The 143,118-nt window shown below is 41.3% G+C and overlaps 8 protein-coding genes across 13 annotated transcripts; 6 read left to right on the plus strand and 2 right to left on the minus strand.

Annotated features, from left to right (window-relative positions):
* The first annotated feature begins 7,121 nt into the window (after positions 1–7,121).
* Positions 7,122–37,866, plus strand: b3gat1b (beta-1,3-glucuronyltransferase 1 (glucuronosyltransferase P) b). Of its 4 annotated transcripts, XM_084373316.1 has the most exons (9): positions 7,123–7,596; positions 21,702–21,729; positions 24,641–24,900; positions 30,360–30,476; positions 32,712–32,860; positions 33,088–33,599; positions 34,376–34,672; positions 35,006–35,111; positions 36,260–37,862. In XM_084373316.1, the coding sequence occupies exons 5-8, from the start codon at positions 32,743–32,745 to the stop codon at positions 35,090–35,092; spliced, it is 1,014 nt and encodes a 337-aa protein (XP_084229442.1). In that variant the 5' UTR covers positions 7,123–7,596; positions 21,702–21,729; positions 24,641–24,900; positions 30,360–30,476; positions 32,712–32,742; the 3' UTR covers positions 35,093–35,111; positions 36,260–37,862. The 4 variants fall into 4 exon arrangements, with proteins under 4 accessions (XP_084229444.1, XP_084229442.1, XP_084229441.1 ...); XM_084373318.1 differs by lacking the exon at positions 21,702–21,729 and having other exon boundaries at positions 7,122–7,596; positions 32,712–32,854; positions 36,260–37,866; XM_084373315.1 differs by lacking the exon at positions 21,702–21,729.
* A 54-nt stretch (positions 37,867–37,920) lies between these two features.
* Positions 37,921–46,393, minus strand: LOC311269253 (beta-galactosidase-1-like protein 2). Of its 2 annotated transcripts, XM_084373314.1 has the most exons (19): positions 46,287–46,393; positions 45,378–45,563; positions 45,231–45,299; positions 44,766–44,861; positions 44,357–44,465; positions 44,160–44,252; positions 43,936–44,017; positions 43,742–43,806; positions 43,578–43,662; positions 42,237–42,374; positions 41,965–42,045; positions 41,770–41,879; positions 41,520–41,666; positions 40,167–40,238; positions 39,951–40,029; positions 39,761–39,848; positions 39,562–39,673; positions 39,355–39,471; positions 37,921–38,019 (listed from the first exon to the last, which is right to left on the minus strand). In XM_084373314.1, the coding sequence occupies exons 1-19, from the start codon at positions 46,385–46,387 to the stop codon at positions 37,933–37,935; spliced, it is 1,917 nt and encodes a 638-aa protein (XP_084229440.1). In that variant the 5' UTR covers positions 46,388–46,393; the 3' UTR covers positions 37,921–37,932. The 2 variants fall into 2 exon arrangements, with proteins under 2 accessions (XP_084229440.1, XP_084229439.1); XM_084373313.1 differs by having other exon boundaries at positions 39,761–40,029.
* Positions 46,394–47,008: 615 nt separating this feature from the next.
* Positions 47,009–56,394, plus strand: ei24 (EI24 autophagy associated transmembrane protein). Its single transcript, XM_084373345.1, has 11 exons — positions 47,009–47,120; positions 48,250–48,386; positions 50,093–50,238; positions 50,923–50,983; positions 51,465–51,531; positions 51,624–51,748; positions 52,697–52,816; positions 53,353–53,464; positions 53,555–53,666; positions 54,810–54,884; positions 54,983–56,394. Exons 2-11 carry the CDS (start codon positions 48,345–48,347, stop codon positions 55,143–55,145), a joined length of 1,023 nt encoding a protein of 340 aa, XP_084229471.1. The 5' UTR covers positions 47,009–47,120; positions 48,250–48,344; the 3' UTR covers positions 55,146–56,394.
* An 828-nt stretch (positions 56,395–57,222) lies between these two features.
* stt3a (STT3 oligosaccharyltransferase complex catalytic subunit A) lies at positions 57,223–65,119 on the plus strand. The gene is made up of 18 exons (XM_084374515.1): positions 57,223–57,291; positions 58,064–58,184; positions 58,275–58,335; positions 58,431–58,552; positions 58,732–58,877; positions 60,356–60,446; positions 60,532–60,638; positions 60,722–60,886; positions 61,592–61,772; positions 61,925–62,080; positions 62,220–62,311; positions 62,551–62,706; positions 63,349–63,537; positions 63,667–63,783; positions 63,864–63,966; positions 64,105–64,293; positions 64,403–64,518; positions 64,727–65,119. Exons 2-18 carry the CDS (start codon positions 58,097–58,099, stop codon positions 64,763–64,765), a joined length of 2,118 nt encoding a protein of 705 aa, XP_084230641.1. The 5' UTR covers positions 57,223–57,291; positions 58,064–58,096; the 3' UTR covers positions 64,766–65,119.
* Positions 65,120–65,703: 584 nt separating this feature from the next.
* LOC311269951 (uncharacterized protein) lies at positions 65,704–69,353 on the minus strand. The gene is made up of 7 exons (XM_084374516.1): positions 69,067–69,353; positions 68,700–68,766; positions 67,724–68,574; positions 67,296–67,632; positions 67,145–67,205; positions 66,519–66,804; positions 65,704–66,356 (listed from the first exon to the last, which is right to left on the minus strand). Exons 2-7 carry the CDS (start codon positions 68,733–68,735, stop codon positions 66,092–66,094), a joined length of 1,836 nt encoding a protein of 611 aa, XP_084230642.1. The 5' UTR covers positions 68,736–68,766; positions 69,067–69,353; the 3' UTR covers positions 65,704–66,091.
* A 763-nt stretch (positions 69,354–70,116) lies between these two features.
* On the plus strand, positions 70,117–74,124 carry thap12a (THAP domain containing 12a). 2 transcript variants are annotated; one of them, XM_084374513.1, is made up of 5 exons: positions 70,117–70,308; positions 71,350–71,467; positions 71,717–71,815; positions 71,939–71,975; positions 72,065–74,124. In XM_084374513.1, exons 1-5 carry the CDS (start codon positions 70,223–70,225, stop codon positions 73,879–73,881), a joined length of 2,157 nt encoding a protein of 718 aa, XP_084230639.1. In that variant the 5' UTR covers positions 70,117–70,222; the 3' UTR covers positions 73,882–74,124. The 2 variants fall into 2 exon arrangements, with proteins under 2 accessions (XP_084230639.1, XP_084230640.1); XM_084374514.1 differs by lacking the exons at positions 70,117–70,308; positions 71,350–71,467 and adding an exon at positions 71,544–71,626.
* Positions 74,125–76,384: 2,260 nt separating this feature from the next.
* On the plus strand, positions 76,385–89,213 carry LOC311269948 (uncharacterized protein). The gene is made up of 12 exons (XM_084374512.1): positions 76,385–76,398; positions 76,518–76,730; positions 79,429–79,549; positions 79,963–80,070; positions 80,167–80,203; positions 80,351–82,152; positions 82,253–82,283; positions 82,576–84,341; positions 84,784–84,832; positions 85,022–86,814; positions 86,924–86,960; positions 87,090–89,213. Exons 2-12 carry the CDS (start codon positions 76,636–76,638, stop codon positions 88,586–88,588), a joined length of 7,338 nt encoding a protein of 2,445 aa, XP_084230638.1. The 5' UTR covers positions 76,385–76,398; positions 76,518–76,635; the 3' UTR covers positions 88,589–89,213.
* A 9,738-nt stretch (positions 89,214–98,951) lies between these two features.
* On the plus strand, positions 98,952–110,787 carry wnt11 (wingless-type MMTV integration site family, member 11). Its single transcript, XM_084374006.1, has 6 exons — positions 98,952–99,310; positions 101,257–101,439; positions 103,327–103,571; positions 105,874–106,151; positions 106,282–106,574; positions 109,799–110,787. The coding sequence occupies exons 2-6, from the start codon at positions 101,357–101,359 to the stop codon at positions 109,971–109,973; spliced, it is 1,074 nt and encodes a 357-aa protein (XP_084230132.1). The 5' UTR covers positions 98,952–99,310; positions 101,257–101,356; the 3' UTR covers positions 109,974–110,787.
* Positions 110,788–143,118: the final 32,331 nt, after the last annotated feature.

The raw sequence follows: 143,118 nt of genomic DNA on the forward strand, positions 1-143,118 counted from the left end.
AGACATGAATAGTCATGTGTGCAGAGCGTAAACATGAATGGAGAATATGGACAAGAGAAGGTCTCGAGCAGCCTCCTCTCTACCATGAAGACCTGAGAAGAGAAACAATGCACACAAATGCGGTCAAAATGACTGCAATTCAGATACATACAGTACATACTGAATCCATAACACAGCTCTTCTTCTTGCTGCTCCATTTTACCTGCAGTCTTTCTATCTCTCCTACTTTAAGGATGACCAGAGCTGCATTCATTTCCTTTGCTAAATACAGAAGAGTGAACTTAAAATATCCCCTCATCCATTTGCTATTTAAGGTGCTTAATCTTCTTTTAAAATCTTCTGTGCCTCATTTGATCACTGTAATTCAGTGCAATCTTCTTCTGCACAATTAGCTGTGAAATCCTCGAGCTTAGCCTTAAGTCCTCATTCTGACAGTGTTTGTGATACGTGCCACCATGTATTATGCTAATTGTGCTACCCTTATACTCCTTGTGACAGAGACCAAACTTTGCCTACATACAAATAGAATGTGGTTAATTTTGCACAAATCATCTATTGCGTGTCTGTTTACAGCCGATTATACCATTTGGATGAGCTGAAGAGTTTGATGTGTGTATGATAGTATAACGTAAATAACAACCAACCCAATGCCAGCAAACACTCTTTTCATCTGCAACTGCATGAAAGTATCTGATGTCTTGTACAGCTGGAAATGTAACTGGTTAAGTGATGAACTTGTGTGTAATTGTGGCAAAAGAAACCGTTCTCCTGCTCCTTCCCTGAACCGTGTTTTCTAGATTGAGACGTCATCCACTATAATCCGGCTATGAACACAGCATTAACGAGTTTTGTTTGCTCGGAGGCTTTGTTTGCTCATGTATGAGATTATATTTCCTGAATCCTGCGCCAAACACGAACCATTAACATATGTTTTATTCATGAGTGTCTAAAAGTTAAATCCGCACAAAGTTCCTGTGTCTACAGCAAAAGGAAATTAAAACTTGTGTTTACAGTGGACTTGTATTACACTTCTGGGCACACACTTACTGACAGAAAGTAGTACTAATGTGTGAAAACTGCAGAGTTACGCTTTACCCAAATGAATTATTAAAAAGGTAGCTCCAGCAGCTGCAGTTTGCCGGGTCACCGCTCTTTCAGGACTGTATAATCCGATTTAAAATTGCACTGCAATAACAGTAGCAGCTTTATTAACCAAACATCCATCATCCGTCATCATTTTTTTGGGACAGAACCTGCATTGGTTCTGTTGATTTCACAGCACCTCTGCAGTTTGCTGAAACAGCATTTGATAGAGGAGTGACCAACAACTGGGAGATTAAGAGGAAGAAAGTGAAGCAACAATGAAAGAGCCTGAAAGACATCAAGTATTTATGACCTTCAGTGACAAAACTTCTCTTAAGAATTCTTTATGTTTAAATCCTGTCCACTTTGCATGTATTATTAAAGTTCAAACCATGAAGGGGTAGAACCCAGTTGAGTTTGTTTCAGTTTTTGCCGTGAGCTGGAATGAGATAGAGGTATTAACTTGGCGACATAATGCGAAATGATGACACCAAATTGACCGAATGGTGTAATAATTATGAGAGAAAAAATAAAAGCTGGGCCCGCCTGCCTACACCATAAGTCTGACTTGACATTTGATACACATCTACATGTCAGTTCTTTTCAACATAAAAGTAGATGTGGATTTATTGTCACTCCTGTTTATGAACCTGACTGCAGTAGCGGCCTGCAGAGGTGACCTCCATTGTCGGGCGGTTATGTACTTTAATGATGACTGCTGACTGGCGCAGGAGGGGAGATGTACTTTATTTCATATTGCAAATTGTTACAGAGGGGAGAGGGGAAAAGAGAGAGAACTGGAGTCTCTGAGTGGGTGAGTGCTGAGTTCACTGAGAGTTTAATGAAAATCTATCTGAAGTGACTCTGGTTCAAGTTTACAAATAAGGTAATGTTTTAGTTTTATTCACGTTAAGTTTAGTCTCTTTCGCCGACTTCCCTCCTCAACCTTTAGCGACAGACAACCAAATGAAACACAACTTTACCTTGTGTAAGTAAACTTGTGGATTTCTCTTGGTCTGAACATTGTTGGAAACATTTGGGATAATGTAAATACACAACTCAACAAAATATATAGCAAAGCTCTAGTAGTTTTTAGACATTTTAAAGCAGAAACCTTACATAGTATACCTTTAAGTGTGTCCAACACTTTGGTTCATTACCAAATAGCTACAAAACAAATGACAATCCCATCAGTGTTTAGTGCTAATTAGCTAATACATTGACTCTAGATTGTAAACATGCTAAAAATGATACCTGCTCAAAATCAGTATGTTATTGTCATTGTGAGCATGTTAGCATGCTGACAATAGCATTTTGGGCACAGCCTTACAGAGCCACTGACATGGCTGTAGATACATGTTGGTGTGTGATTTACAAGAAGCCATTAGATAACAAAGTGGACACATTTGTTTTTGTCATATACAAGAATATGTGATTTTCCAGCTTGTCTTGAAGACTTAATCAATATATAGAGCTGTCCTTTATGAATTATACAGTAGGTTTTCTTTGACTACTAGAGCCTTGACAAATGTTGATAAACTATAATATTTTACTGATTGGCTATTAGATAATCAAAGCAAAAATAACTGGGAGAGGGCAAAGACACCAACCACACAAATTCAAAAATGGACTTTACAGAACAAATGAAATGCACTCATCTTTTGCAATCATTTCTTTTTTTTTTTTTTCCTTTTTCCCAGTTAAATATTCATTGTCCCCAGTGAGGGCTCTTACAGGATTCATACAGGACCCCAAAACCATGACACACGAACATGGACAAGACAGTTGCCTTGCACTGTTTGTTATTGAATAATGAAGCAAGGCCATTTGGTTCATTAATAATTCATCCTATGATATAAAATAACCTTGGGCCAAGCCGGGCTCAAAACATAAAAGTAAAGGAACATCTGAAAGTCAGCTTGATTGTAGTTTAACTGCAGTGAACATAAGAGGAAACTCTAACAGATAATCCCTATTGTTTAAATTGCCCAGTTTCCTTTTCTTTTCTCCCTTTTTACATCTGTCCCTTTTGTACAAAGTGATGAAAACTAGGTTGCCCATCCAATTTAGTTTTCATCACTTTTTCAGAGCTCTTCTTTAAAGTGAAGCATCATTTTCTCTTCAGAGAAGCACTAAGAGTGCCAAGAAATGGCTTTAGACAAAACAACCACTTGACATCCTGTTTGTTTGAACACAGAGACTCTTACAGAGGTGTTATTTCCAACAGTGCTTAACATCTAACTCTAGTGGGGCTCCAGGTGTTTGCAAAATAGATGGTATCATCTGTTTTTTGGAGTATTTTAGTTATCTGTTGTGCATGTAAATGCCGTATCCTGGTTTCAGAAAACCTGGATAGGCTACTTGGAAACCAAGATAGTGTGGCATGGAAACACCTTATCCTGGTGTCGCAACGTTCTTGTAAGTCCAGTAACAGATTGGCTGAGATGGTTCAAAATCAAGACAAACCTGCAGGCAGACGGTCACACAAACCGGATACTGCTATGATCATGTGTACAGCGATGGATGACCAGAATTTCCATGTAAACATCAAACCTGGAATATGATCAACAACTAAATAAAACTAAAAACCTGGATGCTCATGCACACTTGAATGCACTCATTGTTTCTGTATGCACTACTGATCCAATTAATAGCATCTTTGGCCGTTCAAATTCAATTAGCTCAGCCTCATCTGCCCCCACTGAGCTTGCGGGTGCAGCTGTTGAGCAAGCTAAACAAACTAGTAGTCGTTCATGATGGAACTTTGAAATAACTGGTGTAATATGTAAAGGATAAAACACAGTAAGGTGAATAATCGTGGTTTAAGATCAATATTTAATCTAGTTTTAAAACTAGACTGTGGCAGACTTTTGTTTTTTTGCTCACAGCATATTCCTAAATTAAGGTGTATAATCAAGCACACAGTAAACCTGCAGCCATTGTGCTTATGCACAGGGAACCATGCATATACACTGCACAGAAAGTGGTTACCTCGTGTGCACAGTCAACTGAGAGAGACGGGGAAGCTCTCATTTTTCATGTCACGTTACAATCGGCTCATATGGCCAATAAAAATGTGATTCATACATGCTTACTCTTACAAATTGTTACATAGAGCGCCTTTTTTTTTTTTTTTTTGCCAAGTCAAATCAAGTCCTTAGTTAAGGCAAGTCAAGTACAAATTTACCATAAAGGTCAGTTGGGCCACAACAGTTATGGGAGTGTGCTCTGTTGACTGTATTTCTTTATCCATGTTTCATATAATATGTAGGTGAAAACAAAATGTAGTGGGCCAAGAACAAGGAAGGATAAGAGTTCATTAAGAGTTCCAGTCAAAGTCAACTCTGGTAAGTGAGCCACACCTATGACTCGGATCTGTTTGTTATTCCACTGTTCATTTCACAACACAAAAAGTGGAGAATCGGTCTCAGAATACCAATTGAGCGAGGGAAGTGATTTGTTTGCCGGTTTGGGAAAGCCTCGCTTCAAGGCTCTTTGTGAAGGATGAATTAACACACATTGTAGGCTGCCCATTGAGACACCCAGAGACTAAATGCCCTGCCATTCAGCTTGCCTGAGACTTTTTTTTTTTTTTTTGCAACTTCCTATGCCTTGTTCTCCCCCTCTCTGCCCCTTTTTACCACCATTGCTACAGTTTGTGAGAGCTGTTGTCTGGTAACAGCGGCAGTGACAAAGCTAGATATGCTTTCCCATGTGGGACTTGCTTTAGCAATGCAATAACTCTACTGTACTTTAAATAACTTATAAGTCAAACAATGCATATTGAAAGCACATTCATCTCTCAAAAACAGTACCGCAGCTGAGTGCCGGAGTCACAGATACAGATCCATCTGTACATGTATACACGTCCTTCATCAGGCTCCCCTAGCTCTATCACATTAACATACAGCATTTATCTCTCTATTTAATTTTTTTTTCATGTCTCCAATTCTGTGATGCACTAGCTGCAGGAAGGAGATTACTGTGCAGGGCTCTGCCCTAAATATTGCCTTCACCCCTCTGGAGGCCAACTTCCAGGAGATCTGGAAGTCTGTCAGAATGCTTACAGGGTCCCCAGGCGCTTTGACCTACTTGTTCCTCTTGCAAGGCAAACTGTGGAGACATACAGAAACAGAAAATAGTTCACAATTGTAAAGCATCCAATCATCACTGCCAGCACTCACATCAAAAAGAGCGAGTTCACTTAATCAAGTAATGGCATCGTACGCCATATTGGTGTACGACAGGGCTGTAATTTGAATATATATTGAAGAGGGACACGTTTCTCCCTTCCCGAGAAATGTATTTAAAAACATAAAAATAATAACATTGCTACGACAGGCAACTAGGCACTGTTGTCTGAAATAATCATTAGCAAATGTAATTTATAGATCAAAAACACAACTAAACTTAACAAACTGGGATTATTATTACCAGCGGTTCCACAGTGTAATGCAGTTTTGAGTGTGGTTTGTCCACATGATGTTGCTGTACCTCAGCAGTGATTGTACTTCATTACTTTGAATGTATTAAACATGGAAACTAGAGTGTAATATGAGTGTTAGATAGGCATTATTGATGGCGATAGTTTTCGTAAATGTTTTGTAAATGCTGATTCTGTCAACGGTTCATTACTGTGAGAAATGCTGGTTACTTTTAAACTGCAATAGACAACGTTTCTTATTTCTGACATGCAGCAAAATCAACACTCATTAAAAAATTGCTTTAACCATTTTTACTGAGGTGACTTGGGAACATCACTGATACACAGATCATAAATAAATCAATGCTGTTTAGAGTTGGAGACGGGACATGATGCAATCAAGGCACTTTACTGTACAGCTCCATAACGAGGATAAACATAAAGTCTCCACTAAAGTTTGCAACACTTTCAGGAAAATACCCCAGACTGCTCACATCCTGCCTTACTTACAAATCGCTGTGATTGGGGACAACATTTAAAGGTCAAACCTCAAACTTTGAAAGGCCACAGCTGCTGCACCCTTGGGTCTCATTTTGATGAAGCTCGGAGGGATAATACTTGTTACAGACTGAATCGAGGGAGGCCTGCATTATGAGGAAATAACACATGAAAACTCTGCCTACATTAACCGAATGCCAAATGACGGCATGTCATGACATATCAGCCTTTTCATTAGCAATATTGTGTGCTATTATAATGGACACAGTGCTTAAGACAGTCACTTAAGCTCTTAAGGGACTGTTTAAAATACTTGTAACCAGTGGTGTATACATCTTTTATGAAGTGCAGTAGACTAGTGTTGTCAGTACTGGAGCGGAAAGACTTCAGAATTTGATTGATGTCTTCAGGCGGATGGTTTCTCTGCATCTATTCTCAGCTGAGATGCGCATCTCACTTAAAACAACGTTGTTTTCTTCAGCTATCAGTGCAGTACATCATAGAGTCCACTGTGCACACTGCTGTGGCTTCACAACTGTTACAGTAAGGCACTTGGCTTTTAATATTGTTTTCCAATTACAGAGGTGTCACATGATGCATAGCCACAAACCATTATTTAGTAAAGGTTAGGCTCAACTTTGGTGGATTACCCATGGTAGCGTAGCATTTCTTCTAAATGTCACGCCTTTCAAAAAGAGGAAAAGTAGCACTTAATGGTCCCTCAAGGGTGATCTTTCAATGTCAAAAAATATAATTGCGCCCCGCGTTTTGGAGGTGCTTTTTGCACTTGTTTAAATCAGTGGCTATTCACTGTGCGTGCTACATGCAGGCTGTGAGAATTTCAATCTCTTGTCACAATCTGTCCATCTTTCTTAGACTCACACCAACAGCACGCAGCTGATGAAATAACGCTGCCTGTACATATCTTTCCTTCTCATCTTCTTGTACTCGTGCATGCTGTAGATCCCTCACTGGTACATGCCAATAGCTGCTTGTTTCACAGAGGATGGGGGTTGGTCCTGCCCTCAAATCAGAGACTCCCTCAGTCCCATTTAAATACACTCACAGATGTCTTGCTTCAAGCTGCGTCTGCCTCTCTTTCTCTCTCCTTCTCTCACACTCCTGCTGGAATCAGTCAATTACTGGCATTATTACTAAGAGCAAGAAAGATGAGGCTGAGGGTATTCATTTGGTGCAAAAGGGAAAGGGTGGGAGCTAAACAGGGACAGCGAGAAGGTAAAGTGGGATAAGACGAGAGAGGAAGAGCGACGGGAGGAGAGTAGAATAGAGGGAGGGAGGGTTGAGTGCCAAATAAGCTGCCCTCTCTTCTCCCACATCTCAGTCTGTGAGCACTGGAGCACAGCGTGAGCTCCGGAGTGCAGTCCCGACATGTACACCTGTAAGCCCTATTCATTCATTCAGGGATGCAGCATTCATGTATGAATGGCAGTGACACCAGTGGGACGTTAACGGCAGCAAAGAGTGTTTCAAATCTGTCTTGATGAGATCATTTGAGCTCGGAGACAGAGGCAGCGGAGGAGAAGGCGACATGCTGAGAAGTGGATGCTGAGCTGCTCCCGTCTACACTTACGGTCTGAACCTTTTCTCTCCTTTGATCTGTCAGTCTTTTGAAATATGCAGCAGTATGGACGGACTGGACATGCTTTCTGACTGTTTATGGATGTTTTTTTGGGGGGGGGGGGGTCTACTATCACAGTGCATGCTGGATAAGATAAGCTACAGCAGAGATGAGTTTGTCAAACCCTCTGCCATCTGTCAGGCTGAATTACAGAGAACTTTCATGTTGATGAAAGTCATTAACACATTTTCCTTTTCTGTTAAGATTCTTTATTTATTTTTTGGTTCACGGTATAAAATCTTGTCTAACTGGTGAAATGCTCACATTGTAGTAACAACGGATATCTGGTAGAAAAGATCGATACCTTTGCATGATCTGTGTTTTCTGTACTCACTGTCAGCTGTAGTTTACTGAGATGAAGGCTGTCATCCCTGGCTCTGCTCTGTCAATACTAAAATGTGAATCTTTTAAATAGACTCTGGATGATCTTCAAGGTGTCTTTATAGCAACTTGCTGCCAAACTGTCTGAAGTGAACTACAGATTATCTAACACTTCAGCTACCTGCATATTTGCACGACTCTTTGTTTTATATTTTTATATTTTAAATGGTGTGTTGTGCCATGCGTGGTGTATGTACATTTGCTGTACTTTAACACAGATTTCCACTCAGGTGGACTGTAAAAGTCAATCAATCAACAAATGAAATTGTAAATCAGCTGGCACCAGGAATACTACTAAAATACCATCTGTACATCAATATAGCCAGAGTGACATACACACTTTGCATTTTTAGAAATAGACTTATGCATCTTAAAAGTTAATTCGGACCTAACTAAAGCATGAATTTCTGTTCTTCTTTGGTTTGCAAAGTTGAATTGAGTGTAGAGCCTTGTTAGTCTGAATTATCAGCACAAACTAATTCTGTGTTTTAACTCTAACTCTAGATTTTGGATATCGTTATATCGTTATATATAAGATGTAAGTGTTGTCTTTTCCTGGTTTTAAAGGCTGCATTACCAACACCTTACCTTAGCCACTGAACAGGTTGATGACCAGTGACTCCTAGAATGACATAACTCACCAGTCCCAAAGCAACATAACCGTTACAGTTATGTTCCAGTGGCAGGCGAACTGGACCTTCATTGTACGGTTGCAGTTCTGTTAGACAGGCAAGAAAACTACTTTGTCAGGTTTAGAAAAACATGGTGGTTTGGGTTCAAATAACTGTTACGTATGTAACTTCAGTTACGTCGTGTACATGACGTCACAAAACTCATCATTGACTTCTGGTTTTACACTTGACACAAACAGCAGTCTCCTGGATGAAAGTCTTGTGCCTTGTTTAACTAAAATCAACCGTCCTAAACCTCCTTCTTATGCAGACTTTGTTGCTCTTTATACTACTTAACCACTAGAGGTCATCACCTAACAAAGAAAAGATAAATATGGGTTGTAATAAGCTGCTTTCATTGTCAACCTTCACTGCCTGGCCAAAAAAAATGGGAAGGGGGGGGATCAGGCCGCTACGTCTTCTCCAGCACATCCCAAAAAATTCTCAATGGCATTAAGGTATGGACTCTGTGGTGGCCAATCCATGTGTGAAAATGATGTCTTGTGCTCCCTGAACCACTCTTTCACAATTTGAGCCTGATAAATCGTGGCACTGTAGTCCGAATATGCCCGTGCCGTCAGGGAAGAAAAAATCCAGTGATGGAAAAACCTGGTCATTCATTTTTTGGGCACTTAACATTACTGAACCTAGATCTGACCAACTGAATCAACCCCAGATCATAATACTGCCCCCACAGGCTTGTACAGTAGGCACTAGGCATGATGCCTCACTTCATCTGCCTCTCTTCTTACCCTGATGCGCCCATCACTCTGGAACAGGGTAAATCTGGACTCATCAGACCACATGACCTTTTTCCATTGCTCCAGAGTCCAATCTTTATGCTCCCTAGCAAGTATTTTTTTTTCCAATTATCCTCACCAATATGTGATTTTCTCAAGGCTACACAGCTGTTTAGCCCCAATCCCTTGAGTTCTCTCCTCATTGTGTGAGTGGAAATGCTCTTACTTTCACTATTAAACATAGCCGTGAGTTCTACTGTTGTTTTTTGATGCAGGCCAATAATTAGACCCTTCTGAAACAGACTAAAAACTTTGATTTTGTCACTCAGATTCCAAAATACAAAGATTTATGTAGCGTATCAAGATATATCACAAAAACATGGCAATAGCATTTTAAGCCCTAACAGGCACACATGAGTCGATTATGGAGAACGAAAACGCTCAAACTATCCTCTGAATGTGTTCATTGCACATGTGGCATACTGTGCGGATGTTTTCCACACTTAACGAAAACTACAAGCAATTTAGAAAGTGAGAGAATTCCTGAGAGTCTTTTTATGCTGAATGTCAAAGAGAAAACCTGTGCTGCTATCAATGCAGTGTTAGTCAGACATGGACCAGCGGCAGATCATTGCAATAGCATCTCTACAAAGATTTAAAAAGAAGTCTAAAGGATTAACATTCAGGCTTGCCTCTCATTTGCTGTTCATTTACAAATTGCTTACAAATAGTTCTTGTTGAAATAGTTTGATCTAGAATTAAGATCTCCTCAGAATTCATCAGAGGGCTGTTTCCTGGAGCATTTGAAATCCTCCCCAACTATTTTGTTTCTGCATCAGTTCCTGTGTAATCTAAATCGATTGCATCTCAGCAGAATTAAGAGCAGCTCAGAAAAGATATTCATTACGCTTTGAACTAGCTCTGCAGGCTTGCCATTTCTTTTTTTTATCTGCGTACTCCGCTGTGCCCTTGATGTACATTACAAAAAAAGTGCCTCGGAGTCAGATTGTTTGAGGTTGTTTTTGCCCACTTGAAAGCTGGTTCAGATCAGAGGCAAATTCTCACTTCAAGCGGAGGGAATGCTGCATGAGCAGATCAATACACAGAGCAGGTCCTCGCAAAACCAGCACTATCATCCTACGGAGCAGGATGCTGACTCCTGTGAAGTTCCACTGAACTGTAATCTGTCATGCCAGATGTACAATAAGGGATGTGTAGACGATAACAGAAACATTAAGTCTTTAATGATAACTGTGGGAAGATTCTCTTAGTAATAACTAATATTGTATGTTTACTTGAATTATTCAGTCCACAGAAAAGCAAGGATTTTGCTACCAAGTGGTTGTAGAGGCACTGTAATGTTGTGTTGTCAGGCAAACTTCTCCAAATATTACACCAGGAGGAAGCTGTGCTTAAAAGATTCCTGTTAACAGTGAGTTGAAATTTGGGACAGACCTTCACATCTTCCTCATACCTGTCAGGTTCAAACAAAAGAGGACTCAAATCAAAACACTCAAAGTAAGTCCATAAACATGCAACACAAAAACAGGCAGGGGCAAATACACAAAAAAACCAAAGAGAAATACAAACACAAAATAAGGTACAACACTAAAGAAGCACAGGGAACACTGGCAGGAACACGAGGAACACTGGAGACAAGGAACAGACGTGTTGAAGCAAAACAGACGACTGACAGAGAGAGGGAACAACACAGGCTTAAATGCAAACTAAACTAACAAGGGGATGAGGTGCAGGCGGAGAGACACTGGGAATAGGGCAGCACTAACAAGACTGATGTGAGACAGGAGGGAGGGCAACCAAACTGAGGAGGAGCACAGGAACACAGGAGGGGAACAGAACACCGTGAAGTAGAACGTACCGACAAGAGACGTAACACAACACACAGGATTCAACTACAAAATTAAACAGGAAATCATCAACCCACAAAACCCATACCATAACAATACCATCATCGTATTTTAATTTGTCCAGTACTTTGGTTAAGGACCCAATACATGCTCAACTTATGATTTTCTTATCAGCTGTGCTAGGCTAATGCTTGCTAACACAATGAACTAAGATGGTGAACATGGTAAACATAGCCAGCTTAACATCAGCATGTTAGCTCAAAGAGGCAAAGCCCCACCCTTTTCAGTCTGCCCCATGGTACCTACAAAAATTGAACAGTGGTCAATGTGGAGATCATTTTGTAAGTCATGAAAGTCAGAGTTTGTTGTAAAGAGAGTAAAACAGCTTTTAGTTTTGTGTTAAACCGCTTGGTGAACTACATCATCCTGCTTTAAATACATCACCAACACCAGCACCTCGGCACAGAAAAGTATTCGAAAAGTCATCACAATAAATCTGGTCATATTGACATATGTGAGCATGTTAGCATGCAAATGCTAGTATTAACACTCATGGCAGGCGCTCAAATTGAAAACGATCCAATTCAGGGAGTCCAGTTTGAGTAACAGATCCACGAGTCTGAAGGCTTATCAGACAAAGTCAGAAAACAGGCAGGAAACTCCACTTACCATGAGCCATGGCAGCGGTGTGCTGGATAATGTTGCGCTGCAGTCCGGCAAAAGTTAAGCGAGGCTTACCAGACAATCCTGCATGTTTTTGCCAAATGCCTTCTGCATTGGCACCCCGGCTGTGTCACCAGACCAGTCTCATTCAAATGAATGAGAGGGGTGCGTTTTTGGAGCAGGGCTGAAGTCAGTCTGAACACGGTCTCGTGTGTGGTGTCAGGAAAAGCACTTCTGCAGCAGATTAAAAGGCTGTGGATTAAATTAAATTATCTGGTATTTTATATACATTTTATTCATAATATGTGTCACACTATATCACTCACAGAACCATGCAAGCATGACTGATGTGTGCAACATAATATCAGTCTACTGTGTTGATTGTACCTTATGATTATGAGATTTTCATCCATGCCTATTGTTTGCTCTATGATTACTGGTTTCCTGTCCTGTTGAGTGTTAATGATGTCAGAGCAGAAACTTTAAGTATAAGTTGAGCTAAATCTGTACAGTTGTAGCATCAGCAGCAGCCAGAACATTGTGTAAATCAGTGAACATGAATGCACTCATATGTTAGCATATGTCCTATTAATTTCTTTAATATTACTCTCGAATTTGTGCTGCATCATGGAGAATGTGTCCAGCCTAGCTGTGACTCAACCTTAGCAAATATCAAGGAGATAAAGTTTGTCCTACTGCAGATTCTTAATGAGGGTCACACTCTCCGTGAGGTGAGGCTGACTTTGGACCTCTGCCTGAATGTGAGATAATGTTTTGTCTACTGCAGACAAGTTGAGTGAGGAGTAAGTTCTTTAAACACTTTGAGGCCGGAGCAACTTCATTACCCAGAGAGCACACAGCAGGTGCAGACAAAGAACAGGCTCGTATATAAAACTTGAAAGCAGTGACGCCGGGAAGAATCCTGAGAACATTAGCAGACAGGCACTGAGGCTGTGAGATCTCAATGTAACGATACACCCTGTTTTATCAGCCTAATGAGTGGAATGTAATATTTCAGTCTGATTTGTAAAAATGACATTGTAGAGTCTGGTTGTACTTCCCGATTGCCTACAGGGAGTGGTGAATCAGTTGGTGAAGTTCAAGGACGTGCACAAGGCCGGGCTATAGTTGCCCGAGCAACAGCCAGTCTGACCTGTTCGGCTGAGCTGCCCCCCTGGACAAAAATAGGTTTTGTTTTTGCTCTAGCGGCGGTATAAAATAAAACAGCCCATAATTGTAAGAGCTAAATCACATTAATTGTCATATCATCCAAACTTGTATTACTTTATGATTGGCGGTCCAGAGCCATGTGACACTGTAGCATCCAAAGTTGGTATTGTTGCCATTGTGTGAGGGCTCCTGGTGGGTCAATCGGTTTAAGAGGCATGGACAAACACCTGGGGCCTCATGTATCAATGTTGCGTACGCACAAAAAAGTGGCGTACGTCATTTTCCACGCCAACGTTCAGATGTATCAAAAGTGAAATGACCGTGGAAATGTACGGTGCCCCACGCCAGCTTCATGGCTGGCGTACGCACGTTTCTACAGCTATTGTTCCTTTGGCGACACTCTGAGGTGATGCTGGGAAACTGTTAATTATGTGAAAACAATTTGTCCTCAGAGTAATGTGCACATCAGAGACACGGACAATTAACACACACGTGTTTGCAATCATATGGATCATAAATCATAAATCATAAAAACATGCGCAAAGTGATGAAAAAATGCCATTAACAACGGCAGCCTTGGCCTTGTTAGAAGACATCGCAAATGTTAATATCGGACGTGAGAGGGTGTTTAGAGAACGGGAAGATCTGTTGGCAAATGACGACAACTGGCTCATGAGTCGTTTTAGGTAGCCGAGGCCAGTGTTACTGGAGCTGTGCGCAGAGCTGCGGCCGGCCCTAGAACGAAACACAGCCAGGAGCCAGGGGTTGTCCGTGCCCACACAGGTGCTGACCACTCTGGGGTTCCTGGCAACAGGAGCCTTCCAGAGGGAGCTGGCCGACCGGTCAGGAGTGTGCCAGTCCACCCTGAGCCGAGCCATGCCAGCTGTGTGGGACGGGATCATAAGAATGTCATCCTGGTACATCAAAGTCCCACACAATACTGTTGAACAGGCCAACATTGAAGCGCAATTTGCAGCAAGAGCCGGTTTCCCTAATGTAATCGGAGCTATTGACTGCACACATAAAAGCGCCATCACAGGATGAATTTGTTTTCGTCAACAGGAAACATTTTCATTCAATTAATGTTCAAATAATATGTGATGCGCAAATGCAGCTCACCAACATCGTGGCAAGGTGGCCTGGTTCAACGCATGACGCGTTCATTCTTACCAATAGCATGGTTGGTAACAGGCTGGAGGCTGGCACGGTGCGCGATGGGTGGCTTCTCTGAATAATGTATCCGTTTAATTGCGCCCCGAATGTAAACCAGCACAATGCCCATTTGGGCACGTGCATTCAAATATGTGCATTTGTTTTTCCCCGGTGAAAATAGAGCGGTAGAGCTATCTGAGAAGCCCTTTATTGTCTCCTTGTGTTCAGGATTTGTGTCATTGAACGCGTGCGTAAAGTTGGAGATGTCACACTGCAGTAGCCACGGCCACGTCATTAATATAAGTGTGATCCGTCTCGTCAATCCTTGTAATGAAGTTGTTTTGTCCTTCTGTTTGTTTCCCACTAACGTTGGCACTTATATTATAAAATAAATATATAAATATATATTATTCCTTTTGAAAAAAGTAATAGTGATTCAATCAAGTGGTGCATGAACGAAGGAAACCAAATCTATTTCACATGTTATTGGGCAGAAATCCTCCGCTTCACCTCCACGTCGGACCATTTTTTATTTTTAATTTTAGTGAGTGTGCGCTGCTCCGACCCCACAGCGTTCACTGCCTCACACACACGCTCCCACTCAAATCAAATCAAATCAAATCAAATTTTATTTGTATAGCCCAAATTCACAAATCACAGTTTGCCTCAGAGGGCTTTACAATCTGTACAGAGACGACACACACGACTCACATTTCTTTTTTTTTTTTTCTTTTGTTTTGTGTTTGTTCCTGGCGAGAGGCTACCAAATGATACAGATCTTCGTCTCGACTTTATTTAATAGCGTTTCGAGCTCAGACTCGGTGAAGTTGCGCTGATCTGATGGTGCAGAGAGGGGAATCCCCGGTGCAGGCCCTATTTAAATTTATTTGCATATTTAAATGAGGGCGTGGACAGGGAGGAGTTTAGCACTTCTACATGTGTGCTCAATTCCACGTTGATTGGGATGGACAAAGGGAAAGTGCTTGGATCGATGCTTACGCACACTTTGATACATCTGATTTTTTTTGTGCGTACGACAGTTTCTGGATTCTAGCGTACGCCATGTTTCAGTAGGAAATCCACGCAAGTCTTAGTACATGAGGCCCCTGGTGCACTCCCGAGAATTATGTATAGCGTTCCATTACTCAGTCTTGGGCAAAAACAAAAGCTACAGACTAATCAGTGACTTTGACTAAAATAACTCCCTTCCCACCTCCTCATTTAAGCTCTGACTGTGGAGGACAGACAGAGAAAGAGCAGCAGTGTGCGTTTCTTCAACTAAATGAGGCGTCCTGATAATGACTGGACTGCTTAAAACTTAGTGCACTACTTTTAAAGTTTCTCTCCCTCGGGAACTGAGAAACAAGTAAACATGTTAATGTGTGTGTGTTCTGTATGAGAAATCAGGACAGGAGCTGTGCAGTAGAATATGGATGTATATAAAGGGAGCTGCTCTGCCTGTGTGTATGATAATTGAGTCAGTGCCATGCATTCGAATTATTGCTGATTGTGGAAGCTGATTGTATATGTGGCTGTTGCTGTATGAGATATTTTTGAATGTGTATTTACTTGTGTGGGAGTGTACAATACTTCCAATCAGTGAAATGTGACTGAAAATGCATTTATTTAAATATAACAAGGATTTTGTACACTCATGAATATATACATTTCCCATATAGTCTCACTTCAGCAGCTGAATCTATCTCCTATATATGAATACTACCAAGTTTCTTTCAAAAGTAAAAACAAGAATATTCTGATGTCACTTGAAGGCAAAATGAGAAGCTGCTCCAATAACCGTGACACAGAATTGTTGTTTCTCACTTTGATCATGAGAATAATTGGATTACGCTAATTACATGCCCAGCAGAATATTACACTTGTGCACACACTGTGATTTTTGATGCGACTGATTGTCGTTTGCCCCCGGCAGCTGATTTGAATTCTATTACATGAATGCAGCAATTACGACATGGCCCTATAAGTATCTTCACATAATTATTACTTTGATTATGGTCATATTTAGTGAATTGATGGCGAGATAAGACATGAATGTTGATGATTGGTGATTGCCTCAAGTGAAACAAGCACATGATTATTTACTCAATCAACAAATGCAGTATGCAAAATAGCTAGAAAAGGGGAATATTAACTGAGGGAACAGCTTGATTAAATTATTCTCAAACTCAAAGTACATGCAGTAATTAGATTATAGTGTGCACATAACCAGAGCAGGTGATGATAATGTGTGCAGACAGTACTCATGGTGATTTGGTCCACTTTCTGTTTCTGAACAGAAATAAGTGATGTAAGTTTGACATCAGGTTCAAATCTTTTACATTCATTGAGTTAGTCTCCAGTGCAGCAGCGTTAGACAATGTTTGGAGATGTAACTGTTACAGTATGATTCTCACTTTAAAGCACAATATGAAAAATTATGAAACAAACAACAACAAATTGTAAGTTTAACCATAAAAAGGCTTTGACAAAAAATGGCTTTTATTAGTGTAAGATGGGAGTCATGTGCATGAAAAGAATCAGTGCAGCTCAGTGTGACGCATCTTTTTACTCCTCACCTGCTATTATAAAAGTCAATTTGATTTTACTGGCCAGCACAACAAGGCTGTTCAGATTCTGTCTATTGGCTGAGGAGAAATTTAAAAGCCAGACCACAATCTAAATGCACATTTCATCTAAATTACTGTATAAATCACTGGATGATATTATATCTTATTAAGATTGTATTCCACGGATGAGAGAGAAAATATTTTATAAAACTGTTACTGCACACTTCCATCTTCCTACCAATACAGACACGTTCTGTCATGTTCTCTCTCTTCACCTCAAATCTGAGGTGTAACATGAAAAACCTTCCTGTATGTGCTGCAATATGTCCCCACATTACAGGAAAAAAAGTCAATCCTTACCAGATACTTATCTGTCACCACAAGTCACATTTGAATATCTATGTTATTTTGCGACTGGTATTCAATAATATGAATGACAGTAAAAGTAATGCAATGTGGCATTTCCGCATACAAACTTTTAAATAACTGAGCTGACAAACAACCCCGAACACTGATTGTTGAGTTTTTGAAATACTGCTATACGACGTCAGTTGCTTAACATTCTGGGCTCTCTGTTGTTGTATTTTGCACTTCATAACATGTGACACATTTTCAATAGGAGACCGATCTGGACTGCAGGCAGGCCAGTCTAGTACCCGCACTCTCTTACTGTGAATCCATGCTGTTGTAATGTGCATAATGCAGCTTGGCATTGTCCTGCTGGAATAAGCAGGGACATCCCTGAACAAGATGGATGTCTAGATGGCAACATATGATGCTCCAAAACCCGTATGTAACTTTCAGCATTGATGGTGCCTTCGCCAGTGTGTTACTCATGCCATGGGCACTAACAGACCCACCATACCATCAGAGATGCTGGCTTTTAAACTTTCTGCTGGTAACGGTCTGGATGGTTCTTCCAAATTGTCAAAGACAAATGTGGATTCGTCAGACCACAGCAGACTCTCACACTTTCTGTGTGTCCATCTCAGATGAGCTCAGGCCCACAGAAGTCAGCTGTGATTCTGGATGTTGTTGTTATACGGCTTTCACTTTGGTTTGTAGAACCCCAACTCTCATTTGTAGAGGCAGTGACAAACTGTGTTTACTGACAGCTGTTTTACCTCAGTATTCCTGAGTCCATGTAGTAATATCCTTTATACCATGGGTGCCCTAACGTTTTGCTTGGAAGGTGTAAAAACTGAAGGTTGATGGTGAGCAGCAGGCAAAAAAACAAGACCCTATTGTACTGTAGGGATGAAAAATGTAACTAGGATACTAAGTTCTCTTAATTGACTGACTTCCTGCTCCAGGTATATTAACAATTAGTGACCCCACATATTTAGAGTATTTTACCTTGAAAAAAAAGAAAACAGCATGTATATTATTAAATATTATTTCCTTTTTTTCTTTTATTATTGCTGGAATCATCTGCTAGATCACACTGAACCTTATGACCCATGGGCCCCAGTTTGGGAGGCCACAGAAAGAGAAAGAGCAGCAGTGTGTGTTTCTTCATCTAAATGAGACATTCTGATGATGACTGGTCTCCTTCAAAGTTACTGCACTATTTTTAGTGTGTGTGTCTGATTACAGATGCTGATTGTACATGTGGCTGTTGCCGTATAAGATTGTTTTGTTTTTTTCCAATCGCTTTAAAGTCAGAATTTAAATATATCTTTATGTTGATCTCTCCGATGCTAACTAGTATAAAACAAGGCACTTTTGTTGCTTCCAATACTCGCTTTAATTACGAGAATAAAAATATTCCAGAGTTGTTGTTTTTAAAATCGAGCCAATATACACACACGCAGATCCTAATTGCAGATTCAAACTGTGCTGTAAGCAGGAACATTTTCCCTGTCAGAGCTGTGAAACACATTGTTGGCACAGTGCTATCCAGCACTCATTAACACTTTCACTGAAATGTTAGACTTCACACTGTCTGTACTTGTAAACGTCTTCACAGTAGAAAGCAGTAATTGCAAACGCCCACACGTCAAATTCTTTTACTATTTTTTTTTTTAGTTGTTAGTTTTTAATAACTCTTTCTACAGAAGACTTTAAAATCTGCTTCTTAGATATTATCGCAGTTTAACTGTACTGTACCCGCATTTCATACATAAGCAATGATGGTGTGAACTTGGTGACAACCAAACCAAACATCACATCTCCTTATATGAGTTTAGCCTCAGTAATTTTATATTTATATGCCACTGCTGAGTACATAATGACTGCTAATGAATTAAAATAGATTCTAGCATCCTCTTGACAAATGAGGACATGCTGGGAATACAAGTTAATCTGATGCAGCAAGTGTGTGTGTGTGTGTGTGTGTGTGTGTGTGTGTGTGTGTGTGTGAGGGGTAGGCAGAGTAGAGGCGTCTATAACACAAGTCTATAAGGTGCATTCATCGTCCATTCAGACTGAGATCTGCATAATGCTGCAGCACCAGATCAGCTTCAGTTCAGTTAAATATTATGATGTTTGACTTTAATGTCCACCAATACCAATATCATGATACCAGTGTTATATTGGTATCCTTGTTGCCATCAACTCTGTGAGTCGGTCATCTACCCCTCAGTGCTCTGGCTTCTTTGTTGCTTCTCTACATTAATGGAAAAGGGATGGACTGTCAGTACCAGATGTGAGTAGCGTATGCACGAGCACATCCTCTGTCTGAGACAGTTAGGTGCAGCAACTACACTTAGATAAACTACACACAGAACAGCAGTTAAACTGCTGTTCTGTCTGTAGTTTTGTAGTTTATCCCCATTTCAATTAGTTAGTTTACTTAGTTTGTGGTTATTCAATTCAAATGGACATTATTGACATGACTGCATTTCTGCATAGGCCTGGGTGATAAAACATTAACAATATGTATCGGCGAGAGACATGTCGTCAATAGCAATAAGACAATAGTTTGATAAAATGTTCAATAGTTTCACATGTTTACATTGAATGCAAACCAAAGCACAAAGCATATACACCCTGGCTTACAAACAGCCTATCGTGTCCCTTGATAATGAAACGTGCAACAAGTAACACGAGGAAATTAAATAAGAGAGATAAATAAAAAAGAGCAGGTCAGCTCGCCGGTATGACAAAATTTTTATTTATTTGTGTGTTTATTATTGTTGTGTTAACATAATTACAACCTGTGTGCCTTGATAAAAGATGTTAAATTCACAATAAAGAGGTTAAACTCATCCTTTTTTCTCCTGGTCTTTAAAAATGATTAAAAAAAATCTTCATTAAAAAACTATAATTATCGTGACAGACTTTCTAGCCATATCGTCCACGTCAAGTTCTGCATGTGGTTTTCCAAGTGTCACTGCTCACATGTACAGCAGTCTGGTCAGTGGTCCTATACACTTCTAAGTTTGATGCTATAGTTACCCCTCTACTGTCACTTCCTAAAGTGCCCCTCCAATGCAGTCGTATTAAGAGTTAACAGTCCAAGTCAGGAGGTGGTTGTTTGGTTGGATGGGTCATACACTAGACTTGCATCCCAGAGACCGGGGTTTACATCCTGTGTGTGACCAAGAGTCAAGAAGGATTTGTTATTTAGTAATGTTACATAAGTATGGTAATATACATAGTTGGCATTGCTTACGTTATATAAGCAACATACTTATGTCACTTACATTAGGATGTGACGTAAGTTACGTGACTGAATGGACTTATTTTAACCCAAAGTATGATCTTTTCCTAAACCTAAGCGAGTAGTTGTGGTGCCTAAACCTAACCACACCGCGACTGTTTGACAACATTAGTTAGTCATAATATGTTATAGTATGTGAAGAAGGCTTCTGAATATGGATTGCTCCTCCTTTGTGAGCATTTAATGATTGAGAGAGTTATTTCAATAATTATTGAGGACATGCAACATGTCAACACACAGACATTGATGGACCCCAGAGAAGGAAGCCTACTTACTTTGGTGGTCTCCTGACTTTCCCTCTAGCCCCAGCATCAGTTTGATATTTTGTTTTGAGGGAAATTACTTGACAGTTGGCTGGTTTACTATGACAGTTCATACACACAGTCACATCCAATCAGTATGAATCATAATCACTTTGATAATCCTCCGATCCTCCTCAGTAGTGCCACCATCTGGTCGAAATTGTATTTTGTCCATTACTTTGATTTAGGACCAAATTCCTACAAAACTAATGACATTTCACATTTCTATCCACCTTGGAAGTGCTGATCTATCAGCTGATGATGAATAATGTTGAGGCTTCTGAATGTGACCAAGACAGTCAAAACTAATGAAGCTCGTATGATCTGAGTTGTCTTCTTGATGCCCCTCCAACCTCCCGAATAACACTGAGACAAGCTCCAAAAGCAACACGTATTGAACCATGTTGTATCACGTTCTGTGTAAACCAAGATGAGTATCTCCAGAATACAAAGCAAGTGAGAGAAATGACACTTGCAGAGATAGAGCTGCCACAGTGAAAAGCCACTAATTATCACCAGGCTGATTTTCAAAGAAGCGACCGCTCTGGAAAACACAGGAGCTATGCTTCACAGTGTTTTCATCACGAACACATCAATATTGCCACTGCCAGCTGAAGAAAGTATTAATTGAATGCAAATTTTAATGATTTGCATTTTAATAGCACACCTACACTTCCTTCTCTTTGCAACACCTTCGAAACTGCATCATCGTCTCATTAATCACCCATCTGTCAAACACTGAATGGCGTTACTCTGAGCCTCAGCACATAAACAGATGCAGACAGAATATTGATGGAATGATAGAAGTGATACAATAACAGAAAAGTGAGAGCACAAGGAGAGCTGTCACTTGATAACGTTACGTTTTTTTTCTCTGGAGGGTCATGCGAGGACAAGGCAGCATAACGGTAAGTTGTTCAGAAATAAGTCCTGTCAGGTCGGTCGCAGGTGTCGGGTTTCTGCTGGATACAAAGACGGCAGTCGGAGAGGAGGTGTTGAGCTGAGAGCAGTTACTCTTCTACAATGAATCTGTTTACGTGCACACATTATTTCAAACAGCACCGCAGATCATAATGTCGCTAATACTGTTGGCCATAAAAGGCTGTTTATAAGCACTGTCTTATTGTGCTCCCTGAGAACATGTGCATGAATAAACAGCATCTTTCTTGGGGAAAATGAGGCTGACTCAGACGGTGAAAACCCAAACAGGCGATCAGGTGCATCGAAATAGTCTTTTTAAATGTGTAAGAAATAGTGACGATGAGGTTTGAATTTGTTTGATACTGGGATAATGATGGTGCGTGTACGGAATGAAAACAAAAAGGGAAATTGAGGTTTGGGAGGAGGCAGGAACAGAGAAGTTAACAGACGAGGCAGTTTGTGATTTGGCAATTTGAGAAACAAGCTAATTCGACACATTAAGGACCAGAATTTTTAGTTGAAAGCATTCAAAAAATGAACTAACATTATCAACAGAGTGTAGAGAAACAACAGTGTTGACATTATGTCAAAGACGTCCATGTACTGTGTTGCAGAGGTATCAACGGAAGTTAGCATGCTAACCAGTTTTACAAGCTACAAAATGTCAAAAAAGGAAATAGTTTCACATCCTATTTTCCCTTTCCTTACTTTCCTTACAGAAATACACCCGTACACCTACTGAATTCAAGTTTTTCTCTCCAAACTAAGACAAGCTTAATTCCCTTGTTAACTCATCGTAAAACACACTCAATTCAAAACAAAATAACACTCACCTAAACTGCAAATTATTTCTGGTTTGGCTCCTCAACTGATAAGATGGGGAAATAATTCAGCTCCAGATGCTGTTTTCATCCACTGCTGCTGCTTGAATCTCAATACGTCCTCTGTCGCTTCGTGGCTCCATGTTCCCGCCTGCTCTGTCTTCTCGTGCTGCTGTGACTCCCCATGTGATCTGAGGGCTCGGTTCAAGTAGACTCCAGTCAGCTAGTAGGGTCACTAGCCTCACAGCTAATTGAGCTTATTAGCTAACGATAGCTAGCAACAGCCAAGGATAGCGAGCAGAGAGCAGCAGTTGTTGGTTACTCTGGTGCTGCCCCCTATATTCTTGGAGCCCTTCTCTCTCTGTATATTTTACAAATGACACAATTGATATTGTTGATTACTTGAACAATGCAGACATATTGTGGGGCAGACCAGTCGTGGACATTTGTGGTGTGGATATAAACAAAAATCAACACCATCTGTCAAGATTCTATCAAAAGGAAAGCTTCATTTGTAGAGCGAAAATGATTGATGATGATTTGATGCTAACTTGGTGGCAGAAGAGCTCCAAAACATCACACAGGCACACAGCTTTGATCATTTATCACCATACAGAGATTGGCTAACACTAGCATGTTAACATTAGCATACTTTATTCTTCGGCTGTGTTCGAAATCATGCACTACCCACTATATAGTGGACAATACAGTGAGTTTGCCATTTTGAAGTGCTGTCTGCATGTATATGAGATCTATTATACCCTTTATAGTTGACTCAAAGTATCCCACAATGCATCGTGAAAAGTAGTGTACAACAGATGGTCACTAAACAAGCATTATACCATCATGCATTGCGCTGGAGGGGAATAAATGACCCGAACAATGTCCAAAAGTGTTATTTCCTTTCCTCCAGTGAATGAGTGGGAGATTTTGGACACAGTCATTATGTTTCCCGACTAACACATCGCTGAGGAAAATATCAGGGTGACCAACTTTCTTCACCTCTTTACCATTACATACACAGTGAATATGGAGTTGCTTATTAATATTAGGCAGTTTTTTGGTGCTAGTTGTTTTCTGGTGTATCCTGTCTTTGTGCTTAGCTAAGATAACTGACTGCACTGATTTTCCCTTAAATCCCCAATCCAGCCAGTGTTGCATCCTTTTTTAACAGCCAACGTTCTTTCTCAGACAGAGAATGGGGGCGTGGTCAATAGTCAGACGTAATCTGTGACCATCGCCACCAGAGTGCCGTTCTGGCAAGATCAACATCATTAGGGTGGATAGCGATAGCATGGATAGCAACAGGTACATACAAACATACTCTTTGAATATGGTGTGAATGCAGCATTACACGAGATTTTCCTGCAATGATAAGTCATGTCTGATATGGGAAACATCTATTCTGCCCTCACAGCGCCTTCATGCTGGTGAACAAATGAACATTTCTCTGCATGTAATGCAGTAGGTGTGATTTAATCTGACCTAATCCTCCACGAGCTTCAAAGGTCATTGTCACTCACATAAACCACCTGCTATGAGCAGCATCATTTACAGCCACTGTACTTTTGTCACGTGCCAAAATCTAACCATCCTCCTTAATTACTGATATGAGCTGCAGAGCCTTTCACACTGCTGCCTCCTCTCCATCTGTGGAGTTCTTTAGACTAGCGGCATATTTTTACCCTCTCCCATTATTAGACTTTTCAAGCATAGGAGCCTATTCAGAATGTACTCCTTTCATATGCCTGTCAGGAAATGAAAGCAGAAATGAATAGAAATGCTCTTACTGTCTGACTAGTGGACCATATGACTCGTGCTGTTTATGCCTCAGATAAACAACCCCCACGTTATGCATGGCTCTCTCAATTTTTCAAATCCTGCTTCATCCCCAAGTAAGAATTCCATTTGTGGGGCTGTGACATTTTTCATGTGATTTATTCTATTGTCCCGAGTCCTCCGGCCATGGCTGCCCCTCCGCCCCGTCCCCTTGCCATCAGCTTTGACAATCCCAGCCTTTGTTTTTGCCATGAGAAGCAGCATTCTTCCAGAGGGATGACCTCCTCTGTCTCTACAGGGGCTGGCACTGAGGACGCGACCCTACCCGAGGATTGGATAGCACCCGCCGGATGCTGTGAACGAAATCCGCTAGTTGTCACCCCAACTCTGCTGCTCATATGTGCGCCAAACAAACTCTCCTACGCCAGGAAGAGAACTTGATGGATCCCTCTGTTCATCGCAGCTGACACATCAAGGCCCGTTAACAGAGGACCTCCATCATTAACACAGCACAACAGGATTAGACTGTGTGACGAAAGTGGATCATAACTTATTTATGTAAGTAAACATCCCTTACACTGTATTATTTTTATTTTATTATTGAATTAACAGTGCATTGTTCATTCAATTTAGAGTCAGTGCTTAATTACATCACTGCTCAACAATGGTCTACTGAGGAAAAGAAACATTAACTTATAATTTACTCAGCAAAATTCAAAACTTGAGCAGCACCTGAATGAAAGCAGCTGAGACGAAAGGTACTGATGTGAAAAACTATCTCAGAGGCTGATCCCTGAAATCCCACAGCAGCTGAATATTAGAATTCCAAACGAGCCGTACGCCGAGGCACCGCGCTCAACTTTTACACCTCGAACCAGTTGAAAGGGACTGTGCAAACATCAGAGCATCAAACACCAGAAACTGCAGATATATCAGATTACCTGCAGCTGTCTATCCGGTATAGACACATGTACGGGTCACCATTAGGATTGAAGGGATTAATAACAGTTGGCTGCATTCAGATGGCAGTAATGAGGATTTAATGAAATAAACAGACAGTTCCCAAAAGTTCTTGATAATCTCTCTGTGGTGAATTTATTTGCAAACAAAAATGATACTTCCAACACTGACAATGTTATTAAACTCACTGCAAAAGGGGTCATCTTTTATTGCTTGTGACTGTCCACCTGTCCACCTGCCTTGAGGGGGACAGCAGGATGTCCATGAAACTGCGCTGCCATAATGAGCCCTGGATACAGTTTGCAGGGCCAAGGCCAGGGCTAATAGGTTGGAGGTTGAACGCACAGTGTGGTCACTAGTGTTGTGGGTCTGCATCATTGAAGCTATCTATATATAATGTGATATAATATAATATATCATATTATAGGCTTTTGTTTTCCAAGCTTGTTACAATGCTTGTTAATCAAGGACGTGCCTTCAGCTCGTGTCTGCCTCATAGTCCGCAGCAGCCCCTGACATTTGACTGCCATTAGCACAGACAACATTAGTATGGATTTCCCAGCTGAGATAGGATTTAAAAGACACGTCTCTGAGATGTTTGATATCAAGAGAGACCTATTTATAGTTCTCACGAGCCGTGCCATACATATTAAACACACAGTGAGAAGCTTTCGATCTTTTTAAGTGCTGAGTGAGGCTGGCACCATCTTCCACTCGTCCTCCTTCCACTCCTGGCTCTTTGATCCAGTCAAGGTCTGTCATTAGTGAGCGCTGGATTGGAATCATTAGGTTTGTGATGCAGTGCTGAGTCTGTTTGCAGCACTGCAAAGTCACTGAGGGTTCATATTGGTACCTGTGGCAACTGGTTGTTGATGGCTGTTTGGTCATTAAGAAATACCCCTTTGTACTGAAGAGAACAGCTTCAGCAGCAGAAAACAGTCATAGCACTGTACAGATGCAAGTTGAAATTTCAGTCCCAGGTAAATATTTAATGGCAGGTAAATGTGTAGAGGTTTGTGTCATTTAAGGGAATTATTTCTCCTTCTTGGCGTAAAGGTAGGAGGGAAACACTTAAACTGGCTTGATGGTTCGGTGCTCGGACAAAGTAAAATCGCTACGTTAACCGCCAAGTTACCATGGCAGATGAAAACAATGCTTCATAATGTAGGTGCACATCCAAAATGAATTAATTCATGATCAAATATACCATTAATACACATACAATTGTGCAAAACTAATTATTTATTATATCTATATATATTAGATAATTATATCCCATTATCTACCATTCATTTTGCACCAGCCTTACAGGATAAACACCAAGTCGGCATTACATTTGTATGCTGGAGTTCCAGTTTTTGCACGCTGACTCATCTACCCCCCCACAGAGGTCATTAACAAGTGGGAAGGCCCCCTGTGTGCAGCGATGTGCATGGACACAGGCGCTGTTGTTGACTGTGGTTGCTGCGGCTGCTTTGACCTAAAGTACGTTGGTGTTCATTATAATCGATCATTGAAATAATTATAATAATGATTATCACAATAATATCGTACAGTATTCTGTTATAGCTGTTATATGATGTATTTTCTGAGATGTTATTGTACCATGAAAATCATGTTGTTGCAGTCGGCTATTTTTGAAGCAAATATTGATTCGAACAGAGTGCTCTATATTTGTGCTTTCTTGGTTGGGGAACTAGGGCTGCTGAGGGGGCGGCAGCACCCCATAAAACAACGCGTTATAAAAACCATCAATTGATAATGAAGTTGCAGTAGAGAGAGAAAGAGAGAGAGAGTAAGAGGGAGTGTGAGAATGTGGAAAGAAGTGTCCACAGGATATAAAAACTTTCTTTGATCATGAAGCCTAAAGTTTCTCTACAATTTTTTTTTTTCCATCAATCAAGTATATGAACGATACTGCAGACTGGAGTCTCTGTTATCAGTGACTAACAGGCAGATCCGCGTTATATATGTGCTCGTCTCCTCCATGAAACGTCTGCATCCCTGTTTATACCTGGCATTAAGATGGATCTTTGGTGATCCGATCACAAGGTGACTGCTGGAAGTTCATGCCTGGCATCAGGCGTTTTCGACATGCACCTCGTGTTACCACTTGTGATTGCATCTCACTCCTGCTCTATATGCAAATGAACACATATATCACTGGGACAAAGGGACACAATGTTTTTTGCACAAAGAAAGAAAGACCTTTATGTATCACATATGCTGAATTGCCAAGAAGGCCTAAATTATTAAGAATTTTTCATAGACTGTTCCACAAAGCTTAGAAAGTTTCTTCTAGCTCAGCAACTCACAAAATTGAATAATTTTACAAGGGAGTCTGGGGTATTTCTCTCCTTCTTCATCTGGTTGCTTTTGACTTTAGTTGATGTGGCAGCTTTGACCTATAATATATTTGCTGAAATTGTTGTTCGTAAAGATTAAATATATGTTTCCTGGCCATTCAAATTAATACAAAAAACAGGAATGTTGCACACCATTTACAGTGACATCATTACTGTGACTGACTCCTCACGTGTCACTTCCCAGTTGATGGGATTTGATCAGAAAGCTCTTAAAAAAAAAAAAGGTCAGCTCAGGAAACATAACTGGAGCTGCTGTACTTCCATGTTATGTGACGGTGTGACCCCACTTATTTTCTTCTTCACATATTACTGTCATGAGAGTACTGACACTTGAACCATCATCCATACTGTATTTAGCACTGCATCGTTACATTACAGGGGTCTTGTATCGGGTTGATTGTTAGGCTTATAAAACACACGTAGCACTCACTGTATGAACAAAAAACCCAGCTGTTTATACTACAGAGGGAGTCAGCCAGTTCAGTCATAGAATCCAAAATGGGACTGGGCCATAACAATCAGATTCTGAATGTGTTAAGTCTGTGCTGCCTCCTCAGAATATAAAAAACTCAAATTAGCTTGTGTAGCTTTATCTTGGAGCTCATCTGTTTACTGTCATTTTTTTTTACTGTGTAGAAATTCCCTAAATTGTTGGAAGCAGTGGTTCCCGGGACTCCCCCTTATTTATTTTCATTATAACTCCTCCATAAGTAACACTATGACATTGTGTATGAGGATGTTGGTCATGGGTTTCATACACTTTCTGTAACACAACATTCAAAGCAAAATTCTTATCAGATGGAGGTCCATGGTCTAATTTGTGACAGTCTTTGACATGAAAACGTTTGAGAACAACTGGTTTAAAGCAATCATATTCTTCAAATGTTTGAACGTCGACAATAGATGGCTGATGACCAGATGATGAAACACAGATTTGCCAATGGACAGTGTCATTAACAGCATAAACAGGCACCATATTGGTATCTACAATAGTAATCTAAACCACCAGACAGCCTGTTTGCAGTCATTGTATCATTTGCAGTGGCATGTACACAGTTTTGGGACTTTTCACCCAGTTATAAAGTTGTGTCAAGCAAAACAAGTCACTAAGTGAGGTCATGTCATTGACCATATCCAGACAGCTGCTGCTGGTTACAGTGCAGGATGTGTCCCACAGTAAAAAATCTCTAATCCAATCCGCATGCTGACTGAGATCATGCATCTTCAGGACAGGAAGCTCACTGAATTTGATTGACAGGAGTAATTGCTTTTCGGTGCAGAGTATCTGTCAGTAAGATAGCCTAGTTTGTGGTTTTACTCTCATCATTAATTGCCTCCGCTGGAAACAACAAAGTCTTGTTTCCATTCCCTTTTGTCTTTTTGTGTTTGTTAACTAATAGGATAACTCACAAACGCACTCATAACTCCTGAACTGTGGGGTTTAGACACATTTTGCTTTCACTGAATTCCTTGGTCCAACACTATCCATCCATTAAGGCACACATTTGCATTTCTAACAAAATTTGGTTAATATGAATGCAAAAATAGAGGTCCACTGCTCCTATTTTGCTATTTGCCATAAACTGCTATGACTATTGAACAGATTGTGCAAGTGGAGCCAAATGTAGATGGCAGCTGCACATATAAACTCCAGGCAATGCCTCTAAATTTGATGGTATTTTGCCTGTAGCTCCCCTTTTTTACTGTGCATTTACATTCCCAGGATGTAGGTAATCTCAAAAAATCTGCATGATTGTTTATCACTATGTGTATTTTGATGCAGATGCAGAGAAAAGTCTGTACAGTTTTGGCAAAATAGTAAAAATAACACATTCAGCATGTTTCAGTCTGTGTATATGAGAAAGCATGACTATAACTGTTTTCTATAACTTGTTTTTTCGTCTGCCTTCTGATTCTGCTGATTCCTGTCAGTCATGAAACAATTCACCTTAAATGGGGATGCAAAATGGTGAAGAGGTGAAGAGCGGGTCACTGCTTTTCAACATGACATGCATAAATAATAAGCTTGTCTGTGTCAATGACATGCTGTTCAAACATCACCCTATTAAACCTGTCCTCATGTGTTAATTAGCGAGCACAGTGTTTGATCTCAGACTGGGGTTGATCCCTTTTGATCAAGGATTAATTATGTCTAAAGACTAGTGATTAACCAGCAGATGATTTGTCTCCTGAAGAGAACTGAAACAAAAGCACACAGAGTGGTCGAAGCCTGTATTGTTATTGAGATCATTGATATTAGCGGTGTACATCGAAGGCTGCAGGGCTTCTGGACTGCAGGAAATAGATGAACAAAAGGATAATCAGAGAGCTGAGCGTGAACATGAACACAACAGCACACACCTTCATCCTGGCTTAAGCTTGTATGACTCCGACAAATATAAGCCGAACCTGGTGAAACTGCCTGGCTGTAAATTGCCTGAATAACAGATGACCTTTGGAGTAATGAGTCACTCCAAAAGCACACAAACAATGCCGATGAAACACTTGTTTATGCGCACACGCTATGCATACATAAAACATTTCCCCCACGTATTCCTGCATGTCTACAGGGATCCAACCATTGAATCATTAGTGTTCACACTGGAGTTTTCCAAGAAACCTCAATCAAATGTTACATATCTGCACTCCTATCAAACAGATTCTGATCCTATGTATTTTTACTCTCTGCAGGGATAATCAACTGGACTGAACCACTGGTACACACAGCCTCCTTTTCTCCAGGGCTCTTTATACAGATCCTAGAGTATCAGCTATTGAAGCGACCATGAGTGTTGGCTCTAAACATAGGTAAGATATTATGGTTTGCATTTTTCTTATAGTGCTTTTATCCAAAGTGCTTTAAAATTTGCCTCTCATTCATGCAGAAACACACACGTACACACACACTGGGGGCAGTGAGCTAACATGCAAAGTAGTGGCTTTTTAGGTTTGCTGTCCTGCTTAAGAGCACTTGTACATGTGATTAAGAGGAGTCTGGGATGAATGGAGCCAACTCGTAATTAATGGGCCACGCTGTCTACCACCTGAGACGCAGCTGCCTTTGTCATCTCAGATAATGCCTGCGGAAGTGGCCAGCGTGAATGTTAAAGTGACAGTTCACTCAGTGGGCACAATTTTTCTGTTTGAATCTTGTTTATAAAACTCTGTCATTCATATAACTGGTTTCAGTGGTACCGGTAGCTGCGTCTGAACTGCTAGTTGCACTGGCCACGCCGGGTGCTGTAAAGCACAGTGTGTGAGCGTCTCTCAGGCGTTGGCACCGCTCATGTTCATTAGTTGCGAACAGATGCATTCAGTTCCACATTCACCAAAAACATGAACGCAGTTATGTAGCGTTTTATCGTTCATGCACAACACATGTATAATGTACATATCCACAGCACTAATACCATCAGGACAACAGCAGTCATGTTGTACCCACCTCTCTGCTGCTCTCTGTTTTTAATCTAATGTTTTCAGACTTTAATGAAATTCAGCCATTTCATCTGTGTCATACTCCTGATCGATGACAGGCTAACATCATTTGGGGAGACTTGTTTTTCAAGACAACAAGTCAACATGGAGGAGATTTTTAGTTTGCGTTAACTGGAGAACTGGAGGAATTAGAAATAAAGGCCTGGCTATCTCTGCCACTGAGATAAAATTCTGTTTGAGAATGTACAGTTACTATACAGTTTATAACTATGAAGACCTTTCAGACCTTCTAATATGTATCAGGGTTTAACTAAAAAGACTGAATCCATAATGTCTTTATCCGTGTCAACTGTTTACAGGCAGGAAAGGGCTTGACCCTTTCAGCCACACTGTAGCCCTCTTCAATCTTTATCTCTGAAGTTCTCTGTAGTACACCAGAATGCTTTCAAGTGAGACAAAAAGAGAGCTCGGAGCGTTTTTCTGACCCATTTTCTGTTGTGCAGCAGTTCCAGCAGGCTCAGACTGCTTCTTAACACAATGCCTCCTTCCTTGTAGTTTGTGCCTCGCAGCTACAGCATGTTGACGTTCAATAGAGAGCCACCGTCTATGGACTTCCAAATGCAATTCTCATCTCGTGATGGGCCATCAGATTGGGAAACTCAGTCAAGCAGCTCGTCTATTCACGGGCTAAAGACAGCACGCTAAATATAACTCTAAAAGCAGTGGATGTTTCCTTTAGAAACGATGATTCTAAATAGAGTCTGGTGAAAGACATTTACTATTTCTGTCTTTATGACAGCAAAGACAACAGAACAATTGTAAACATAATTATACAGCAGAATCAAAAATACATATTTTTCCTCTTGCCTGTAGTGCTTTTCATCCATCTAGATTGTTTTGGTGTGGGTTGCAAGTTTTGGAGGTCTGCCTTCCCTTGAACATAATGGAACTAGATGGCACTGAGCTTGAGGTGCTCAAAGCTAAAAAAAAAATGTTTTTAAAAATACACCTGAAACTCAACAGTAGTCTCTTTCCAAAAATCAGCTGTGAGCAGTTTCATTTAGGAACTATTTTCCTTATGTATCATCGCTCAGAAGGAAGCATGCATCTACTCATGGTCAAGAGACTACAGTAGCTAACTGAGCTACAGTAGCTAACGTTGCAGCTCAGCTGAGGAGAACACCATCAATATTCACATCCTGCGCTGTCACAAGCATGAGCCTCTTGTCCATGAGTAGATGCACACTTTCCCCTGTGCAGTGATACAGTTGGCGGGTGTAATTCAGTAGAAAAAATAGTCCATTTAACATATAAATAATAAATAAAATGTCTTAGAATTTAATAAATCCAGAAGAAATATGTTTAAATGTTAAAAATCTATGTAAAGAACTGTAACAGAAATTGGAAATGATAGGACTGGTATCAAAATAATTACAAAGATGTAACTGCAACTACATTTAAAACAATATTTCTCAAAGACATTTTCTCTTTCGTTCTCTTCAGTGAGAGCCATCGATGGCCTTGACAAAAGCTGCGACACCTCATTTCACAGCTCTCTGGTCACTGTGATTGTGAACCATCTCATGTCATGTGTTATATGTCGTGCAGGCAGTGACATGACTCAGGTCTGACCCTGGAGATGCCGAAGAGACGAGACATCGTCGCCATTGTGTTGATCGTGTTGCCTTGGACACTGCTCATCACTGTTTGGCACCAGAGCACCATCACTCCTCTGCTCGCTACTCGAAAGGGTACAGGTAAAATTATTCAAGACTCTGCAGTGGTGTTCAGAGATAGTGAACCTTTTGCTTTTTCATGTTCGTCATAGCAGCATATAGCAAAGGTGTTTGTTTTACTTACAGTATGCGTCTGTGTGTTGATGTAATGCACAGAAGATTGTGTCTGTTTACTTATGTAGCACAAGGTCCCATCAATACTTGAGAGCACACAGAGGCTCATTGTAATCATTTTCCCTCCTGACTAGATGACAGACGTGATGGTCGCTCCAACTCCAGGAATACTTTTGCTTTCAAGGAGTCCTGCTCACTTCAGAACCGGGACATCGTGGAGGTGGTGCGCACTGAGTATGTCTACAGCCGCCCTCCGCCCTGGTCTGACATCCTGCCCACCATCCACGTCATCACTCCCACCTACAGCCGGCCGGTGCAGAAGGCAGAGCTGACACGTCTGGCTAACACCTTGCTGCACGTCCCCAACCTGCACTGGATCCTGGTGGAGGACTCCCAGAGGAGGACCACTCTGGTCAGCCGTCTCCTCCAGGAGACTGGACTCAACTACACTCACCTCAACGTGGAGACACCTAGGAACTATAAGGTACGCGGGGACACTAGGGACCCCCGGATACCTCGGGGTACCATACAGAGGAACTTGGCTCTGCGGTGGCTCCGGGAGACCTTCAGCGCCAACAGCAGCCAGGCTGGGGTCGTCTACTTTGCAGATGATGACAACACGTACAGTCTGGAGCTGTTTGAAGAGGTAATTATGCAAAGTAAAATTAAACTAAATATAGCTGAATTATTCTTTAAAGGAACAGTTCAACAAAAACTAATTATTTTAAAAATGTTGTCATTATCTACTTAAGGAAGAAGGAGGATCAGCTGAAGTTTCGTGGTCCATGAATAATTTCTGGAGCTTCACAGCAAAACAGCATTGCAACATTCTCCTAAACAGCTGAAGTAGATGGGGACTGTAATGTAAAAAGACAACTGGAAAAATACATACAATATAGTACAGCTCATACAGCTCATGCAGCATAATCCAAGTCTCTCAAAGCTCACAAATTTATTTGAAAAGATGTTATTTCCACTCTTGACATGTGATCAAGCTCATGTCCCAGCTGGCTAACGCTTTAAGCTTAGCCGCTACAGTGAAGATTTAGGCTTTTAAAGGATGTAAATGTCTTTTCACATTAATTTGGGATCCCATGGCTTCTGGAGCCAATTTTTTTTTTTTCCCGTATTTTTTTATGTTTAAAAACTAGTCCCCATCTACTTAAGTTGTTTAAGAGAACGCTGTTTTCTGTGAAGCTCCAAAAATGTTATGTGGACTAGGAAAACTTCCCACGACTTTCCATTAGCACAGGGCTAGATAATGACTGAATTTTCTTTTTCGGGTGAACTTTTCCTTTAAGGGTGCAACGTCTTTTCGCAGACTTCTTACTTAAGTGTCTTAAGCTAAATCAACATTTTTTATGGAGTTCAAAATGACTCACATGAGTGTCTTGTACCTCTGTCTCTGTTTTCACGTTCCAGATGCGTTCCACCAGGAAGGTGTCAGTGTGGCCCGTGGCCTTTGTGGGCGGCCTACGGTACGAGTCCCCTAAAGTAAACACCTTGGGGAAGGTGTACGGCTGGAAGACTGTATTCGACCCGCACCGCCCCTTTGCCATCGACATGGCTGGGTTTGCAGTAAATCTGCGCCTCATTCTGTTGAAACCTCAGGCTTATTTCAAGTTACGTGGCGTGAAGGGAGGTTATCAGGAGAGCAGCTTATTAAAGGAGCTGGTCACTCTCAGCGACTTGGAGCCTAAAGCTGCTAACTGCACTAAGGTAAGAAGAGGAGGCTCTCTACATGTTTGAAATGTTGTGTAACCTGAATTGGAAATAAACCAAGCTGCTTCTGTAAACGCTGCAAGTGTTACACTTGAGATCCTCGGCTGTCATAACAGTTTGTTCATCAAGTCAGTAAACTGTCAGCTTATAGCCAATTCAATGTGCTTACAGATCATTTAAAATATGCTACATTCTGCCTGTAGACATTGTGTAGCAGGTATGATGCAGTGTACTACTACTGCACAGCACTAAGAGCCAAAATGTCTGTTTGAGTGTTTCATCATATGACTGTATTTCCGCTCATCTCCATCTCTTTCTTCTCACCCGCAGGTATTAGTATGGCACACACGGACAGAGAAGCCTGTGCTGGTGAATGAGGGCAAGAAAGGATTTACAGACTCTAATGTGGAGATATGACATACTTCATCTGACACAGGTAATAGACCAGATTTAGAAATGCAAATTACCATTGCATCTCCACACAGTGATTATTTGGGAGACAGACCAAAGGGGAGCATTTCAGCTGTTATGTGGACCGTGAGATATGGACCTTACTTGAAATAGACTTTTGCATAACATGTTTAAAGGATTGTCTCCTGCAGATTTTGTCACAGTATTATAGTATTTTAGTTTAAAGTATTTTAAGCCACACTAATGGTCAGGCTGGCAATGATAGTCTGTCAGCTGGTCCAGACCGAAATATCTCAACAACTACTTGATGGATTATGATGAACTTTTGAGAAAACATTCATGGTCCCCGGAGGACTTGGTAACCCCCTGACCTTTTATTGAGCACCACCGTGATTTTTCTTTTTACTGAAATATTCTGACAGATATTGGATGGAGTGAAACATTCATCTGTTGTGCCCAGAGGTCTCTTTTACACACTCTTGCACTGTATATAAGGCACGGAGGTGGAATCAAATGCTATATAAGAGGAGCGGAAAATGATTTGTTATCACCACGTTATGCCGATGTTCAGAAACGTATGTTAAACATCACACTAGGCGATGACAATGTTGTGTTATATGTCATGCCTCTCTTCCTTGCCGTAGCCATCATACTATCGATGATCACACACTGGGGCGGCATTATAGACAGTATTAACATGGCATCACACTCAGCGTGGGAAGCTCAAACGCTGGGATAATGGCATGCTGTTTCCATGTTGCAAGACCAACATATTAGATAACCTGTTCCGTGCAGTGTAAAAAGCAGGCGGTCAGAAGAGGGGTCTTCATACGTCCCACTCAGGATGAATTGTTGTGAATTTGGTGATCCTCTTCTCTAGCGCTTCCATCAATGCTTATTAGCGAATACAGCATGTTAATTTATCAATAGTAAACATTATACATGCTTGGCATTAGCATTTTCATTGTTAAAATACTAGCATGCTGACTGGCATTTAGCGTAGGGTAACGACAAAACGGGACGGAACTGAGTGGTTCTATTGGTACATCCTCAACTTAACTCAAATGAACTGGACTGCTTGGTGGAAAAGTGGCTTTAGTCTTGTTGATAAAAGTACTGCTAACAGTACGTCCTTGTGTGTCCTTATTAAGTATGAAATTGTTGTCGTTTCAGGGGAGGCATTTCTCCACGGGATTCTTTCTGGATTCAAAACAACCTCACAGCGCCTTAAAGCAGTAGTCAGGGTCAAAAATACTACCACTGCACAGTAGCTGTACTTCACCACGGCTTAGAAATGGAGGCACACCTGTCCACCCGAGGAGACAGCACAAAGCCATGTGCGTGAAGCGACCACAGAGTATCAAAGCACAACTGCACAAAAACAAGCTGGCCTGTTCTGCTTGGAGCACTGGCTGATGCGAGATGCTGGTAGGAGTTGCCAAAAGGAGCTTGCCCACTGAGGTCTCCTCGGAGAGCTGGGACAAAGGATGTTACGCGATTTAAACTGCAGGAAGAGATGGCACGGCAAGCAATAAAGAGCCCTCTGAGCGCAGACAACAGCAGCCAACCATCCAATTAGCATTAAATTGGACCCTTTTGTTCTGAAGCGAGCTGGCTGTCGGGCACAGGGCTGCACAGAGGAATAAAAGGGGTCCTTGTTCAGAGTGAGTCAGCACTGACTGACAGACTGCATTGAGGGGATCTGAGCCCCCCCCCCCCACACTTGTACTGTACAACAGTGAGCTATTTAGATAGCACCCTGAACCCCAGCACTAATTAGGAGTCCTGTTACTCCTCAACACACATTCACACATGCTCAGCTGTCACGCTGCACATGACGAACACACAGGCACTCATGCACTCAAAAACACGGAGCAATGATTTATTACAGTGTAACAGCAACATCCTCTCTTACAGTCACTCACCACACGCTCCTGATATGCTGTAACTAAACTGAGGCGTACTCATATTTAAGAGAAGATTCAGTATTCCTATAGGCGCCTGACTTTAACAGGCTTCTTCATAAGCTAATTAAGAGTAAACTGAAGGTTTCTCAGCAGAATTATTTATTGTTTCACAGTAACTGGTACCATTCACTTGTTGGTCGGAAGCTGTGCTTGTGAGAGTCAATGGGATACGAGGCCATTACTCTAAAAAGTGGATGTGCATCCTTTTCAAATAGCTGTATTACACAATCTAATTATTCCCACCATGGATGAATGGCTTGCAAGTGATGATTTCATACCCCATCGACTTGCAGTGGCACTGCTTAAAATGCTAATGCTCTCAGACTCAGTGACTGTTAAAAGTTTGGTCAGTTATTAATGTTACAGGCATCTGAGACCTTTAAGAGAAGGGTCTGATGCTGCTACAATGCTGCTTATGTTTCATTTGAATCACTCCTGCCTCAGCTCAGATCGTCTCATAAGCTTGTTTTATTTATTTTGTTGTTTATTTTACAGGCGAAGAAGTGTCCATTTAAAAAAACACATCAAATATAACTGCCACCCCCTGACAGAAATTGTAACTATTTAACTGGAAATCCATGGGTGAGAGGATATACTTGGTATTTCTGCTCGATGTGTAAAGAGTCACTGTAACTAAAGGTACTGTATGTAAATAGCTATAAACTGTTCCCATACAAACACGCCTCTCTCTGCTATTGATATTGGTTTGTGTCTATGTGTATGTAGATTTTAAGGTATTAAATCAGACAATGGTAATGACATGATAATAACAACATTGATATCCCTGAATTTGAAGGTTCAAACTAATGTAACAACCACTTGTAAGACCCTTTTTACAAAAAACAATGCCCATGGTGACAGTGATGACTGGGTGATGAGTCACTGGATGTCCACTGCCATGCCAAGATCAGGTGTATCCTCAAATTGGACCTTGTAGTCACCCTCCTGCTCCTCAAACACAATGACCTTATTCATTTAAAGAGAAAGAAGTGAGGAAAAAAGAAGACAGAGTTAGAGAATCACGACTTTATGTTTAAAACCAGTTTTTTAAGTCCATAATAACACAACATTTTAAAGGAATAGTTTTGGGAAATGCACTTAATTGTTTTCTTACCGAGTGAGTGGAGAAGATCGATACCACTCTCTCATGTCTGTACGCTAAAAGTTAAGCTAAAACCAGCAGCCTGTTAGCTTAGCTTAGCATTAAGAGTGGGTAAAGAGGGGCCCAGCCATATTGGCTCTTTCTAACTGTTAAAAAGTAAGTATTGTAAAAAAAAAAAAATCACCAACCAGCACCTATAACGCACACAAATGAACATGTTGTATCTTTTTTGTTCAATCTGTATAGAAGTCAAAGTGTAACACCAACTAGTATTTTTGCAGGCTAACCTGGGAGTTAGCATCGCCCTGGTTCCCTCAACAAAGAGCCCGGGGCATTTTTCTCTTGGATTTTGATTTAATGCAAAAAATAAGCTCTGTAGTGAGCACAAGTTTATGATACTTACCTGTTTGTTCAGCAAGATAATCTTCACAACTGAGCACAACTGTTATGATTTTTGAAGCCTAAATACAATGGCCAGAAGTAAAAAGCTAATGTTAGGTTACAAACAAACTACATCAGGGTCACATGACTTCAACGTCAACTCTAAGCTTCCTACTACACTTCTACTGTTTGCACTCTACTATAAATAGATGGATCAATCTACAAGTTGTAAAGTTAGATTTAAAGTTAAATCGTTAAACTAAGCGAACTAAACTAAAGTTCGCCTGTAGAAGATGGACTAGTGAGTAGATGAGACGTTTAATGTCCCCGACAACTTCTGTAGTCTCATTTAAACTGCCTTTTATAAGACATGCAATGCTATAAAATTTAAATGTGGGGTATTTACTGAAGTGAAAACAAGTTTGTTTTTAACAGTGATCTTACTTCAGGCATTTAATTGAAAACCCATTCAAAAAACCCATTGACTTTTAGATGAGGGAACCAGAAGTGCAAAAACACTAACTTATTTCTGGGTTGTAGGACTAATTCCTGTCGTATAACTTGGCCAGACACTGTGGATGACATAAACGACATATAGCATGTTAATTAGTGCACTTTAAAGGTGCTGTTAGGCAGGTTTTGTTAGCAGACAGGTTTCCCTGTTTCCAGTCTTTATGCAAGGCTAAGCTGATGTTAGCTTACACACATGAGCGCACTATCAATCTTCTCATCTAACTCTCACCAAGAAAGCAAATAAGTGTGTATCCCAAAATGTCTAACTATCCCTCTAACAGATGCTGGTTTGTGCACAGCAGTACCTGGTTGATTCCACTGTTGAGAAAGGGACCAGGGATGTAGAGATTCTGCTGGGGGCCAATTGACCAGTAGCGGCCCAGATTCAGTCCATTAATAAACACAACACCTTTCTCCCAGCCCTGTGGACCAAAATAAAATGGCTTATTTTCTCAGACAAACACACATGCCAATTTACAAACTGTACATAGCATATGTATCATTTCACTTACTGGCAGCTTCAGAAATGTGTCACTGGGATACCCGTATGCAAACAGCCTCCCCATGAAAAATCCAGGGAAGCTTGGATTTTCGGGGAGAGTTTTCCAAGGTGCCTGATAAAGACTGAAATAAAGCATCCTCTTCAAACACACTTTCCTTTTTCACAGCAAAATGAAAGTGATATGCTTAGATTCAATAAAGCGTACGAACCTATCAATAAAGCTGGGTTTCATATCCAGGCTGTATATTGTAAAATCCCGCAAGGGGATATTGTTTAATAAAACGTCTCCCACTAGGCCTGTGAGAATACAAATGAAAATTGGCTTGTACACTACCCACTGAATGCTTGAGTGATTTAATAGCAGGCACAGCAATGAACTGCATATTGTCTGTCTATCACCTTTATGTTGTTTGTCAAGGTCCCTTCCCTGGTGAACTCGTCCACAGTTTTCCACCAGTAAACTTAAGGTACGCTGTCCCTGCGGGGATTGATCACTTTTATGTCTTTTGCAAGTTATAACTGCCAAAAAGCTCACACTCCAGCATCCATCACATCGGATAACTTTGAATGACGTTTATTGGACATTTGTCTTCATCGTCCAACTTGATCTCATACCTTACCGTCAGGAACCGCCAACTCCTGGTTTTGACGCTTGAAAAGGCCAATGTAGCTCCTGTCTACATACACCTGGGGAGAAAAATATCACTGTCAAATAAATGATAACAGAGTACATGATACATTAACTCTGCTTCATTTGAATGAAATATTCCAAGATAGTTTGCCAACTATCACCTCAGTCACCCTTAACAACTTTCACGTGCTGTATGTCCCGAAATGTGTACTGTGGGCCTACCAACACCATGGGGTGCCCACTCATAGCACTGAATGACTGAATACACTTGTTAGCTAAATTGCTGAGAATTACAAATGTTAATGATACCACTCTCATATCTATCAGTTACATTTAAAGCTAAAGTCAGGAGAAAGTTAGCTTAGCATAAATACTGGAAACAAAAGGAAAAAAATAGCTTGATTCTGTCTGCTAGAAACACGACCGGCCTGCAGCGCCGAGATGTAAAATAATTAGGAAGCTTAATAGGTGCTGACACATTTTTTACTTTTGGACAGAGTTAAGCTAGCTGTTTCCTGCTTCTGGTATCCTAAGCTAAGCTGCTGGCTCTAGCTTCATGTTTTGTGTTTAGTTGTATCTTGTTTTTGATCAACTTGCATAGTATATAAGTATATTTCCCAAATTGCCAAACTATTCCTTTAAAGGTCCAATGTGTGAGATTCAGGGGGATCTATTGAGAGAAAGGGAATTTAAAGGAGACATATTATGCTTTTTGGGTTTTTTTTTCCATATGTTCTTGAGAATGTAAAAGGTGCTGAAAGTTAAAACTCCTCTCTCCCACAAAAAACACTACTTCTGAGGTTCCTGAAACACCTCGTCAGTAGCCCCGCCTTTAATTCTGTGACTTTGTGACATCATCACCATGTCACACATTTGCATAATTTATGCCTAGCGACTAGTTTGACTAATTAATTTAGAGCAGCTGCTCTTGTCAGAGGTGCTGGCTCAGGTGTGCATGTGAACAGACCAACCAGAGCAGACGGGGTATTCATGAGGGGGCCCTTAAAGAGACAGGAGCTAAAACAGAGCGTTTCAGACGGAGGGGGAATACAGTGCTGCAGCAATGAACAGTATAAGAAAACTGATGTTTTTTGAGCTTTAAAGCATGTAAACCTATACAAATAGTTATGTAAAAAAAATCATGCACCTGAAAATGAGCATAATAGGTCTCCTTTAGTATTCATGATTATGTATTTGTTAGTGTATAACCACCTGAAACTAAGGATCATTGTTTTTTGATGGCACTAATATCTACACACTGGACCTTTGAGTTTCTGCAGCTACAAACTTGTTAAAGAGAATGTGAGATCATGCCATCATGTACAGTGAGGACTCACGAGGGCACGGTCTCTGACATTATCTCCAGACTTCAATAATCCCCCACTGGTGATGGTGGTCTCATACAGTGTGTATCCATAGGACTGTCCGTTCCCGTTGTTCACAGGTAGGTTCTCCATGTTTACTGGCGTGGGTGACTTAAATGGCTGCAGGAAATTGAAATAAAGGAAAAGAAAATGTACCTCCTTGTCTGAAAAGCATTTTTTTCATTAAACATAAAAGCAACAAATAATCTTACATAAAACATACTCCCTCAGTGAAGCTCAAAGCATCCCATAAGGACAGGTGCTGGTACATGATCGCTGGTTCATAAGCCTCCCTGTAATGCAGGGTTGGCATGTCGGGGAAACTGTCTTCTCCTGCACAGACAGGTCAAAAACAAGATCAGGCAAAGAGGTCGGTCACAGTATGTATTCATTGTCATTTATTCTGAGTGTAACTTACTGTTGTATCGAGAAAGTAGGTCCCTAAGGAGATGGTACTTTGGCGTGTACTCCCCTGCCTCAGTCAAGGGGGCATCATAATCTAAAAAACATTGTATTGTAACATAGATTAACAATCATGTGCTGCCACCTGCTGGGTGTTATGGCACATGGAACATATTATTCAGCTGTGACATGGCACATGGCCTCATCATTTTGATTTTGTTTTGTAAATTTGCATCAAAGACAGGGCTGGTTTGTTTGGGACTGAACACATGAGACAGAGGAACCAACCATAGCTGGGGACCAACGCTTTGTAGGAGGGATCAACGACTGCTCCGCTCATGAAGCCAAAAGTGGAGCCTCCATGGAACATGTAGAGGTTGACAGACATGCCTCGCCTCAGAATTTCTCTCACGGTGGACACCATATCTGACAAGAAGTTCAACATGTTCAATGTACACAAACAGATTACTTAAAAACACAAAGGTCACTGCAACAAGGAAATCATAGTTTTTATTGGAAACCCTCTGCTGACTTCTTCATCAGGGACTACAGTGCCTCATTGAAAAGAAGGTTGGTCTTGACTTTCATATTTACATTGTTGGCATGTAGCTGACGTCCTTTATGCAAAAATAGCCTTAGGCAAATAAATATAAAAACAAACTGCAGAGTGAGAGAGAAAGAATTTGCTTACAGCAGTTAAAAGAGGTGTGAGACTCAATTTATAACTCAGCTTTACCAACATGTGTTTTTGAAGTCTGATACCAGTGCAGTCATAAATTGCTTTAAACAGTGTCAAAAAGCCATAAAATGCATTTAGACCAAGGCAAAGTTACTCCAGGGAACCCTGTTAATATAAAACTGTTTTTGGTTTAGAATAAATGTGAAATGTGCCTGGCCACCTGTTCAATAGTAAGACAAGTGGGGATACATTACAACCTTTGTGTGAAGAAATTGAAAAGTCATGATGCATCAGCGGTTCTTTCACAGTTCTTTGGGGTGGTTGAGGTGCTATATAGCACCGCTGTCGTACAAAGAACCTCTCAAGCCCCTGTAAACTTCTTTCAAGGTTCTCTACTGGTTCTTCAGCTCAGCTGAGTTAGAAAAAAAAAATTAAATACATTGTATTTTCTGAGGATAACACATTGAAGGTGTGGTTTCTTTTTGTCCCCAAGGAATTATGTCCACAGAAATACTGCAGGGAATGAAAGAAAAGATGCAAAATCAGTAACTTATTGCAGGTTTTTTGAGTAGATTTCAAATGGCTGTGAGCCTATATCACAACTTCTATACATGTAATTTCACATAGAGTTGTAATGTATCCCAATACATATTTCTTTTCTTCTCATTTTCACCTTTATTGGATAGTTGATGGTGAGAGGTCGAGAAATGAAATGAGATAAGAAATGCTTATGTTGCATATTGCGATAAAGACATGTTTTGTCTAATTTGTGTCTAATTTCCTGGCTGACATTGAACACATTGCAGTTATATGGTATGTGCTTTAAGCACTCAGCTACCAGAGTGCACATTTAAACTGATTTCTACCAATTAAGAATAAAAAGTTAAGCACAAATAGAAAGGTGTGTTTTTGTCCATAAAGCCATCAATAGCAAGGAGGACCTTCCTTACCCTCTGGGGGGAGCACATGGTGGAGTTCACCCCACACATCATACCAGCCAGTCCAGTAGTCCATCACCATGGTGGGGCTGTTGGGCTGACAAACAGAACAGAAAAGACCCACTATCACACACACCTTCAGTGACAGACTTATGTTGGAAAGGTGAGATACACACCTGGATAGAGATCAGATCCTGGATGTCTTTCTGATTTAGCTTCTGCAGCTTCAGTGATCTGATGACTACAAGACAGGAGATCACAAGGTAAAGTAAGCTCTCTCTCTGTGTGTGTGTGTGTGTGTGTGTGTGTGTGTGTGTGTGTGTGTGTGTGTGTGTGTGTGTGTGTGTGTGTGTGTAATAATATACTGTACCTCCATCCACACCCCCTGACTTTAATGTGTTGTGGTTGTCTGATGTGAGCAAGAGCTCGCTGATCCCTCTGGACTGTATAGCCTTTCAAAATAAAACAGAATGTCACAACAGAGGACATGAACATCATCAGATTGATTCTGTCATATCAATATCTCTTTTTGCACATGTGTGTTTTGATGTAGGACTAAGGTGGCATTTTAATCAAACAAGCCTGTCATATCACCTCTTTAATGAAAAGCATGTAACTTTCATCTTTCGCAAAGGATCCATACTCGTTTTCCAGCTGCACTGCAATAATAGGACCTCCTTTCTTGAACTAAATAAAACAAAACACAAGCAAACGATTCATTTGAAGGATGACAAGTTAAATACATGTATACTGGAGCTATAAAAAATGTGTTTTCAGTGACGAAGAGCGACCTGCAGTGGAACCACTTTTGGTATAAGTTTGTCAAAAAAAGTATTGACAGCCTGAGTGAAGCCTGGGTAAGTCGTCCTCAGTCTCATGCTGCCGTCGCGGAGGAGCCAGCTGCAAAGAGACAGAAAACAAGATGCTAAGTTATGACTGAAGCCACAGAGCTGCAAGAACAACAGAGGCACAGTCCAGCATAGAGGACAAAGCTTCACACACTGGGGAAGTCTTCTCTTGGAGCATGATGTGACTTTTTCACCCAGGCTGAACTAAATTTATTGATTCATGGATATAAACTAGTCGGAGCCTGTTGAACTTTGGGTTTAAATCTACAACTTCCATTCATACATGCAAAGTGAATGCAATAAATGTACACATTCACCTTAATTAGTCATATGCAAAGAATACTAGCACTACCTTGGTAGTCCTCCTAGGTCCAACTCAGAGGAAATGTACGGCCCTGGACGCAAAATCACCCACAACCCCAACTCAGCAGCAAGATTGATGTAGGCTCTGAAACCCAGATGGAAAAAAGACAACCAATAAGCATTTTCTATCTGCACAAACAGCAAGTTAAGACCCCCAGTGAGACCCCGTGTCTCGTTGTTTGAGGAGTGTGAAATGTGCTTGACAACAACAGCAGCAGGCTGAGGCGTCACATCCCACCTCACTTATCACCGCTGTGTGCTTAATTGCTCGCTAAGTTGCTGTTGTTGGGGAGATGCCGCTGTTGTCAGGTGGGAACTCTCTGTCTCTAAAGCTTCTCCCCTGAGCACTGGGGCTTAGATGATGAGAAGAAGAGGAGAGTATTCCCAACACGCCTTACAGCAGCAAGCGAGGTGGACATTTTAAGTTGCATATTATACGCTTACCACTACTTACTCTAAATCCAGCTGTGTGCGGAAGTTGAACACTCCTCTCTCTGGCTGGTGCAGACTCCACGGCACAGACCTGCGACAATCCAGGAAGTTCTAGTTAACATTCAACCCAGTGTCGAGAAACAAAACACATCCATAGTAGTTTTCCTACGTAGTGAGGGTGTTGATGCCACAGGCCTTCATTTTCAACAGGCGGTCCCTCCAGTAGGCCCTCGGCACACGGAAATAGTGGATGGATCCCCCGAGGATGTGGAAGGGCTGACCCTCCAGCGTGAACTGGGACGAGTTGGCACTCAGGCCCACCTTCCTGCTCAGTCTCCATCCCGTCACCGGCATGCTGGAAGAGGAGTTTGTGTCACACTCACAAAATGTAGCACATAGGCTATTGTGCTTGAATGGAGCACATGACATGCTTGATAGGAATTTGCAGACGTCTTGTTTTGGCAAACACAGCAACAGAGGAGCAGCAGCATATTTGAATGCGGTAAGACTTCATCAGATCTATATTGTCCTTTATATACTGGTATATTTCTATTGCTTTTTGCTGTAGTTAAAGATGCAGTATGTAGTTTTGCCAAAGGAATTTTAATGAGAAGAGAAAGATCTTCATTGACTGATTTTTGATGGGTGAACAAACTAAATAAACAAACTCTCTTTGTTTTTATGACTGTATAAACTGAATAAACAAAATGACCTTAAAGGACAACACAGTTTCATACTGTTTCACTCCTCTGAGAACAGCTTGTTTATTCACTTATGGAAAAAAAAATCTGAGTTTGTATTATTACCTCATTAATGTTGTAAATATTAAAATTCTGAGTTTTGAATAAATAAGTTAATTCTATAGCTACAGTGATACTTTACTGTGAGTAGCTATAGCCTACCTAATATCATGGCATCAGTATTACATTTCTATAGAGATTGACTTCATAGTGTGTCTATGATATGATAGTAGGCTATATATCACACTATGTCATCACTACTATGAGACATTGCTTTGATCATTAACAGTATCTCTAAGTGAAACATATTGAACAATAACACAGAGAACTGAACTTACCGGAGATATCTGTACATAATAAAGCCAAGAATGCACAGACAGATAAGTGCATATTTCCTTTTGTGCGCATTTCTTATCCTCAAGACAACCATCGATAGCATGTGAGATCCCCGTCAGTGACATAGGCAGAAGTGTGGTGAAGTTGACAGCAGCGCAGATGAACTCATGATGCCGGAGTGAGCAACGCACCGCCTCGTGGGAGTGACCCTGTGCAGCAGCAGAGCACAGCCATGGAAATCACCTCATTAACTGGGTGTGTCCGAGGCTTTGCTGAACACCGTATAGGTGAGGATGAAGAAATGACCACATCCAATTTAATGATTTGCTTGATTGTAATATTGATTTGTTAAAACATCTAGTTGATTTTATTTTGAAAAACAATCGTACAGTAATCATATATTTTTATTTTACTAAATCTAAATATAGCCAACAGGTCTAAATTTAGTCTGGATTGTTAAATTGACCCACATGTGACCACAAATATTATGGAAGTGCATAACAAAGTATCACAAATGCCACTGCTGAGGAAATAATACATTCTTAACTGAATTTATATTAAGTAATATAATATAATCACACTCAAATACATTAATGTCCTTAATACGCCATATATATAACAGTTTTGTGGTAGTGTCCCTACATGAGTTTTTACGTTTCCCTTCAGCTCCCAATAAGGCGGACTACACTTCCCATGATGCTTTCGCAGTCGGAGCTTGCGCAATATGTTTTCCACGGCCCTGGCTGCTGGTGCTGTCTGTTTGGTGTTGTTGTCACATTAAAGGGGCAAAAGAAAGAACTGACCAAGTTAATATATCCCTGAGCCTGTCGCATGAGGTAAGGACGACACCTCGGTTAACTGAGTGCTCTGTCTCTGACTTTACACGCTTGTTGAGGTGTTGTCTTGACGGGAAACACAACAGTTAAATTAGTTGTTCAGCGTTAACAGTTCTAGCTAGCTAGCAACACAGAGAAACAAGCTAACAGAGCACTAAAGAAAACAACGAAAGTCAAAGATTCTGAGACCAGGGGCAGCGTGTTGAATTGACAAGCTACATAGTGAGGGGTCTTCAAGTATGAAATTGTTAAGACTTTTCGGCAGGCCAGAGGGAGAGACAGCTAACACTGACTGTACGCTATCACATATTTGAGCTAACACTGAGTCAGCTCGCTAACGTTAACTTACAAAAACAGTATCACCAAAAGACACTGGCGGAATAAATTAAGGTGTCTCTTTCACCTTGTTACAGAAGTTGAATAATTGACAGAGACTCGGTCCGTTTGAGAATAAGACATTTGATGTGTGCAGCTAACGTTACCATGCTGACAAGTTCATGGGTTTAGCTATTGTAAACAAGTCAGACAATAGCAGCATTTATTAAACGAACATTAGCATTAGTTATGTTTTCCTAATTTCAGTTAGGTTAATAGGCTATTGACATCGGATCCTATTGAACCCCCATTTTCTACACTATCAATGAAGTTGGTAACTAGTTTGTGTCCTGTTTTTCTACATGTGATCTATTTTGCATTTTACTTTTCTGAAATGTAATGGGCTGCATCTAGTGTTGAGAGTATCGTGCCCAGGACAAAGGGAAGATTTGTTCAGATCAGAAACATGTTAAAGGAGGACAACACAATTAGCATAACTTTTTTTATGAAGAGGGGTTGATGTGGTAATTCGATTGGGAGTTTTTGAAACAAAATCATATCATATCTGAATCAGCACAAAATGGCTACCTAATATACCCAGTACAGAAAAAGATGTGAAACAGATGTTTGATATTGCTGTCCTAAGGCCAGATGTGTTTTTGTCACACATGTGAAGACTGTCATTGTTCTTTGAAAAAATAAAAGCAATCTAATACTGGTATGATGCTCATTCTGCATTTTATAGGTTATTATACATTTCTGGAAAGAGTTTAACTCTCTGGCTCTTGTCCTGACTTGTTTTGGGTTGTTGCAGGTTACTTGGTGAGCACCTCCCTGCCATGAGAGCTGACCACCAGGTCACCACCCCCCCCTCCTTCTGCAGTTGATGGATCTGCAGCTGGTCCAGAGATGACAGACAGCGTCAGGGCCTTCCTCCGCAATGTTGCGACGGTCAGCACACATACAAACTGTACTCAAACATAAGCTATACCACGAGGCCCAAGGGTGTAGTTCCTTGAGAGTGAAACCGATATCTGCTTTCAAGCTAATGGACCTGTTCACTTTTATTTTGAAACAGCAGGCTCGCTGGCCACTTTTTCAGGTACACCTATTTTATAAGGTGTAATATTGTGTCATGTATGGTGTTATATTTTGCCAACCGCATTTATGTAGATGAGGTGGGCAAAATATAATAAAATAACACCTTTCAATATTAAGCAGTCCAGTACAACACCACCACCCACTATGACCTCAATAATAAAAATAAAGTAGAATTATCAAATTTCTGACATTGTCAACAAAAACTAAAAGTTTACACGCTTTGTTAAGGTTGAACTCAGCAGAGCTGTTGTATTGATTTGGATTACATGAGATTGTACAGGTGTACCTGAAGTAGGCAGCAAGTTTAGTAGGTGTATTTGTTGTTTAGCTAGGCAGCTTAAAGACTGTGATTATGACACAGTGGTATGTATCCTAACAATTCTAAATACAGGGAGATGCTAAAAATTTTTGACACACTTAATTCCCATACAGTCAAGAATACAGGCGGCATATGTTCAGAACTAGCTTAACATATATTTGTGGTGTCATGAAAAATTCTCAACAAAAAATGAACATCACATTCTCAGATAAATGTTTGACGTATGAACGGCAAATGTTAACGGACAGATCCTGTAGATGCACAGGTTTTGTGTACATTTGTTGAGAATGGTTGAACAATTTCTGTTTATTACCTTGAACTTTATCAGCTTGAATGTAGGCTGGCTGTACTCCAAGAGAGTCCAAAGACAATGTTGATCTTTGGAATAATTACAAGTAAATAAAAAGAGATGATAGTTTCTGTGTTTAAGGACAGTGTTTATTTACAGCAGCCTCTAGTTGTTTGATTCAGAATAACTTTCGACGTTGCTTGAGCTAAAATGAGTTAGCTGGCAACATCTGTTAGCAAATGTACATAAATAGAGACATTATTATATAAAAAGTGTCAGGAAATAAAAGTGTAATTGGGAAATGTCATGATAAAATAAAAACACAAATTTCACAGGTGGCTTTTTGAAATAAAAATGTCCGTTTCACAATTTATTGTTTTGTTTATATATTTTACACAATGTGTTCGTATGATTATTTGTTTCATAACTACTTATTTTTTAAAAATATTTATTTTGTATTGAACACATCTGGACTCCACACCATCCATCTTACAGCATACAAGAGCTATTGATCAATATAAGGCCAGTCAGCTTGATTAAAAATTGGATTTCTGCATAATAGCCTGTCATTATCCAGCCTCCATTATCCACCTCTGATATGATGGAGGCTTCTCCCATAAATAATTGATATGGGTGTTTTTAATGTTACATTTCAGAAGGTTGGATGAAGGAAAGACCTTCAGTTAGATGTTATTCTTATCGTGAATATATCACAAAGCCTCTGTGTGGTCTACATGCTGGTTCAGAGGGTATTCCAGTGTGACAAGAAGAAAAAAATTAAACCGAAAAATAAAACACTGACCTGTGGTCATTGGATGGGATCCAGCTTTAAATTTGTGTGTTCAACAAGCACTTATTGAGACATTTCAGAGCTCCATTACAGAGCTCATTTTTACAAGTTTGAAAGAAACACCGTCATTGTATTCTCTCTTGGTCTGTGCTCTCTAGGGGATCAAGGACTCCATATTGGGGATTGGAACAATCTCCAAGCTGGATGCCCGCATCCAGCAGAAAAGGGAAGAGCAGCGGAGGAGAAGGGCCAGTGGGGCCCTGGCACAGAGACGGGCACAGAGTGAGGAGCGCAAACCGGACAAGTAGGCCAGAACTAAAGCTGCATATTTGGGTTGCAATGCTCCTGATTTTCTTCCTTAGCCAGAGTCGCATATGCTCATGGATGATACTTTTATATGCCTGATGTATTAGCAGCTATTCTGAAAAAGCTGGGAATGTAACTCCTCCAGAGACGATCCTCTTTGTAACACTCTTTGTGCATCTCCCATGCTGTGCATTTACAACAAGCTCCACCAAACAAATGGATATATTTACCTTAAGATAAGAAATGGTTAGGGTATTTTTCTGCTAATCCTAGCAAAAGAGCAGGATTATACACAGCTTAAAAGTAATTGCTTGAACTCGGGTCAACAAAATCCCCTGAGCATGCCTTTTGGCTCTTTGCTGAGGTAAACAAGAAGTGGTTAGACACTGTTCTGTATTTTCAGACCACTGTTGATAATGAAAATAACACATTACATAAGTTGTTTATTTGAAGCAGTTCTGGATCTATACAGCTCTAATATCTCCTCATTTAAAGTTACCTGACATATTTGTCTGTTTGTTTGACTAAGATACACTGTTCCAAATTCTTTCGCTCTGCAAAAAGAGACATGCTTAAAGCGTTCCTGCGTTTGACTCTGGTTAAGTAAGAAAAGTAAAATTAAAGTGTAACTGGTCTGCCGTTTTATTACAGTGATGGATGCTGTCATCATTTTCTCTTTCAGTGACCCCAAAGTAGCCAGCAGGATTTTTCAGTGCTGTGCCTGGAATGGAGGAGTGTTCTGGGTAAGATATTTGATTGATACAGTACAGCCTCATCACTTACACATCACTGAAGATTTTACCACTAGAAGTTTGCAGTTTCTATGATAATACTGCGTCTGGATGAGTTTAGCCATGAGTTGTCCCAAACTTCTCTTTTAGCTTCAATACAATTTTAGGAATAACCCCTTCTTGTAGTTGTCAGCTAAAGAAATAATCAACTCTGCTGTTCCCATGTTGTGTGGCCTTAATGACCTCTGTCCTGAATCCTGTGGGAGATTTTTGCAGTTCCCAAAACATCTTGAGATTATATAAATGCAAAGCCACCAGTGGTTTCATAGTTTTTTTATTTAATTTTCATTTCCTTATTTTGTATTTTTAAGGTTGATTTATCCTTTAAATGTCCATAAATCCATCAAAGCCAAATATACATTTTTGAAAACCCTGTTGTGTGTGGAGGCACCAGTTGAAAAGTAACTGTAACATTTAATTTTTCTCTCTCCAGCTCAGTCTGTTTCTCTTCTACCGGGTGTTTATCCCACTGCTGCAGACTCTCACAGCAAAAATCATCGGTATGTATGTCTATGTGACTGTTAGTGAATGCGTGGCAGGTTCTCTGGCTTGTGACAGGGAGCAGTCTCTCAAAGTGCATTTATTGCTGCAGGTGACCCCTCCCTCCATGGCAGTGTGTGGTCCTGGTTGGAGTTCATCCTGACCTCCGTCTTCAGTGCTCTCTGGGTTCTCCCCCTGTTCGTCCTCAGCAAGATAGTCAATGCCATCTGGTTCCAGGTAAGACCCTGCTCTGCTAGGCTGCAATGATGTGATGACAGAACAGGTGGCTGTTTTACAATCTATGCAGTTATCCCATCACACAGTTAGACATCACAATCACAGTTGCAGCCTATTCAGGTTCTTAAATGGCTTTTGTGACGTGCTGTAACTGGCTGCATTAATGTTTTGTATTTTACTGTCAGTGGAGTTGTTGTTATAGAGTTGCAGTACAATACAGCTGGTGTCCAAAAAAGACAAAAAGCCAGTTCTGCATCTCCGATACGTTGTATTTCAAGTACATCCTTTCTGTGTAATGTTGCAAACTGATCATTTATCATCAAACGGGTAAATATCCTGCAGGTATAGATCATCTTTTATCAGAGTGTCTGCAGGTCCTTAATGGTGCACTATTAAACTTGTTTTTAGCCCGTCCTCATCAGGAAAACACCCATAATGTAAACAAATACAAGTTTAAACATATGGCTTAAAGTAGGCTTACATCTAAAGCTATTGTTAGCTCTGTCCCTTTTTTGTATACAGGCCTGTAAAAAAGTTGCATAGTGTACTTTTCAAGAAGTTGTAAAATGTCTTTAATTCAATTTTATAGTGTAAATATTATGCATTGATCTATGAAGTTGAATTTGTGAGGGCTTTTGTTACGAAACATCTGCAGGCACAGTGTTGGAATTAGCATGAAATTCTAACTTGTTGCCTGAAGCAGATTGTTGGAAACTATTTAGGACTTTTCTCAGTGCTGTTTTGTCAGAGCATCTGTTCCTAATAGTACGAAATACCTTAAAATATTGTCATTAAAGTAATTTCATTACACAAAACAATAGTCATACAATCTTGGCATCACAAAGCAAAATACAATTGTGTACCCAATTCCTGCTGTTGCTTTGTTGCACTGACTACACTGACACAGATACAGAATTGAGTTATTATTGTTGTTGTTCTCTGTTACAGGATATAGCTGACTTAGCATTTGAAGTGTCTGGATGTAAAGCACAGCCGTTCCCCAGTGTCAGTAAGATCATCGCAGACATGCTCTTTAACCTTCTCCTCCAGGCACTCTTCCTCATTCAGGTACATTCTTACTGACTAGTACTGTTGGTTTTCTTTATTTAAAAATAATGTTCCTGTCTTTGTTTCTCTGTATCAGGACTAGAAAACAACACTATAGTGCTTATACCCAGAACTCTTCTATGTGGTTGTCTTCAGTCGTCACACAGTGGTTTGAGGTGAACAGCTGCTGCTGTGAAGGCCCAGATTCACCAAATGAGCAAATTTTATAGTCACAAAGTCTTGCCATTCATAAACCCTGCGCAATGACGCCATATTGCACTTTGCACAAAGAGTTTGGTCATTCAGAATGGCTGCTTCATTCCCAGAATCTCAAGTCAATTCAGAGAAAGTTCAAAGACCTCTTTAAAAGTTTCTTTGTTCCAGAAACTTTAAAGAGGTCTGTTGGTACTTGTTTCGATGATTTTTTGCACCACTAATTGATCTGCATTCATTTCAACCAAATAATGTAATATTTCTAAAACTCCCTCGGCTGAAGCAAATGATGAAATTGCACGTCTCTCTCCTTGTTGAATCTAATTGTCCTGTCTATTTTCTAGGGTATGATTGTTAGCCTCTTCCCCATCGATGCCATTGGACAGATGGTTAGCCTCCTTCACATGTCTCTGCTCTACTCCTTGTACTGCTTTGAGTATCGCTGGTTCAACCATGGTGAGTCACTCACATTACATTGTACACCCAAAATGAATAATGTGGATTGGATGGAGAACTCAAATCTGTGGTTGTTTATGTTTGTTAAAGGTATCGAGATGCATCAACGGCTGTCCAATATTGAGAGAAACTGGCCCTATTACTTCGGCTTCGGTTTGCCCATGGCTCTGCTGACCGCCCTGCCCTCCTCTTACATCATCAGGTCACACTTCTCATTCTTGATTAGACTGATGGTTTTTACACATTATTTTCACAGAAATGGTTACTTTGTGACACATTGTACTTAATCAGCTCTAGTTAACTCCAAAATAATTTTATGTGTTGTGACATAATTCATAGGGATGAATGATTTATGAAAATTTTGCAAAGCATCTGTAACAAATTAAGAAATTGCATTTTTATTCTTACATACCAGCGATAGTCATGCCTGGAGACATTATGTTTTCAGATGGCCCGTCCGTAGGTCTCATTCTAGTGGATGTACTATCCCAGAAATACCTTTAGGGAATTTCGTCTAATTTGGTACAAATATCAACTTTGTACCAAAGTACTAAACGTAGTACTTTGTACTAATACTCAACGATGACCTGATTAGATTTTAGTGGTTAAGGGTCACTGTGACCTGACAAAACACCCCATAACCCAAGAAATCATACACTAAAATTCACAAGTGATGACATTTTATATCAAAAAGGTCAAAGGTCAGCTTCACTGTGACATCATAATGTTTTGCCATTATTCAACACCATAACTCGGGAACAGAAGGGGACATTGTGAACATATTTAGGTCAGATACTGAATTTGTGACACTAATCTTGGGTGCCCACTTTGAAACTGCTGATTGCAGAGATCTCTTGTGCTGCTGGGTTGAACGTGTGTGAAGCATTCATGTCTAAGACTTTGTAGCTTCTCTATGTTCTCTCAGCATCAGCTTTATCGGCCAGGCATGTAAACACATTCTTCTAATTCTAGTTTGGTGTATGCATTTTTCTGTCTGTGTCCTCAGTTAGAAAGCAAAAATAGTGAAATAGAGGGACTTTTACTTCATTCTTGATCATTGGGAACAGTGTATATAACAAATAATGTCAATTTATGACCTCAAACCTATGAGAATCTATAAAACAAACAAAACAAAAAAGAATCCTCAACCTTCTCTAGGGTCACAACCTGTCTCAAGTCAAAAAGGCTTTTCTGTCTGAGAAAAGTCATGAAATGGATTAAAATATGTTTCATTCTCTGGTTAGTAGGGCTTAGAAGTTTGACTTAGAAGTAAAATGTTGGAGGACTGTTATCCTTTGCTGCATTTACTGTATGTAACTTTTTTTGGTTCTTCTTTTCTACCCAGTGGCTGCTTGTTCTCCATCCTCTTCCCTCTATTCATCATCAGCGCTAATGAGGCCAAGACGCCAACAAAGCTGTAGTGAGTGTGAAATAAAGACAGCTATTTTTCTTGCAAAACAGTTCCTTTGAATGCACGAGTCGCCGATCATCACACTTCTGTGTTTTCCACTCTTTCAGCCACTTCCAGCTGCGTCTCTTCTCCCTCGTTGTGCTGATCAGCAACAAGCTTTTCCACAAGACGGTCCACCTTCAGTCCTCCTTGACGTCGTCCGTCTCCTCAGAGAGGCTGTCCTCCCCCCACACCTCTCCCACCCGCCAGAGACCTCTGCCCACCCAGTGATGGAGCCATGTGAAGGAGATAAAAAAGCAGTCACTCGGTGTGATTTCCCTTAATGAAGATGATGTGCGGTTTAGGACGAAAGGGTTTACATGTTTTTATCTAATCTCTGGCCCTTTAGTTCTTTATTTGCAGCACCCACCAGACACATTTTAGTGTGACACACAAATCGACTGCCCTGTGCCTCACACTCAAACACATTATATACTCGGCTCTTGACTTGTTTTCTTTTGTGAATTTTCTTTCATTTTTTTTTTTTTGTATAATGTGCCATTTGAGTGACTCTCCTTTTAATAAATTACAGCACAAGAAATCATGTAGTTTCGATATGTTTAAGCAAACTTGTGACTAGAGAAGGATTTTTAACTTTGAAGGGGCTTGTTTGCATTCAGGAAAAGGAAAGCACAGTTTTGTTTTACCTACACTACATGTTTTCTTGAAGTTGCAAGTCACATTCCTTCCTCACAGATTGAATGCTTTCTTGCACATGGATATGAAAGCGTCATAGCCGTTCCCAGGAGTAACCTTGCATAGTTCAAAGGGAGGCTTTTTAATCCTATAAAAGCTTTGTTGATAGTAGAATATACAGTTCAAGAGCTGCTAAAAAAAGGATTGGTCACCTTAGTCATGGAAACCAAATAACAAAGTCACTCTTGTTTTGTGTGGGCTAAACCTTTGCTTGGTGTCTCATCCACATTAATATCTCACTCCACTGTCTGATGAGATGTACGTGTTGCAAACATGAGGTGACACCAGCAAAGGAAAAGCTGCCTAAGCATTTTCAGTCTGTGTGAATTTAGTAGGTGATAGGTGAGATGACACTGCCAAACTGCTGCATCTATGTTTTGTTTGTTTCACATAAACCACTGCAATACTAAGCTCTGTAATAAAGGAAAGAGTTACATAGAAGTTTTAATGAATGGTTGATCAGCCTTGACACAGTTGCTCTATTTTCCCCCAGAGAGCAGACGCAAAAACAGATCATCGGCTGTTTGGTTTTTGTGCTGTATATAAACTGTTAATACATCCTGAATGTTCAACCAGGAACCCACCACCATGCAGCGACCCCAGTCACCGACCTTTTCTCTCACACATTAGAGCTCATGACCATGAGGAGGGGTCATGATTTTGAAACCGTGTGCAATTATTGTAAGAAGAGCTTAGTGTTTGTGCAGACTGATATATGTGAGTGAGGTTTTGTAAAAGTAATACGTCTAATTTCAATAAAATTGGTCAGTATTCATTATTTTGATCACTGCGTTCAGGGTTTTGCTGTTGTGATGAATGTCTGAGGACTATACAGGACTTTTGAAACTCAATAGTGGATCAAGACAGAGTTGGTCTGAGACCTCACGTTGTAAAGCTATTAAACCACCATGTTTTAGCTGCAGAGGAAAGTGTATGTGGCATATCCCTGATTTTAATAAATGTGTGCCATCCAATATAATAATAGAGATGGGTTAAAATAAGCAGATACCTTGGGTGTGCAATCCTCACTGCGTAGTAAGGACTGTATGTATAGAAGCAGTAAACCACTGAGAAATTAACTTATGGTGAATTTTATCATGATCACTTGAGAAGACGATATGGCCTGGATCTGGATCTGATCTGAACCCACAGACAGCACATTGCTTCTTTTTGCAAATTAATAACCATAATGATGCTACAGATGTGTTACTATTTTCTCTCAACTCAGACTTTACTTTGAGCAACACATTTTCTTTTTTCTTCCATTTCTAAACAGAAGACAGAATAATGAAGGAAAAGCTAAGACTACACACTTTCTATCCCTATACAGACCTGTATACTGTCCTCTAGATTATAAAATGTTTGTTTTATACTATTAAACCTACTGTAAATGTTAACGTCTCATAGTTGGTTGCACCACTTAAACTATTTAAGTGTATTCTAGTTTTACACCAGTAGGGGCCGACATGCTGCCTTCCTTCACTAAGGACACGTCACTACACTACAGCGGCAAGGTAAGGTACCAAATTTGATTGACAGCCAAAGAACCAATCGGATTCATGTGAGATTACTATTGACTGACGTTCAACCAATAAACGCTCTCCCTGGCGTGGTTTTGGGCGGGTCTAAGTCACGGTGAAGGTTGTGTGTGAATAGTGTATGAGTAACAGGAGCAGAGCGGGTGAGTCTTTCTGAACATCAAATATTAAAGCTTTAAGCTTATTTAGGAGCGATATTTTTTATTTGAGGCTGTTGTCCTGCTGTCAGTCGTGAAGGAGTCATTGATGTTTTCAAAATAAATCAGAAAAGAAGCGCGGGGTCAGGGTGTTCATTTTACAGCAGCTAGCTAGTTAGCCTCGCTAGCTAGCTACTTACACACTTTTAACCTATGGAAGCAGCATCAACAGTAGCCGGCCTGATGCTGACTAGCTAAAAGATGCTGTCTAGTCTATCACAATACTTGCATTCAGTGTAAACGTGCACTAGATGCGTGTTTATATCTAGTTAACAAATATTAGCTGCTGTTCATTTCCTTGCCCTGTGATGTTAGAAAGGTTGGTTTACTGTCAGTACTTGCAGGGCTCAGTGCCTTCAAAGTTAGCATTAATTAGAGCTCTTGGAGGAATGTGTTTTCGCTTAGTACAAACATGCAAAATCTGAAGAAGACGAGCATGAATCCTTGCAGAAGTTTTCCACTGTGGGTGCTTCCTGGTTCCTGACGCCACATCATAGTGCGTGGCCTTATCTGGTTGGGCTGGACATGGAAGTTGACTCTTAACAGTTGGGAGACTGTGATTTCCTCCCCCCGCCCGAGTGTCTGGCTTGCTTAAAACGCGACAGTGAATAAAGTATTATCTTATAATTATTTTTTCTAAAACTGAAACTTATATTAGGCAGTGTAGAGCTTGTCTCCTCCTGTTTGTTCCTCACAGTCCTTGCCTTCCTCTCATCAGGTAGTACGGTGAGCTGTCCCTAAACTCGCCAAAATGACCAAGCTGGGCTTCCTGCGTTTGTCCTATGAGAAACAGGACACGCTGCTGAAGCTGCTCATCCTGTCCATGGCTGCTGTCCTCTGTGAGTCCACTACTTCATCAATCCATCAATCAATCAAATACTAAATACACACTGAGCGCATTGATCCATGTCCTTTTCCTCCCTCTTCAGCCTTCTCCACCAGACTCTTTTCCGTCTTGAGGTTTGAAAGTGTCATCCACGAGTTCGATCCGTAAGTGCTTCTTCTGTCATGGTTATTGTCAAGCATTGTTAAAAGACTTCCCTCCCTAAAACAATGCCTCACCTTCGCCTTCATCTCACCTTCAGGTACTTCAACTACCGTACGACCCGCTTCCTGGCAGAAGAAGGATTTTATAAGTTTCACAACTGGTTTGATGACAGGGCATGGTATCCTCTCGGGAGGATCATTGGTGGCACCATTTATCCAGGTAGGAATTAGAGAAAAGTTATTAGAGAGCTGTACAAGTAGATGAGTGTGAGGATATAAACTTTATACTGTGTTGTGTGAGGTTCAGAAGAGAAATGTCGGTGTGCTTCATGTTTACAGTCGGCCTTTATCGGCACTAATGCACCTCTTGTCTCGTCGCCCTCTGCTCTCTCTCAACAGGACTGATGATCACCTCTGCCGTCCTGTACCACGTCCTACACTTTTTCCACATCACCATTGACATCCGTAATGTCTGCGTCTTCCTGGCTCCGTTGTTCTCCTCCTTTACAGCCATAGTGACCTACCACTTCACTAAGGAGCTGAAGGTAAAACACATAATATGATATAAAACAAATTCTATGTAAGGTTATAAACTCTTAATAAAACGCAAATCTGTTTTTCTTTAAAGGGGCACTCACTCACTTAGCTTTGCACTTTAATTAATTTAAAGGACTTATAACAGTCAGATTAAATGGAGTAAATCAGAGCTACTTTTTGTTCCTTGTGGGGGTTAAGCTCCAAAAACACTGGATCCTACACCTCTAATTACGTTACTCAATAGTGTCTCTATTTAGGCCCAATGCCGTGTACGTGAAGGGTTTCCCGCTTGAAAAATTGTTGGGCCCGGTGGCCAGTAACTTGTGACGGGGGGCCGATGTGGTGGCCTGGCGAGGGCTGGCAGTCAAGTGTCTTTTTTGATGGGGGGCCCAGTGCAGGCTTTAAATGTTGAGCTGGTGAGCTTTTCAACTATGACATGTTTATTACATATGTTGCCAATTGGGTTGCCTCCTATAACTGTAGTTTAAAAAACATCCTCAAAATTAGGCCTCGGATGGTAAGATTATCTCCTGATTCGATACTGTCACAATATTTTGATGCTAATTTGATTCAGAATCTCGATTGAAAACTGATTCTCCATTGAATGATTTGAGCAGCGGGCACAATTTTTTGGTCTTCAGTTGACTGCTTGCCAAGCCATTCACTGGTGTCCTCGGTCCACTGAAATACAATAAGAAACTTAACTGCTTAATTAAACAGCTAAATGCTTGTTTGACAATAACAAACTGAGGGGGACGTTGGGTGCTCAGCTGTGTTGTTATTAACATCAAGGCTCCAGCAGTGGAGAGCAGCCTCACAGCTACACTGTGACGCTGAAAGGGTGTAGAAATATCTGAACACAAAGTTATTTTCTTCACCTCATAGTGGATTTAAGTTGTTCAAGTTCTGCAGCGTGTGTTGGTCAGCTGGTCTCGTTTGTTATTGCCGAAGTTTGTGGCTCCATTAAGTATACAAGAAACGGCATACAAAGTTCATATTACACTTCACATTCATTGTAAAGGTAATTATTCATTAAATTCAAACATGCTGCTTTGTTTGCCTTTCAGAAGATGAATTGCATGATAATTCTTGCATGTGCTCGCTGTATATTGTCCGGGTGCTGCACTCCCTCACAATTGAGTTCCACCTTTTTGTTCCATCATCACATTATTAAACAACATTTAAAAATGGCCTGCCAGGAGGGTCAACTTAGGCCGGATGGGATGCCGGGCTGGCATTACACTGGTGGAGACCCTGACATGCCCACGTCTTTTTTATGAGGCTTCTGTTAAATATTTGTTGTGTCTCAAGCAATGTCTGAGATGACCCTGATGACATCATCAGGGTTACTTTCAGTCTCAAAAATGTTCCCTTCACTGCCACAGAAAAATGGATTGCACAACTGACTTTAGCTGTTGACTGAATAAGAATGTTGTGCACAAGTTTAATATACCCAGTTGCAACTAAATAATGTTTGTCTGTGTAGGATGCAGGTGCTGGGCTCCTGGCTGCTGCCATGATTGCAGTGGTGCCTGGTTACATCTCTCGTTCTGTCGCCGGCTCCTATGATAACGAAGGTATAGCCCTGATCTGCATAATGACGTTATTTGAAGAAAATATCACTAAATGATTGTTAATGAAATCCCCCCTTGTCTTACTCAGGTATTGCCATCTTCTGCATGCTGCTGACCTATTACATGTGGATTAAGGCTGTCAAAACAGGCTCTGTGTACTGGTCATCCATATGTGCACTGGCCTACTTCTACATGGTAAGGAGATTTAAAAGAGTACATGTTCTACTGAATTACCTCTGAGTTTATGGAGGTCCTGATTAGGTGTTGTTTGTATCTAGGTTTCCTCCTGGGGTGGCTACGTGTTCCTGATCAACCTTATCCCCCTCCACGTCCTGGTCCTGATGCTCACAGGACGATTCTCTCACCGCATCTACGTGGCTTACTGCACAGTGTACTGCCTGGGCACCATCCTCTCCATGCAGATCTCTTTTGTTGGTTTCCAGGTAAGGTGAAAAAGCACTGTCATGCCTTGGCTAATAGACAAATTGTCCAGAAAATATTTTTTTTTTTACAACGAAAAACTAATGATGCATTCATTTTGAAATTCTGTGTTTTAAAATAAAAATTTGGCCAAGGCTTTTTGGTGATATTTCAATCATACAAATTTAAGAAACAGCCATTGATATAACCTTCTTTCACATGAAAAAAAAGTAACTGCTTCAGAAGTCCACTATACAACTACCTACTCAATGAGAAGAGGTTTTAGTAGTAGCTACATAGCCTTACAAATTAACAGCTGATAAATCTGTGCATTCCTAGAAAAAAGATTGTTAAGATCAAAATTAGAGGTGCAACAATTAGTCGAATAATTGATTAGTCAGTCTAAAGAAAATGAAACGCCAGCTAATCGATTAATGGTTTCAGTCATTTTTCAAGCCAAAATGTTGCTGGTTCCAGCTTCTTAAATGTGAGGATTTGATGCTTAGGGTTAGGGCTCTGGGAAATGTGATGAAAATTTCAATTCAATTTTAATGATGTATAGACTAAGTGATTATTCCATCAATCTTGCATAATGCATAATCCTTAGTTGTAGCCCTAGTCAAAATATCATCATGGCCAAAGGAGATACACCAGTCAGTGTCTTGTGTTAAACTCTGCTCTGCTACACAAAGTTCACCTCCCTGTCTCGCTCTTCTCTCGTATCTTAGCCGGTGCAGTCATCAGAGCACATGGCAGCATTTGGTGTGTTCGGCTTGTGCCAGATTCATGCCTTTGTGGACTACCTGCGCAGCAAGCTCAACGCCCAGCAGTTTGAGGTGCTGTTCAAGAGTGTCATCTCCCTGGTGGGCTTCATCCTGCTGTCTGTTGGCACCGTTCTCATGCTGACTGGTAAGATGTAGTAGATGTATTGGGAAAGGGCAACGTAGTGGATGGAAAAATATTTTTTAAAATGTCTCCTTCCCCATCTTCTTCTTTCCTTTTGTGAGAAACTGATTTGAAGTTCTCTTGCTCGTCACTTACCAAAAGTATATTTCCCTCAGGTAAAATCTCTCCGTGGACTGGTCGTTTCTACTCCCTGCTGGATCCCTCCTATGCCAAGAACAACATTCCCATCATCGCCTCTGTCTCTGAGCATCAGCCCACAACCTGGTCCTCATACTACTTTGATCTTCAGCTGCTGGTCTTCATGTTCCCAGGCAAGTGCACACTCAGCAGAAACACACAGTAACAACAGGTTTATACTGTGATCATGCTACTTTTTATACAAATGAAGCACACAGCTCAGTGTATCCTATTTGAGATTTTGACTGACAGTTACCTTTCCTCTCCTCACAGTTGGTCTTTACTACTGCTTCAACAACCTGTCAGACGCCAGGATCTTCATCATCATGTATGGAGTCACCAGCATGTACTTCTCAGCTGTCATGGTACGTCCTGTATAGAGCTACATGTACGTCTCAAAGGTCTCTGAGGAAAGCCGTTGATCTGTTTACTTTTAGGGTTTGTCACATTTGAACAGTGTCACCAGAAGAAGACACATTATTAAGACACAGCATTAAACATAACAGAAGTAAATGGAAAACATGAATTTATATTTTGAAAGTGAAATTGTACCTACTTTCTACATCACATGGGTTAATGTACTGCTCGTTCGTTGCCTCCTCAGGTGCGTCTGATGTTGGTTCTGGCTCCAGTCATGTGCATCCTGTCAGGCATTGGCGTGTCCCAGGTGCTCACCACTTACATGAAGAATTTGGACGTCAGCCGGCCAGACAAGAAGAGCAAGAAGCAGCAGGACTCCACCTACCCCATCAAAAATGAGGTAGGAGGTCTGAGAGACTGGTTCAGTGTGTCAGTGTTGTTATAGCTGTTAAAGCTGTCATCTACAGTTTGTCGACACTTTATGTGCATGGTTTGACATGAAACATCATTGGATTCAAACTGGTTGGACCTCATCTTACAGCAGGAGGCATGATGTACATTATCTAGTATTTACATATGGTTTCAGACACAACAAATATATTTAGTGCCTCCTCTGGTCTAGTGCTGTCTACACTGGTAGAAATGCCAGAAGTACTATACTTCAGTATTTCAATTTCATGCTACTTTTTACTTCTACTTCATTGTATTTCAGAGGAAAATATTGTCCTTTTTACTGCAACACAATTTCAGATAAAGATTTTACATTTAAAAAAAGATATATGATATGATATATATATATATGATAAGCTTTAAAAATATAAGGCATTGTTACAGAGGCTCACAAATTCTGCTCGTGGCCCCCTTAAAAAGCAGAGTCTAGTTTGGCTCCTTGTAACCTCTTGTATGTTTCTGAGTTGGTCCACCAAAGAGACTTTCGCCCTCTAAATGTCTAAGATGGTTTGATTAACTGTTTTAAATTAATTACCAAAGAGGCAACTTATCCGAAAACCTGATGACATCCTGTGTTGTATATTCCTACCAGGTTGCCAGTGGGATGATTCTGGTCATGGCCTTCTTCCTCATTACATACACCTTCCACTCTACCTGGGTGACCAGCGAAGCCTACTCCTCTCCCTCGATTGTCTTATCGGCCCGTGGAGGTGACGGCAGCCGCATCATCTTCGACGACTTCAGAGAGGCCTACTACTGGCTCCGCCACAACACTCCTGAGGTCAGTCAAACCCAAAAAAATGCAGAATAAGTAAAGTAGTTCTCACGAGTTGTTAAATATGGTTCTGAATGCTCTGAAGACAGACTGTTGCTTCCATTCAGTTAACTGAGATTTATTTTGTGTTTCCAGGATGCCAAAGTCATGTCGTGGTGGGATTACGGCTATCAGATAACTGCCATGGCGAATCGAACCATTTTAGTGGACAACAACACGTGGAACAACACACACATCTCCAGAGTTGGACAGGTGAGGTGGGGACCTTTGGGCCAGGGTGATCATGTTGCTAAAGTGCTGCTGTGATGACTGGGCTGTTGTTTGTTCTGTAGGCAATGGCATCCACAGAAGAGCGAGCCTATGAGATCATGAGGGAGCTGGATGTCAGTTATGTCCTGGTCATCTTTGGAGGCCTGACGGGCTATTCTTCAGATGGTACGTCCCCAAGTATCAGTAGAGGGAGTCAGCTCGACTATAGACAAATTCCCACAAAAGATTTTTTATTACAGAGTTTAGAAATTTAATAGACAAGGGACCACCTCTCTAATTTGTTTATCTTTGTCCTCATTACAGACATCAATAAGTTCCTGTGGATGGTCCGTATTGGGGGAAGCACAGACACAGGCAAGCACATCAAGGAGCACGACTACTACACCCCCACTGGAGAGTTCAGAGTGGACCGTGAGGGCTCACCTGTCCTGCTCAACTGCCTCATGTACAAGATGTGCTACTACCGCTTCGGCCAAGTCTACACAGAGGCCAGTAAGTGACTCTGCAGCTTAGTGTGATCTGTATCCTCATGTATAATGTGTTTACTTCAACTTCAGCCTTTTGTACTGTATTTCTGATGATTTTATAATGTCCTTTGCAGAGCGCCCACCTGGTTATGACCGAGTGAGGAATGCTGAGATTGGGAACAAAGACTTCGAACTGGATGTGTTGGAGGAGGCCTACACAACAGAGCACTGGCTGGTTAGGATATACAAGGTAAATGGCTAAATTACTCTCTTTACCCTGTTCTTTTAGAAGTCTTAACAGTCTGAGGATTGTTTGAAACCCAAAGTGGTTTACCGGTGAACTTGAGATCTTCAGGAATGTATGGCATACATTTGAAATCAGACTGGTGTGGTGACAGACTAGTCTGTCAATTTGACTTCATGAACTAAGTCTTGTGTTCCTTTTTTTTTTTCTTTAGGTCAAAGATCTGGACAACCGGGGTCTTTCAAGGACATAAAACCTTCAGACAGCAGTGGAAAACAGCCTTTTAGCGCACAGCACTGAACACCTTCCCCTGTGGTCTGCAGATGAGTGGGGGGAAAAAAAGAGTACTTTTTATACTTTTGTTTAGGGGAAGAAAATTGCATCAAAGAGATTTTTTTTTTTCTTTTTTGTGGATGATTTTCATTTTGTTTATTTTGTTATAATGAAACGTCTCATCTGGGATCAGAGGGAGCTGGTGTCAAAACGTCCAGTCTGATATCAGGAAGTTGAATTTTCCATGAAGCGGTCACAAGAAAGCAGTGTTCATTTGAGAGCGCTTTGGATTTTTACAATGTGGTCAATTAAAGTGGGGTTAAATGTGAACAAATGGTGGTCTGTCTTTCTTTCCTCACAAAAGACATAAAATATACCGAGACATTTGATGTGGGGCCTACATAAAGTTGATCTACACAAGGCAGTTCAACTCACATTAAGGAAATAAAAATTGTACATATAAAAAACTAAATATATATTAAAAACTGGACCAAGAACCTTCATAATGAAGGTAAAGTAGATTCCAGTGTTTTTGATGTCATCTGATGATTTATTTGCATCATGGTCACCACACTTGTTACTCAAATTCAGTCACTGTATTCCTAAAATGTACTTTGATTATTCATGTGATGTTAGTGGATCTTAACACTCATGTGACCAGTGTTGTCACACGTACAGTATGTAGGTGGTATTAGTGCCTGACCGATATCTGCCTGTATGTTGACCGATATGAAAACTTTTCACAGAAAAACATCCTTGGGGTGATTTAAATTATTTACATTTCCACTGATCATTTTAGACAATAAGGGTTGTTCATCTTTAAAATATCCCACCGGTTAAATGTTTGTCACAAGAGTTTATCACAACTGAGGGATCACTGCAAAATAAAAATAAATAGAACATGTATATCAGCCAATATCCATAGCAGAATCATTTAATGCCCCAATATCAGCCCTGGGGATTTCATATTGGTCAGGCTCTCAGCTGTAGGTAAAAATGGAGTTAAGACTTTGTTTTATCAAATTTAGTATGAAAGCATTTTAAGATATGGCAGTATTTTTTTATTGTAGTGCATTTGGCAATACATGTCAACTTAGTATTAAAATGAGTGTTAAGAGGAAAGTATATACATTCAGAACAGAAAAGAATAAGCAAACAAAAATTGAATCTCTTCCGCAAAAAATGGTAGAACAGTAAAGTCTTTGCTCCGATACATTCAGATTAGTAAAACCATTTAAAAGGTAATATAAAGTGTCCATTATATCCAGCCCAACATTTTTTTTTTTAACAGTGAACACAGATCTCCTCACAGTCTGGGCTGGTCTGGCAGATCTTCCATAAGAGCAGGATTTTTTCTACAGATGTAGGCGTTGGGACTGTCATCCAGCTTCACCAGCTCAGCCAGAGACGACACGCAGGGATCGTGGTCGAGGAGCATCGTGGGCAGGCGGGAGGATTTGCGCTCGATGCGGCAGGAACGGCGCACTGGTGTCAGAAACTTCAGATCTTTGATGTTGCTCTTTCTCCTGGATGCACTCCTGCTGACATCATCTTCGATTGTCTTCTTGACACTGAACAAGGGATATTTGAAGGTAAAAATCATGTTACGTGAAAATAAATTACTTTGCGACTATTCAATTCATGCTTTAATAAAGAAATCATTTAATAATGAAACCATTTACTGAAAGGGGAGAAAAATAAATAAATAGTACTATAACAGTTGATGGACTCACCTTTGCAGGTATGGTGTAGTCTTCACACTGTACTTTACTACTGAAGCATCCTCCATCTCTGGTGTGGTCTCCATCACACACTCATCATCACTTTCTACTTCCTCATCATCCGTCTCCTCTCCCTGATCATCATTTTCTTCTACTTCATCCTTCACTTGCTCAGCCTTTGGTTGCTTGCTGACATCCTCAGACATTTTATTCTTCAGCTCCTCTTTTTCACATTCATCCTTAGGCTTGCCATCCATCACTTCGATATCATTGCACACATCTGTCACCTGTGAAAGCTCTAATGGAAACAAAAATGACAAGAGTGCTGGTGTGAACAGAAGTGTCTCCATTCAGTGCAACAACAAAGGCAGTTAGAATTATTACCATCATCCTTAGACTAGAAATGCCAGTGACCTGAGTAGAGCTGTAACATTTAGTCGATTACTCGATCAAAAGAAAATTAGTTGCCAGCTACCTTAATAACTGATTAAACCTAATTTTCCAAATATTTCTGGCAGAAATGTCAAACATTTGCTGGTCACAGCCTTATTTTTATTAAGAACAACCTAACTGCACTGAATTCAACAAAATGCACCACTCCAAACAAAATCATAGTGGACAGACAAAAGTGAACGTACCGTCGTAACAGCTTGAGGGAGTTGCCATGGCTTCCAAAGCATCACACAGATTCACAACAATCTGTCGAAATGAAAACAAAGAAGAGAACATGATTTATCACTGCGAAGGTAATATTTATTTTAAAAAAGCCACAGAAGCCTGTTTCCTTACATCTTCCACTCCTTCCTGTGGGATAACAGGCAGATCTGCATCAGAGTTCTCAAGCAGGTCCAGGGTAGTGTTTATGATCGCTGGAGTCTGGCTGTGTGTTGTCAGCTCTGCTCCCTGTGTATCTGCACAGAGAGCAGCAGCAGCAGAGTCAGGCTTGTGTGCTTCCCCACTGGGTTCAGGTTCAGGTACAGGGTTGCACTGTACAGCTGGCTGACACTGTGGTTTGAGGTCAGCTTTAGGTTTTGCACAGACTTTGGTTTTTGGGGGTGCTGCTGCGGTCGGAGCTGGTCTCTTTAAAGCTTTGCCCTTGGAAGCTAGCCAGCCAGCCAGTTTTGCTCTGCAGGGGGAGCACAAAACATATTTGAACATTTCTGAAGCACAGTAACATCCAGGCAAACATCAAGCATGTATGTATTAAAAAATGTTACCTTCTTTCCTCGGCACTCTCCATGGTGAATCTGTACTGGCTGAGGGTGCTTGTGGCAGGAGGTTTGCTGAGGGTGCTTGTGACAGGAGGTTTGCTGACCTTCTTGTCCGTCACTGGGATCTTTGGCTTTGAGTTCTGAGTCCCACCTCTCTTGGTGAAAGCCACATTAGTGTTTCTGGTGGTGGTACTGGTGAGTGTTGAAGGGACGGTTCTGGCAGGAGGGCGAGCAGAGTAAAACCCAGCAGGAGGACGGCTAGTGACAGCGGGCTTGGACATCTGAGCAGGTCTATCCAACACTGACTTGGGCCTCGTCTGTGTGGGTTTTTGTGTGCCATGGCCAGGAAGGTCTGCTACAGATTTTGACCTAATTTTTGTCACATGCCCAACCCTTTGGCTCTCTGTTTTGGGAGCTGATGGTTTGGGATACGCCCCATCCAAACTGGCACTTGACTTCCAAATGGATCCAATCTTTGACTGGACAATCTTGCCTTTGTACATGCCGGGGGCAGATTTAGACGATGTCACCGCAGCTGGTGGCTTTGGAGCCTCTGCAACTATTTTCTTGTCTTTTACAGCCTTTTCTGTGAGGAAGGCCCGGCTATGCGTTTGTCGTTGTTGGATATCTGTAGCAACTGCTCCTTTCCCATCTCTCTGCACAGTCTTGACCTTTTTCAGAGCCTCACCAGATGTTGACCTCGTTTCTGCCGGTTTGGCCTTGGCTTTAAGGGGACCATTTTTTGCCATGGTTTCTTCTTTTTCGTTGCCTTTCAGTTGGAAGGGAACAGTGGTTGTTTTACCACTTTTGATAAAGGACTTGCTCCCATGCGCTGGCTGAGCATTTTCCTTGTTTCCCTGGTACAATCACAACAAAATTACCATTAGGTAGGCTGAAGTTGGGCTAATAATAAACTCTGAATAAAACTTAGTTACAAGTCAACACAACAGGAAAAGTAGTTCACTTGATAATGTTAACTTACTCTGTTGTGGTGCCGTCTTGAAACTGCGACGTCCATTCTGAAGCCTCAATGATGTCAACTCTGGTTTCTGGAAGGCGAACAAATGACTGCAGTGAATAACTTATGTCAATCGTCTTTCGTGCTAAATTTAAAAATATTAAAGCAGTTGGACACGTTATGTTGTTGAATAGCAAGGAGACATTCATATGAACACGCGTTGTCTTAAATTCAATGGTCTGGCGTAACAAACGTTAGCTGACATGGGGGATAAAAACGAATAAACGTTACTTTAGCGGGCCGTTACGCGTAAGCTGTATATAATGGGCGTTATTTCCGTTAAAGTGTGCTGACCTATATTTAAATAAAATCAAAATGAACGATAACTTACCCTGCTGCTGTAATGTGTTGCTCAAAACGAGGAGAACGAACCAGCAACAACTCTGTAGCACAACACGTCTCCTCCTCTCTGCGGAAAAACCAACCGATTTGACTTGGCGCTGCTGCGGTGCAATTGGTCCTGCTACTCTCGCGAGAAAAGAAATCAACCAATAGGGTGTCTCAAAACTAAGAGCGAGAATTGAAGGCGACTAACTGCATTCTGCGCTCACTCGTGTCACCACTTCTGTTTGAATGTTTGAACCTAAATAGGATTCCTCTTCTACCGGTCCATCACAGAGCTACACGCCCACCACAGCCCTGACAGCCACTGAAAAACAAAACAAACAAAACTGTGGTTACTTCTGAGTTACTGTTACTGTCAGGAAATATTACATATTTATATGAGGTTGATAGAAAGCAGCTGTGACTGTACAAATTATTATTGCACACCTGGGCTCTATCGGCCAGTCCAACTAAATCCAACTAAATCTGGAAGATAAAATCCAAATGCTTGCGTTTCAATGATGATGATAATGATGACAATACGTGCTATAATTAACGCCTTTGTGTGTCATTTTTTATGAAGGGGACTTCACAATACGCATAACAATTTGGTTTGAATAAGTTTTAACATGCCCTGGCATGTTTTCAACCTATGGGCTTTGAACAGTGCGCAGAGGATTATGGGAAAGAGGCGAAGCGCGCGGGTTGATGCCTGTTGATGATGCATGTCATGCACGTTGTTAAATTCATCAAGCTCAACACAATCTTACCAACAAGCAAGCCTTCAAAATAAAATCAACATTAAAAAAAAAGTTTTATCTTGGACTTTTAGGAACAAGTGTACTGAGAATGACTGTGTAGTCGATTGTTATGTGGATCACGTTATTGCATGTATTTATGACATTTGACAATATAACAACATGGCATGTACATAAGGACATTTTTGTGTTATTAATAAAATTGGGTATTTTGAACGAAAAAGCACGTGGGTTTTTAAATTGCTGTCAGGTAGTTACTTACACGAAATATATTTTATTTTGAAAGCAAAAATCGGAAATTATCATGTTATCCAAGTTGGCTTGACAGCTAACTAGCGTTAGCAACACAGTTGTCCATCCTCGAAAGGATTTCACAGCAGAATTTGCTTATGTGACAAACTTATAATGCAGAATCGCTGCGCCGTGCCGAACTGTACAAGTGGCAAATCCGAGCCACAGCCACTCTTCAGGTTTCCACTTGACCCAGAAAGGTAACTAGTGCTAACAGTGATGCTAACAGTGATGCTAAAGCAGACAGGAAGCTCCCGGCTACACAGAACAGATTGTTTCTTATTTGTAAGACAAGGCGTGCATTGATAACTTGGTTGAATGGTTGAACGTTTGCTTCTGCAACATATAATGTCTGTGTTCCGCCCAGTAGCACGTCCTTTATTAACACTGTGGGGAAATATAAAAGACTCTTAACCCAACAAATGAACTAAATTCAAAAGTTGACAGATTGACGCGCCTTTGCTTTCTGCTAAACGTGATGTCTACACAGCTGGCCCATCCTGAAACCTTTTAGAGATGTGTTTTTGGCAAAGCCGATGAAAAGATAAATCTATTATCTTGAGTAGACCTTTTTCATGATAGACATTTCGGCATGGCACAAGAGGAAAAGCACAGGTGTAATTCAAAACACAAGAACGGCTGCAGTAGATGTTCACTGGACACTTGATGGACCTCAGCCTTCATTAGTGAAATTCATTTCACTTGTGTGTTTTCTGACAAGTCAAATTGCTTTTTGTGTTAAAGATATTAGATAACAAGCACGGACCCTTTATCAAAATGAATTTTGTTCATTGGCTATACTGCTATAAACACCTGTATTAATACTTAGACTATTCATTGTATTTTGGGAAACATGCATTTATAATTCAAACAAAAGAGAGTCACTTTATTTCTAACATGTTGGAACTGATGTGCTGCATTAAAGATAAAACTTGTGCAAGTGTCTGCTAGAGGAGTGGTTTATAACTGATGATATCCTTACCTATCAGTCAATAACTCATAGGATTGTTTTCTACATTTACTGTTTTGCTTTGATTTATTGCTCACCATTAGATTCTTTATATTGTAACAATGATTCGTTAGAGTCATTGTTACAATAATTTCAGATTGGAAATTTGTGCAGCATGTTATGGACAGGTTGTTCCATTAACATAGCACTGAACCGTAACTGAACCTCGAGGCCAAATTTTCTGTTGACTTTTAAACTTGTTTTTCATTTTGATTTCAACCTCTCCTCTCAGGTCTAAGAAGTGGGTGGAGAAATGCCCGAGGCAGGATCTCACAGACAAATCACCAGACCAGTTGTACAAATACTACAGGCTGTGTGGGAAACATTTCGAAACATCTTCAATTCAGCGTGTAAGTTCTGTTTTCAAGTTGCACATGTGTTTTTTTTTAAATTGCAGAAGACAGCGTGACCCAGAGTTTACAGTACTTTTAATGTAACTGACAATCTTTAGGTAAAATGTACAACACACTGAATTCAAGCCAGTTAATAGTGTAATGCAGAGCGAATATGTAGGTTTTAATACTCAACATATTCAACATTTGTAGTTTTTGATTCATTCTGAATATGTGCTGAACTGTTTTGCCTCGACTTTGTTTCAGGACGCTCAGAGCACAGTGTTGAAGGATGATGCCGTACCAACTATCTTTGATGAGCCCAGCCAACCTCAAAATGGGCAGGTGAAGCGTGGTAAAGAGACGGTGGGTAAAAAATGATCTTAATTGTTTTAAATGAAAAAATAATAATGGGAAAATAATTTGAACACTTTGACTGTTGTTGTTTTTATGTAATCACTTTTTTATTTCAACTATTTATTTTTGTAGACCAAAGATGATAAACCAGAGAGTAAGGGCAGAAAAAGTAAGTATATTAACACACACAAATTCATTACGTGTCAATGAATCTCCCACCAAAATGTGTTTTTTATCTTGCAACTGTTTCCCTTTTAGAAATCAAAAAGTCTCCAGCAGAGACAGCTACGGAAGATGTCCAGGCACCGTCAGAGGAAGAAGGGAACAAAGAGTATCTCAAGTCATTATTTGAGGTCCTCGCGCTGTTGGGAGAGCAAAACATTCCCCCGACAGGGCCCGGTGAGAATAAACAGGATGGTCTTGGGTCCAGCAACTTTCAGGCATTGTTAGAATACCGCATGAATAGTGGAGATGAAGTCCTGAAGATGAAGTACGATGAGAATAAGGAGTGCTGCTCCTCAGCTCAGCTCAGTCAGCTGATTGAGGTGTTTGAACAATGCATCCACAGTAAGCTGGTGGAGGAAGTCAAACAAAATGGCTTTTTCTCATTACTTACTGATGATTTGGTGCAGATCTCAGGAGAATGGTACCTCCCCGTCTTTCTCCGTTATGTGGACCAGGCTAACTGCCAGCAGGAGAGGTTTTTTGGATTGTTGTCCTTCGAAGGAGACGGAGACGCCTCAGCAGAGAAACTGCTGTCTGAACTGACTGACAAATGGGGCTTGGATATGGAACAGTGTAGAGGTCAAGCCCATTCCTGCTCTGGGATACATCTGAGTAAAATAAAAACATTTGCTGCCAAACTGATGGAGAAGTACCCCATGGCAGTGCTTACATTAAGATCTACTCATACATTGAACGTGTCACTGGCAAACGGCATGGCTTTGTCAGGGGTTCAGCTTGTCATGTCAACCTTGAAGAAGATTGAGTCGTTCTTCAGTCAGTCCTCTGTACTGCAGTTGGAGTTGGAGCATGCCATTTCCATTTTCTACGCAGACAAAGAGGAGAAAGCAGAGGAACTGAAAACGATCTGTCAAACCAGCTGGATCGGACGGAATGATGCGTTCGAGGTGGCATTGGAGATCCTAGAGGCATTGCTACTCTGTGTGGACAGCGTGCATGACAACGAGGACATGAGGTGGAATGATCAAGTCACACACAACGCCTTAGAGATTTCTAAAGCACTGGCTGATTTTGAGTTTGTCATGGCGCTGGTTGTGCTGAAAAACGCAACGACACTGACACGAGCATTCGGAAAGAATGTGCAAGGGAAAGCAGCTGATGCCTACTTTGCTGCAACCAGTTTACAAGCCGTGTTGCACTCCCTGAAGGAAGTGTCGGACAACATTGACGTGTATCACGAGTTCTGGAACGATGAGGCTGTTAACCTAGCCACTGCGATGGAGATCCCAGTGACAATTCCCCGATCATTCTTGAGAAAGCATCAGCCGGAACCTGGAGCCATTCGGCCAGAGAGCTACTACAAGGAGCACCTGTCTGTTCCCGTGGTGAACCATGTCATCAAAGAACTGAATGAACTCTTCTGCGAGGACCACCTGAAGGCTCTGAGATGCCTGTCACTGATCCCTGCTGTCATAGAGCAGCACAAGTCTACTGAACCCGAGGAAGAGAGCGTCCAAGTGTTTAAGAACGACATCCCTAATGCAGGAACCCTGTCTGCCGAGCTGCACTGTTGGTGGGTTAAATATAGCAAAAAGGGCAAAGGTGAAACATTTCCCTCCAATCTCCAAGAAACCCTGCAGCTGCCCGACGTGAAGTTCTTCCCAAACATGCTTGCGGTTCTGAGACTGATCGGCATCCTGCCCACCTTGGCTCTGGAGGACAGCTCTGATGTGGCGTACAAGCGCTTCCAGATGTACATGGAGAACACGGCTGACAGATTCAAATCAAAAAGTCTCGCTCTTTTGAACGTTAACTATGATGTTGGGTATGATCTGGATGCAGTGGTGGAGGTCTACATGAAGACGTACCCTGACAGAGAGGAGGCGTCATAGTCAGTTATGAGATGGTAGCTAAGCTTCCAGACAGATGATCCGCAGCTTTGTACATGAGTCATGCAGACTGAGTTATTTTGATGAGATAAACATCCTCCTTTTTGTTTTTTTTACTATATAGCCTTCATATGGAAGTAGCTTCTTTTATGTTTACTTTTTTATTAAATGTAGAATGTAAATGAAGCATAAACCGTACTGCAAAGTAACATTAATTTGAGTAATAAATACCAGAAATTAATTTTGTTTTTGCTGTTTGTTCTTTATGGTGTCTTCATGTTGTGTTTTGGGCAAAGTATTGACAAGTCCATTAATTATCTACATTGTTGAAAGAAGTTGCATATTGTTTTGTTTTATGAGGGTGAGTTAGTAATGTGAGCTACCTTTTACTGTCACCCACTGTTGTGCTGACATTTAAAAATTGGAGAAGGGGGATTAAGCTTTGATTCCTTCCTGAATAAGTTAAAATATAAGGGTAGCGTCTTGTTTTCAATACTCTTTGTGGTCATCATTCTGTCTTAGCCCTCAAAATTCAAAATCTAATAATAATTTCACATTATTGAATGTTAAAATAAAGGCCAAGATAAGACTATTTCATTGTTAAGACAATTAAATCTTTTGTTTATTAACTATCAATTGATTATTAACTGATAACTGATAATATACATTTCCCATTTTATCTGGCCTATAATTTCTCTGTCCGATATAGAGAGTGCAACTTTTTTTTAGTCCGACTGAAATGAAATGTAATTTATAATTTTGTATTTATTTCTGTCTGGATTGAAACATAATTTCTTTCTTCCAAGTGAGATTTACAACAATGACTGGCGCAAGGTGGATATGATGCTCAATAAGCACTATCTGGACTTAGAGATGTGTCCTGACAATGAAATACTGAGTTGTATTTGAGTTGTTTTCAGGTACAAGGTGAATGAGAGATCAGGACAAAGCAGTGTGAATAAGGCCCACAGTTGTTAGCTACATCCCTGATAGCATGTAGATGACTATCCATCTTGCATGTGAGGTATTATGTCTGAATGGAGTTAATGTTTGTGACTAAAAAGCTGAGTCACTGTCTTCTCAGAGACGCAAACTTCCAGTAAAGTGTTTTGGTATCTGTGAAATGTGATATTATTATATTAAGTCTAAAAATAATCTGACCTACCTACACTGTTTGCTGCGGTTGACAATATTAAAATGACTTTTACAGCCTCCAAGATCAAAGTTACATTTTTGTAGTTCAGTGGTTTCAGGTTGCCATCCCTTTTCTTCAGTCTGTCAGTCTCCAATTGAAAGATTTTGTGAATTGCTTTAACTTTCTATGTGCGAGAAGGAGAGAGCCGTGATCATCTGTTGTTTGTCTTCCATTCCCTCCACAGACTAATAGGTTTTACAAATCATTTTCTATAATTTGGGTTCCTTAGATTTCTTTTCATATAATAAAGCTTTCAAATTATTGAACTGATTTATTCTTGCTTGAATTTCCATTGCAGACATTTTTAATGATCATAACAGGAAAAGCACCGCTGTGATCAATAACACAGATGATTGCTATTCATCATTTATGTGCTCCAGTTCCACGGCTCGAACAAGAATGCTTTAGGCCATTTTCTGTATGTTCTCCATTTGTCATTGTAAGAGGGTAAACTTATTTATGTAGCACATGTTTATACAAGACATTTCTCCTCTAAAAACTTATGTGAAAATTGTAATAAGAAAAATAAATGTTTGACTACACAATAATTACTCACTATGTTTTGAACAGTACTCATTGTTCTTTTCTTCAAATGCACATGGTAACACATATAATTTAACGGATTGCACAAAAACCTACAAATTACAGATAACAAAACGATTCAGTAGTGCAAGGTGAGAGAGAATCCAATAGGTTTGTGTATCCACGGATTATATAAACACATGAGGGCAACAGTTAGGACAACACGAACAAAATCTCGTCTAACAAAGTGTGAAGAGGAAGCCTCAGATCCAGATCAGAGAGTATCAAGTCAAAACAAGAGCAACACTGCAGTTAAAGATATCAAAGGAAGTGTCAAAGCCTCGTCCTGTACGGCTTCTGTGTGATGTTAGATATGGTATTAGCAATGAATACTGATCAAGACTCTTAATTAAAAGACATCTGCCATGCATAGTATTGTAAAGAAAACACCATTTCTGTCCAGACAATGTAACGGTGTTTCTTAAACAGCCAAACTTGAACATGGCTACAGCCAATTAATTTACTAGAGATGGCAGATAAGATGATGTGTACATTAACATGCATGATATTAAAGTAGGCTTCATCTTGTCATACCGGAACAAAAAACAGTCGCCATACAAGCGTTGGACTTCTCGTGGCATCAGGTGTCTGGCGCACTTGCCTGCTTTGCCTGGTGGATATGATGTGAACTATCTTGACAATGAAACTCTTTGTTCAGGCCCGGCGGTGCCATTCTGCCCTCTGCTGGAGAACATTTTGTACTGCACAGTCCAGTTCCTGGTTGATGGGATAACACGCTTTCGGTGACTCTTGGCTCATCACGCAACATCAACTTTTGAAAGCATGTAATGAGTAGGTTTTTTAGTTGGCCGAAGAGACATTAAGCGAAAATAACATTGAAACTCAACTGTGTTGGTTGCAGGTTGTGCCCCAGGCATGAATCTGTAGACTCTCCTGCAGGTTTTCTCACAGTAGGCTTGCCAGCTTGCAACCGCCAGCTAAGCTAGCTAGCGTGCTAGCTAGCTACATTGCAGTCCAAAATGACTGACTGCTGCGCCGCAGCGAACTGTGATTACAAGCAAGGGGAATCCGAAAACTCCACTCCACTTTTCAGCTTTCCTCTGGATCCGGTGCGGTAAGAGTTGTTCTTATTTCATTGGGGTGTGAGTAAAGAATGAGCCACTTAGCATGCAAAATGAATGTGTTAGCTATCCACTGTTAGCACTGGCGTTAGCTTAACATCATGTTGGCTAACAGTGACACAACTCTGTCGAAAATGGCGCAGACTAACGTTACTCTTGAAAGAAAAGTCCGTGTGAAATACACTCCGTCCACTCATTCAGGCTCGGAGACGGACACTAACATGTAACATTGGCTCTATCCGTTTATCTTATGTGTTCAGTCATTCCACAAACGGAGGGAAACGATAGTTAAAAACTTTTTGTGCTGTAATTTAAATCGCCATCGGTACACGACACCTACCGTTTCGATGGTGTGGTAACGTTAGTGGAGGGACTGACGTTAGCTTAGCAAAATGAACATGCCACCCATTGATAATGCTGTTCGGCGTTATTGTACCCATTGTTCACCAAACTGCTTAAATTACAGTCAGTCTGCAGCACAGTTCACTGTGAACAATATAAATGGAAACTTGCATGTACGTAGTTAGAACAGGTGATGTCCCTGTGAATCAACAGCAGTCTAGCGCCTCCCTTCCTCCTGCTGTTACCTCCTCTGACACTACTTGATCACAGTGAGGCTCCTGTAGTGTTAGCACAATTACTGTTATCTTGCTTATAAACAATCCAGCAGAATGAATTTATAATTAAATGACAAACACAGTTAAAATGGCTGAATCAAAATATCTTTGGACAGGAAATGTAGCCTTCAAGTCAGGAAAATCTGGAAATATTTAATAATAAAATAATAAGAATAATAATAACTTTATTTAAATAGTCCTTATCTAAACAAGGTTGCAGAGTGCTTCATATAAAATAAAATTAAGCACATTGATCACCATGGTTATAGATAAGTATAAATAAAAAGTAAAACACATTTGTGTAGAATTTACAGATCAGCCATTAAAAAGGCTTTCCTTCAGAAATATATGTTTAAGCAATGACTTAAAAAAACAGGGAGTGTGTTTGCCAGCCTAATCTTGTTGGGCCGGGAAATCTAGAGCCTTTGAGCTCTGATGGCAAAAGCCTGGTCACCCTTGATCACCAGCCTTGACCTAGGTACGTCTAGAGAGGGTAGGTTAGATGAGCTTAGGGAGTCAATGGTTCTGTAAAGTTATGCTTTAAAAGGTGTACAAAGATAATAACATCAATCCTAGATTTAACTGGCAGCCATGTCCAACACTGCAATGACTTTGTGTTTTTTTACATCCTGCCCTTTTGCTCTTTTGCTCTGTGTGCTTGCATTGCATCAATAAAATCAGTTGACAGAAAGAAGTATTGAGAGAGAATTAATGCAAAAGTATAGTGAAACAGATAAATAAGGCTCTAGTCAGCAATCAGGCACGACTTTGTTCTTTTTTTGAATTAGCCAAGTGTGTCAGTGGGTGTGTCCATGTAAATCCATGTAATTGTTGCAGACATGAGCTCTTGCAGTCGCATAAAGGCACCATGTATGTGCAATAAGCATCAGAAGCATCCCTCACAAACAGAGTTGTGTATGGATGTTGGACTGTCGCAGAAAATCCGACCCGAGTCCTTCACAGAGAAATACAACAACTTAAACACATCATCCACAGCCTTGTATAGGTAACAGAGAGAGACGAGCAAGGTCTCACTTTTCAAGTCACTTTACAATCTGCTCACATATGGGCAATAAAAATGTGATTAAGACATGTAACTTGTTACAAACTGTTAGATGGAGCCCCTTTAAACAGCCTGGGTTCAAACATTTCAATGAAATAAGAGGATTTTGTGCTTAGAGACAGACATGACTAATAAATGGGTTAATTAGCCCACTAATGAAATGATGAAAGGTTCAGAATGAGGCTGTAAAAGGGCTGCAATCGGCCCACAGGCCGCCTGTAGGATAGGTCTGTTGTGGCATGTGGACCTAATTGACTATGGTGGCAGTAATACAAAGAGGCACAGGGCGTACACATGTTCAGCTGGTGCATCACAGTGAATAGTGTTTAAATTAAAGCCAACTGTTTCACCAGCCTTTGAGAGCTAATGTCTGTTTGTCCATTTATTATTTAATATCCCCTCCACTCATGTATGAAGGCATACATCATAAATCTCCAGTTTCTGTCTGACTTGGTTTTTGCAGAAAAAAGTATTATTTCCACAATAAAATGTATAAAATGGCACCTACTCTTTCTCGCTCACTAAAACTCACTATATATAAATATGCAAATATTTGTCATATTACAAGTTTAACTGGTGGACACAAGATGTCTCCTACTTCACTGTGATGTCCCTTCTAAGTGTGTGTGAAGTGGATGTTTCAAGTTTCACTTGCGTTTGCTAAATATTGGACCAGGATTGGCTTCCAAAACTTTTGTCGTGTCACAAATCATGCTCGTAGGCCTGCCTCTCGAAATCAGATTTTCAGTGATCTCTGAGAAAATTTACACCTGCAGTGAATGTGAAAACAGCCTTCTAGTGTCAAACTGTGCACATACATCATTCTGCACAGCGAAGCTCAAACATTCAACAGCAGGAGAAAGAGGAAAAACACATTCTTGATTTGCAGGGGGCTTGAATTTTGAAAATAGAAGATTAATGTGCAGGAGCATTTCGGCTAATGGCATTTTATTCAGTAAGTCTGTGGTTGTAACCCCAACCATGTGTGGCTTTCTGCTTCTGTATTTTCAGCTGCAAACAATGGCTCATCAACTGTTGTCGTCCAGATTTGGCATCAGCACCTCCAGCGCAGTTGCATACGCAGTACAGACTTTGTGCAAAGCACTTTGAGCCTTCTATGATCTCTCATCAGGTAAGAAGCAATTCTGTTGCCCATTATTATTAGACACACATCAGTGCAATCCATGAATCAATGTAATGTGATCCAATCCTCAGCTCCACTCTGGTACAGTGTCAGCAAAGACTGGACTTTCAGAGTTACAGCATCAAATAGGCATGTAACTCACAGTATTAAGAAACTTTGGCCGTCTTTGCTGCCTCATATCATTATGTAGGCCGGGTTTAAAAAATGGCACCAACCAGCTTTTTAAAACGCATCAAAAACACACTGGTTAATTAGACCATTTTTTGTTCATGGAAAAAAAAATGGGTTGCTGTTTTTTTTCAGTATCATATGATCTGAACTTGTTGGTGGGAAATCCCCTATTTCACGTAGAACGTCGAGGATAAGTATACAATCGTGACCAACTGCTTTCTGTTTTTCAGAGCGCCTCCACTTGTGTCTTAAGGGAAGATGCTGTTCCAACAATATTTGACTGTACAATGCCTGTGAATAATCAATCAGGCTGCACCAGGAAACGTGCAAGGGATCCTGTAAGTATTTCATTCAATGTTAAAAATTACTCAGCTTGTCCATCAGACATTAAAAGACTGAATACAAATCTGTAACTATCCTTTTCATCTACCTAGTCGGAAGAGGAGCCCACTTCTGTGAAGAAAACAAAAGGTACAGTAATTGCTTCAATTCAATCTTTAAACATCCCCTTGTTTAAGCCCCTTGAGTTTTAATTAAAATGTCTTAGCCCCCGTTGTAAATAATCTCTGGTTGAATCATCTCAACCTTTAAATCCATTTTTTTTCCCTCTCCCAACAGAAAACACAACAACAGCAGAATTCCCTGAAGACATCAGAGAAATATCTGGAGAGAACAGTGCAACGTCTGAACTGCATCATGAGAACCAAACCCAAGAGGATATAGCCAACTACAAAGCAAAAGAGACTTTGAAAGTTTACTTCAAGGAAATCCTTGCACTGACTGGATTCAGCATCAATGGTGCAAACATCAACACTGATGAGCCGATTGGAGGTGCAAGAGGCCAGCAGGCTCTCAATCGTATCTGTGTGGAGAAAATTGACAAGAAGGAGATCCTCCAGTTCAGCGAAGACCTCATGCGGGAGGAGATCCAAAACAGCCTCAGACTGGCACGATTCTTCTCCATTTTGCTTCAGGATGTGACGAATATCGAGGGAAAGCAGCAGATCCCAGTTTTCATCAGGTCCGTCACAGTCGATGGGTTCCCACAAAAGCACCTCATTGGGTTCTTACCATGCGACATGGATGCAGAAAATCTGTTTTACATGCTTGTCTCAGAGTTGCGAAATAGGTGGGGGCTGAGGATGGAGCACTGCAGAGGACTGACTTATCTTGTTACAGGCAGTATGTGTCAGAAAATGCGAGACCTTACCTGCAGGATTCTGCAGGAGTTTCCTCAAGTAGTTCTGTCACCAAGTGACCCATATGCCTTCAACATATGGATTATTCGCTGCATGCCTGTGCCCTCTATTCAAAGTGTTGCAAACACTGTAGAGGAGGTGGCCTCATTACTCAGGAGAGCACCAGAGCTGTTCAGAAGATTGGAGGGAAAGATCCAGCTGACATATGGCCATGTAAAAGGGGAAGCGGAAAGGATCAAGGCAGCTGTCAGTGAGAATTGGGAATATGGCACTGATGCCTTCCAGACCATGCTGGATATTCTGGAGCCATTCCTGAACTGCATCAATGAGATGATATCAAAGGTAGATGAAGATACTGCTGAGCAGATGGCCAAGCTCAAGCCAGTTTTGAAGAATTTCAATTTCATCATCACACTTGTTGTTCTGAAGAACACCCTCTGTTGTGTGAGCATACTCAACTCGAGTCTCAGGGGAATAATTAGCATCAGCAGTACCTTGCAGTACACAATCTCCAATGCCTTAAAACTGGTGAGCAAATACCAACAGGAGCTCGCAATATTCCACAGGAAATGGATCTCCGATGCAGTCGGCAGAGCAAAGAAGCTGGGAGTGGAGGTCACTAAACCAGAGGTGGACCAAGGAGAGACAACTGAAACACCACTGGATGACTTTTACAGAGAAACTCTAAGCCGGCCTATCTTGCAGTATCTTGTTGCAGAGGTGAAGAGAGTATTCAGCACAGAGATGGTGAGGATTCTCCGATGGCTCTCACTAGTGCCATCTTACATGGCTGACCACAATTTCAGCATTCGCAGGGATAAAGTAGCAGACGCCAACTTGAACAACCTTGCAAGGCCTGACACATTCTACGAAGAGCTTGGTTCTTGGGAAGTAAAGTGGAGGCATGCAAGCAAGCGCAGGATCCTACCAACCACAGTGTTCGCTACACTGAAGATCCCTGATATTGGGTTTTACCCAAACGTCCAGAGCTTGCTGAGGGTGTTGGGCACTGTACCATGTGTAAATGCAGAGGCAGACGTGTATGGCCAATACCATATGGTACTAGAGCGGTGCCATGCATACCTGACAGGCACACCAGAGGACCAAAGACAATGCAGGATGGCATATGTCTACGTGAACCAAGATGTGCACTTCAATGTTGAACAAATGGTGGACTCGTATGTCCAGAAGCATCCAGACATCGTGAAGTTGCTGCAAGTTGTGAGTAGATAAGCAGAGTACTGCAAAAAAAATTGCATTGTCCTCTAGTGACGAAACAACTATTCAAAACTAACAAAACTATACTTTGTGTGTGTTACAGGATGATGACACAAAGGAGAAGCCCCCCCAAGGTGAGATGACTTACAAAATATTTACCATTTCAGCATGTTGCAACTTTGAACTACGTGGCTAGACTGTCTCATAAAGTTAAAATATACAATGAGAATGTTTTTCTCTTAAAAGAGCTGTAGACATGAGGATGGGCAGCATACACAATGATAGCCACATTAAAAAAACAATTTTTTGAAATTAATTGGCAATAATTATGAATATTTTTTGTAAAACTGCAATTTTAAATATGCACACTTATTTATTTGCTTATTTTCTAACAATTGACAAGATTACTTTCACCTCTCATTTCAGTGAGGACCCATGGGAACCATGCTGAAAAGGACACTGAAGAAGAAATAAAACTCCTTAACCTAGAGATGGATGCTGAAAGGCTTGTGGAGATGAAGTGTGCAGAGACTGATAGAGAAGCTCTTAAATCTGCTCTGCAGGCCGCAGTGACGGCTGCATACAGCAGTAAAAGCAGGCAACATAGTGATGCTTCTGCTCAGGATGGAGAGGTCGAGTATGTGACCAAGTCTGAAATGAAAGAAGTTCTCACTGTGTGCGAGAATGCAGTCAGGGAGGGAATCCTCATGGAAGTGGGGACTTCGTTCTTTTCCTTGTTCATTGACCGCGTTGTGAAGTTTGGGGAGAAAGACTGTCTTCCACTTTTCCTTCGGTTTGTGGACAGTTTTGATGTCATGCGATTGGAGTTGATGGGATTCCTTGAGGCAGATCTTGATTGCGACGCCATGGTACAGCGTCTGCAGGAAATAGTAACAGTTGAGTGGCGTCTTGATTTTAATAACTGCAGAGGTCAAGCATACCTAGGCTCTGGTGATGTTTCGTACAAGCTGAAAGCTTTTGCCTGCAAGGTCCAGGAGAAGTATCCTCTTGCTATAAGCACACACTGCTCCTCCTACTCCTTCAACACATGGTGGTCAAAATCCATCCCAGTGCCTGCTGTTAAGAGAGCCCTGGATACATTTGAAGAGGTTTTGATGTTCTTTGGCAGCAGCACTGCTCTACAAAAACAGCTAGACCATGTAATAGCCTTTGGTCTGAGAGAGAGCTATGAAAAGGTCCAAGAGTATCAGGGGAAGTACTGTGCCATTTGGCAAGAGAAGCATGACTCTTACGAGGTGTTTGTGCAGATGCTTGAGACCCTCGTTGAATGTCTGGAGAAAATAAAAAACAACCCACAGAGATGGAAAGCCTTTGTGTCTGACCAAGCTGGGGCACTCCTCTGCAAAGTGATGGAATTTGATTTCATCATTGCTATGGTCGTCTTGAAGAATGCAGCGTCCTTTACCAGAGAGCTGAGTGCAGGGCTTCAGAAGGACCACTTCAGTGCTGCATCCCAACTTTGCCAAATCGCTGGTATTGTAGCCACTCTGAACCGAGTAAAAACAAATATGAAGGTGTTTCACCAGAACTGGTTCGACGAGGCCTGTGCAATTGCACAGAGTCTAAGAGTGCAGATTGAAGTGCCTGAAAACTCATTGCCAAGAGACGGCATGATAAAGCCAGTCGGTTTTTACAAAGATGGCTTAAGTGTGCCCCTGGTAGATAACCTTATCAATGCCGTGAAGGATCATTTTTCAGAGGACCACAAAGAAGCTCTCAACTTCCTCTCGCTAGTTCCATGCTCAGTCACAGTGAGTTACATGTTTGAGAGCCTGAAGTCCAAGCCACCTCTCTACAGCAGTGATCTTCCTGATTCTGACAACTTCTTCACAGAGCTGTGCTGTTGGAGAGTAACATGGAAGACCAAAGTTGCATCCGTGACCATACCAGGCTCAATATTTCACACACTGCGTCTGCCACTCATGCAGTACTTTGGGAACATCAACGTGCTGCTGAGAATTATGTCTGTGCTACCCAGCACAGCACTGGAGGACTGTGGTGTTGTGATGCGCCACAAGAAGTTCCAAGAGTACCTGAGAAATACAAATCCCAAAGACAGGTCCCCATGCTTGGCTATGCTGCAAGTGGGCACGGACTTCAGCCGAGACCTGGACCACATGGTGACCCAGTGTTTGAAGGTCACTCCACAAGCCCTGGAGGGTATCTGTCTGGTACGTGTTTGTATTCTTTAAAGAAACAAGTAACCCAAAAATGAAAATTCCGTTGCTATCCACTCAGTTTCATAATCCGCAAAACATTTCTGGAGCTTCACAGCAAAACAGTCAGCATTCTCATCCATAACTGAAAATGCTGGGGACTTGATTTAAAATGTAAAAAAAACAACATACAATGGCTCTATACAGCCCCGAGTTTACAAATTGCTTTGGAAAGACGTTATTTACGGCTTCTTTTTAAGCTGAAATCTTCACTGTAGCTGCTAAACTAAAAACATAGCTGTGTTACTGTGACGCTCCAGAAATGTTTTGTGGGCTACGAAACTTCACCCAACCTTCCACCTTCTTTTTTGGGTGAACTTATGCAATGACAGTTACATTTCTAGTTTATTCTTATTGAGTGTCTGTCTAATTTTTTTTTTACGTGGTCTGTTCACAGGACAAGGAAGCCAAAAGCTTTACCAGGAATTCTGAAAACAATATGGAAGGTATGGTTGTTTATTGTTGTGTATGGTGTTTTATAATTACATTTATTAACGACACCTAAGAATTAGTACATTAGAGGACATAATTACCGTCAACACCAAGTTATTAAAAGTTTGTTGTTGTTTTTTTGCCATAATTTGAATGTGATAACCTCTTTGATGTTGTCTGTTTTTTCTCCCTGGCATATTTAGTCGATTGCATCAAAGAAGAAGCTGAACAGCCTAACATTCAGCAATCTCCCAGCAAGATTGATGACCAAGACGTTAAACCAGCAGATGAGAACGGTCACGCAGGAGATAATCGTCAAAGCTTGGCGACTGTATTCAGACTGGCTGCACTACTAGGGAAAAGGAATAGTAGTCTCTCTGACCTCCCAGAAGAGGAGAGCGAGCATTTCCTCCAGGAGCTCAGCATGTGCCACTGGTTTGGAAGTCAGAGCAAATGCATACCTTGTATAGGTGATGATGAAACGGTGCATCTCCTCATAAATGGAATCAGAGATGTCATACTCAAGGAAATACAGGAATCACCATTCTTCTCACTCATCACAGACAAACCTGTGAAAATTGCTGACAAGACACACCTACCTGTTTTTGTCAGGTATGTTGGAGAATCTGCTCCAAAGGTTGAGCTCATGGGTTTCCTGCCTTTTGGAGGGAACTGTCATGTTGATACACAAGCAAATAACCTCGCAAAGATTCTCACTGAAGACTGGGGCTTACCAATGTCTCAGTGTCGTGGACAAGCATTCATGCACTTGGGCTCAGGTTACCAAAGCCTGAAGAAAATGTCTCTGGATTTCCTCAAGAGCTATCCACTCTCTGTTGTAACACCCAGTGAGTCTTGCGGCCTTGCCCATTGGCTGGCAGGAAGTGTGCCTTGCCCTTCAGTAACCAAGATGCTGGATATCACAGAAGATCTGTTGCTGTTCTTTGATGAATCTCCTTGTCTGGAGGGACAGCTTGCGCAGGCTGTTGATGGGCTTTTGAATATGCCAAGAGAGGCCCTGGAGGAAATGCCAGAAACATGTTGCTCGAAGTGGAAAAAGAGAGAGGATTTCTTTGACATACTCGTTGACACGTTAGAAGGCATCCTCAGCTGCCTAGATGCTGTCAGCTCCAGTGCCACAGGTTCCAAGTCAATGCATGCACAAGTTCTCTCAACAGCTTTGAGAAATATGGATTTCATTGTCACCATTGTGATTCTGAAGAATGCCTGTGCTCCTCTTCGTAACTGTAGCACTGTCTTCCGCTGTGGAAACCCTGCTGATATTCTCTGTGAAGTGGAAAAAATCCCCGCGATCATAGAGACTCTTAACAAGATGTTAGAAAATGTGAGCACCGTTCACTCCTCTTGGTTTGAGCAGGCCTTCCAGCTAGCAACCAGGGTAGCTCCTGAGCAAGTGTGCTTCTCGGAGGAAGCCAACAACTATGAATCTCCGGAGATCTATTACAGAGAAAATCTGAGTGTTCCTCTCCTCAGAAGTCTCATTGATGAAATGAAGTACAGCTTCTCAGACAGCCACTTGAAGGCCCTTTCAGTTCTGTCGTTGCTGCCCTCCTGCAATCCCATTCTGTCTGAGTTCACAGACAAGCCATTCGGCCTCTACCTTGCAGATCTTCCTGAGCCTGAAGCAGCTGAGCAGGAAATCAACACCTGGGCCTCTCTCTGGAGAGAGAAGTACCAGGATGTTGCTCCTCCAACATCCATCGCTGAAACATTAGTCCATCCTGAGTCAAAGACCCACCCAACTGTTACCTTACTGCTGAGGCTAGTAGCTGTCCTGCCGAGTGTCAGTATGGAGTGCGACCTGATGAAGACCACTCTCAATTCCATGAGGGATCTGTTGAAAAACACTGTATGCAAAGGCAGCAGAATGGATCGTGTGATGCTCCTCTCTCACTGCACAACACTGCAGAGACTGCCAGACGTCATTGAGAAGTGTATGGAGATTGATCCAGAGAGCAGTCAATGCCTTTCCCAGGTATCCTAAAATATTTTTAAGTAGTTCTGTGTTTAATCATTATGTTGTATAAGAAAACAAAATGACAGTATTTTTACAGCCATTCTAATCACTGCCACGTTTTCTTTAGGTGATGGGAACCTTACAAAGACAAAAGTTGGACAGTGGTGAGTGCAATCAAGGAAACGTGATTAAAATATCACCGTCTTTTATTTTTATTATGATAAGAAAAAAATAACCAGAAATCTGGGTAGTGTATGTGTGGCATTAACATTTATTTTTATTCTTCAAATCAGGAGGCACTGCGGCACCAGAATCACATGCCTCCAGTGTAGCAGAGAAGCCCACTGATGGTGACGTGACGCAGGAGGTCGCTCCAGGACCAAGAAAAGCAGTGTCTTTCTATGAGCCACAGCTTCGTGAAGAGATGCTCAAGGAACTCTGGGACTCTCAGTTCTTCACAATTATAACTGAGCAAGCTGTTGAAATTGACGGCGAGCTCTATGTGCCATTGTGCATCAGGTACCTAAACAAAGAGGACATCCAGTGTGAGGAAACATTGGCTTTCATCCCTTTTGTCGAAGACTCAGTTGTCCTTGCAGATGCTATTGAGACTGCCCTGTCTGAGAAGTGGGGACTCAACATGGAGTACTGTAGAGGACAGGCCTTGTTGAGTGTTGGTAAAGTAAGAGCCCAGATGAGGGCTGTCAGTTCAGCTATAGCTAAGAAATACCCCCAGGCTGTAAGAAGTGTCAGTTCTGCTTTGTCTCTTAATGTATGGCTGGCTAGATCCTCTCCTGCTGAAGAAGCAGGGGATGGAGCAGTTCTCATAAGTAAAATACTACATTGGCTCACAGAGGATGCAGAACGGCAGAACAAACTGGAAGACATGATCATTCACGTGTTTCAGCACGATGAAGTAAAGGGCAATGAGCTGAGGGACAGACTCATCAAAAACTGGGAGAAGAGTCATGACATGCACGAGGTGATGGTAGAGATCTTAGAAGCTGTCATGCTATGTTTGAATGAGCTGAAGGGGGAGGGAAGTACCTCAGACCAGCAGCAGGCTTCACAGTTCTTCGATGCAATCAGAAACTTTGAGTTCATCCTGTCAACTGTGGTGCAGAAGAACATCTTGAGTGTAACCCAAAAGCTTAGTCAGGCTCTTCAGGGTAAACCCTTAGATATGTTACTTGCTGTGAATAATTTGCCTGATCTCAAAGCATCTCTCAGTAAACTGGAGAGCGATGTTGACACCCATCACAAGGCCTGGTTTGATGAAGCTGTTGCACTTGCTTCTAAACTCCATGTAACAATGTTGCATTCAGTGCTTCTGGAGCCGTTGAGTGATTTCTACAAAGAATCAGTAAGCATGAAAGTTGTAGAGCACTCGATGGCAGAAATTGAAGACCTCTTCACAGAAAAGGTATTGGATACCTTGAGGTGTCTGGAGATTGTGCCTTACGCAATGTCCAAAGTAGAAACCAGCATTCTTAGTGGTCTTGTGTTCAGACTGTACAAGGAGGACTTGCCAGATCAGGCCTCCCTTCACACTGAGATGAAGTCGTGGAAGGAGAAATGGTTGGATCCCCTGGCAGGCTATCTCCCAACTACTGTGCTTGATACACTCAAGACGTCACAGATAAGAAGTTTTAGTAACATTGAAACTCTCCTCAGACTCCAGGTCATCTTGCCGTTTTCAAGGAGGGAGAGCAACTTCAGGCAGGGAAAAAGAAGCTTACAGGAGTTCATGCTGCAGGAAAAACGATCCCTCACTGAGCTACATCCTCTGTAAGAGTTGCAGGTCTTCCGCCACGGCTAGCAAATGTGAGCAATGCATTCGAGATGTCACCGCCACCATACTTAAGAACTAATGTGTCTCAACCCTAATAGAGGTCCCATGTTCTGGACAATTTCTGTGTACATTATTGATCTAAATTCTTTGAGATTTCCTTTTGTTGTTATCCTGCAAACCAAGCCCTATGTTATGTTTATGTTATGTTTTGTTTTGTTTTTTATTCTGTAGTTTGTACAGTTGTACTACCCAATGGGACCAATGTCTTGGCAAAAAAACAAAACAACGCTCCACTGACAGTTATCAATGCGTGTGTGCCTTGATGCAGAACTAATAATTCACCCCATGTATCATGATAATACAGATGTTGAAAAATGTCCCATTGGCGTTGACTGACTTCTGTACAGCTGTCATGAATCATTATAATTATTAAATTGCACCCTTACCTTTCCTGGGCACAAATAGAAATGGTTAGTTCCATCACGTCTTCTGATGATTTCCCCATGTTTCCTGTCTCTTTGCAGGAATGAATTTGCTGTAAACGTATCTTTGAAAGAATGTTTCCTTAATAGGAAATCCTTCATATATATTTGTCAAAAAAAGTAATAAAATGTTCCAAAAATCAGGTTTGGCTTGAATGTTTCTTTTTCCCCCCTAAGGCAGATGTGCAGTAGGTTTATGTGTCGTTTAGTCTGGAGTCATGTCCCTAAGTGGACACAAGATGGTGCAGTGAGGCTGTAGTTTATCTGAAGAAGTGTCACTCTAAATCGATGAATATACCCTTAGTTGTAGCACTGTGTTTTTCTGAATGTTTAATCATGTCACCTGGATGGATGGTATTTATAGGATACAGATAACATGGCAATTGTTGTAATTGGTAACATAAACAGAAAAAATCGAATCAAATTTGAATACGTATGGATTACTTAATGAGCAAACACTGAAAATACTGCAACTTAAATTAAAAAAGTGGACGTAGACAAAAAAAGTTACCTTGCGAGACAGATAAGGCAACATTTAAGACTTTGCTCCAGCAAAAGCAAAGCAGAGCACTGAAGTAACATGTTTCATGAGTTAACAGGGCGTCAGTTATCATGAGAGAAAGGCATGCCAAAATTGCGATATTTTACAGACATTGAAAAATAAAATCAATAATCCTTGATAATGTAACTATAACCTAATTACACATTTTTTCAAATGTAACCTGGGTCGATTATAGTTACTGTGATTTTTAATCTAACTGCGTAACTGTTTAGCTGTAATCCGTTTCTACCAAATTATTTCCAATGATTCCATCCTTCTGTCCAGATGGTTCCTAACTACAACTACCTATTTGGTAGTCAAGTTATTAGTTTTTACAATCTTAGTATATTATTTTGGTAGATGAAGAAAATAAAGCAGTAAGAAGAACCTGTTGATATTTTTTTTACACAGTAAAGGTGGAAAGGTTTATATATATGCTGTCATATGTTGCATTTCATTGGTGCAGTCCTCTATGGTAAGTGAATTCCGAATAGAGGCTGCCAGTGTTAATGATTGGTAGTTCACCCTCTAGTTTAGGTCATGATGTATTGTATAAAAAATGTCTTATGATTCACTAACTGATCAACACGGATGTGGTTTTATAGGGAGGGTTGATAAGGTCATATAATCACTACATTATCTCCAGATACCTGGTAAATATTTATTTTGCAATTATGTTTTGTCCTCAAACGTAAGGTGTCTGCAATGCTGGGTATGTGAGACAGACAGGGTTGGCTGGTATTTGGTAGTAATGCAAATCATCGCTTTCGGGCTCCATTGTTACCATTGTGGTTAGGTTAATATGTAATTTCAGAGAACGAATGTATTCAGGAGGTCTGCTGAGGAGAGTGTCGGCGTGTCCTTTCTTGTCAATTATTTGCTATGAATTCCAGTCTGGTTTCTAAGCCTTTATGGAAGGAATTTCAATAACACACAGCTACTGAACTAACAGTTAGAAAAGTGAGGGATTATAATCTGTTATCATGTTTTAAAACCTAAATTATCACTTCAATCTCTTTCCTGATTGCAATTTGAATGAGGCCTGTTTAAATTTCTTTCTTGGAAAGGTTGACATGCTTCTGTAATATACAATATATTTAATGTCCTACTGGTTCCATGAATCAAAGACTGTATGCCACTGTTAAAACCCTACCACATGCATACATTTTGTGTTTGTTGACATGACGTCAGCTTATCTTCAACACTGATAACCCCACTGAGTGCACTTTTTAAAAGAGACATGTATTCTTCCTGTGAGCTGTAACAGCAGATGCCTCCCTGACAAAGCCCTGATTGTCAGTGCTCAGCTCAGTGTGAAAGGAGCATCTCCGTGTCCCCGCTCAGCTGCTGAGCAAACGGATCTGTCTCCACTGTGGGCCGCCGGCAGCGGTGTTCGCGGGCCTCACTGCAGCCATGTGCGGCACAGGAGCACGCCAGCATCGCCCCATAACCCCATATCCTCACTTTCTGCCAAGAGCAATATACCTCCTACAAGCTGCCTTTTATTTATTTACACTTTGGGAAGTAGAAGTGGTCGTTGTTCCAGTTTAAATCTCAGGTGCAGCCTGTGTGTTTGAGCATGAAGAACACATCCTCCATCTTTAAGCAAAACAAGGTATTGCCATAATTGACCCGTGCACCAGGTTTCCTGCTGGAAGTCAAGGTTCTGCACTGATGTAAGACCCATGGCACTCTGTAATCATGTCCATACACAGCCAGGATTTAACTACACTCTGGAGGGGAAGACAGGGGGCTTAAGTGGATTTTATTTCAAGGTTCCGTTTTCAGGGAAAATTGGCAGCACAGGCCCGAATTCATATCCTCCCTGTACTACCAGCAAAACTTTTGGTTTTAATTATTTAGATGACAACTTGTTGATTGTACTCTTAAAGAACACTTCATTCTTACCCGCCACTGTAAAGCTACAGGATTTAAAGTTATTGTTAAGGACTGGTGAATTTATTAAAACATGTAGCGCTCTAAACAGATTACTGTCACTACTCTGTGACTCCTTGTGGTGTAAACTTCTGTAAACTCAATTTACACGGGTTGAAAAGAACATAGTGAGCCATGGTTGTATCCTTCCTTCAAACATTTGAACTCCAGAACTGTTCTGCTTTCTGGCAGTTCAGCCTTATTATGACTATTTCATGTTAGAATGATGACTCACAAGAATGTGGCCAAGACATGGACACCACAATGCAGTAAATACATTCATAATTCCTGCACTTTGCCTTTTTTTTTTATATAGGTATTTTGTATTGTTCAGTTAGGCAGATGTCATGATTGTTTTGCAATTGATCAATTATTGCAGACCGGCTGTATTCTGAATCGTACCACGTCATGAGTTACTCTGTGATTCCCTATGTGTAGGAGATAATCCAATCATGAGGTACTAAATGCAATTTCTTTAATGACTACCCTTGAGTTTTACTTGATTGTCTGAAATTACTCCTGTCAAAATAGTTCTCAGCACCCTCCTCTGACTTGTGCAAATTCTTATTTTGTTTGATCCTGACACATTTGCACAGCACAATGGTCACGCTGCTTGAAATGTCAAATGCTTTAGTAATCCTTAAGGAAGTTAGCTTTGATCATTTATAAAGATGCTCTGGTGCTCTCACGCCTCCGCCAACCACAACCTAAAAGGCTAAATTCATAAGAACCAGATGGATCCTAACAATTTATCTATTGTGCTGTTTAGAGGCCCTCAGCCGGGCTGGTGCCTGTCCTCCTGATTCCTCAATCGTTCTTCGGCTTTATGTTTACCAGGAGGTGCGAGCGGAGAGACGTCTGTAAATGAAAGGGGCGCCCCAGACTCTGCTGAAGTCATCACCCCACCCACATGGTTCACCTCAGCCCCCTCCGGCCTCAACACCTTGTGCTCCTTTTCAGCGACACCTCTTCAGACGCACTGATATGGCTTCATCCAGTGTGATAAAGGACCTGTGTGAGACACTGCTGCCAGGCTTTGACGCTGGAATAAATGTCTCTTTTTATAGGGAGGATAAAGCCAAAAATATAATTTACATGCATTAATTTTCAAGTGATGTATAGCCCAGTTTTAATTCATGACTCGGACCAGATGGACCGCAGTGATGATGTCATGAGACAAATCCTGCAGCTGCTCCGTAGACAGTAAATACTGAAATAAATCCCAAGACATTTTAGTGGGTTATAGACATATCTTTTAATTTACAGCAGTGAGTGCTGCTTGACATTCAAATATAACTCACCTGGATGAGAAGAAGTCGAGGTTTCCACTTCTCCCTTGATTCAGTCATTAATTCTGTGTCAAAGAAACAAATCAAAATCATGTCACCTAATGAAATCATCACTTAATATCAGGCGATATGGTTTGTGTTAAAAAGACTTCATCACTGGATTAGAAAAACATATTAAAACATCTGCTTTAGGGTGGATTTTCCCTTTAAAGTGTGTTTGGTTGCACTGAGTGGACTCATTTATGATGCTCTGGTGATATGACTGGATTATACTGTGCTTGAGTAGTTGTCCCACAGGAACCCACACCTCTTTTGGCTGTTGAACCCATAATACAGGCAACTTTTTTAACCCTAACCCAGCTCAAACCAGGACGATCATGGTATCTTTGTTTTTTTTTTTTTCAGGAATCATCCTCCAGTGCCGGTAGACGCCCCAGCTTCATGAACACACAGCTCATGCCGTAGGTGTACGGTGTCCCAGAGGACCACATGACGTGTTCAAAGGTGCCACCCATCTGTCACTTGAAAGAGCTCAGTCCTCAAAGCACAATAGAGACAGAGGTCATAAACAAATGGTACACAAGAGATGTGGGTCCAGTCAGACAGATTGGACGGAGTTTGTTGTTTCTGTGGTGATCCCCGCTGTGAGCTACGGCAGCTTTCACAGGAGGGACACCAGAGACTGATGTGATTTTCACATGGCTGATCCAGAGCTGACACCGTCCCTCTGTGGCTCTGATCCGACAGTTTTAGCCTTCAGAACTCCTGCTGGTGACACATAATGTTCTTGTTATTTATCAATAATCAGCTGGCAGCAGAGCCCTTCATCCTTCAGTGTTTGGTTGGAGATAAGAGGTTAAAATGAAAACTAACCGTTACGGACACGGTTCACTGATTGTTTCCATTTGAAAATTCCCTTTCAAGTTCTTGCTTTATTGTATTTATAATGGCTGTTAATCAAACTCCTGCTTCTAATTTTGATTGGGAAATTATTTATGGTCACACAGGTTTAGTTTAGAGGGAAAAGAAGGAACCTCATCAGAGAGCCGAACCTTTATTCGTTTATCTTTGAGGTTTGCATAAGTCAGTCCTTTTATCAAAATAATGAGACGAGATTTAAAAATTAAAAACATAATAGTGTGCTTATGTAAATCTTTTTTCCAATGGTGTAATGAGGGTTTGGCAATAAAACTGAATTATGCTGAGAACATTTTCTTCATGCTTCTTTCCACTCCCTTTTATCCCTCACAAAAAAGAAGTTTACTTCAAGTTCATTTTAAGTTTAAGTATATTTCCCAGGTATACTTTATGTAATAAGTACACTAATATCAATGTAGTGGCAGTATAATTTTTAGTGTATAACTTTAATACGGCTTTGGACTCCTTCTAAGTATACTTTAAGTATGAGAATAGTGAACTTTGAGGACACAGTTGGTTTATATTTATGTTTTATTTATATTGCAACAATACCATGACCTATACTATAAGTGACCTTGTAGTTACTGGTTATATACATTACTTCTAGTCCGGTGTTTAGTTTATGAAAGTATACAAAAGTAAACTTATTGATACTTTTAGTTGACTAGTTATGTACTTCTAGTTAACTTTCTAGTTTATGAACGTATGCTTTAAGTATTCTTTAGGTGTGAGAGTAGTGAACTTTGAGTACACAACTAGTTTACATCTAAGTTTTATTTTGTACTGCAATAATACTGTGAACTATACTATAATGACCTTATAGATACTAGTTATATACTCCCAGTCGACTAAGTATATAAAAGTATACTTTAAGTATTCTGTTTGTGTAAGAGCACACAACAAGTTTGCATTGACATCATTTAATAGTTTTATACTGCAAGTGTGTACTTACATGTCATGTACTAACATCATACTTATAGTTGAATATTTATGTATTATCTTTGTACTTTAAAGTATATTGCTAGTTTTCTATTTAGGTAAAATGTATACTTGAAATATACCTTTAACTGCACTTTAAGTAGACTTGAATCTACTGTATATACACTACCAGTGTAGTACACACAAAAACTCACATTATAAGTCAACTATACATAATAATAAATAAATAAAAATATAAAAAAGTATGTATTTGATAAGAACATAAAACGTAAACTTTAAAATAAGTACACTAAAATCACACTTCAATAAACTTCCTCTTTTTGTAAAGGATAGGAGTAAAACCAAACTGGGCTCCAGTGAGCAGTGCAAATGTATCAGTAACCTAGCTGGCAAAAGAAATGTTCAAGGTTGATGTTATTTTATTATTATTATAATTTTCTTTTTACATTTCTTACAAGATGAGGAAAGAAAAAAAAAAAAATCAAATCAACATTAAACATTTTGTTTTGCCAGCTAGGTTACTGATACATTTGCACTGCTCACTGGAGCCCAGTTTGGTTTTATTCGTATCTTGAGGGAGCATGGGAGTATTTTCCAGGGGCATAATAGTAACTCTGCACCCATTCAGGCTCTGATCCTCCTGGGTGAAAGTTGAGTGTCCTTACTTCCCCCCCGGTGATTCTCCAGATTTGTGATATTGGCTCAATCCTCTTGAGATTTGAAGGACAATGGTTCAGTGCTGTGAGCCCGAGGACTCATTCCTCACAAACGTTAACACTGTACTCACCCACAGCTAGGCTCACCCCGTTCAGTCGGTTTAGAAATTGCATATTTGTCTTTTTAACTGTGACAATATTTTTGCAACACATGATTTGTGATACACAGTTTGCACGTGCAGTTTTTCCACCAAAGGTAAATAAATTACAGCTTCTATTTATGTACTTTTACATTTTGGGTTTTTTGACATAATTCATTGGGATTCTGATATCACATCATCTAAAGGGATCCATCTAAATTACTGATTGTAACTCCTCTGAAAATAAACTTCCAGCTCCGACTCAAACCGCATCTGGATTACATGATGGTGTGTTTGCTGGTAATCCCACCATGTCAAAAGTTGATTATTTTAACAGTTAAAGGGACAATGTAACCGTAACACTATCTCCGTAAAGCTGGCTCTGATCGCAGACGTGGAATATTTATCATACCTCATGTCTGAGTCCGCTGTTATGTGACATGACTTATTTCATTATCATGAACTCCAGTGGCTCACTGATCCCCCTCTGCCTCCCTGTGAAGGTGTCTTTCCCCTCTGTGTTGCTTGGCAGGTGAGATATGAAGATCAAGGGGCTGCGTGTTGATCCTAGCTCAGGAATGGAGAGCCCGAGTGTAAAAAGTGTCTCTGTAGACGGGCCCGGTCCTGCTGGAAGCTCCACGACTCCCACACACGCTCCGACCTGTGCCCATTCACAGTTGACTGCCATGTAAAACACGTGGAGCCTCTCTGGAACCACGATCACAGCCCCACTGTAAATGAGATACATACTGTGGTGAAAAGGTTGCTGTGGACCCTGTTTGGCAAACAGATTTAGACACAAGATCCGGGTGTTCCCAGAGGACGAGGGCTTGTTGTGGTCTGTAAATGTGTCTGCTCCAGAGACAGCATGACAACACCTGATCTGCCGGTCCCGGTGGAGCACTATAGGCCAGCCATGTTAGCTATACCAGTTGCAAGGTCAAGGTCTGGACAACAGCTCACTATTGCCTTTGTGTGAGCACTGGAGGTGCAGCAGATTCTCAGAGAAACTATACATTACTTTCCCACAGCTGGCTCCACAGCGTATCACTTACAGTGTGGTTAATATTTAAGGAAATCAGCCCGTGCAGGAGAACGCTATGTAACTTTAGGAAGGTTTTATTTAAGAAATGTTAAAGGGCATACCTGTGTGTTGGATAGCATGTGAATACCACAATATCATGTCACATTGTATTACTATGTATTGTAAGCATTATAAAATAGGTTTCAGGTGTCACGGTGTATTCAGAGCATCATTTGTATTTCAAATTAAAATCACTCCAATGTCAAATCCACTTTTGTCTAAAAACTCTCATTATATTTCAGTGCAGCGACAGACAGGGCGTCTGTGACTGTGAGATTTCCCTTGAACATGACTTTAAGAAACATTTATCACGGAGGTCACTTGCTTACACACTAGAGAGCGTGCCGGGCAGTTCTCCCGCAGCCGGGTCCCTGTTGAGTTTTAGTTGTCTTTTTGTTGGTCTGAGCGCAAAAGAAACGTCTGAATGTAAAACATTGTTTCTGAATGGATTCAGATGAAAAACATGAGACATGGAGGCTTTCAGTAATTGTAGCAGAATGATTCAATTATTCAATATTTCTCCTTGGGGCTGCACGTTAAAATCAACAGATGCTGAACATATTTTGTTTAATGTCAGTGCTCGGAACACTTTTGACACTTATTGTATCCATGTATCTTTTTATATTTTTAAGAATGAAATATACGTACATAACTTATTATTGTTGAGGCCCTTTTGTTTTAACAGCGTTTTCAGTGTTACTTAATTATAACCATTACTGTAATGCTAAAACTAAAATACTACTCTATTATTTTGGTGCTGTTTGTTCAGTGCAACGTGTCAAAGGACTCTTTAGATGACTGAGTGACATTTTCTTTTCAGTAGAGCTATCAGACGTGGATGATGTCCATCAGTGGCTGCAACATCATCATCTTGTATTGAAATAATAATAAAAAAATAACATTTTCTATGGGCTCACATGAAAATGTTAAAATCCAGCTATAGAATGAAGAGCTAGAGGAGGTCAATGATTTCAGGTTTTTCGGAATAATCTTAGATCCACAACTTAAATTTGATAAACAGGTAAAGAAGATTTAAAATAACAGTGGAGATCAACCTTAATTGTTTCACAAACCTCCTTTTTTCTAATTTTTCATATTGTATGACAGTATGGGCTCAAGCATCACCGTCCACTGTCAGACACATTACATCTTAATCAGCCACTGGACAGAAAGCCTGTGCGGTGGCATCAGTGTCAGATACTCAACAATCTACTAAGCTTTGAGAGCTTTACGCTTTTGTTTTCTCAAATACATTTTCAAATGTATCAACAGTTTAACCCCAGTGTACAGATATATCCAGAGACAGGTCTGTAACAGGGTAACTCCATAAAGGGCTGTCAACTCAACTGAAATCAGACTAATTCCAGATCTATAATCCTTCACAACAGAGGTTAAGCGCCCAGAGCTGTACCCATGTTTAGCTCATTGTACTTAGGTTATATATGGATTGATGTGTTGTGGTCTGTGTGCTGTGGATACTGTTGACTGAAAGCTGTATATTTAACTTACGCTGCAGTTCAAAATAAACAATAGCTATAACTGTCTGTGCAGCGCATCAGTTTCATACTCTGCATTTAACCTGCAGTATCCCTATTAAAGGGGCATTATGTAGTTTCAGGGAAGAAATTCACACTCAGAATTTTAATAATTACTATACTAATGAGGTAATAATACAAACTCAGAAATACTTATTTTTTTCCATAACTGAATAAACAAGCTGTTCTCAGAGGAAAATAAGGTCCCAGAACACTGTTTGAAGCAAGAAAGGTGGCAGGGTCCGCCACATATAAACAAGGTAAAACAGTATGAAATTGTCCTTTAGGGTCAGTTTGTTTATTCAGTCATGAAAACAAAGAATTTGATTATTTCCTGTGCTTACGCACACAATCCACTTACGCATCGTCCCCATCATACCTTTAAATAAAATTCAATAATAATAATAATAAAACAAATTCCACGTGAACACTTGTAATGTCTTATTTATTCTGAAGCATCTTAATCCAACATTTAATCAAATATTTTATGCCGGTGTCACATCCTGTAGAGTGAGTGGCCGGTCACATGGATCTACTGGCTCCTGTGAAGCATAATGATAAGGTCACACTACACAGTGTCCATTGAGGACTGGAGGAATTTTAATAGCATTTCATGGGGGTTTGATACCAGAGCAGCTATAAAAAAAAATAAGGTCACTGTGGAGCATTCATGATCACAGACACACTGTAACTCACTTCACCTCCCTGTGGGAATATTACAGGACTATAGCTGGGTATCCTCCCTCTCTCTCTCTCTCTCCCTCTCTGTCGCTCCCTCTCTCTCTCTCCCTCCCTCCCTCCCTGTCTCTGTCTCTCTATCAGTGCCTCGCAGGAGAGTGTCCGAGCAGCTGTGCTCTGGTCCAGCGCGCTTTTCTTATGCTAATTCTGGTCTGACATCAGCAGTGAGATCAAAGAAGCAGGGGTACTTTAGAGCTGAGTCTGCCCCCACTCAGCCTCACTCTCTCTCTGTCTGTCTCTGTCCTCACACACACACTCTCACACACTCACCGCTCTCTCTCGTGCACACCATGCGTACCTGTCCGGAGCTACTCCACCACCCCATGCTGGATTTTACTCATGCGTCTGGCTGATTCCGACGCAGACAAGACTCCAGAAAGGATACTCCAACCCTGCTGACATTTGATTTTTTTGTTCCTTCTCCGTCGAGTCGTTTTTGCTGAACAGTGAGAGCTGTGCGTAAAGGTGAGTCCGGCTTCTGTCCGCCCCTGTGTGCTGCTGTTAGAGGAGTCTGTGCGCGCATGAGACAGGGTTAAAGTGTGGGATCATTGAGTGAGGAGAAAGCTGAGTGCTTTGTGTGTCTGCTGTGTGAGTTTGTCGGCTGTAGAGGAGCTATCAGCTGAGAGAAAGCCTGGGAAGAAAGTTGGAACAAAGATTAGTTTGAAATGTGAGGAACTCTGCTTGGATTGATAGTTGATAGTTTTTTTTTAATTTAATGCACAAGAACAAGAACAGTTTTCTCAAGATTTGTATCTGTGGAGTGATTTGGGAACTCTGCGAGCTGAATGGAAAACAACATTATTAGACTATATAAATAACCTTGTCCGACCTTGTTAGTTAATCTCCTCTAATTAGATCCGCCCTGATAGTTAGGAAATATGATTAATAGTTGGCTCGGTGTGCCTGCCCGGCTTATCTTGGCTAGAGGAGAGGCACACATCGGTGTGTGTGTGTGTGTGTGTGTGTGTGAGGCTATCAGCCTTTATCTTCTGGCTGGAAACAGGAGCTGCCATTTAGCTCACTGTGGCCGAATGTAAATTTAAACAGTAAATCCTCTTCAGGCTTCTGAAAACAGACAAACAAAGAGCGAGAGTGTTCAGGAAATAAGTTGTTTTTCATCGATCGTGTATGAATAATAGTTATTTTTATGATGTCAGCCTGTCCTTGCGCTGTAAAAAAGTAGATCCCCACACAATAGTTTCAGTTGAGCTCATTTAAATAATTAATACACCGTTCCGTCTCCGCCAATCAGCGCCGAGCAGGAACCGCCTCTGTGAGAAGGCCCATTATCAGTTACCTGCTGTTTCACTGTGAGCCCCCTTCAAAGACAGCTGTTATCAGCAGCTCACAGCTATCACACACAGCTTCTGATGCGCTGATTAAAGATCAGTGGCTGATCTGAGCTGCTGCCCCTCTTTTTTAAAAAATTCTTCACATTTTTACAAAGTGGAACAGAGCTGAATAATTGCAGTAGGCTCAAACATGCAAGGGAACATGCTTGTGTGTCAAAGTTTAGTAAAAGTTCACGTTGTTGTAAAACCCTAAGTAGTCCATCCATATAAAAATGTGAGATAGTGAATAAACCGGTATTACAACGAGCTATGATGTCTTGTGACTCTCTTGTTGTATATTTAAAGTTAAAATTCACTAAATAAAGTCAGCATTTATGCCTGTTGAGACACAGTCTGTACCACAAACACAGCTGAATGAAAATGTAGGATAGTTCTTTGTCTTAAAGCGGGGACGCTCAGAATGGGGCCCGCGGTTAAATTCTGGTCTGCTAGATGTATCTAGTCGGGGAAAAAAGGAAAAGCAATTTTTTAAAATTCCAACACTGTTTATGTTTTTTTATGTTTTGTGACGGCGACTGCTCTTTTAACCAGGATCCTTAATCATTCATTCTTTTTCATAACCTGAGCAGGAAGTTTAGGGAACTTGGATCCTGCTACCATTTTGCATGTTAACAGTACAATGTAATAGGTGTGTGCGTTTGACCCATAGCCCACCATTAAGTTCATGTTTAGGCTCTCTGAGGGAAAAAGTTTGGGCACCTCTGCCTTAAAAGTTTCACTGCAGTTCTGTGTGTTGTTTCTTGTGTTTATCTGTAACTGTACTACCATGGATGTTCTTTACAGTGTGTGTTAACGCCTACAGTGTTAGTGAGCTGTACACATATATAAGCACAATTCTGCTCATTTCCATTGTTTTTCTCATGTTGTTAGTCTTTATTCAACATATGCAGAATTTTTGAGCTCTCTAAAATAATAAACCCCATATTTCTGTCATTTGATTTGATCTGTTTCATAGATTTAAATGGTGTTTCAGAGCTCACACAAAGACTGTCACTGTACTCGTCTACTTACACAAGACTCTGTAAATGTCATTGATAATATTTGTATGATTTATTACAGGGTTTAGAGGAGGAAGCCGTGCTATGAGAGTTGACTGTTGAGTCAGAGCCCAGATACCCGACTGCTCTTTGTATTCGTGTCCCGTGTGAACTGTCCAACCATGAGGAGCAGCTCTCATGCCCTGCCTCTTGGTGTGCTCACGGCTCTGCTGCTGTCTCAGGTCTGCTCTGGCATCAAATGGCTGTAAGTATTCTCAGGAGAGCCGCCGTCCCATTCCTCAGTCCTGTCACCGTCAACTGCGCTGCTTTACATTCAAACAATGTCAAAACAGGTGACGTCAAGAAGCCACACAGTGTCGTGTGGCGCTTTTGCTGCATGTTGCAGTGTTTTATGGAGTGGAGGGCCCCGTGACAGCTTTGAGAAGGGCCCCAACATTCCTCAAGTGGCTGTGTGTTGTGTACATGTGTGTCTGATGAAGGGGACAGTAGATTAGCTGGCAGGTCTTCAGGTTATGAACGGAAACCTCTTTGTTTGATTAACTTCAATGCAGCTTCAGTAGAGGGAGATGCCATGTGTGTGATTCAGTTCAGAGGTCTCAGATCAAACGTGCCCCTGATGTGTAATAAGAAGATAGGAATAGAAAATAAGGCAGATGTGACGAGGCGCCGTGGCAGCGCAGACAGTAAGCAGTGACATCAGCGGCACTGTGTGTGTAGTTAGGCCTCAATCAGGGTAAAAATAGTGTGCTGTCGAAGGAAACCGATGCCATAAATGTTGACACGAATGTTGATTGCTCAGACTGAGCACCAGACTGTTTTTAAGTAAAAGTAAACAATAATTTTCGCAATAATGTTGGAAAGTCCGTAAAATTCCCAACGTGCTATTTTTTGAATTTATTTAGGTTTCAATTGAAACTTTTGGACGCTTTTGTTTAAAGGCTTTGTTGTTTTTTTCCACAATTTGCGTGTGCTGTTGTATATTTGAAGAGTTTATTTGTAAAAACAGATACAAGCCGTTCCTAAAATGAATGAACCAACACCAGTTTGACTGATATAGTTCCCTCAAAACGCGGTTCAGGGAAATAAATCCAAACAGAGATCCAAACCCCTGATCATTATGTCTGATCGCTGAAAACACAGCTTTCTGCATTGACTTAAACAAGACCATCCATGCTTCTTATCAGAACAAGTGGTTGTAATGCTCACAGCAGGAAGACTTAAGCAGATGTGCCCATGAGAGCTTGGATGGCATGTGCTAAATCTAAAGCGAGGGTTCCTACAGTCTTGATAATGCACAGCGGTGCAATGCAAAACAGATGCGGCTGTAAACACCTGTGAGTGCCGGGTTACCACGAGCCCAGCGGAGTCACAGCTTATCATTGGGCACAGAGTGGCGGCCCCTCGGCCCCCTAATGTAAAACAGGCCACGGTGCTGCCTGGTTTCTCACGAACTCGCAGCAGAGTGCAAGACGCAAAGAGCAGAGATCAGAGCTGACCTGCTTCGCCTGTGGTTTCTCTATTAAGTTAATCCACAACAAGTTTAAATTGTTTAAATTAAATGTGTGCATCCTTTTATAGTCTGTAAACAGGCGATTGATGTCAAACGGAGGCCACAGAGGACGACGCTTCCTGTGGTGGAAAATGGCAAGGGATCTATTTAGATTTTCTATTTGACTGTGGATCAGAATTTATTGGAGTTTTTATATTTTTTGGCTGATGTTGATGCCTCCTCTCTGCTTAACAAAAGGAAATCGAGTGCCAAGAACGTGTCACTTATATTTTATGGATCCGCAGCTGAGTCTTCTTTGGGAATTTCGTGTGATAAGTTGTTCTATTCTGCGCAGCGTGCCAAAATTTTTCCCTGATTGAAGCATTATCTGTTTGGATTTTCAATTGTTTGTTCAAAGCTGATGTGGACCTCAAATTGCTAACACACCACTGCAACTAAAACTCCCAGCATGCTTTGTTATTCCCATGAACGTGATAATTTCACAACACATAAAACAAAAACCGTGATTAGGCAATCGCCCCATTGTTGTCATCACCACCGCAAATTAAGAGAAAATGTATGGTTGAATGCATCCTGACAAATACCTCTTGTCTGTGTTTATCACAACCTCCGTCCCTGCAGAGCACTGTCACACACTCCTGCGTCTTTACACATCAACCAGACCCAACACTGTAAGCTGCTGCCTGGCATGGTGTCCTCGCAAGCTCAGCTGTGTCGCAGCAACCTGGAGCTCATGCAGACCATCATCCAAGCTGCCCGCGAAGTCAAGAAGACGTGCCAGAAGACCTTTGCTGACATGCGTTGGAACTGCTCCTCAATCGAAATCCCCGCTGATTCCCCGAAGTATCGACCAGACCTCGACCGAGGTATGATTATACACAGTTTGGAATGACAGCGAGGACAACGTGTTTTTTATAGTCGTGCTTGACATTCACTGAATATCTAAAACCAAGGTCATTAAGAGCTGCATGGATTGCAGTTTAGTTTACAATAACTGGTGAAACGATCCTCAGACCTCTAATAGTGGTTGTGCTCAGACGCCACAATCGATTATTCTGTACCGTACGTATTAACATGACAGCCATCTTGAGAACTTTAATACAGAATTACATCCTTTCCATAAGTGATTCCTAGTTTTCAGATGACGTGCTGCCTCATCTTTCCCCTTTTATGCTGCCAGCAAAATGATTCCATTAGTCATTGCTGAGGAGGTTACACACTACTGAAGCTGTTACTTGAGAATACACACACACCACCACATGTGTACTTTCTGTAGGATAAAATAATTGGCTTGTTATTTCCAGAATCCACAGCATTATCTGACGGCACGCCTGTTTGCGCTGCAGTCTGACTCTGCTGTTTGCACTGCCAGAAGGACCGCGAGCGAGCCAGAGACAGTTGCGGGGTTGTGGGTGGGGGAGCGGTGCAGCACTCCTCAGAAAGGACATGGCTGCCATTTACCAAATGAACAGTCTGCACCGAACAGGAAATGGCTCATCTCTGTCCAGGGATGGCTTTGATCTAGGCAGCACACGGTCATACATGATTTCTTCCCTTACTTCAAATTGCTCCTCAGCCCTTCAACATATGTGCTTTCCGGTTATGCACATCAGCACCAATCACATCAGAGCTCACTCTCCGTCGTGTCATGAGCAGTGACAGGCTGTGTTTGATTGGTTCATTTTGTGCCCTCCATTACTTAAGTTGTTTTTTTCCACTAACCAGAAGAAAGCTGAGAGGGAGATAGAGAAACAGATCACAGAGAAGTGTTTCTACTTTCTGTACATGTTTTGATTTGCTGGAACCCATTCTGACCAACACCAATTCAAGCTGACCGCTACACACTTCTCACTAACACTTTATTATGACAAATGGCGGTGGCTCAGTTGCCTGTCTTAAAAGTATGAAATCTTCCAGCTTCTGCGTGCACACATTCAACCCATCAAAAATAGACTAATATCATAAAACCTAAAAGAACAGTTCACCCAGAAATGAAATTTCAGTCATTATCTACTCAACCCCTTGTTGATGGAAAGTCAGGTGAAGTTTCGTAGTCCACAAAACATTTCTGGAGCTTCCCAGCGAAACAGTGTTACAGCATCCTCCTAAACAACTGAAGTAGATTGGAAGTTGTTTTTGAAACTTAAAGAAAGAACTTAAAAAATGCGCGACATGGCGCCAGACAGCTCGCCCAGCGTCATCCAAGTCTCCAGAAGCCCCGAGATCCCAAATTGATTCAAAACGACATTATTTACACCCTTTTACACAAAACTTCACCTGACTTTCCCTCGGCATGGGGGTGGGTAGATAGAGAAACAAAATCAGAGAAAATATCCACACACTGTACTGGCAGCTCCCTATATCAAGTAAATATAGTTTATTTTAAGTTTCTAAATCTACAGTTGTTTTGCTACTGATAGCTGCTAGAGTGTAATAGCAGTTAATAGATCAATAAACAGAAAAATAATCCAACTAGTTTAATAATCGGATAATTGTTTCTTCTTTGTGCAAACTCAAGTTTTAGACTGCTGGTCAGACAAAGTGAGAAATCACTCTGATGATGTCAGCTCAGGCTTTAGGAAACTTTGAGAGGAACCTTCACTACATTCTGACATTTGATAGACCAAAAGATCACTCAATTAATGAGGAAACATCATGACTGTATAGAATATATGCCTGAACATATAATATGTAACATTTCTGCATTAAAATGTGTAACAATGACGAGACCTTAGTTATGTTTTTTGTTGAGTTGTCTGCTTACATTATCCTAAATGTTTAAGATAATGTTCAAACCCAGAGAAATGTGTAATTTTATTCAAGGTAACATTGAATTTCATTTGATCGTCTGTTGCTATAACTTCTGATGATACGTCAGAAAGTGAGGAAGGAAGTTGGTGAACGTGACTAAACGTAAACTGAATAAAACTTTAAAACATGACCTCGTCCCGAGGTAGATTTCATTATCAGCAATGGTGGTTGTTCAGCAACAAGTACAACAACTCCCATGATCCCACGCTACTTACGTTTTTTGCTATGTTTTAAGCGAGAGACCCCTAGTGCCAGAAGTGACAAACTGTGCTTTTGAGTGTCAGCACTGAACTGGAGAGAAAATAGTTATTGAATGACTCTGACGTCTTCATTTGCGTTTCTTATCTTTTTTAACAGGAACAAGAGAGGCTGCATTTGTCTACGCCCTGTCGGCAGCGACCATCAGCCACACCATAGCACGGGCGTGCACTACTGGAGATTTGCGACTGTGCTCATGCGGTCCTATTCCCGCTCAGATCCTAGAGCCTGGCTATCGCTGGGGCGGCTGCGCTGACAACCTGCACTACGGCTTGATCATGGGCTCCAAGTTCTCTGACGCTCCCATGAAGATGAAGCGTGCAGGCTCTCATGCTAACAAGCTGATGCACCTACACAACGCTGAAGTCGGGAGACAAGTAAGCAACATGGACTGTTTTTACTCTTTACTTTTATAAACTGCACACTACAGTTTCAATTGTAAATGTATCTCATTACCGCACAGAGTGAGCACTATCTGACCTCCATGTCCTCTGTCCCCATGTCCAGGCATTGAGAGATGCGCTGGTGATGAAGTGTAAATGTCACGGTGTGTCCGGCTCCTGCTCCATAAGGACCTGCTGGAGGGGCCTGCAGGACCTGAGAGAGATCGCCATGGACCTGAAGACCAAGTACCTGTCTGCCACCAAAGTGGTTCACCGGCTCGTGGGGACACGCAAGCAGCTGGTACCCAAAGACATCGACATCAGGCCGGTGAGGGAGAACGAGCTGGTCTACCTGCAGAGCTCCCCGGACTTCTGCTCCAGGATCGACAAACAGGGCTCTGTTGGCACACAGGACAGGTGAGGCTGCCATGTCACATTGAGTGTTCGACTGTGAGTGTGCATGAGAAAGGGGGGGTACTTGGTGGTTATGACAGCTCTCGGTGGTCAGATTTATTAGCATGACTCATGTCAGTGACAGCCAAGCAGCTGACACATAGGAAACAACCAATTCTGAATGTCTGCTCATTCAGGATGTTGACTCTAGTGAAGTGCCTTCCTGCCTCAGTGGCACCGTTGAGTTTGCAGGCAGGCTGATAACCAGCGGCCCCTGAGAGCGCTCCGTCTGCGGCCTGTCTGAGCATGTGTCACTGAAAAGGCTGCAGTGACTGGAGTCGTTGTCCTGCTATCTGAAACAATGACTAATGTAGTTATTCTTAGGACTGAGTGCACTTGAGCTGATATCGATTGGAAAGGGCCACACAAATGGGGAAATAGTTACTGGTCCCCCAAAGATAAAGGTTTATTTACACTGTTCAGCTCCAGTGTTTGAGTTGGGACAGTGTGAAGTGCTGCTGGTTCGCGGGAAGCTAGGAGCCCATTAGTCCAAGGGGGTCTAACTCAGGCTGAGATCTGGCCAATAAACCCATTAATGACTGATGATTATATTTCGTATGTTAGGGCCCTGAAACACCAGGCCGACAGTCGGCTCTCAGCCAGTGTTAGGCCCGTCGCTGAGTGTGTGTTTGGTCTAGTTGTTGCAGTGTGTCTTTCGGCACTAGACGGCCCTGGTCAGCAGCTTTTTGACTTTTTTTGCATGTGTGTGTTTTGTGTTTTTGAAATCACTCTGATTGGCTGTTCATTGTAGAGAAGAGAAACAGAAAAAGATAGCCTGTCGCTGTCATATCTGTGATTTCCTTATTTTTCGCCGCTGCCCCTTTGCCAGTGTCATTTGTGACTTTCTGTTTATTTTCTATTAGCGAGCGCAGTGTCTAAAAAACTGCTTTATCATAACAAAGTCGTCCTGTTTCCCTTTTTGAATGACCAATACAGTCAACATACCTGGCGGTGTGTAGAGTTACTTCCTTTCACACAGACGCAGAACGTGCAAGCTGTTTGTCCGTCGGCTGTAGTCTTTGAGGTGTGTTCAAGTGCAGCTTTTTGGGCGGGACACAGGCGACATGAGTTGAGGCAACAGTTGGCCTTCGTCGTCACTTAATTTGCTGTGAACACTGTCAGGACAGTTGATTTAGTTGATTAAAAATGCAAACAATCAAAAAAAGGTTGTTTAACATCCCTTTGAATGTTAAAAACAGACAAACAAAAAAATTCCACTGTGAACATTAATAAGCTAATATCAGAGAATATCAGAGAAATCTTACAAGCTTATTGAATTTCCCAATTTCCCATAAATATGTTTGCAGAGAAAAACAGATCATATCTCAGGCTTTAGATTTGAATTTTGTGGCACTGGAGGCAAATTTCGACTAGTGTGGTTGCTTAAAGGATCACTAGGTAGTTATGGGGAAGAAATTTAATCAGAAAAGAAAGATCTTCATTGACCCAGCGTTTCCCTGTGGTATTACTGTTGTTGTCATGTTTGCAACATGGCTACAGCGAGCAGCCTGACTACTGTCCAAAGCAAAAATGAATAGCATGGTGAAAGCGAGGCTTGTCGGGAACCAATCTATACACAGATGGGGTCATTTTTCTGCAGCTTTACACTGTGTAATCAGTATTTACTTCAGAATGATGAGTTCAAGTTTCTCTGTTCATACGTATAAAAACTTGATCTCATATCATTTCCCCAACATTACCCCACTGACTGACCGTGTTCAGCTTGTCTAACCAGACGTACCTCACTTTATAAGAATAAATGCAATGAGTTATGCATCCACGTGTGCTTTAGCATGCTTCAGCTGTGTAAGCCAACGAGGATAAAAAGTTTAACTAAATGGCGCGTGATCTAGTTATATGTTATAAATATCATCCATCATATGACTGTCATATCATGTGTTCCTTAGCAGCAGGCCACTCTGCAGATAACCAGGAGACATGCTTCATGTCAAGGACACTCACTGTGCCCAGCGTGTCCCACGTCTGCAGGCTGATAACGCAGCAGCAGCAGCCGCACACAGTCTGCAACATTAGTGCCTTTTAACCAAATCATGAGGCGGCCGCATTGCTGCCATCATGACATGAATGTGTGACGCTGATGTTTGTGTGTGAGTATCTGTGAGAGCACATGCGTGGGTATCGATTATTTACAAATGTGCAGAGGAAATTTCAAACCTGGATCACATGGTCTCAGTATTATCTGCTTTGCTCTGAGTTGTCTCTCACCGGTGTCCACTCGAGGAGAGTTTTTTTTTTAAGTTTTACACTTGAACTGACCTCGCTCCTGCCTACATTGTTAGCTGTGACCCATTCACAAGAGCTGAGAGCAGTGGATACTCTTTCTAGAGTCAGGTTTTGTGGCTAACGAGATAATCTGGGACAGAGAAAGTAAATTTGAGCAGCTGTTCCTAATGGATTAAGTGTGATCACTGACGCAAAGAAAAAGTGTCAAGGCATGCTAATGAAGCTCGTGCTTTAGTCTTAAATTACATTACTGTTCCTAGATGGGAACTGCAGAATGTATAGAGCTGTCCTCCCGCTCCACTTCCAGCACAGCAATGATATAATGAGATCTTGGTCCTGACAAAACGTAATTGTGTGGGGGGTTTTCTGCTGTTTCCCAGCTCCCACCGATCTAATAAACCTGTCTTACATTCTCAATGACTCTTGTCCCTCCTCCTCCTTCACTCCTGCGGCAGCCATCAGCTCAGCGTCTCCCCACGCCATGCTGGTCATTAACACTCTGCCATCATAAAACAATGCAATTATGTGGAAAGGGCAAGCTAAAGAGAGGGAGGGCAGCCCTGTGTATTCAGTGTGATTTATGGCAGGGCTATTCTCTGCTCATTCAGGACGCCTCGGGCTCCTGAAATGAGAGGCTGAGCGTCCGCTGGCCAAAGACGGGGAAACAAAAAGAAAATGAAAGAAAAAAAATGTTTGGAAGGAGGATCGCACAAAAGGTCAAGGCACAACGGCCGGTCAGGCGCTTTTAAAGGACTATTACGGGCTCTTTACAGGCAAAAATGTTTTAGAATGAAGCTGTAAATCTTTCGACAGGAAACCAGACTGCGTTCAGTGTCGGTTGTTCAGTCCAAAATTTGCCCCAGTTTGCTCTGTCTTGTTGAAGCTAACACAAAGCAACACAAAACAAAATATCTTACTTAATTTCTTTTTTTGTCTACTTTCAGGCAGTGCAATAAAACCTCCCTGGGCAGCGACAACTGTGACCTGATGTGCTGCGGCCGTGGCTACAACCCTTACATGGAGAAGCTGGTGGAGCGCTGCCACTGCAAGTACCACTGGTGCTGCTACGTAACCTGCAAGAAGTGTGAGCGGATCGTGGAGAAATACGTCTGCAAATGAGTCGACGCTGGCCGCGCCAGCAGTCCCGGAGGCTACAGATTAACCAAAGCACTACCATACCAAGAAGGCTTACTTTTGTCTTAAGCTTTAGCATGTGTATCTCAAGGAGAAATGGTCTATTCTTGTGTCAGTATCATTTTTGTATCGAATCTCCGAGCTGACAGCTGGGCTTCTGAGCTTTTTTCGCTTCACAAACCTGGACGTGGAGAGTGTGGCGACAGCGCCGGTTTACGTGAAGACCGCCGTCCTCCTGGGTATTTCCTTTTCTTGTTAATGATTATAAATTCCTCTCACAGGGATGTTGAAAGTCTATTTTATTATATCTCTAGTAAAAAGAAATAATATTGGATTTAATGCTGGAGGAGAGGGATTGTTTTCCCCCTCACTAGACTGAGACTTATGTTTGGCTTCATTCCACGGAAATCGAAGGGTTCTGATGGATCCATGCTGTACTTTTTTCGGTACTATTAAACTTTTTTCCTCTGCAGCGATGGACAATGGAGGAAAAAGGGAACACAAAGGGAATTTCAAGTACTTTTCAATCATGGAACTTTTTTCTATGGTTGACGTTTTGGACTCTCGCTCATGTGTCCTGCGTGGATCTTCACATGGCCCGCATCCCTGTGGATTGAGAGAAGAAGAGCGTTGAGGACTTTGTAAAATGGTGCATTATCTCCTTTATGTCTGACATGCAGTTCAAAATATATTCTATTTTTCATGAGTGTATGAGCTGAACTCATGGATTTTGTAAACCACTTTTGTGTGGATGTACATACTGTTATTTTGTATACTGAAATAAAGAAAGAAGTATTTATAAAATAATTAAATGATCTTCACATGGACATTTTTCTCTTTTTCTGTGACCTGCACCTTTAATAATATACTGTGTAGCTCTTACAGCCTGTTGGCATTGACTAGCCCATAACCTCCCAGCCTAATTATTTTTAAGCAAAGCAACATTTACTGTAATTCACTGCAAATCCAAGTGTTATAAAATAACAGTTAACCACAACTTATAGCAATGTGTGATTGTAAATCAGCTCAGCACACTCAGTAATGAGTTGCAGGGTTCAACCTGACAGCCTGTTGGGATCACTCTCTGAATCACCCAAACCCTGGGAAAGTGTTTGTTTAGACATTCCACCCCCTCACAAAGGCCATCACAAAGGGATTTTTGTCACTCCTATCACGGCTTTAACACTCAAACACTCATTTGTGTGCGAGCCAGACCCCCGCCGTACAAACATCAAATAACAAAAAGAAGAAATGTAATTTATTTTGAACATGTAGCCAGACTGTTGGGCTGTCGGAGGGAACATACTTGGCTCTGTGTCGAGCCGAGATATTACCCTCTGGCCAGCCTAGTGTTGGTTAAAGTGGTTCTCATGATTTTACACTGACAGAAATAGCTGTGGAGGATGTAGGACCCATGCTGTGAGCTCACATGATCCATCGCAGCACCAGCCTGTGCAGGCTGCACACTCACTGGAGCCGTAACACTTCTTGACCCCAGCCTGTGGACGCACACATAAAGTGCCAAAACAACTCCACGTACTGTGGAAAACAAGGCTGAGCGGAATATTATCAGCAGTCGTTTAGATTTTAGAGGCCAATTTAGTGATGCTGGACTCATTTCACAGTCCATTTCTTTTCATCTTTGAATACAAATATGGGTAAAGAAGAGTTGATTAAGTACAACAGTAAGACTGAAGGGAGCGACTGAACAATGAACTATAAGAAGTCTTAAAGCAGACACAGGACTGACACAGTGTACGGTGGTTTTTGGTTTGGGGGCAGGGAGGATCTGCTGAGTGCAGGTGAGCGGGGGTCTGCTCTGTCTGCACACAGGCCTGTCCGTCGACAGCCTCAAGGACTCTTCAGTCACTGGCATTCCTCAGCCTGGTAGTTGGAGAGAATAGGTTGTGTGTGTGTGTGTGTGTGTGTGTGTGTGTGTGTGTGTGTGTGTGTGTGTGTGTGAGTCCACACACTGCTGTCTGTCACTGGGTTCACTGCTACTGAAATGTGAAGCCTCATCTGCAGATAGAGGGCTTCCACACTGTCCTGATACAGGCAGCTCAGCCAGAGTCGGGACGATCAGACGATGAAACAGTGCAAATGTTAGCGTGAAACAGTATGTATGCAGGATGCTCAGATGTTACTCTCAACACATTTGATAGATATACCACAAAAAAAGTCTGATGTTTTTTGGAAAAGTGTATGTTAAATGTCAATACTTTTGAAAGAGTGCAGACAATGAAGACACCAGCTGAACTCCTGACCCTTTAAAGAACGTGCTCGGACCCGTGACCCGTCTCACAAAATTACTTATCTACCTTTTTCATCTTCTGTCAATGTACGTCTGTCTAGGAATTCGCTAAATTCACGAAATTGTGCTTGTGTAAATGTTGAAATCCGGTTGATAAATTCATTGTCGAACTCCAAATGCATGGAGTAATTTCATCAGGCCTCTGAAGATTAGATAGAGCCTGAAGTCAGTCTGGAAATGCTGACCCTCTGAGCAACCATTGTTATCATAAAGACGTGCAACTATTCAGCTGACCTCTGTCTCACCCTCCTGAAATCTCTGTCTTGGCCATAGTCCACACAATAAAACAACATTTCATGGACGACCCGAGCGTGCTAATAATACAAACCTGTTGTTAACATTAATTTGCTCCACATTCTTCCATTTTTCTATCTGTCAACACGAAGCTGTGGTGTTGCGGAAGAGTGACTGTGTGGAAAATGGGACTTGAATGGGCTGCCATTTTGGCGGGGATCAGGTACAAACGGCTTAAGAGCAGCCCTCATCCGGGCCGTTAAAGACCTTTGTGCTGGAAAGGAAAACAAAACAAAAGTAAAGACGACAAAAAAACGGAACTAATCGCCGCTGCGGTTTCTGTTTCTTTTCTTTCTCCCTGTCTTTGTCCTAAAGTATCTGAGTATCTCTGCACGGTTGGCGTGACCCCTCGCTCTGTGGGAATTGCCTGGTAATAGAGAAGGAAAAGAGGACTTTAATGGAGAGCAGTGAAAATATCAGGGGTTAATGTCAGCCCGGACAATATAATACCAATTGCCTTTGTGCTGCCTGCGGTCCAGATAACTAGCTGTGAATGAGAGAGACAAAGAATCTGGCTGGAGTGGTAAAGGCTTTCAGATGTACTGACCCGTACTGTAAATGGACTTTTGTGGACCCCACCCCCACCCCGACCCTCCAGCCTTTAAATAGGAACCCCGCATTATGTGCTGTTAAAGGCCATTTTTTAGTTTTTGTGTGTGTGTGTGTGTGTGTGTGTGTGTGTGTCCTCAGGCATGTTGCCGGGAGATAGCAGATCATTCAAAGCATGCACCTTTCAAGGTAAAGACAAACCATGGAAGGCTGAGGAGCAGGCAGTGACTGAACCAGGAGTTTATGGTGTTTAGTCGGAAACTCATTTGTCTGAAGTTGGCCATCGGTTTACAATAAAGATTTAAAGATATATTATGTAACATTTCCACATTAAAATGTCTCAAATGACTTGACATTTGTTGTATTATTTGTTGAGTTATGTACTCAAATTATCCCAAATGTTTCCAACAATGTTCAAACCCAGAGGAAACCGTAAGTTCCCTCCCTCGTGTCATCATGAAAACATGATGAAACGAGAACATGAAGGAAGTCAGCATATATGACTAAACATAACCTGACTATAAAACCTTACCTTGTCCATGACAGTCCATTTGCACTCAAAATGTGTCAAATACAGCAGCCTGGTCAGTGGCTGTACGCTTCTAAGTTTGACGCTGTTGTTACCCCTCTAGTGTCATTTTTCAAAGTGCCTCTAATGCAGTAGTACAAGGAGCCACAGAGGTCTTTTGGGGGCTGGTTAATTGGGTCATACACTTTCCCTTAGTTAAGTTATGTTGCGTAAGTAAATCAACATACAGTATGTAAATTACGTAACTTATGTTACATAAGTGATTTACTTACTTCCCTTTCGTTGTAATGTGAGTTACATCACTTACCTGAACGTAGTTATTTCAACCCAACCCTTTTCATTAACCTAACCAAGTATTGCTAACTTGCCTGCAGAGCCCTTCACGTCTAAAACTGACTCTGGAGAGGTAGGTAGAGCATTTTAGTTGAAAACTTAAGGACACTAAACAAACTGCTGTATTTGATGAGCTGGAAATGAGAACGTGTTGCCCATGAATATAACTGCCTGTGTCATGTAGATACATTTATTTTTATTTTTATGAGCAACGGTGGTTGTTTAGCAATGAAGACAACAACTCCCATGATCCCACGCTACTCCATGATGTCATCAAAACATAACTTTTGTTTTGTTTAGATCGAGACACCCCATAGTGGCAGAAATTACACATTGTGCCTTTAACATTTCACTGTGGAGACACTTTTTATGAACTTTTAATGCTTTTTTTCCTGTGCCATTCTTCAATTTTATGCATAACATCTTGTATGTGTTTTATGTTATTTACAGCTTTGTTTTTTTTATCTTTTTTTTTTTTACTTTTTGGTCTCTGCATGTGGTACATGTGTCTTTTGTTTTGGTTTTCTTATTGTTTTTGTTTTTTGAACATTTGGACGCATGTGTGACGTGTAAGTTCTTTACAAAGAATTGAACATAAAAAAAAAAACAAACCAAACCTTACCTCCATTTTAAATCATTCTACCACTCTTCAACATGATATAAGGAGGAACACAATACTAAAAACAAATCCTGTATAACTACAAACAACTGGCAAAACACGTCTATCTACTGTAAGCTTGTTTTTTATTTGAGTTACACTAAGCCATCTGAAAGCAGAGATAAAAAAGAATAATAAATATGAATCCTATGTCAACAGGATTGCAATATTACAGTTTAAACAGCAACACTTTTTCATTTTTACAACCAGCAGAGCTGAGATTCATAGTTAATTTCTTTCTGTTAGGAGCCGCAGTGAGTTTCTCAAGATAGTTTGTGCATAATGAAGGTCAGTGAACGGCTGAAAAGCTTTGCCATATATAGGCACATTGCTGAAAATCATGTTTTAAAGTTAAACATTTGAACGATCCTTTCAGTGGTTCTATTTACATTTAAAAACATCTCTATCATATTATTTCTGAGGTGTTTGAAAATATCTAAATCAAAATAACTTATTTTCAGTTTTGAGTTGCACACCCTCCATTTAAACACATGCCACTTTGTTTGTAATAAAAACAAATGTGTTCATCTTCAGACTAAACTTGACTTCAAACAGATAAATTTATACTTCCATAATCTCAACACACAGTGGATCAGTGCCTATCTGGATGGCAGACCCTCAGTGTGAGCTATCAGAGAAAGGAAAGATGAAAAGAGCCGTGGAGAGAGAAAGAGCGAGACTGAATTAATAAGAATAAAAGAAAGAGCGAGCTAAGTACGCTGGGAAAAGTAAACACTGGTCCGTGTAATCACAGTAAATCTGGCCGGGGGGCCGACATAGCAGGCTGCGCCCTCAGTCGAGGAGTCAACAAACCCAGAGAGAAAAACAGCTCGCTAACTAACATTAGTGAGAGGGGTTAAAGAGGGTAGCAGCACGGCTTTATTCACATGAAGATCAGTGAAACGCCGCCATGTTTACCCAGTGTCTGGCTGAGTTAAACTATGTAAACCTCAGTGTATAATTCAAGGAGAGAGCTCAGGGTCACAAATGTAAAGATGACTTCAGTTTTAGAGGGTTTTCAGCGAATGTGTCTCCTCTGAAGTCAGCCGTATGTGGAGAATATGGCTCATTGATTGTTTTCTGACATGAAACCTGCCGCTGTTTAAGGCCAGAGTGAGAGGAAAAACATTCACCCCGCCAGCAACGTTGCTATCAGCAATGATGATCTGATAAACGGAGCGGCCCGGCCCCCCATACCGGCCACAGATCAGTCGAGGCGTCAGGCCAATTGCCTTTGCATTTCATCACCCTGCACGAAGTGTTTCTTCCTCTGTAATATTTTAATCTAACAGTCAGCTGTCATGTGCTGCCAAGATGACTGATGTCATGCAAACATATCAAAGGAAGCTGGTTAATGGCAGATATGAAAAAGGCGGGATATTAAAGAAAATATGAGAACAAAGAGGTTATGCAAGACCTGGTATTATTAGTATGAGTATTATTACTTTTCCACATGTCAATTGATGCAAAGGAAACAGTGAGGTCAGTTACATTTTTTGTTTGTTTTATGTGTCTGCAAGATTTATAGTATCTTTTTTTTTTATGTGTCACACATGTTTACTGTTAATTCATTTATAGTAGTTTCATTATTTTTATGAACTGAGAAACTGAGAAACTGATCTCTTTTAAAGTTTAAAATCTGGAAACATTTCGAAATAACTCCGTATTGATTTGTGGATCGTTATTTAAAGCACAGTGTGTACTGTCCTTTGTTTCAGGGTCCAGTTTTATAAAATAAATGCACAAACGGATACTGTTGGAAAAGGACTTTGTTTATCATAATATATTGATATATTGAGAACAGATGTGGGGGCTGTTTATGTCTAAAAAAAATATTCCACTCTCTCGTTCTTCCTTGAGGTTTTCATTTCGCGTCACTTAATACAGAAGGCTACAGACAACCCAGGTTGAACACAAGCACGAGGACAAGTTCAGGGCTAAAATTGCTCCTCCACTCTACAGTTGTTGAGTGGCTCAAACACACACGCAGCCTTGGCTTGAAGCAGATAGACCACATGAGCTCAGTGCACGGCTCAATTCCCCGCTGATCTGGATAAATGCCGCCGCTCTCTCAAGTTGTCCAAATGAATGAATGAGGCATAAAATTCAGACATTTCTTCTCTTGCTGCAACTCGAGCGCATCCCAGTAAATCAGTCTTTGCCCTCGCAAATCTTTCAACTTGCGCTTTCTTTCAAAAGAATCATTTTTTACAGGGTGGAAAAGCGATAGATGTGTGGCGGGAACCAACTTTTACACACACACGCATATTTGTTTCAATCTCTCCTCCATTTGTAACATCAGGGTCATTCTGAATGGTAGCCAGATTACCCCCCCTCTCTTTAATTGCTTCCACATTTCTAAGCCTGAATGAGGTAATACCATTTATTTGGCAGTGGGACGGGCAGCCAGCAAAGCCATTATGTGTGATTAGAGCTTATTGCAGCACAGATTTGATTTGTGAATTGTCTGATTGGTGACACACCCTGTGGGAAAAGAGTAATATTTTTTTTCAACTTAAGAATACCCAACTGGAAACTATGTGCCACCATCAATCATCAATAACCTGCTACTGAAAGTGAAACAGGTGCTGAAATATTTCGGTCTCCACCAGTTTTGAAAGGCAATATCAACAAAGACAGATGTTGGCTGATCTTTTGTGCTGATGTTGCGCAGCCTCTATTTTGTTGTTAAAAATTATGTTGTAGAAAAAGAATTCGTTGTTTCCCACCCTAGAAAAAAAATCCTCGAAAGGAAGAAAAACAGCGATAAACTGTTTCAAATCAGAGATGCCTAAAAATGACAAGGTGATATTACTGTATTTTAAATTAAAGGTGCACTATGTAGTTTAAAGTAAAATAGTAGGAAATTGTGTTTGTTTATTCAGTTAATTTAGTTGTGAAAATTAACAAATGAAGATTTTTCTCTTCTTCCCCAAAACTACATAGTGCATTATAGTGTGTATAGAGCCTTTAAATTATAAATCCAGTTTATTACAGCTTGGGTCTTTGTAAAGAATTTATTTTTAAATCTGACACGTTCATCTTACTATTAAAAAATCTAGGAAACTGATAAATATAATTAATTGTTGTTGTGCATTTGTATTTTCCACTTGCATAGTTTACTTCAAATAAGTGATGGAATACAACTAACATTTATTTAAGTATTATACTTGAGTCCAGTTTTGAGGTATTTGTACTTTACTTGAGTATTTCCATTTTCGCCTACTTTACACTTCCACTCCACTTTACTCGCTACATTTGTTCAATAACTTAGTTACAAGTAACTTTGCAGATTACACTCTGCATCGGAGCAAAAATAGCACAGTTTTAAATAATTTACTTTATCAGCTATTGGATTAAAATAAAAGATTCAAATAATTGGAACAAAGCTGACTAGGTCAATAATTGGTCAACCCATAGTACACATTATATACAGTAAATATACATGTAAAAATATATATGATTTACTTTTACTTGTGCTTTTGATACTTATTGCCAGAAAATTACTTTGGATATTTAAGTACATTAAATATCATGTACTTAAAGACTTTTACAGAAAGTACTATTTGTATAGGTGATTTTGACTTTTGAAAAAGTAACATCATTTTTTTGTGCTAAGTGATAAAATCATATCTTTACTTTTACTTAGGTATGACTCTTGGGTATTTTTTACAACACCTCTTAAAATGTATTTGTATTGACTTAATTTGGTAAAGTTGTAACAGCATATAAACAGCAAGTTAATGTATCTTGTGAATCTGTTGTTATGTTGTATAAGTTTGTCCTCACCAGGTAAAGTCCAGAGGGGCAAAAACATGAACAAGAATATAATAAAATGTTGATGAGATCAGAAATTATGCAATTCAACAAGAATTATCAATCACCAACTTTGCAAACAAAAACTTTATTGAAAAATCAAATCTATTTCTATTTTCATTTTTCCATAACTCTAGCAATAACTACTTTCTGTGCACTTCTTTTTCACAGAAATTGAAACACTGGACTTCTCCTTTGGCTTCAGGTGAAGCTCTGAGGTGTGACGATGGTGCAGACACCCGTCCACTGTGCTGTCTCTGAACCACACACCTCAGCCACAGGCCACAGGTTGACTGTGTTATACCTGCAGCCTGACGCCAGCCTGATTTACTAGCCCCCATTAGAGCTGGAATGACTCAGGCCTCGGCTTGGCTGTGAAATCCACACGCCGATGTAGCCAAGAGGGGAACAGTCAGTGTTATTACACTTAGTCGTGACTCCTCCTCTCCCAGATACACCCTGCTTCTCAACACGGGGTTGCACAATGCAATTCAAGTTGTTGTCTCTTTTTGATAAAAAAAGAAAGGTCTTTAATCTTGTTTTGGAAAATACTCTTTGAAACGCTCTTCTTAAAATGTGTACGTAAACAACTGTTTGGGTGGGCCCGTTGAGATCTGGCATGAAAATCTGTCTATGGTGCTCCAATGACAACCGCACAGCTTAACATACAGGTGTGAACACTTTTGAGATGCGCTGGGAATCCAGTCACACAAACCACATTTGTCGTTCGTCACGGACAACTGCTTCCTGGCCACATTAGACACACATATGTCATCTGTGTGAGTCGGAACATGCTGCCAAATGCCATAATTAAAAGCGGAACTAAAGTCCAGATCAATGCACGACAGTGTATGCACGCAAAGGGGCAACAAGCCTTTACATGAAAGGAAAGTCCAAGATGCTGCTAAATTACAACAAGGCGTCACATAGGAAAATTACATGGATTTCAGTTTATTGTTTATTATACACATTTTCTTGGTTTACGAACTGGGGAGGTGACTGGATCAGAGGTACACGCAGGATTTTGAGTCACACGATGCAGTTGGCTCAGACATGTGAATGCTGTTATCTGCAGACAAGCAGCTAGCAAACACGGCCGGCCTCTGTAACACCATGAGAAGACAGGCTGCGTGCCTGTTCAGTTCGCTCAGATCAGACAGTAAGTTTACATGCAGGCTATCCTTCACATACGCAACTGTTGGAGTCTAACAGGGCTAAATATACATAACTATGCTCTTAGCAGAGCGCATACCTCCGCCAAGGCCCAAAAGTACCTTTTTATACTCTTTCATAGATACCAGCTCCTAAATATGTCTGCTTTTTTCATCAAGAACCATGCGTTATTCTCTGAGAAATGACTGAAAATGTTATAAAAACATCCTATCTCGCAGTGTTAAAGAAAGTAAGAAAAAATTCCTGGATCAGCACCAAAAGTTAATGGGGTCTATTGTGGGCCACGAGTCATCCTCCATCCAAGTTTCGTGGAAATCTGTTTAGTAGTTTTTGTGTAATCCTGCTGACAAACCAACACACCAACAAATGGACATGGAAAACATAACCTCCTCGTAGGAGGTAATAAAAAAAAACACAGTGCAGATTATTTTAAGACTAAACGTGTGAGCTGGCTGCTGCCCAATCCTCATTACTGTTCTGTTCTCAGAGTTGCCACCCTCATTAAAACGAAACAAATGCAGTATATATGTACCTGGTGAGGGGAGATGGATCTTTATTTGAAGAGGAATAGCTGGAGGGCCATTACAAGGAGCAAGTAGGTGTGAAGGGTTAAAGCAATTAGCGCACATCTCTGTCACATCCTGCTGGGGAGCACATTTCAGATGTTCTGCCAGTGGAGCCGCTCGCCCCTCATTTCTCCTGCTGCCCCTCTCGTGGCCCTGCTGCGGGCTGCACATTTCCAAGTCTTTCTAAATAGTCAAGTCCTAATATTTACTTCTCGCTTTCAAGCCCAGGCAGAGCGGGAGCTGGGCGCAGTCTGTCGGCGCAGGAGAGCGGAGGTGGCAGGAACTGATGCCCTCATTAATTCTGCGCGGGGAAACAAACATTTGTCCTTTCAGGGCCTTGTGTGACTTTGTGGCGGGGCGCAGCTGTAGACTGACAGGAGCGGCCTTGTTTGTCGGGTTCACATGTGTATTATGAAGCTTAGTGTGTGCGTGCGTGTGCATTCATGAGTGTGTGTGAGTGACCCGAGCTTTCCTGTTAAGCAACAAAAGAACTCATGCAGCCTTTTTTCAGATACACTTTGTATAGTTTTGGTGCAAAGTACACCGCGCTGTACTGAATACACGTCAACAAACACGCATGTGGGTAAGATGTAATCTTAGCTATGTTTGTTTTATAGTATAATCACCAAAGCTGTGTGTTACTGTAAAACACTCCATTGTCGTCTCTCTAATTGTTCTGTCTTTCTTTCGTGTGTCTCGCTGCTGTTGCTCAGAGACCGGAGTGACCCCCGCACCGTTCACAGCAGCATGACAATAACATCGAGTAGAATTGAGTTTCCACAACCGGCCAATCAGAGCCGCGCAGCATTGGAGTCAAATTTAATGTTTATCCTTCGGCGGGTAAATGATTAAGGAAGCCTTTTCTCTCCGTCGGCGCCAAAGCCTCAGGAACAAACAAAGACGGTACAATAACCATCTGCTGGTCCAGAGATGTCTGATCAGGGCCGTCTCAGTCTCTCAGTCGGGGTGTGTGTATGTCATAAACGACGTACAGTTTTGTTGTGTGCTGTGTTTATTATTACAGTTTGGCAAATTGGGATCACGATGTATGACAGATCGTTTCCTCTGGTTTTCCATTCTCCTCCCCTCCATTCTCTCTCCCTCTCTGAGTCACTCCTCCACAGTGGAACCAGACTATTGCCTGGGAGGCTGTAGTGCATTCCTACACGACTCTGTTCCCCGAAGAAATTGCATCACAATCATCGTTCCACACAGAGCACCGCAATTCACAGCTGCACTTGTGCAGGAGCAGCGATCAGAGATGCCAATGGCAGACACAAAACATCTTTGATGACAGCTTAATGTCGTGAGAAAAAACATTGGAAAAGAAAATATAAATTATTTCTGCAACTATGGAGCAATATAACTGTCTTTTTTATTTAACAGTATCAGCTAAATACACTTCTAAAATGTCATAAGAATATATGTAAATAACTCTGCATAGAAAGATGCAGACAAGCTTTTCTCGTGGAGAGTGCCACAGAGAGGGAGAAGTGCAATGAATTCAGTAGTTAGCGTGAAAAATAAAGTTTAAAGCTTTTTGAAATGATACGAGCTTAAAGCGTGTCATATCACACTGAAACACTCTGCTAATTCTCCCCTTTAAAGTGAAAGTTCACCAGTTGCCTGTCATAGAAGTATGAAATCTGGCAGCTTCTGACAACTGGAGCGCACACATTCAAACCATTAAAAACAGACTAGTCTAACACTCTACGCTTAAAGGAGGAGTTCGCCTTAAAATGAAAATTCACTCCTTCTTCACTCTCCCTCATGACGGAAAGTTGCTTGAGGTTTTCTGGTCCACAAAACCTATCTGGAGCTTCACAGCAAATCAGTGTTGCAGCATTCTCCTAAACAACTGAAGCAGACATAAGGAAAAATATTATTTTATTTATTTACAAACTTTTTGAAGTCAAACATGTAGTGGGGGCGTGTGGGTGTAAATGACATATTTTCAAATCTATTTGGGATCTCAGAGCTTCTGGAGACTTGGATCATCCCAGATGGGCTGCATGGAGTCATTTTGATGTTTTTTTGTTTTGTTTTTTAACGGTCCCCATCTGTTCCAGTTGTTTAGGAGGAAGCTGCAACCATGTTTTCCTGTGAGGCTCCAGAAATGTTTTGTGGACTGTGAAACTTCACCTGACTTTCCATCAGCATGAGGCTGAATAGACAATGACTGAATTTTCATTTTTTGGGTAAACTGTTTCTTCAAAGCTTTTCACATCACATAAAAACATACTGAGCATTTTCTTCCTTTGGATTTGGAGTAGATCCTTTGTACTTTTCCTTTCTGTTGCACTCATCTGAAGTGAAATGAGATTTATTCTAACCTCTCAATTGTGGTGAAGGCAGAACAGCCCTCACTCTTAGTACCTCTGACAGAGCACTTCACAGTGACGGACGGCCTCTTCAGCTCAGAGGCCCTCACACTTCTCCTCAGCCTGCCAACTGGGGATTAGCACTACAGCCTCGGCTGCTGGCCCCCAACCCCCTCCACCACACCTCCCTCGCTCCCAAATCCTTCACTAACCTCGGCGGTTCCCCACCACTGTCCTCCACCCACCGGCCCTCCATCTACCCCCCTCCGACTCCAGCCTCCGGCATTCCTCGCTGCGTCACGTGCCCCTCGAGCTGGGCTGACGCTGCCCCGGGCCGAGAGATCCGAGTACCCGCGCGGTGCCAACATTCCAGCCTGACGGGCGTTTTGTTGGAGGGATTTCCTGTGGGCTTTCATGCCAACGTGGAACAATTACTGCTGCTCAACAATCACTGGCTGTGACAGGTGGACACAAGGCCAGGGGCGTCCCACCAATCATCTGTCTCTGGCTTGGAGTTGCCACTTTGAGCTGAGTGCTCGCTGGGAGGCCGTCTATATTTGCATACAATCTTTACTGAATTTGGTTATCCTTGTTAGAGAGTCCGGACTCAAAGAAGCAAACAGATACATACAGATCTTGAGAGGCAGGTAGTGCCAGGCTATCAGAGAGAATCGAAAGGGGAATTCTTGCCCTCAGGGGCCTTTTAGGGGCCCCCACAATGTTTTCTTTCTCAACTGAGGTCACTTCTTCTTATCAGTTTGATTGTCTGAAGTTGTGCTGCACGTCGACCACACAAGGGCCATATTAGCTTTAAATTAGATCATGTTTAGCACAGATAAAATCAACCCAGCCCCTCAACAAGGTCCAGCTGTGTGTCCGGCTCTATTTTGGCTGGGGTACTTGAGGAGGCTTTGATGGGGACCATGGAATGAATATTTGAATCAGTCATCCTCGCAGTATTTCACCGATCCGCTTTGGTCTATCAGAACGACTTAGCCAGACCCCGTGACGTAGTCTTAACCCTGGCAGCATCCTGGGTGCATGTTAGCATATGAGGTGTTTTAAAGAATGGGAATAGTTAAAAGTTTGTATTTTGCGTGAGCACTCGGCGTTCACTCTGTCACGCACACACACACATGAACACACTTTGAATCGGCTGGTTTGTATTGGGGTGGAGGTCAGAGCGCAGATGCCCTTCACACAGCTTTAATGGAGGCTGATTAACAGAGGACGAACGGAGGACTGGAGATCATTTGGACTGCATGAGAGGGGCTAGGAATCCTGCTCTCCATTCATGCATACTCTCAGCTCTCCGCCATGTCGTCTTTCACAATCTCAACACAGAGTCAGTAAAATCTGTCTGAGCTCTCCTCCCTTCAGCCCTGTCACGTTGCATTTGTTACTATTTTTCAGAATTAGAATCAAACATCTGCACTTCTGAGGGAATCATCCTTCATTATCCTCAAGTCAGTGATTTCTGCTGAAGGTAAATAGATTCCGAGAAGGAGGTCAGAAATCTTCTCTGGGCTGTAATTCTCGAAAATGTCAAGGCTTCAATTGCTCTCAGATTCGCTCTTTCCTCTGCCAAACAAGACCAGAGTTACTGAGGTTTTTTGTGGGAGCGCCGGGACAAGAGAAACTAATTATTTTCTATGACACTTTCGGTCCCGAGCCTTGTTGGTTAGAGGGTGTAGCGGGAGGAATCATCTATCTGTGTCGCCACCAGTCGGAGGAATGAGATGTTTTGGCCTTGAAGCTGAGAGGGGCACAGGAGATGGTCCCCACATGAAAGACCCTGTCTAACTCTCCGCTTCAGTCACAGCTCGCCCCGGCTGGCAGGATCTATTTCATGTCTGCTCTTCTGGAGTCTCAAACTGCATCTTTGTTTGTTTGCTTGCTGCCTTTGTTTTGATAGATGATAGTCCGTTTGCTGGCGGCTGTTTTTCAGTTCTGCCTCTCTTCACATCTGACGGGGAAGGATAAATGGGCAAGACGACGTCTGATTCTGTTACTGCAGTGGTGCTGATCCTTCTAATGGCGTCCTACATATCAGGTAATAAAGAAATTCCACATTAGCCGGGCACCGCTTGTTTACATTTAGACGCTGGTCTAACTGCGAGCCATAGCTCTCCTGCCAGAATCAATTACCTCCTTCAGAGCTGCGGCTGCTGCTAATAAAAGCTCAATGAGTCAGAAAACACCTTGGTTCTACATGGAGAGACGTGCCAGAGAATCAAACTAGCGTACTTCCTCCTTCTCCACATGCCTGAGCAATGTGTCTGAGCAGCGCATTTGATTTATGAGCACCTATTGTCCATCTCCCCTCCCCTAGCCCTGTACAGCCAAGAGGGAGAGGTTACTCAACAAATCCAAAGTCTGAGAGCTTTAAGTATACAATCCCAACATTAGTCTCGAGGTCATTGTGTGGTTCAGGATTTTCTGAACTTCTCTCCACGTGGCCTCTCAAGAGTGTTTCTCTTGTGGCCTGTTCGTGCTCAGCCCCTCTCTCTGTCTAAATGCTCTACTGACCTTGCATTTTCCTTGTCTCCCTCAGTACTGGGTTCCAGCAGCTGGACTGGCAGCACTGGCCTCTGACTTGCCTCCATGGGGCCATGATCATTTCCTGTGCGCCCCTCTGCCCTTTCTCTTGCTGACAGAAGCTCTAATCCCCTTGGCTGCACTCTGCCTGGCTGTCTGCTGCCTGCCAACAGTGGGACACATTACTTTTAAAAAATCTAAATGATTTCCCCATGAACATCTTTTTGTGTCCTCTGCTCTTGAATTAGATGAAAGCCTTGCAAAATGACAGGTGTTTTTGGTCAGTGTCCTCTAAAATTAAATGAAATGAATTAAGTGAACAGAATGAACGAGCTCCATTCAGATGTTCTTTAAAGGACAACAGTATAAATAATAACATAATTAGTGTCAGTGTCTTGACTGTGAGACATTAGTAAGCAGACATAAAACAGGTGGTTACTAAATGCCTAAAGAGAGTGACTTGAAAACCTCAGCAGCCAACACCAGATCCATGCTACATAGCAAAGTTACAGCTATCTTGCTAACTGTGGCTTTGCTCAGGTTACAGATAGCTAATTAGTGCTCCTGCTAGGCTTCGCCTTAACTAGTAAATAGCAGTCATTAGTTATACACCTTTGTTTTGTACCGTTACATCATTTATCACTGGCTAAAATCAACACTGTTTGTGATTATATTAATACATACAGTGAGATAGTATCAAGGATCACATTAGCAAGTGATTTGGCAAGCTAGTCAACTAACATATTCACTCAGAAAGTGTTACCAAGCAAGATAATGTTAGCCAGAAGTTAGCTGTAGCTTACCTGCACCGCATGAATCTGCCGTGTGTTCTCCTCTTAATCTTAACTGATAAAGTCATTTACAGACTGCAAACTAACTAGCAATCCATATACATTAGCACCCAAGCTAACATTAGCTAACATTGGCCAGCTAAAACCACAATATCACAATATATTTCATGTGCTGTGCAGTCATTTTAACTTTGACTTTGGAGTTTTTGTTGGACTATGTTGTGATGGGCGGTGGTTGTTTGTTGATGTTAGCGGACTCTAAGCTAACATTTCTATCAATGATCAGACCTATTCCTCCTCTGGATCATCCAGATGGTCATTGGCAAACTTCAGACGGGCCTGGACATACGCTGGCTTGAGCAGTGGGACCTTGCGTGCACTGCAGGATTTTAATCCATGACGGCATAGTGTGTTACTAATGGTTTTCTTTGAGACTGTGGTCCCAGCTCTCTTCAGGTCATTGACCAGGTTCTGCCATCTAGTTCTGGGCTGATCCCTCACCTTCCTCATGATCATTGATGCCCCACAAGGTGAGATCTTGCATGGAGCCCCAGACCGAGGGAGATTGACCGTCATCTTGAACTTCTTCCATTTTCTAATAATTGCACCAACAGTTGTTGCCTTCTCACCAAGCTGCTTGCCTATTGTCCTGTAGCCCATCCCAGCCTTGTGCAGATCTACAATTTTATCCCTGATGTACTTACACAGCTCTCTGGTCTTGGCCATTGTGGACAGGTTGGAGTCTGTTTGATTGAGTGTGTGGACAGGTGTCTTTTATGCAGGTAACAAGTTCAAACAGGTGCAGTTAATACAGGTAATGAGTGGAGAACAGGAGGGCTTCTTAAAGAAAAACTAACAGGTCTGTGAGAGCCGGAGTTCTTACTGGTTGGTAGGTGATCAAATACTTATGTCGTGCAATAAAATGCAAATTAATTATTTAAAAATCATACAATGTGATTTTCTGGATTTTTGTTTTAGATTCCGTCTCTCACAGTTAATGTGTACCTATGATAAAAATTACAGACCTCTACATGCTTTCTAAGTGGGAAAACCTGCAAAATCGGCAGTGTATCAAATACTTGTTCTCCCCACTGTAAGTATATTAACCCATAGACAACATAATTAGCTTGCTCAGCTAGCAGAGATGCTGTCCAGGCTGAATCCTCAGAGCAGAGGGATGAGAGAAACAGGGTTGGCTTTGCATAACCAATATCTAGGCTTTGTAAAATGGCTCATGCTTCTCTGAAACAGCTCAACAGGTATCAGCTTACCTGCTGCTGGTCTGCCAGAAAATGTGAAGCCAGGAGTCATCAGTGTGAACCTGATGCGGCCCTGGAGGTAAGATCTTTGTTTGAAATAATGGCTGCTTACAATAAATTGCATTTTATATGCCTGGGGCAGTAAAAATATGACAAAAAATACATTTAAAAAAATCCTATACAGAATTTAGCACTTTGAACTGCCTTTGACGTATGTTAAGCTCTTGATTACGCGCTGGAATCTGCTCATTAAAAACTCATGTGGCAGAAATGATCTGTCAGCGAGCACATATATTCAGACAACAGCCGTAATTTACATCTTATTTCTTTCGTGCCACTTTTACCCTGTAATATTAAAACAAGAAACAAATTGAGTTGTTATTGCTGACAGCAATCTGAGCACCCTTGTGGTCACTTGGCTCTCTACATATTCATGGAAATAATCCACACTTCTGGGAACATGAAACCTCAGTAGATGCCAGAAGCTACAGAGCAACACATGCACATGCAAAGAGCATGCTTGAAGCACATCTGGCTGTAGTGTGGAGGGTGAGGGTGTCAGCCTAGGACAGAGTGTAGAACGGTAAGCCACTTCTCTCAGCTGCATTTATTTGAATAATCTAGACATCACACATCTGTCTGTCTGTACATCCCCTTTGACCACCTGACAGCGTATTTGCACATCATACGTAAAGTGTGTTGTTGTGATGCCGGACTGCCCCGCTGCTCCTCGCTGCAGCACAATTTAATCTTACTTTATAACTAAATCAACCGTGGAGTTGTGGAGCACAAACAGAAAGTACTGTGGAAGAAAAACAGCCCCCTTTCATCACCAATTACAGGCCTGCTTCAGACATGGAAATACTCCACATAACTCTAAAGCCGCTTTTTTTTATAACTGGAGCGCTCTCTAATCTGGTTGGAGATTGTAGGAAAAAATGCCGATCTGGTCTTCCTTGGTTGCGGTGTAAAGCCTTGATAGCAGCGATTCTGAATCAACTATTTGTGCAAATTAGACAGTTATCTTCGTATAAACTGGGAACATATAGCGGTTTGATGATCACCAATACAGACAATATTGTATTTGTTGCTTGAACAGAATATATAGATACATCGAGGGACTGGCTCCAGATGTATCTCTGTATATACTCTATATTTTAAGGGACATTATGTCACTTTTTATTGTCACTTTGCTATCCTTACGTCAATGCCACCAACAAACAAATGAGCCCAAGATGCTATTTCAACTGTCTGTCGGGGCATCTGCTAGTACTTATTTTTACGATTGATTCATAGATCTATTTTTTTTTTTCACATGACGAGAGAAACATAAAGAAAATAAATAATTAAAAGTGTGTAAAATAAAAATAAGAATAAAATGAAATAGAGGAGATAAACGTTACAGTACAAGAGCAATTAGGCTTCAGATCAGACCAACACAGTGTTCTATTTAGGATGAGATGAAACACTGAAAGGTTTATTTCAGCTGCAGTTTTACAGCCAGCTGCTGTGTTCAGTCTGTGTGATAGATGATTCACAGTCATTCGTATGTTGTTAAGAGCTTTGGCTCGGTGCTGTCTTCAGATTAACTCTCTGATCAGAGTCATTAATGTGAGAGGACCTGCTGTACTGATGCTGGTCAGCTGAGTCCAACTGCTCAATTCCAACTTTAAACTAATTTCGGCTCAGTGTAGCCCATTTTGGGTAAAACCTGTCCAGCTATTGATTATCAGAGTAAGTTCAGCCCAGTGCTTGCTGCACTGATCATGATCATTGTCATCTGAGCTGAATCTGATTCAGCTCAGATGAAGCTCATGTCAGTTGACCCAGAATGTTGTGTAGCTCTCTGAAGTTGTTTCATGTATGTAACCATAAAGTAAATTACACCTCACAATACTGTGAATACTAACTGGAGGTTAAAAGTAGAGCCGGACCAATGTATCGGTCAGGTCATGTTATCGGCTGATATCGGCCTATCACAGATATGTTGATATTAGCATAAAACATATTGCAGAGAAAGGGTCTCAAGGTAACTTAAAATGATTTCATGATTTCACAGTTTACTGGTTCATTTTGGACAATAAAGTTTATTTTTAACGGTAAAGTATCCTGCCTTCATCGTGTACATATATTTGTCACAAGTATGAGCCAACCAAATTTACTTAACTAAACTAAAATAGCTCTCAGTAGAGTGCATACTTCCACCAATGCCCAACAGTCCCCTTTAATTCAATCAAGCCTAATCCAATATCAGATAAAAACATTAAAATTTTGGATCTGCATCAAGTTATACTCACTCATATATACCAGCCACCTTAGTACACCTGATTTTTTATATCTAGATCCATGTGTTATTCCCTGAGAAATGTACCACAATGTTGTAAAATACCTTAAATATTAAAGAAAGAGAGAAAAATTTCCTGGATCCGTCCTTTTATCCAGATCCACACCAAAAGTTAATTCTGGGCCGGGACCCATCGTCCATCCAAGTGTCGGGCAAATCTGTTTAGTAGATTTTGTGTAATCCTGCTGACAAACCAACCAACGAATAAACAAACAGGCACGGGTGGAAACATCGGCTTTTTATTGTGTATACAGATTCGTATTACTCCCCAGTATTGGTACATGCAGCGTCAGGCAGGCACATTGGACCACGATTAGCTCCCACACTAGTTGTGATGTCACAAAATCCTGCTGGTATTTTACCGGCGTGTTTCAGGTGTGGACAGAGAAACTTTCCCTCCTTCAGGCAACGAACGTGAAAACTGTTTTCTACTGTCAGACTGTGCTCAGCCGTCACTCTGCTCCCTGGAACTCAAACATCACAGTAGAGTAACTATTACTTAACACAGTTTTGAATGGAGGGAGACAAAATGATTCTGAAAAGGTTTTATAACCAAAATGTTTCCGAATCAGAGGCACATGAGCAACGAGCTTAATTGAAGTGATTATTGAACAATAAAGTCACAAGATCCGAAGATTTGGATTTACCTAGATGCACAAGTAGCACAGAGAGGCTTTTGTTTTTGATCTGTGATTTGCAGCCATGCCTCTCTCTGGTTCTCTCAGCTCTGGTGCTGACCTTTGGTGAGTCAGGGCCTCGAACTGTTGCTGCTGACTGGAGCCTTCAGTTAACGTGTTTCTCCGGGGTCAGCCGCCACGTCGGACTCTTTAATCGCGCTCCCTTGAATGGAAACTGGCGTGAATAATGAGAAGTGGATGTTGAGACTCTCCTCGCCGACAGACGAGCATTGAAAAAGACGTGTTTGTTTGCTTGAAAAATGCAACAATGAAAATTTGCTCATCAGCTGGGATAAACATTATTAGCCGTCTCTGATAGCGGCCGCAGCCATACACAGAGTTTCTGTCGGGGCTTTGATGTTTCCTATACCACCCTAAACATTTATACTTCCATTAAAACCATATTTTAGTCCTCAAACACGCTGTTTTTGAGTCATTACACTCTCGAACCCTGCAATCTTTTGCATCTCACCCTCTATTTGTAATGACAGCTAGACAGCGCAGAAGAAAGACGGATCAAATATTTACTCTCTCCATTGTTCTCCTGGTGGCCTCTCCTCTCTCACATGCCGAGGTATCCAATAGATGTAAACAGATTCATCTGAGGAATCATTAACAAATGGGATATGGCAGTGCGTAAGGTTATTTTCCCCGCGTTTGGTCCGGTCTGTCATAATAGGGCACGGAGAGACGTCTTTCTCAAACAAGTGTCCGCGGAAATGATATTGATGAGGATGTTTTTACAAAGTTTCTTTCACAGCTGATTTAGAGGTTTGACATTCTGACGATCATTACAGGATAGCACGCAGTAATCAGCACAAGAACAAATATTATCATGATTCATGCTGTCAAATCGAATTCCTCTCACTGCTTCCAAAAGGCAGAAGTGGTAATTAGAAGCTGGGGCTTGCTGTGTGCCACATATGCAGCTGATAAGGCCGTGCGCTCGTCTTTTATCCCCATGGCAACAGAAACAAACAAACCAACGCTTTAATATCAGCTCTCAGACTCAGAGGTCATGTTTCTCTGTAATCACACACTTCCCCGTAGCGTAATGATTTAAATATTTTCATTGCAAATTGCAGTGCAACACCTGAGGAAGGTGAAATAACAGCATGGTTGTGTGGGACAGAGAGATAAAACCCGGCAGAGACTTGTTTAATAACTTTTGTCAGATTTCAGTCGCACGATAAGTTTTACATCCAGCAAATATTATTCTCTCTGTGCGACCTCTGAGTCGAGGTGAGCCTACGATGAATTACACTTCTGTTTCCACAGATTTATTTTCTATTATCCATCACTCGCTTGAATGCTGAGTGTGTTTTACAAAATGTGATCTTTTATTCAACAATCTTGAACCGCAAGGGGCTTCAAACTGGTTATGAAACAGTCTCAATTTAATACTGATGCCTCTCTGCGACTTGCGTAAGCAGACAAGACCATCGGCGAGAAGATCGGCTATTTCTGTATAAATATTATATTTCTTGTTAATGCCTGTCGTTGGGTCAGATTTCAACTTATCTGCGTCGGATAGCTGCTGAGGATGCTGAGGAACTGAGTCTTACAACCTGAGGAAAGAATGGAAGAATGAAAACTCAGTCATGATCTACAGGGGATTTGTTTTTAAAATGTGAAAAACCACCCAGAAAACATAAAGTGGCTCCATACAGCTCGTAATCCAAATCTCTGGAGGCCTCGAGTCCTGAATTGATTTCCCCTGTTCGAGCTCGTGCACACACTTCAGACAGAGTCCACGCCAACACTTTTAGTTTAGCAGCTACACTGATGATTTCTACTTAAACAAGAATGTAAATATGGTCTTTTAAAATCAAATTGGAATCTCAGGGCTCGGGGAGACTTGGATGACGCTGGACGAGCTGCATGGAGCTATTCTCCGGTCTGTCTTTGGTTGTTTTGTACATTTTAAAAGTCCCTCATCTACTCCAGTTGTTTAGGAGTATGCTGCAACACTGTTGTGCTGCCAACTTTCCATCAGCATGTGGGTGACTAGATTATGACTGAATACTTGTGTGAACTGTTCCTCAGAGTACTGTATGCTGGGCGCATACTATAGAGCTTGGCCATTTTCATGTTTCTTTCCCACAAACTACCAACTACCAGGACTGCTGATCGTCGATGAAACACAGATACCATGTCATTCGGAGAGAGGCTGGAACCAACTGTCAGCATTCTTACACAGAGATAAACAAAACAGTTCTTAAGTTTTTAAGTTTAAGTTTTTAAGGAGAAGAGGTACTTTCCTTCTGCACCTTTCCACAAGCTCTGCAGATTATTTTCAAAGAAATGATTTGTGGAGATAATAATGCTACCAACATGACCTTTAAAGAGCGCTCGATAAATTAGATTCATGCAGCGGACACAGCCACAGCAACATGGATGAGAACCAAAATAACAATCATGATAAGTATGATGATAAAGACAATAAATAAATAAAGATAAATGTGAAATGTCCTCAGTGTTTGTCTTCCTGTGCCTGTGACTATTGAAATATGTTCGCTGCCTTATGACTCAGCTCTTCTTTAATAAAATCGGAGCTCTGTGTGCAGCCTAATAAATCTGCATGCTCTCACTCCAGTCGTCCAATAACAACGGCCGTGAGGAGAAAGCAGCCACAAGGTATTTAGTTTCTCCTCAAACCCCAGAACCGGAGCATAGATAAGGACCTGAGATGTAGCGCTCACCGGGGGAACGAAGAGACTTGATTGGAGTCCATCCCTGCAGGGAGTTTCTGAGCTGCCTGAGCTGTCCACGCCGCTCCCTGTTGTGGTGGGATTACGGGGTGAAGGACCATCTGCCCTACTGGCAGATACTGATGGCCCCTGCCCCCCGAGACATTCCTCTCTAACACATGATGCAAACTGATGCTCTAATTTATTGTATTTTTAGTTTTTCCAGCTGAAACTAAGTGGTTCAGCCTATATCCTGTGCACGAAACCTTCTGCATTTGCTGTGAAACATGTCTTCCCTGGGAAAAGTCCTGTGGTTCAGAGGAAGTGATTTTTACTTTTCCAGTAACAGCTGCAACAGTGGTTTCTTTGTAATGAATATGAGAGGAAATGTGTAGTTAGCACGAGCAGTAATAACCACACCTGAAAAGAGCACCACCTGCAGAAAACGTTCAGTGTGCGGAGAGTAGTTTCTATTGGCCAGTCTGCGGCGTCTCACCTGATGACAGTTTCTTCTTCTAAGACAGATACGATGTTTGCACGGTGAAATCATCCGCGCGTGCGGCTTTGAAACTTGCTAATTTGCTTTCACGTTTGCGTTAAAGCCTTTCCATCTGTTATACGACTTATTAACACAGAACTGTTGATCCTTGTAAGCCAGAACACCCAGGACTGACATTCACGGATGATTTGTTTGGCTCCGATCAGACGGAAGGGTCACACGCCGGCGATCCTTCACAGGATGCTCTGAAACTGTAAGCATCTGCCACAGGACTGAATCCAGCAGGTGTTAAACTGCATCAGACAGCAAGCTAAAACATTTCAATGCTCTCTAATCTTCTATTGCTCTTTTATTGTGTGCCTGTATATGTGTATGTGTGTGTGTGTGTGTGTGTGTGTATTTTTTTTCTGCTGAACACAGTCCAAAGCTGTGAGCTCGCCAAACTGGCAAGTCAAAATCTACCCGATCCAGCTTGGCCTGTGTGTCTGTGTTTCTAAGCTTACAGCTCAGCTAAGCTATCTGTACTGGACTGCATCTATCCCTTTCTCTTTGTCTTCTTCCTCCCATTTCATTTCTCCCTCTGTCTCTCTCTCTAACGTTGTATAAGGTGTACTGAGAGTCTGGGAAAACTGAGGAGGAGGCATTGTTGGTCAGGAGAGACCACTAGAATTCAGCTTATATAAACTGTGGGAGTTTTTACAAAGATCTTTACGGGTCCCTTGTGCAGGAATATGAAGAACATCAACATATAAACTCAAATCATAAAACCAAACTTGGTTACGTATGAGTAAGTGGTTTCACATGATTGCAAAATCCAAAATGTGCGAGTTCCGCTTGCTTGCCTGCCTGGCTGACCCTGCCCACCATGGTGGACTTTCTCTCAGTCTTCAAGTGTGACTCTGCCTCGGAGCTGTTGTGACTTGATCCTCCTGATAGGTGAGGCAGGAGGTCGCCGTGCTGTTGTGGTGAAAATGTTGTGTGCTATCCAGTGTCTCTGTGGGGGAGCTGCGTTGAGATCCGCTGCCCGAGGCTCGGTGCTCCGCTAAACAGCACAGAAACACAAGCACTCAGTGTTTAGAAGCAAATTTACGGGTCCTAATTGTACGCTGCAAATGATGCGTCATAAATCACATTCAGGTAGAGGGCTGGTCTGTGCGTGTGTCAGAGCATCTGCGAGAGGACTCCAGTCTGACTGGCATCATCTGCCTGTGAACACCGTGTGCTATAGTGGCGTGTGTTTATGTTTCAGAGCAATACTGCATTATAATTTCATCATGTTATTGCCATGTTGCCGCAGCGTTGATGGAGTTTTTTGTGTAGATTAAAAAGCTGGCTGCATTCCGAGCTGAAACTAGAGACTGGAGCATGGCATACCTCTGTCACGGATGTACTTCCTCAGGAGTTACTGTAATAATAGAATCTGTCTGGACCGTCATCAAAATATACACCGTCCCAATTATGGGATACATCTGCAAGTATCTGCAGAGGCTCAGGGGAAATCGAGAAGTGCCCTCCGGCTCGCAATGTTAAGAAATCATAGAACGTGCACGCTAGCAGCTCTGTGAAGCTGTGTAAAGGCACAGTGGTGCTGAAGCTAAATGCTAACTGAAACCAGATTTAATTGACATATAAGGTCATTTAGTTTGTGTTGTTCTTTACATTTTTCACGTCACGTTACAGTCTTCTCACATATGGCCAATAAAAAAGTGATAATCACATGAAGATGCTACAGATTGTTACATAAAGCTCCTTTAATGTGTACCGTCAGACACATCTAAATGTTTGAAGACACAAAAACATTTCTTGGAAAACATTTTCCTACTAATCTGTCTGTTTTCAAGGAAATTATTATTCATATATCTTTTGCAATCTGATATCTTTTGTCCAAGGGGACAGTGAATGTTACAGAGTAAAAACTGTCTGTTTTTTCTCATGTCAGTCCTGACTGTTGACTTTACACAGAGCAAAATGATTCACCATGTAAAGTTTTAGAAAAAAATTCAAGGCTGACTTATCCAGACTGCTGTGGCAAAAATATCCTACAAGAATGGAGCTTCTTCATCCAACTCTGGTATTTCCTCTTTTGTTCGTCAAAGTCAAAAGCCTGACATTTTTTGTTTTCTTTCAGCTGCCCTCTCTCTTCTCTGTAAAAAGTCTCTACTTTGTTCCAGAGGAGAAAGGTGCTAAACGAGAGTTGTATGTCATGTCCTCAGTGAGTCGCGGTGAGAGGAACGTGAATGTGGGCTCCTTGATGAAGACCTTTGGCCACTGCAGGACTTTGGTTTCAGGTCAGGCTGTGGACACATGCTGCCAGGAGCTGAATGGCACCCCGCCCTCCTCCAGAGACATGAGGTCAGGGGGCAGCTACATCAATACAGCCTCCTGACCTCCCTCCTTGACCCCTGGAGAACCTCAAGTCTCCTCTGTACCTTGGCCATCAGCGCCACGAGACTCACAGAGCTGCATGTGTCACAGGTGTCATTTACAGAAAGATAGATAGATGACCAGAGCCGGGCAGGCAGACATCTTCCATGGTTTGTAGCTTTGCTTCTCTTCTGTGGCTGTGACCCTCAGCAGGGTTGCCCTGGCTTAAGCTGACTCTTTCTTTGAAGCCTCAGGGGACCGGGCTGTGAGTAAGACTTTATTGCAGGGAAATGGATGGGTCAGGTACCTGCTGTGGCCTGTCGTTAGCCCCAAGACGGTCTTATCAGCTTAGACTCAATCTGGGCTCTCAGCTACTGTGGAGTACATTTGTAGCCAGCCCTGTCTGCCTCAGTGCTCCTGCTGCAGCCAAACGTCCCCTGCTGTCAGTAGGCAGAGCATAAAGAAGCATTGTCACAATAGATCCCATTGGAGCAAAGTGTGAGAGCTGCATGGGATGATCTCGTCCCATTCAGGAGTTGTTTGTAAGCTCTCAACAAGACATGCCTCCCTCAAGTGTTATTCATCCCCGTTCTTGAGCAGGACTTTACAGGAAACAGATTATCTGCAGTAATTGAGCCCTTTGATTTGATGTTCTGTGAAAGTGGGCAAAGCAAAGAACTCGACTGCTTCTCATTGCGTGCTTTGAAGATGACTTATTCGGAGACACAAATCTGTAACACACATTGTTGGAAAACAGATACACTGTGACTCACGCACACAAAAGAGTATGCTAACAAGACTGCTGCCATCCATCTGAGTTGTGCGATTTTATTGCAAAGACTGCAAAGCTGTTTTTAAAGACTTACAAAATGCTTCAACAGAGCAAGACAGTAAAAATGGCGTAAAATGATGAAATAAAGCATGAAATAGTGACGTTTAAAACTGCATATAAAGTAACGGCAACAAAAGCAAAATAAGTCCCCTCAAGGATGCCAGTGAGCAAACTGAAATCACTTATTCTTGTTTCATAACGCAATGCAAAACAACAATGGAGAGGCTACTTGCAGCTGGAAAACATTTATTCATATTGTGGACAATGGAAAGAAGCTCCAGGACCATCTCAGAGAAGAAAGACATATTTTTCATTCTGCTGAATCTTTTATTTTTCAAAATGTAAAACTGTTAGCATTTCCAAGTTGTGGTTTGACTGTCGATGAGAACTCCTCTTTCATTAGTTCTTGTTCATACCAAGCAGTGGAGTATTTTAACTTCTTATTAAAAGTATACTTCAAACATTAGCACATACAGTGTCAATAAAAAGTGTATGAAACTCAATAGATTGATGTAATAATGTGTCCTAAAACCCAGAAATCAGCATTTTTGCACTCCAGGTTCCCTCGTCTCAAAGGGTTGGATTTTGAATGGGTTTTCAGTTAAATGCCTGAAATAAGGCCCCTGATTACCACAGGCTGAAGATATTTACATGTTCATATACGACATAAAATACATCAGTAAAAGTGTCCCATATGAATTATAAAGCGTTTACATGTCTGAAACAGCAGTGGCTAAATGAGATTACAAAAGTTGTCGAGCACGGAGACTCATCTACTCACTGATCCGTCTGTACAGGCAACTTTAGTTGCAGCTGTAAGTCTGACTTTGCTTAAATTTGTAGATTGATAATTTACAGAAAACGTGTATAGACGCTTAGTGGTGGTGACATTTAAGTCATGTGACCACAATATAGTCTGTTTATAGCCTAACATTAGCTTTTTACTTTTAGCAATTTAATTTCTGCTTTGTAAATCACAAAGTGGTGTTCAGCTGTGAAGATTATCCTGCTGAAGCATCAAAAACTTGCCACAGAGATTATTTTCGACGATAATCCAAAATCCAATTTAAAAATCCCTTTTGCTGAGGGAACCAGGGCGATGCTAACTTCTTGGCTGATCTACAAAAATATGTCACCCCTTCACCACTCTTTAGTTCAGGTCTGGACTGGTCATCAGGAGAGCTGGGAGAATTACCGGTGATTAAAGGTGCTAAATGAAATGTGTAAATCAAAGTGAGAACGGTTAGCAGCATGTGCCTGCAGGCTACAGTTTCAGGACTGCAGTTGTGGGAACCTTGATGTTTTTTTGCAGCTGCACCACCTACCTGAACGGATGACCAACATAGCATTCAGCGAGGTTTAGCAAGAACTCTGACAACAACTCAGGTGTTTAAAATGACAAATTAGTTAAAATGATTGAAATAGTGAACATTAATGTGAGTAACAATAATTCACTGTAATATTCTTAAAGGCAGTAATGTTGCAATCACCTGTTAGCTTAGATAGCTTGCTGCAAAAACAAACTGTTAGCCTATTTCTATATTTGTTTGGTTAATTACACTGTAGTGCGATTGTGGCCCAACTACATGTCTTTCTGTATATTCACTAATTGTTGACTTAATGCCTCTGATATTTCATTCTAGCCAGCAAAATGATTAAACTTCAAAAGATGATAAAAGCATGTATGTGTCTGTCAGCTACATTAAATCAACAGTAGCCTACTGTCCTCCGTGTAAATGCTTGTTTCATAACTTGAAACCAGGGTCACGCATCATTTCTACATTGTATTGTTAACCTTTAAAAGTTTAAGTACTTGGACAGAAAGTTGCATTTGGATCAAATACTGTCCTGGGTCCAATTGTGAAAGACTACGGTCCCACAACGGTCCCAAAACGGTCCCACGGTCCTGAAATTGCTGCTGCCTCTACTGCAGGAACGTGATATTGAAAATGACACAGGGCAGCTAAAGTCCCCCAGAACGGTAGACCGCATCTTCCCATCATGGTGATAAACATAAATCCAATCAGGGTTCTGAGAAAATGCCAGATACAAAATAAACACAGAATAATTATTCTTGTTGTCTTAATTATGGAACTCTTGAAACTGAAGACACTCGGCTGTTTTTAACTAGGGGAAGATATGTCACTGGCATAAACAGTAAACATCACTAATAAGCACTTATGGTATAAGTGGTTTGCTATAAATGTGATTGGCCTGAACTGACGTTAGATTCCCGGACTGAATTGTTATCCAAGCCTGCCCCCGCCTGAGTTTCACCCAAAATGGCCGCCGGCACATGGTGAACATGCAGCTTTTCTGTGGCTTTGATTTTGATAACCCTGCTGTTCTCACACAAATTCTTTGCGTGTGACATCTTCTTCTGGGCTGAAAACGACTAAAAACAGAATCTGTGAATAATTTACAGAATGAACAAAAGACACGACGAGTGACAATAAACCACCATCCTTAGAAGTCAAAATCACGGCTGAGTGAAACTGTGGTGCCTGCTCTTTGATGGGCATCACGTTTCAGACATCTTTTAAACATTTTTTGCCTTTGTAGACATTTAACGGTTCCAAAAATCCCATTTGTTGTCAATGTTCGATGCATTCCCATGCAACACTTTTTCCGTTCTGGTTCACCTGCTCAGGCTAATCATCTTACATGCTCCTTACAGCTGGTGCCAGCTCTAATGTGTCCTGGCGTACAAATGACCAACAGCTTAAACCAAAAGACGACAACAGATTCTTAACAGTTGTTCCTGTTTTTTGTCTGCTTTCCATTTTCCTTCTCTTCTTCCATATGCTGTTGTAAGTGGTCTAATTTTCAGATAATGCTGAGGCTTTCCTCTGACTAACTGGGTAAACACAGCCTGTCAGTGGGGGTGATAGCCACCAGAGCTGAGCTACTGTGTTTCTTGTCTGCTCATCATCGTTTCCTCACAAGTATTTGTCTGACCAGCCAATCTGCTGACATCCAGAATGGATAAAACCAAACTTCATGCAAAAGAAAAATATGAAGAATAGAGAAAAACTGTGGAAACAAAACAGGCAGTAAATTATTCAGAGTGACACACAGTTATTGTATCATTAAGCCAAAAATGCACAGCTTTGTTTTCACAGTGGGTTCTGAGACTTCAAAGTTTGCGCGTTGCCTTGGTACACCCTGTTACGGTTATTAAAAAAGGCATCTTCTGAGAATGTTTTATTAGATTTTGAGGAATGGCGATCCATGAATAAAATTTATAGCTCTGCCACACAGAATGAAAACAACTCCAGAATCTTGTACTCATTTAAGCCGTTACGTTGCCAGCTCGACTCGAACTGGTCCCGATCACATGGACAAGCTGTCAGCACAGTGATTGATAAGTGTTTAAACAAGATTCCGTAATTAGAGCAATCCATTCTACAAAAGGGATTGCTGTGAAGTAGACTTCACACTCAGATGAAACCCAATAATCTCATTTGGTTGCAGTTTGCATGCTTTAAACAGCTGCCAATCAATTGTGCAACACAAGGCATTTGAGGTAGTCTGTTCTAAACATTTTCAGCTCATCTCACACTGCAAATAAACAGAAAAAATAGTCATCCAAGTTCTGATTGTTTGACTTCACAGAAATGTGGACATCATTTGAGCTCATTTGTGGTTCAGGCTGCCTCAAACAATCTAACGTTTCCTATCACACGCTAATTATTCTCACCTCTAGTTGTGGGAACAAACGGAGGGAGTAATCAGAAAATCATCGAGAAAACTGTTGCTCCCTCCTTCAAGCAGGCGTCTGTTTTTACTGTGTTTAACGTGGCTGTAAACTGCACTGCAAAACACACCATCCATTCAGAATCAGCCAGAAGGATAACAAACTTGTTCCCAGTACAGAATTTCACAGAAATGAACGTTCACAATTTGAAAAAACAAGATCGAACAAGACAGATCAATGTACAAGTATCAAGACAATAACAACTGTAATAATTACTACTTCTCTCTGTCTCTCTCTCTCCATACATATATATATATATATGGTATATATATATATATATATATATATATATAGGGTTTTTTTTCTGTAAGGGAGTGTGTGTGCAAATAAAATAAAATAAATGAAATAAATAAATAGATTGCTGCTTACATATTAATGTATTGCAATAGCAATAATCCAACAACAGATTATACAATGATATAACACTCTGAAAAGGGCTATTTTCCTAATGAGTGCTCCATTTTGCTTATAATAGTTAAATAATTTTACTTACACCGATCAGCCACAACATTAAAACCACTGACAGGTGAAGTGAGCATCATTGACCATCTCCTCACAATACAATTTGACATGACCGCAAAAACTGCTCAGAATATTTTATGCTATGAATCTGAATTTTGCTATGAATCTGCAGCTCCCCTCTGCTTTACAGAGCATTACAGTGAGTTTCAGCTCTTTGTTTAGCTATCCAATCCCTAACATTACGCTCAGCGCCAAACAGCAGACAGACCCAAGTAGAGACTAACTGGTGAATCTACTGGAGCAGCTAAGGAGCCAGATATTTCCCTCGGGAGGTGGTAGAGACCAAAAATAGAGCTAAAATGGAGCTCACATCACCAGGTGGCCAAAAACAAGACTCCAAATGAATGATAATGTTCATCTGGAACTGCACCTGTTTTTCTAACCAGTTTGTCACAAGATGCCATCAAGTGTTTTGAAAAAACTCATGTAAAAACTTTAACCTTTAAAGTTTGACCCTCACAGCCATATTAATCATTGTAGTGATTAAATATGTGTATTCTAAGCCTCATCAAATGCTTATTTTTCAGATTGGATTAAAATGTGTGCTGAACACCAAAGCGACCCCGAGGATAATTTGCAACATGTATTCATTTTTTATAATATTATGCTTTAATTGTTCTTGACTGTTTTTTGTGTGCTGTAAGACAACAACAGTAGACATAAGAGTCCAACTCCACTTCTGATGACTTATCCTGTCTTACAACTCATGTTTTCTAACTATTTTACTTCAAGACTCTGGAGGAACTAGTGAAGCCACTACGCCCGAACTCAGACCTGTTTTGCAAACTTTGACCTGCACGGTGAATTCAACGATCAGTCGGCAAGATGGCACAAGGATGACATTGTGCAGGTGTTTCAGCCTCTCTCCTCCTGAGTATGAATCATCCCGCCACACACACACATACGACCAGACGGACGGCCGAGCTGTGCGGCTCTTCCGCTAAATGCTCCCACTGTCCTGCTCTGGAAGGACTGAGGCAGTGTGGCTGAAGACTAAAATAAAAGTCAACTCTTTCTCCCCCGACCGCCGGGGAAACCACGGGCCTTTTTGCATGCTGTATAAATGTTTTGACACGGGGAGGCCAACAGGCTTTCTCCTCTCATGCTTATTAAAATTGTAATAGTCCGTCACTAAATATGTGAAGCGATGAGCACCTTGAGGCAAAAAGGATGGAATTATTTGTTTATTTGACTCTGCGCTGAATGTGCAGCGGAAAGCCCTGTCATAGCTCAGGGGCTATTGAGATGGAGGTTAAGGATTCAAAATATACTGACCTCATATTTGACTTGTGCTGACCAGAAGCAGGCATACAAATCATGGCTTTAACTAAGTCAACAAACGCATATCTGGGTGTATTCGCGTCTTACTGTGCAGACACTCAGCTGATACCTGTACTGTTTTACAGACATATTGACCTCACAGTCCTCACTACTTCTTTTAGAAAACGAGTGACAGCTCGGATGGAGAGAGCTGAGATGGATGTTATCAGGAGGTGATTTGTATAGGTGAAATGTTGCCTGAACTCAGATATGCGTTGGCCCCTGGGTGCCCTGAGGGCATGTTGGCTCTTTGATGTCCCACACGCCTTCTGTTTGCCTTGGTGGGTGGGAAAAACAAAACCAGAGCAGGCCCAGGGGTGGTTTGGAGCAACAACACTAAGACGTTGTTAGTGTTCAAATTTCATGGCCGCTTTTCAGCAGTTATTTTCTAACGCATACCTTTAAAATCATGATCACACTGGCTGCCACACATTCCAGCTAAATATTCAAAACAAGCAAGTCCTTCATTAATATATAATAACCTATAAATGCTGTGGTTTGATGTTGATGTTTGAACTATATTCTAAGAGAGCTGTACCCTGATGACCCTTCACAGACTTATATTTTAACACGGCCAGGAGGAAAAATCTTTTGAAAACAATGTCTTCATTCTGTGCCGTAAGATTTCTTCATCCTGGCAGAAAACATGCGATTTAGTCAACCGACTAGAGTGAAAAGAATTAAACGGTTCATATCCAGGGTAAAACATTTATTTTGTCTTGTGTCTCTTTTTCTTGACATCTTTCACTGATTAGAGTCTAAGCAGAAATCATCAAAAAGACAGCCTTTCAGTGTAGTATTATCCTTATAATCCAAATTTCTTAAAGTTCACCACGTACATTCCAACCCCAGAAAACCCTGCCTGTTTTTCTGGTTAAAATCTGTCTGTCAGTCCATGGTTATTTATGGCGCCGCTGACCTGTGTGCTGGATAATTAATAGTAGTCTGATTCATCCTCGTCCAAATGTACACGGTCTGCTCTGAAGG

The sequence above is a fragment of the Pagrus pagrus genome (genome assembly GCF_965226575.1).
Source record: "Pagrus pagrus genome assembly, chromosome: 14".
NCBI classification, from domain to species: Eukaryota; Metazoa; Chordata; class Actinopteri; order Spariformes; family Sparidae; genus Pagrus; species Pagrus pagrus.

Coding starts and splice junctions, on each gene's coding strand:
- stt3a (XM_084374515.1), top strand. CDS start 58,097: ATGACCAAGCTGGGCTTCCTGCGTTTGTCCTATGAGAAACAGGACACG. Junction 58,878..60,355: donor ACTTCACTAAGGAGCTGAAG/GTAAAACACATA, acceptor TTGTCTGTGTAG/GATGCAGGTGCTGGGCTCCT. Junction 63,784..63,863: donor ACATCTCCAGAGTTGGACAG/GTGAGGTGGGGA, acceptor TTTGTTCTGTAG/GCAATGGCATCCACAGAAGA.
- LOC311269948 (XM_084374512.1), top strand. CDS start 76,636: ATGACTGACTGCTGCGCCGCAGCGAACTGTGATTACAAGCAAGGGGAA. Junction 82,284..82,575: donor AAAGGAGAAGCCCCCCCAAG/GTGAGATGACTT, acceptor CTCTCATTTCAG/TGAGGACCCATGGGAACCAT. Junction 84,833..85,021: donor TTCTGAAAACAATATGGAAG/GTATGGTTGTTT, acceptor TGGCATATTTAG/TCGATTGCATCAAAGAAGAA.
- wnt11 (XM_084374006.1), top strand. CDS start 101,357: ATGAGGAGCAGCTCTCATGCCCTGCCTCTTGGTGTGCTCACGGCTCTG. Junction 101,440..103,326: donor TGCTCTGGCATCAAATGGCT/GTAAGTATTCTC, acceptor CCGTCCCTGCAG/AGCACTGTCACACACTCCTG. Junction 103,572..105,873: donor TCGACCAGACCTCGACCGAG/GTATGATTATAC, acceptor CTTTTTTAACAG/GAACAAGAGAGGCTGCATTT.
- thap12a (XM_084374513.1), top strand. CDS start 70,223: ATGCAGAATCGCTGCGCCGTGCCGAACTGTACAAGTGGCAAATCCGAG. Junction 70,309..71,349: donor TTTCCACTTGACCCAGAAAG/GTAACTAGTGCT, acceptor CTCTCCTCTCAG/GTCTAAGAAGTGGGTGGAGA. Junction 71,468..71,716: donor AAACATCTTCAATTCAGCGT/GTAAGTTCTGTT, acceptor ACTTTGTTTCAG/GACGCTCAGAGCACAGTGTT.
- LOC311269951 (XM_084374516.1), bottom strand. CDS start 68,735: ATGGACGTCGCAGTTTCAAGACGGCACCACAACAGA. Junction 67,633..67,723: donor GAGAGTGCCGAGGAAAGAAG/GTAACATTTTTT, acceptor CTCCCCCTGCAG/AGCAAAACTGGCTGGCTGGC. Junction 67,206..67,295: donor CACAGGAAGGAGTGGAAGAT/GTAAGGAAACAG, acceptor TCATTTCGACAG/ATTGTTGTGAATCTGTGTGA.
- b3gat1b (XM_084373316.1), top strand. CDS start 32,743: ATGCCGAAGAGACGAGACATCGTCGCCATTGTGTTGATCGTGTTGCCT. Junction 32,861..33,087: donor CGCTACTCGAAAGGGTACAG/GTAAAATTATTC, acceptor CCTCCTGACTAG/ATGACAGACGTGATGGTCGC. Junction 33,600..34,375: donor GTCTGGAGCTGTTTGAAGAG/GTAATTATGCAA, acceptor TTCACGTTCCAG/ATGCGTTCCACCAGGAAGGT.
- ei24 (XM_084373345.1), top strand. CDS start 48,345: ATGACAGACAGCGTCAGGGCCTTCCTCCGCAATGTTGCGACG. Junction 50,239..50,922: donor GAGGAGCGCAAACCGGACAA/GTAGGCCAGAAC, acceptor TTTCTCTTTCAG/TGACCCCAAAGTAGCCAGCA. Junction 50,984..51,464: donor GGAATGGAGGAGTGTTCTGG/GTAAGATATTTG, acceptor TTCTCTCTCCAG/CTCAGTCTGTTTCTCTTCTA.
- LOC311269253 (XM_084373313.1), bottom strand. CDS start 46,387: ATGCTATCGATGGTTGTCTTGAGGATAAGAAATGCGCACAAAAGGAAA. Junction 44,466..44,765: donor GACCTAGGAGGACTACCAAG/GTAGTGCTAGTA, acceptor GTCTCTTTGCAG/CTGGCTCCTCCGCGACGGCA. Junction 42,375..43,577: donor CCATGTGCTCCCCCCAGAGG/GTAAGGAAGGTC, acceptor ACTTCTTGTCAG/ATATGGTGTCCACCGTGAGA.